The sequence below is a fragment of the Plectropomus leopardus genome, chromosome 2 (genome assembly GCF_008729295.1).
Source record: "Plectropomus leopardus isolate mb chromosome 2, YSFRI_Pleo_2.0, whole genome shotgun sequence".
NCBI lineage: Eukaryota > Metazoa > Chordata > Actinopteri > Perciformes > Serranidae > Plectropomus > Plectropomus leopardus.
This window is the reverse complement of record NC_056464.1, coordinates 7,007,224-7,151,402: the sequence shown is the minus strand read 5'-3', so window position 1 is coordinate 7,151,402 and position 144,179 is coordinate 7,007,224. Positions and strand designations below refer to the sequence as shown.

Here is a 144,179-nt window from a genome sequence, read left to right as displayed (position 1 = left end):
GAGCAAAACCAGCATGAACAGTAGCACTGAGAGTACCACTACAGTCTCTACTGGCAAAACAATAAGCACAAATGAGAATGTGTTGGAGAACACTGAGAGGTTTATTCTAGCGACAGTATAATTTTCTAAACTAGTTTCATCACATACAGCAACCTTATTAGTTCACAAAGCCACAAGACTAGACATTATATCTTGTCCTTGTCAAAGTGTAGTTATAAGTTATTCTGTGTCATACAGGAAATCATGGTTTACATTCCGAGAGCTTCATTAACGTGACTAATATTCTACTCAATAGCAGCTTCTCTGGCCGGAAGCCATTTAGAAATCAACCACCACATTTCAAGCAAATTAAATAAAAACAAAAATTAGCCTATTATTACACTTTATGAATAAACCATGCAGCAATGTTGGTCTATATATAATATGCTAATTAACAAAAGGCTATCATGTGGGCCAAAGTGTTTCGCTTATCAATATTCTGCTAAGGTACTCTTTGGGGATGAGGGAATTTTAAAGCTCCGCAAATCAGATTTTTATTTGTTTTTGCCCACTTGCAGGGAAAACTTCGTACCTAGCTCAAAAGCACACAAGGCACCCTATTGCATATCAAACACAGCTAAAAAACAAAACACATAAAGTTGTGAAGTGATGAACATGCGTAAGTTACACATCATTGTATTCAAACAACAGTGACTTTTGGTTTCACAGAGTTCACGAGGGGAATCTCCTAAATCAGTGGGTCTCAAAGTGGGGGTCGCGGACACTCTCCCAGTGGGGCGCGATGTCACAGACGGAGGGAGAAAAAGGGTCGTGGACCCGTCAGGTTTGTTAAAAGCTCCCTCTGTGGCGAAAATGCAATGGGCTGGACTGACACAAACAAACCAAATAGCTTACACAGGTTCATTTACTGATCCATCAATTAAACCGGAGCGTTATCATTTAAACGGGAGTTGCACCTACGACTCTGACAAGGCACGTATCGTTCTGCAGTTACTGTCCTCAACAAGCAGCGGGTGCCGGGTGCTGCCGTGAGCCCCACCTCTGTCCCAAAACACTTACAGGCGGTCAGTCCTACAGTAGTCTCGCGCCACAGTCCCAGCTGCAGTCAGAGCAGAGAGGAGACCCACGCCACTCCGCCTCCATACTGAAATGAAAATGAAAATGAAAATGAATTTGTGCTAAAATAAATCACTGCATTTAAGTCCTTACCCTCACTGAAACACCCTGCAGAGTTTGTGTAATCTCTCTTGTTACAATCATACATAATCATTGCTTTATAAACACAACAGTCTTTTTAAAGACTCACTCCTTCTTTACAGATTACCCTCCTGCAATTGCAGTAGGCCTATTTGTAATCTAAGGAGTAATTTGTTCCTTTTTAAAAAAGCTCGTAGCCCCTAGAGCTATCCCAATTCTTCCAACTGCAGCTAGCCACACATAACCTCACGTTACAAACACACTCACAAGACCACGATGTTGCAGTTACAACTTCAATTATTTCACATACACTGTATCAGCAAACAAAGAGACAAACAAAACTATGGACAAGTTTCTGGTACATAAAAGTCAGGCAACCGATGCACCAGTTTCGCAAATATGATGAGAGCTATTTGCAGTTTGGTTTCACCGTAACTAACACGGCTGAGCTGCGTCCTCAGTGTGTTGTGTGCCGAGGTGCTGGCAAATGACAGCATGAAACCATGCAAATTAAAAATACACTTCGACACCAAACACCCTGACTTAAAAGAGAAGCTGGTAGACTTCTTTAAACGGAAACGTGATGGCCTCCTGCAACAATAAACCATCTCCAAACATAGCACTGTCTCCAAGCAGTGTCTGGAGGCATCATATGTAGTTGCTCAAAGAATTTCTAAGCTTGGAAAACCCCATACAATTGCTGAAACACTGATTTTGCCGCGAGGCACTTGCTGCCAAGAAAATGCCACCCCTCTTTGACTCAGTGCTTCACCAGGCCGTAAAAATTACTAACTACATCAAAGCTCGTCCACTTAACGCCCCAACTACACCTAACCAGCTTCGGTTGGGGGGGGGGGGGGGTTTGAGAACCCCTGTCCTAATAAAAGTCCAATTTTGTTTGACCCATCCACCTCCCCTCTCTCCACCCTACACAAACTTACTCTCTCTATACCAGAGGTGGGACCAAGTCATTTTTTTGCAAGTCACAAGTAGGACTCGAGTATTTGCACTCAAGTCCCATGTCAATACTGACAAGTTCAAAGCCCTAAATGTTTAGTTTGGAGTACTTAACAAATGATAATGCACTTTTTAAATACTCTTTAACCAATACCAGTATAAATTTGACCAAAAAAATTGTTACAGAAGTTACTTTGCTGTTAAGCAAATGTTAGCTACATATTAGCATGCTAACTATGTTAACATTAGATTCAACCTACCGTTGCTAAGTTGTTGTCTTGTAATTTTCACAATTTTTGTACATAAAAGTAATTATCTCTGGTATCAGTTTTACCAACTAGCACTCAGTAACAAAACTCAGTAACATTTATTCTTCATAATTCTCTCCTGCAACTTGATTGGATGATGTCAGATTGTTTCAAACAAAGAGGATCTGGGGAATTAAGTGTGCACTTGGTAGGAATGAAAAGCATAACTTTTAGTTGATTCTGGAAATTGAATGATTTGTGCCACTTTTTTAATGAAATACTCTTTAATCTTTGTTTTTTGAAGGTAGGTATCAAGTATTTTCAAATCTAAATCCTCAAGTACAAGTGAGGTCACAAGTCATTGGTGTTTAGGTCAAAGTTGAGTTGCAAGTCATTTTCTGATTTTGTCAAGTTGAGTATAAAGTCATCATATTTGTGACTCGAGTCCGACTCTAGTCCAAGTCATGTGACTAGAGTTGTCACCTGTGCTTTATACTACGTCAGTTTGTTTGTTGAAAGATTGTATGTCTCATGAAAACACTCAGAGGGGCGCATCATGATCACACACCGAGGGGTGTGATAAAGTGCAAGTATCTGATGACCCTGGGATGGGAATAAGCTGTTTTTAAGCATCTTGGCCTGCTTTGGCCTCTGCATTGTAATAATTGTTACCAGCACTGCCACCTAAAATTACTGTACTTGAAGAGACACAGAAACCATTTTTAGCTTATTCTTTAATACTCTATTAGCCTAAATCACCAAGAGGACTATAGATCTTCAGAGGGACATGACCTGTTCATGTCTGACTGAAGCTTTGCTTAATGGGTCTAGCCAGGACAGGATACCTTAATAATCCCCAAATGGGACTGGCTGTGCAGCTGGGGTACAATACATAAGGACAAGGCCACAATGAATGATAAATAATTCCCATAAAAACAATAAAAAAGGCTAATAAAAGAGCACCAAATAGGCCCACAGGGGCATGTAAGTGACTGTAATGATCCGCTTTAAGAGCAATAATATACGTTAAGTTTCACCCTAGTTGTCCTTGTGAAATTTGTGCGTCATAGAAGCTTCTCCACGTGCAAAACGTGCAAAATTTATGTTTTGACTGTAACAAATAGAGATTACGCTGGAGACTCTGAGTTTACACCTGGTACAGACCTTAGCATTGTGCCCTACAGCATTCTGATCACCGTCTTTATATTTTGGGAACATTCGTGACTTGGTTAATGGGCAGAATTCCTGCAAGTCTCATGGAGGATCTTTTGACGGCAGAGCCTGCTGTTAAGCCGCGGGATCAGACTTTGTACCATATGTTCCTCATTTTCAACTCCTCTAATGTTAACCAGCCGAGGGTGGGATGGCGTCATTTTGGGGCTTCAATATTGTAGCTCAAATTCCAATCACAATACCACACATGGAGATTCCTACAGAGATATTCTGGTACGTAGCAAAGAAAATCTGAGCATACCTTTAAGACCTGGACTTCCTGCCACTGAGATAAAACAAGTCTGGATATACATCAACAGGAGCCTTTTTCTTTTTTGACAGCCATAAAATTTGTATTGAATGACTCTACACAGTATGATTACATTACATTCTCTACATTTTTCATAATATCAAACATTTTTTAATACTACATTTTGCCAACAAAAGACAATCAATGTATTTGCATCATATAATTAGGTCTCTGCATAGTAGTTAAGAGACAAAGGTGCTGTTTGTATTTGAGTTGAGTATGCGTTTATGTATAGCATCCTGATTGTTTATTGTTAACTCTATTTACATCAGATATTTAACTGCTGTTGCAAAACAATTTCTAATACAGCTAGTTTACATGCAAAGCATTCAAACGGCAAAAGATTAGGTGGCTTTTATTGTGAAGCATGCACAAAAAAGAATGTATTTGGCATTTGTCACAGAGGCTAACAATCTCAAGCATTACAACCTTTAATGCTAAATTTGTTAAACAGTTACACTACGTTAACAACGTAGCATATCTGTGTGACGTATAACTGAAACAATGTAATACGTTAATGTTGTCAAGCAGTCGTGGTTAGGTTCAGGCAACAAAAGTTCTTAGTTAGATGAAGAAAAAAAGACCATGGTTTGCATATAAATTTATATGTTTGTTCAATAATGTTACGGGACATAAATAAGTCACATGGGTGATGTTGACCGTACTACGATAAAACACTGAACATAAAACATAAAATTGACTTTTGGTTTCATGGGGAAAAAATCAAGGTTTATTTGACCCATCCACCACCCACTATACATGGACTTTCTCACTCTTTACACTTTTGTATTGTATACTATTGTAGTATTGCTGGGCATTGGTTTACTGTACATTGTACTGTCATAAAGGATGCTCTAGGGTGCCCTTGGCCTCAACATCACACGAGGGGTGTGACGAAGCATCAGAGCATCAGAATGAGAACAGGCTGATGTCAACACAATCTCAAGAATACATGCTGGTGTTGTATACTTCTGCAAACCACTTGTATGTTTTATATGTAGCACACAGGTAGAAGCTTCATCTTTCTTTTTTTTGACAACGCTGTGGTTAACGTGCGGTTGGGTTGAAGCACAAAAAACACTTGTTAGGAAAAAAATATCTGTTAAATGCCTCAGCTTGGTCACTAAAAACCCAGCTGGACATGTCCCGAACCTATAGCCAACATGTCAGGAATCATGTGGGTTTTAAATGGGCTCGGAAAAACCCCATAAAACAAGGGATTTTCATCAGGTTCCATTATGGCCCCATGCCAATTGCCCACATGGGTTATGCTAAGGCTACCTGGACACAAAGTTGGTATAGGCCCAAAATCGACATATTATCGGGTACCACTTGAGTATATCCACCCATTGTGGTGATTGGCATGGGGTCATTATGGAACCCATGGACAATCCCATTTGGGGCCCATTATTCAGCCAATTTACTTCTCACATGGGCCACAAATACAATTGCAAGCTGGGAACTGTCGCTGATTCGCACCCACTTTTGTTGGTCTTGAACGGTGGTCTGAGGCTGTTTGTCACTCGGCAGCTGTCTCACCCAGGTGTCAAGCCACCAACGTCCCCTTCACCTATTGACAGGACACTGTATGTCATACATTGAAACATACAAATGTAAAATAGTGGTTTGTCAAAAGGTACAATGCCAACACTTCATTTTGACATTAGGACTGCCTATGTTAGAAAGTCTGGTCTAATACTCTACAGCATAAAGTTGGATTTATCAGCTATACGTGCCTATAGGGACTCTAACAGTTATGTTTAGTGTCTTTGCCTCATCTATCTGCATCTGTTTCACAGAGCAACACCCTAAATTCTCACACTGAATTCTCACAAACAAGCAAAGTTATTAATAATTTATTAGAATGACAGGTAAGTGTCTAAATTCAGAGGCAGACAGCCATGTGTTGGCCCAGCAGGTACATGCCGCATTGCAGAGAGTGTGATATTGTGGATGTATTGAGTTGGTGTTGCCGTCATGTTGCTGCAACTGTGTTGGCATCGTCTTTGTAGATGTTGGTAAGCCTTTAATGCGATTTGGCATCGTAATTATGACCTTTTGTCTTAAATGATTGCATTATGCTCCTGTGTAAACCTGAGGATAAAGAAAACACACAGTCCCTCAAGTAAGAATTCTTTATCTCATCGCAAACATGGTATTAGTCATTGCTTAAGGAGTTTGCTCTTTTGTCAATTCAAATGCCATCTGGGTAAACACAGTTCCTGCTGCCCATCTGTTTGCTCAAATTCATTTTTTGTTAATTTCAAAGACAACCACAGAGCACACTGCTTATAACTTGACAGGTGGGAAAGGTGTGAAGTTGGCAGTGTGCCACAACATCACAGCCAGCAGGCAGCTTGCTCCTTTGTGCAGTACCCTACAGTATGTTACTGTAGATGGGAGCTATTGGACACTAATGATAATAAATTTGATTGGTGTCAGATGGAAGTACATGAGAAGTATTAGAATATGTCAAATTAGAGCCAAGTGCATGAAGTCTAACAAAATATTCCCAACTCAATTTTCACTTACTAGTGTTTCCCTCAGGTTTAAACCCCATGTCACTGTCAGGCTTATGTGACATCGTACGTGTGATGTTTGTCAGACGAAAATAACTAGCACTTTGGTATCAAGCAAACTTCTGCAAAGTATCTTAAAGGATAAGGCGAGTTTTATTCAGTAATTTTCTCAGCGCAAGCAATTCCTGTTAAAAGACTAAAACCAACACTGTATTCGACCAGTTGTTACACGGTTAGGCTTTCTCTACCTTGTCTTTAGTGGGAACAAGCCCTTTGGTTTCTATACTGCACATACAAATCTAACAATAAATCAAACATGTCTCACAAATATTAACTTAAGGTGGAACTTTTGTGCTGCACACATAATGTTCACCAAATTCTCTGGCCTTCCCTAAAAGCCTTTAAGCAACAGAGCATTTTCTTTCCGTGTGATTAATATGCATGTCAATACATTTTTTTCAAACTGTTCATTTTGTCATTAGTACTTTCACACAGAATGTGAACATGGACCCTTTGACAAATGACGGCATCAAAAAATTCTGCACACATTTTAGCAACGGAAGTGGTGTTTTGTTTCAGCCATCCAGACGAGTTCGCAAGCTTTAAGAATAATACTGAATTAAAAGTGTGACTACCATCATTATGTCTGACTGTTTTGTCTTCATTTGTCAAAATCAATATTCCAACAGCAGACTCAAATTCTACGGAATTCAAACAGGATCAAGATCATTTCAAATCAAACACTGTTTTGATTTAACAAGTGACCTTGTTAAGTGGTGACTCAGCCGAATGCATCGTGCTTGCTCAGAGTGACAGCAGCTGCTGAAAATAGGAGGAAAAAATGTCTTTGTAAAAAAAATATTCAATTTTGCCTTGATTTTAAATAAATACTCCATCTGCATCTGTGGCTGCAAGCTATTAGACTTGTTGACAACCACCGGACTGAGGACACATTCCAAATATCCTGGGTTACAGTACAACAGAAGCAGAATTTGTGGTTGTATAACAACTGTAATACGCTAGCTAGCAAGCCCATGACACAAAATGTAGGTACAATTCCCTTTTGGGGTGAAGTTTTCTGGGTTGTTAATTTATAACCAGTGGTGTGGTGGTAGTTGATGAGGTGGGTGTACTACTTGGTACAGTATATGGGTAAGTTATTATGGAAGAAATGGATATACTCTCCTATATATTCTGCTGGTTTTTTGGCTGATAGGTGGCTATACCTTGCAGACCTACACATACCCTTCAACACACCTCTTATCGTAATTTAAGTCCCATTCATTATGGATTTGTGTCCTCGTCTTTGCGGGTTTTCCAATTTCAAGAGACAAAACTCTGCACTGTCATGGTTTTTGATGTTCTGAACATGACCACAGATAGCGTGGTCGTAGGAATCTAAGTTAGGGACTTGCAGGCTTGTAATTTCTTGTTGGTGTACACATTTGGTTTCGCCATCAAATATACAGTATCTGACCACTGAATACTGGACTTATGTCCTCTACCCGCTCACTAAAAGCAAGAGAGATCTGAGAACTAGTCAACACTTGACAAAGTCCATTTCTTTACTGAACATTCCTGATCTTTAGTGGTTAATACCCCTGTATATCTTGACAAGCTATTGAACTTCTCCACATTTCCATTGCCAAATTCTATTTGCACTGTTATGAACATCATCATTGTTTACAAATTATGTGGCTAAATTTAAAGGTCTTTTTTTTCGGCACAAGGTCATTATTTCTGAGCTTTTGCACCACCAATGAAAATACCAACCAATCACATTGTGCCAATTTATGTGGATAATAAATCAATAATGTAGGGGCTCCATGGACCAAACCTTTATTACTACTTTCTCAAAGGTAGTGCACACCAGATCCAATCCTTTCACTTCTGCCTTTCACAGTAAAAGCCCAAGAACACTGTGTAACTGTGTACCAGAGGGAACTCAAATTCACTCGGAGCTTTTTGCTTTTAGGAAACTCAATAAACAGCTTACAGTAGCTTAGGCGATACAAAACATGACCTCCAACAGACTGCTAGATGCTGCTCTGGTTCAATAGGGTCCCGGCAGGTGTCGAAAATTTGACTTGCTACCTGCAAATCAATTTGCCTCAAAGACTTTTATTAAACGTGTGTTGCAACTGTTGCAAATGTGCATTACTGCCGGTGTGAATAGTTCTGGCGTAAAATATTCTTAGGCGACTATTTTGCTTTTTCAAGGCATTTAATCGTCACACCCTCTGTGTGTAAAGGCCTTTAACGAGACAAAATTGGCAAGACAAGACAAGTTCCCTCACTCCCTGGATCTGGATTGGGGCCAAAAAACTTGATCGGGACATCTCTTATATAATATGCATTAGAAGCCTCAATCACATCCTGTCAGTGACTGTTATACTCTGGGGGAAATAATAAAGGAGGTGATGGAGGGCTGGTATTCATTTATGAATCCATCATCCCTCAAACCATTAACTGACTCAGCCTTGTAAAGACTGTGCAGTGTGCGGGCTTGGTTAATGATGAGCTCTGGTCAAGAAGCCAGCCAAACATGGAGGCCTCCCTCTGAAAAACAGACTCAGATAAAAAGCATTTGTATTGGGACATAATGAAATACTCCTTTTTTCCTCATGGCAATAAACTGCTCTTTGCTGGCTCAGCAAACACAAGATGATAAAAGGGTGGCTGATGCACATTTGATTGTGAAATCTCCGCTATAAAAGAGAGGATAAAGTGATTCTAAATCAACCATAAAATTGCAGATGGTAATCCAGTGCACGCCAGTAAATATGTTAAATGACTATCATCATTATCGCCTCTCCCTGCCTGACCCATGGCATACATCATTGCCTTATCAATGAGATGGAACTTCATCTTTCTTCGAGGAAAGTGTTTTATTTGATTTTCACAACAAAGCAGTCAGTGTCATATTATTTTGTCTTTTTTTTCTTACAAATACAAGTCATATTTAATATCTCCAATACTGTTGGACCATGAAAGCATACAAGTAATATATTATTGCACTGTTGAGGGTGTGAGGTCATCATTCCTCTGTACTCAGTGAAGTTTGGGCTATATGGATTAACCTTTTACATCTGCTAGAACATTCTCAAGACACAAAAATAAACACAAAGCCTCAAATTGATTTATAGACTGAGATCAAGTTAAGATATGTGAGCTCTGCAGAGGCAAAACAGTAGCAGCAGGATTCCGGTCAGTTAGACAATGCAATCAGATAATCTGCTCTAACATCAGATAAGCGTCACCTGTTAGCTTCTTTCATCTCCTCTCATGTAGAGAGGATCAATTTCGACGAGGTCATCATTCCTGAAAACAATCTTTCCTGTGGCACTGCTGGTGTATCGTGCCTTCTTTTCAAATGTTATTAAGTTTTGGGCTGTCCACTGCAGAGCAATGTCACATGGACACAACACAGGATGACTACAAGCTCCTGCATACATTTTGTGGCTTGAGGTGATACAGAAATTCCTGAAATGAATTTGCAAACCAACATGTGAGGCCGATACAAAAAAAGGGAGCAGTTGAAATATACTTTCACATAAAATGTGTGCATTATAGTGATAGAACAGTAGTCCACTAAGAGCTCAATCACTAAAAGAACATGTTAGCATTGTACATTTCTGCAAACTATGAATGCATTTGCACTATTATCATCATCATATCATTATAAGTGATGTAGTGTATGAGCTGACTTTGTCATCAGGAGGTGTATGGAGCAGGTGCATAATGAGATGTCTGCTTATGGCCAGCAAACAATAAAATCAGATTTCTTAAGTGAGTCACTGAGTACATTTACATGCACATTCTTATTCCAAAAAAAAGACATTGTTCCCGCTGAGCTATTTACATAGCTAATGAAAATTCAGATTCCACTAATATTCCTGGATATATGCAGCCGTGCATTCTCTGATTAACATGCCCGAATATGTTGTTTATTATGTCAAAATGTGGAAAATTAGAGCAGCTGGAGCAGCTTGTCGTTTTGCTTTTATGCATTAAAATAGGAATTTTTCACATTTTCCTACAGGTCTTGGACTTGTTGGATCATGCTCGCTCATACTCCCTTTTAATTCCTTCAACCACCCAAAGGCCGGAGCTGCGATATTTGCCCATATTCCAAAAAAAAAAACCTGTTGATTTCCAAGTCTTTCTTATGTTTAAAAATAGGTGTATTTCTCCTTCAAACCAGAAAGCTTTCATGCATGCATTTCTGCCCCAGCCTTGCAAGCTGTTGGCAAGTTGGTTTGTGTACAATGTGTCCATGACAACACAAAGACACGACCGTAAAGAGACATCAGGCCATGCATTGCAAACTGCAGTAAAAACCCAAAACTGAAAAAATGGTTTTTTTTGAATAATAAACATAATTAACATTACAGAAATAAGTAAATCCCTATTTCTCATCCCTTTCAAAGTTACTCCTTTATAGAAGACTCAGACTGATCCTGAACTAGACACTAAACCCCACTGTGATACCAAACACATTCTCACATACGCGTGCAAATGAAAAAAGTTGCAGGGTTTTAAGTAGTTTGGTTTCAGTGTGGAATAAAGGACAGAAAATTCAACTCACACTTCAACATCAGTCCAGTCAGCAATGTTAATAACAATATTAATTAAAACTGTTTATTTTATCTTGTTGAAGTAAATTTTCTTAATCTCTTGATTCACCATTTTTTCTCTCTTTATCAAACTTATTTACTTTCAGTTTAATGTCTTTAGTGAAGTATTTTCTTCCACATTATTAGGAATTAACTTGCTTTGATCCCTTACTTCCTACATTGCAGCTACTAGGGGAAACTGTATAGAGACCAAAACCGTTTTTTTGTACGGGGCTGTGAACATGCTTAGTTCTGCTCTAAAATTGGGCATTTTGACATGAAGGTCTAAAAGGATTGATGCACTTTTGGAACAAGCCTCAAGTGGCCATTTAAGGAATTGCAGTTTAGGCACTTAAGCGTGTGAAGAAGGAAAAGCTGAATGTGACAGCCACAGACCTGAGAGAGAAAAGATAATGAAAGGTCCACGCTCCGGCCAAAATTAAGTAATTGCTGGGGTGTGAGCATTCATTGCAGTGATGGTATCATTACGGCTGCTGTGCCACTTGCAGAACAATGTGCACAGCACCATTCTTAATAATAATAATCCTGAGGTTACGGGAACAAACATAAGTACTAGATTTCTTCACAACCCCAGATAATTCAGTGATATGAACATAATTGGTGTAAAGTATTTATGTATTAGAAAATATAAAATTGGACAGCAAAGTGAAAAAGGCTAAAATCAACATACATGAACACATACACTACTTTTTGTGATTTTGGAGAGGTCTGTATGTGTGCAAGAGTGTGTGTAAAGTGCGTCTGCACTTATGTGAACTAAAGCCACGCAATTATGGCTTTTACACTCTGTAATGTTTATGGACCATTTTTGTTGCTGGAATGTGGAATTAAAAGCTTGACGTTCAGCCGCCTTTGTGCAGAGACAGCCTAATTAACCTTTACTGCTACTGTATATATTTCATTATCAAGTGGCTCTGTGACTTCCTCTTTGCTGTGAGATTTGTTTAGGTGTCAAGAGAGCAAGAGAGCCTGAGAGTGGGTGTCTCACTCCACAAATGAATTGAGAGCATGCAATTTATATGCACAAATGATTAATACAAGGGTACATATTATTGATTCCAGACCATAAATGATTATGTCTGGCACACAAGTTTGTTTCCAACAGCAGTAGCAACTAAGTTAAAGGGACTTTATAAGCTGGAAAACGAAATCAATGAGCTAAAAGAGGCTAAAAGCCTCTGTCGAGATGCAGTTAGGTGGTAAGTCTCAGTGGGTTAATCACTAGGAGGGACACTCTTCATGTAACACATAGCAACTTGTAATATTATAAATCTGCTTGTTCCATAAATGAAGATTTATGACCCTGACACTGAAGTCTGCATTTAAACCCAAAATGACATAATTCATACAATGAATATGCAGTCCATTCTCACTCTGAAGTTGTCAAATACCGCCACTTGGTAAGTTGTTTCAGAGTCAGACAGCAATGCCAAAGGCCACCTTATGTGGCAGTATGAAACGCCGGCAGCTGGCGTCAGTTTATATTGCCCCAGACAGGACCGGTCTTGGTTGTATGATGTGTTGGCATGAGGCAACAGTTTATAACCCTGCCAGATGGAACCTGTCACAGCAGAATACTACGCCACTGGACAGTATCAGCTTGTTTGCTGTCAGTAATGATGTAATGAAAGAAGCAGGAGAGTCCCTTTAGGGCTGGGCGGAATGGAGTTGGATAGGTCCAACATACCCCGAACGTTCACCCAGGAACCCGATGTTCTCTTCCCATATGATTGTAGGGCCAAACCACAATGTTTTTTTCTAAATCTAACCTCGTACTTGCGTTGAAAGGAAATACATGTAAATATGAGGTGTTTTATTGACGTACGTTTATTCTGGAAAAGACTGCATCAAATATGCAGAAGCTGCACATTTCCTTTGAAAATGGAAAAGTATTTGCAAAATACTAAATGCATTTAACAGGAGTAAATTGACACACAGTCCTCAAACAACAACAGCACTGATCAAGCAGCAATATCTGACAACTTGGGATGATAATGTGTTGGAATATGTCCTAGACGCCACATTGGACATTTTAAGTACTTTCTCCTGCAGCACAGCAGGACAAATCTGGCATAGGTATGAAACCTTTGCATTTTGTCTGGAGTTTTTGATGAAGTTAAGTTGCGCTGAACAATGTTTTCACGCTCAACATGCGTTTGTAATGATGGAAGCACCATCAGCTCTGGCAGAATAGAAGAAGACACTGGAGGAGCAGATGATGTGCATGACAAATGTTTGGTGAAGGAGAGAGAAATAGGATTTTAATGTGTGTTCCAGTGATGAACTATAAAGCCAGAGCGGCATGTTAATGTCAGGTGGAAAGGGTTCCATCACCTGAGGACATTTTACTGTGAAATAGAGAGAGTAAAGGACACAAAGTGAGCTTTGACAACCAAAAATCTCTCCCTGAATTGAATTTGTTGGCGGAATATCTCTGTTCTCTGCAGATTTATTACGGCCATTTTGCGGCCCAAAAATTCTTGTTTATTTCTTTGCTTACTATCTTCACTCTGCTCCTTTCTTCCTCCTGAAGGTCAGAAGCGACAGAGCCTAAATTGCTATGACTGTGGTGCATTGAGGCTGATCCTCTCAAAGTAGGAGGGCATTTCAAAGTGCCATGTTAGGGGATCAGCTCAGAGCTTATCCTGCAGTAACTTGTATGAAAAATGTGGACCGAATCTTTGAGAGACCTGTTTCTGCCTCTGCGGGACACAGCCCCCGGTGAGGCGGCCCATGCAGGTGGCTGGCGGCGCAGGCGAATTCGCAGCAGATAACACGAGCCCTCACCTGATTGGATCAGAGCGGAAGAGCCTTCTCGAAAGCACTGTAGCAGCTGGGAGCCAGAGGGAAGGGCCACAGCGAGGCTCAGGCCACTCAAGCCAGAGAGTCATTAGTCTTACCCTGAGCTAAGACCAGGGCCCAGGGGAAACAGCTCGTCTCATACCTAGCAGTGTCAGAAAGAGGCTTTGTCTGATTGATTACACTACAGCAGGTTTTGTAGGATAACATACATTACTAAAATTAAAAGGACCATTCTATAACCTATATTCATCTGACTGGGACACAATTGGCTGCTTGGTGGGAACGCCAGTATTTTGTGAATTCACACTTCACAAGAGTTATCTTAGAGTTCAGTTACTGAAATGAACTAGTTCACACTTACAGTCCCCAAAGAATTAACTAGTTTACGTTTGTAACTTCTGTCACAGAGGTTACTTTTAAAAGCCAAGAAAACAATTTATCATACTATGCAGAAAGTGAATCAAGTGGTGTAGAGAAGGTGTAGGCCTACTTAAGATGCAATGAAAGTTTTGTTTGGCCTGCATGAACCACGTTATGCAACAATTCAAAAGCATAAAATTGAAAATTCAAATGTTTCCAAGCAAGCTGGTCATTTTTTTTCTAATGATAATTATTATTTTTTCCATAATATCAATAAAAACAGTACAAGACAACACAGCACAACACAAAACAATGCAACACAACATTGTCCAGTAGAGTCCTTAATTTCCTTACTAAAAATAGCAATTTATCAAGCAGTGTGCATTTCAGCGAAGGGAGTGGCACATTTTTAGTGGGCAGGCTCAGCAAAAAGAGGCCTGTTTTTTTCTTTATATTAAAAATATTAATACCTTCGTTGGCAGTGAAGTTCCAAAACTGTGAGATGTTTTCACATTGCCACAAAAGATGGAAATAATTTGTATGTTTTCCTACAAAAAGTAATGCACCTGAACTTAAACACATCCCAAGTAATCATGAGCCAGTACACAGTGTATAACCCCATGTATCTGGGAAGGCTGCGATCAGGTGACAGATTTGCTGACAGAGGTGAAGAGTAGAGTAGTAGTAGAGTAGAGTAGTAAGGAGGCCAGCTGGGGTGGGGGAGTCAAAAAACACAGGACTTTCTCCCAGGAGTCCCGTGTTCAGAACGGTTTGAAATTGGAGTCATTTTCAGGTACATCATCACCATGCTTCTTTTCCAAAACCTAATCACAGTAATTTTATTTACCTACACCTATCCTCCATAAATATGTTAAGTACGTAACATCATTTGTGGGTCACTAATTAGTAGGATATCCTACAGACCGTTGTATGAGGATACGTTCAACTAGTTACTAAATCTAAAAGATCTGATTTCAGTTCTGCAATTTAGAGAAAAATAAGTAAGTTTGAGTTGTAGTTGGGTGGATGTATTGCTGGGGATGGCTTGGGGATATCATTTATGTGTTTTTTTTGTGGATGTATCTTAATGCAGGTATTTGTGGTATGTATGTATGTATGTATGTATTTTTTGTATTGATTCACTAACTTTTTTTTTTTTTAATCTGTGTATGTGCTTGCCGATGCATTTTCTTTTCTTTTCAACATTCTAATTTTTAAAGTCTCCTGGGAACAAGTGTTGCAAATGGATACAAATATTAAACACAGGGCATCTGGTTCTTGTGCATAAATATACATTTCTAATGATACTGTGATGTCCATAACAAATAAACTCAACTTTACGGCTGGTGAATCATAGTCATATGCTTTGTTACTGATTTCTTGTGGTCATCAGTCACTTGCAGATATTCCCAACACTGATAAGATGATTCATTTCGATGTGTCAGTTCAAATTTATTGCCAATGTGGCCAACGTTCTGACGGCACAATTTGTGGCACTATATGAATATAAATGTAAGATTATTTCCGTTGGAGTGTGTACTGATTTACTCATTAAAATCCTTTATATATTGATAAGAGAAGCTTGAGCAGTACCATCTGCCTTGTCTGAGTCACCATTAGCACTTGTAAACCATGCCAAGGTGTTGTGATATGTTGGCATGCCCGGTGCTGTAAAACTTGTGCCATTAACTGTTGTTGTAATAAATACACTCACATTCATGCTTTTAAGTTGCAAACTGATGTGTTCACTGTGCTGATCACCAAAAACATGAGTATGTTCAATGAATACCATTTATTCAGTGTCTTTATACACAACACTGAGGTACTCTAGCAGGAAATCATGTAGAAACCACATGCACTGGATTGATTTCTTGTACAAAAAGCCAAAAACTGTTTCACACAGTTAGCTCTATATATTTAAAATCAGTATTTCACCCCTCTTTGCCTGCACATTCAATGTAAACATTTAGCAAAGAGGTTTTTTTTTTCTTTTCTCTTCTTCCCCATCTTTGAAAAACAAGTCTCACACAGGTGAAATACCATTAAACCAAACATTCCCAGTATCCCGTGCTGCACTGCAATAAAACTTGATTTGAAGGAGAGGTGCAAACACATGCATCAAAACCCCATGTATTCTAATCTGGTTATCTACATTACACTTTCCCAGATGGCCTCTAAATTAAACTGCTAATGCCCTGGAAAGCTTATGACAACAGATACAATATATTAACATATGTATTGCCATACACTTGCATTAAGAAGTCTATTTGTCCTTTGCAGAGGACGTTGTATCCAGGGTAATAATTGTCAAACCAAAATACAGTGAACCAGGATTTGCAAGAAGCCATTTGGACATTAAAGAAAATTTGTTCAGTGCCCTCAACAGCACTTCAATAAATAATACAAGCAGCTCTGAAATTGCATTGTTATTGAATACAAGCCGCGGGCGATTCCTGGATTACCCTTTTTCCCTGTGTATCAGTTCACATTACGCAGAGATGGGGAGTATTTACTGTGGAAGAACTTTATGGGATTTAATCATCATTTGAACTTTTGACTTTCTCTAATTATCCACTAATGTAGCTCTATTACATGTATGAAGTGCTGTGACAGTTTTTGTTTATGATTTCATGTGTATCTACCACATTTCTGGGGATATTAGTCTTTTAAGTAGAGACCATGCTGATAATTAAACCTGCAATTAGTGGTTTTATTGGCCACTTCGGGGGCAGTGGAAACAAGTTGGGAACACAATAATGACATATTATAACCCTTGCCGCTGACTGTGTCTTTCTTCTTCTTGGTGCTGAGTAGCTGCACGGTGGGTTTTTACCGCTTTTTCTCTGAAAACAGGTGTTAATTCCCTATAGGCTAATCACTGCCAGAGGCATCTTTCACACTGCTTTCACATTGTCATTTGGAACATTTTTTTATACAAAAATAGCAATTACAGCAGCTTTAATATGTTATTATTCTTTGTCAACACACTTAGAGCTAATTACTGTGTAGTTATTCTTTTTACTGTGTTGCAGTCTGCCAAAGATAGACACAGTTACCATTATAGCTAACAGACAGTATCCAGATTATTAAATAGAAATAAATAAAGTATGCAAATTAGCTTTTTTTTGTGGTAAAACCTTGCCTGAAACCAAGTATTGAGGACAACACAATATGTGACATGGGAAATAGCAAAAACAGTTCTTATATGGAAATGTCACACAAAATATTATTTTAAAGCTACACTAATTAATATTTTTTTAATTCAGAAATAACTAAATAAGTGCAATGTAAAATGCATGGTACATAGTAACAAATGTATATGTATGTGTGCGTGTGTGTGTGTGTGTGTGTGTGTGTGTACATAGATATATATATATATATATAGTGTACATAGGCAATTGACCCTTTGCTGAGCCCCACCCCTGTGTGATGGTCTGTCAAGCTACAAGAGCTAGCATGAAGCCTACAGTGTTAAACTGCAATCCCTGAAGAAATAAAATCTTTTGGAAAAATTAAAAAGCAATTTCAGAGAAAGCACACAGAGGGTCTACAACATGAGTCTGAAGGATACTGTGTGTGTGTATATATATATATATATATATATATATACTAGGTCGACAGATTCTGTCCTGTATAATTATTGGAGCCAATATTTAGCATTTTGCCAATTATCTGAAACTGCATTTTATTTTGATGATCACCAATAAAATGATTAAAAAGTTCAAAGAAAGTGCCAGCATGAGAGGAATTTTCACTTTGTAAAACCTTAGTAAGATATTTTTATTTAGTCATTTTTTATTTCAATTTTCATTTGACAAAATGTGGGGAACTTGCTGTATATGATGTTGAAAATTTCAGTTTTGACTAAACATTTGCTAAAGGCACTGAAACAAAGTTTTGTGTCAGAGTTTGTTATATTCCAAAATCTAAATATTGACAGAAATACTTTCATTTTTATTGTTACTGCATATCATTTCCAAATATTAGTTATCTGTCTTATTAACTACTAATAATTGATCAGTTTCAGCCCTGAAAAGCCAATATCGGTTGATGCCTAGTATACGACGTCAAACTCACTCAGCAACAAAAACAGGTTAAAATGATTCAGATTGTTAACCAAGATAGACTAAGCTTACGGCTAATGTATCAAAGTACAAAAGTAATTACTTGATTGTGCGCATGCGCCGAGGTGCATAGCAGCCTGTAATCATTGCTCCGTCTCAACTTTGTTTTTCTAAGTACTTTTCCTTCTTTTTTCCTTGTTTTTCTTACTTTCTTCCATTGGTTTAACTTGGAAGTTACGGGCCCTCTCTAAAGATGCTGGTAGAGAGAGTTTCGGTTGTGTTTTTCGTCATTTTACAGAATTTCCCTTGGGATGAATAAAGTATTCTGATTCTGATTCTGATTCTGATACTCAGCGATTGAGACAGAAGACGATACAATTAAAGGAAACCTTTGCTGACACTGAACTAGCTAGCTAGCTATCCCTACACTTTTCAGGGTTTGGTTTTGCTTTTGGAACGGAAAAGAAATGTATATGTCCTTCAAACCTCTTCTGGTAATGACTTTCATTACGACTGTCCCAAGAAAAGTTTATTGCTCAAAATCCACAAAACCAGCCTGCAATGAAGAAAATCTGAAATTACTGCATAAGAGTCAATGGAGCACAGCCATGTCTGATCCTGGTCGGAGCTAGCCGATACTACACTATGATTGGCCAGTCTGCATCTGTGGGGCGGGGCTTAGCAAAGGGAGAAATGCCAACACATATAACATATTATCTTTGTAAGCTAGTAACATGCCAATGCTGTGTTTTCACTTCTGCTCATTCCATAAGGCTAAAAATCAATTAATGCACATCTTGAAATAAAAATAACTGAATCTTTCTGTCACAAATGAAAGGTTGAATTCATAAGCAATAAATCAGACTCTTTTGGATTCCTATGGCTCAGGTCTGTTTGTAGAAACCTGGATAACTGACATAAATGAGTCAGTGCAATGACTCTTCTTGTGCCACTATTACTTAACATTTTAGCATTTACCATGTATCTGTACTGTTACATTGTTGCCTGTATTGTTAAAGAAGTATAACTAAGCTTTCCTGCTAGAACAAAAAGTAGGTGTCTCTTCTTTGTGCTCGTCAATGCACTGCAGAATGAGGTGTGCAGAACGAGGCGAGAACACGTGGCAGCAGATGAATGGAGAAGTGAGGTCAAACATGGAGCCACCTGGATCTGAAGGGGCCGATGCTTCACTCTCTGACCTGACAGTGTTGGGCTGCATCCAGGGAGAAGCAGAGCTATCTGAGATGTCTAATATAGGCCCATCTGCCGGCCTCCCGTGGGTCCCCTGCTACCTTTGCCCCGCCATGTGTTCCCCCGTAGCCTACATTCCCAGATCGGTGGCAGCCGAGCCCACAATCAGCATCTGTCTGTGCTAGATAAGTCAGTCTGCGCTGGCCCGCTCACAGCCCCTTCACAATTACTGAAAGGATATTCTCGCACTCCAGGCTTCCCACACCTCTCCAGTAAATTATCACCTCCCCAGAAAGAACGCGCCGTGTTGCCTGAGAGTTTGGATTACACATCATCAAGTGCTGGGCGCAGACAGTTGACATTGCTATGTAATCATCATTACCCTCGCAACTGCTTCTCAAGTAGGGTCACAAGGAAGTCAACGCTCAAGTATCATACAATAAAAAACTATGTAAATGCTCCAGTGTTCAAGCTGCCCCTCATCTGAGTGTAGTGTATATCTAAGTGCCGATTATCTGAGCTCTGAAGATCGGTAGAAGCTGTGCGCTGAGTATAACCTGTTTTATTTCTGTGTTTTGTGATCTCTCTCGAAAACATGATGCATACAGTATGTCGTTTGACCCTGAAATGGTGCGTACTGTCTGCCGCAGGACAAAACGACTGACTTCTACCTATGATGCCTTGTGTATGCTTTGACTTATACCCTGCAAAAATAGTATGAATACTCCTTTACCATTGCCACGCCTTTCACCACCAGTGGATAATGCTTCTGACATGTCGCCATATTTTTTAATGTCTGATTTTATTTCTCGCCATCGCCATTGTATTTTCTCTAAATAAGGAGCCTATCACCGACAATCTGCTTCCTGTCTATATCAGCCCGTTCATGTCCAGTGCACGGGAATAGTCATGTGATTTGCATTTTCAGGCATGTTTGTATGGACAGAGATTATCTGAAATTGTGAAAAAGCCCTTGTGTTTCTAAAAAAAATTGTCCAAATCAATTTCCTTTTTGAAACAGCATTTTAAAATGAAAACGTATTAGTGTGGATGTGGCCCGGCTAATTTGACTATTATTGAGACCTAATGGTCTTATTTTCCTTGAAAATTCTTAATTTCCATGCTTTAAAAAAAAATTAAGCTTGCTTCAAAAATAATAATAGTAATAATTTTCTATTATCGAATGTAATTTCCTTATGAGGCTGTATGCCATATTCTACTACAATTCAAGTTTCTATGAAACCTCGTAACAAGCTGGTTTGTGTTGGAGGTCATCTTACTTTAATGGCACTTTTTTTTTCTACTGGGAAAAAATTAAAAATTAATTGGGTCAATTCATGGGAATTTTTCAATGTACGTTATATTAAAAGAATAATTTCAGAATCTTGAGTGATCTCAGTTCAATTCAGGTCCATGATAGATGAGTCAATGAGTGTTGCCTCCCAAAATAGTTCAGTCTGACCATGACCTGAAGTCTGAATGGAGGATGTTTGAAGAGTTCTGCAGAGTTAAACACACCTTGTTGGAAATGGAGAGCTGAATGGTGATACAGGTAAATATAGTCAGTGCACAACAGATCATCTGGCAATTAAATGTATATGGGAAATTAAGTCGCCCATAAAATAAATAATCATTTATTATTAGTTTTAAACTGTGCTTTTCCTTAATTAAAATTAAAAGTAATATTTTCCTTCTAATTATCGTCAAATAAATTTCTTTCCAAGAAACTAAGGACACAGAAAAACTGTTTCCCAATATACACCTTCAAATTTATCTTTCTTTTTAAACTTGACAGACTTCTAAAGTGAAAAATGATCAAACTGGCAAAAAACATACACGTCTCCAGAGCTGAGAGCCTTGCTATTACACCTCACCTGAGAAATATAGCAACTTGACAGGCACCGCGTCATGATTTAGTTCCACAAATGTTCCACAATGCCACATGGATATTCAGCATGCCAAAAAAAGGACAAGTCTCAAAAAAAAAGTTTTGCTACATTTCTCTCCTAGTCTTTTTTTTTTTTTTTTTTCAAAAGTTGCTGCTCACAGGGAAAATGTGTTGATGAATGAAGCTCTCATACAAAGTGAGTTGCTGACAGCTCTGGAGACCTGGGGGACCAATTCATTTGCAGCGCAAGTGCGATATGTTCAGATCAGTCCCTCAGATGTCCCAGATGCCTGAGCACTTTGAAAGAGTCACAGGACTGTGCTGGCACTGGAAATTCAGCAGCGCTCCAAATGAATCAGTGCTCTACAGCGCAGAGCCCCCGCTGCCACAGTAACACAGGATTTTTCATTACCCTACTGTATGAATCACACATCCACTTGTTTGATTTGCACTTTTAATTTCTGATGTGGACTACAATGGGCCGGTAAGTAGCTTTACGAGGGCGTCTATTGAAAAAACAGATTGTAATATGTCTTGCTTTATCTCGAAATATGAAGTCATCTGGTATGAGGCAACAGCACGCAGACGTTTTATCACTTCTACACTGTGAAATGATAATTAGATCCACTGTTTCCTTTGCTTTTGTGATGTCGGCCTTACGGTGTTTTATGAGACCTTCCAGGGAAATCTAACACTCATTTGAGTATTATATTATTTATAACTGATTTTTTTTAAACACTGTCAGAGCACTTTGTCTGAGGGGGGGGGACATTCGCAAGTCATCGGAGCTCTTAAAAGTCCACCTTGTGCTTTAAGTCATTGACCTGCCCTCTGCTCTATTCATCACTCATCAAATGGCGGTGCCCCTAAGAGACGACCGCCTTCTATTACCCGCTGTGAATTCCATTAGAGGTATGGACTCACAATGGAGCGTTTTTTTAAGCCTGTTACATAGTCATTGTAATGGACTGAGGTCATGGAATCGTATGTAGGGTATGGTGCATAAAAGACTGTATAAGATGCTGTACTTTACAGCTTTCACATTAAAGGCAAATCCTTTCACCTCTATGCTGAGTGCTGCTCCGGGGATGTTGCACCGGAGTTTACTTGTATACATCATCGTCAAACTAATCATGTGACCTCCATGATCCCGATGCACACAACACAATAGGAGTGCGTGTGTTGGTTTGATAGAGACATTCATATAAGTCATCACACCCAAGGTCCATGTGGTGCTGCAAGGCTTGGAAATGCAAACACAGTGAGTGGATACAATTTTGGAGACCTCCACTATTAAATTACATTTGGTCTTTAATTTTTAAAAGTAAAAAATGTTTTGTCCAATTTTGTCCAAACAGCAGCAGACAGCACCTTCCAGTGTACTTTTTGTCACCTCCCAAACATGACATATTGGGATTATCAACACACAACATGTTTCTGTTTGTAGTAGTCACTTAAACTTTCAGCACTGCTGCTAACTAACTAACTAATGATTTCTTCACAAAAAACTGCAACATTAATCACAAGCAAAAACTGTAAAAAACAGAAATTATTGTTGGATTTGCAAATTTCAGACCGCTCTTGAACACGTCACTTGATATTAGACAGGTTTGTGTAACAAAATCTGATGACAAAATTTTCAGGGTATATTATTATGCATATAATAATATAATGACAATATAAATTCAAACATGTGTAACTCATGTTTGGTTTTAAAATGAATGACTTACAACATTCATTTTGAGAGTTACAAGTCTGAATGACTTCTTTTTTATTCATTCTTGAAATTAATAAGAATGCAGGACGTAGGAATAAGCTTTTTCTTCGGCCTGGGCCTTTTCATTCAATACTGAATACACAGTGTACTGATTTTATTTATGTTTATGTTTATATATATACATATATATGTACACTCATTGTATTATGTGTGATGACTGAATAACCACAAAGCACAACATTGCAAATTGACTTTACCCAAAACATTACAACAAAAAATCTCTCTGATTTTACTAGTATTTTTCAATAACAGACTCAGGTAACATTAACTAGACTCTCAGCCCCACCTGGTACCTCACACACACGCGCGCGCGTGCAGAGAGAGGTTGCAGGTCTTGAAGCGGCTCACGTGCAGCTCTCATCAGAGCAAGAAAACACAGACAGTTTAACTCACAGTTTGGCGTCAGTGCAGAAGAAACACTCTTTGTGGTCCGACAGATGAAACCAGACGGAGGCGGCGGAGAGTCCTCATCAGGAAGCCCACAAACAAACAGTCCTCTCAGCTGTCCGCTTGTCCATCCACTCAGCGACGTTAGCTTTAGCTTAGCACAGGTGCGCGCGACTTTTGACTTTAAGCTAATGAACTAAAATTAAGCGACAAATGTTCGGTGTTGTCCACAACTGCAGTCTCAATCCGTTTGCTCAAACTTTCACGGGACTATTTAGTATTTCTCGGTAATTCTTCTACCATGTTTTCCTCTGTCATCCCCGCCTGTATCTTTCCTTTAGTCTCCGCTGTGGACTGTTTCTGGCCCGCCCTCTCACCTTCATTTCCTCACTTACAACCAATCACAAAAGGTGGCTTGATTGATAGACTACCTACATTAACCAATCAGATCAAGAAGCCAAAAAAAGGCACAACCCGTGCTTTTTATTTAGTTTCACCCAAGGTTTGCTTTGTTAATTAGAAAACTTCATCTTAACTATTCATGTAATTGTTTACATCCTATCTTGTTTATGAGTAAATTAACCAAATCCTCAGTTATACATTTTTCCTATCCATGTTAAACTCAATTACTTTCAGTTTAACTGGCCCCTGGTGCCAGACCATATCTGACACCAGGGGCCAGATATGGTCCTCAGGCCATAAGCTGAGTATCACTTCATTAGGCTCTAATGAATAAAGCCACTAGCATTATGCTATGTCAATTCTTAAGTCATGGAATTAAAAGAAAAAGAAGCCTTGGTTGAACATAAACTGATGTAACATGCAGCTCCAGTAGCCTATTTCAAACATATAGGGGATCTACACATGCACACGCACGCACACGCACATGCACAAAGCTAAATGCTATAACAATAAGGGTGGTGGGAGGTGATGAGCATTAAGGACTCATTATTGCAGTGTGGCTCTTATGTCTCGTTTGACTTTTCTTCTATACACGGATTATTAACTCCTCCTGATGCTGACACAAAGTGAGAATGGTAGCTGCACTCTGTGGCTCGACTTAGAGCAGCTTTACATCGTGTGTTTAGAGCTATTTTTACTATGTTGTATGGATCTTTCTTCCATGGTGTATTAGTTCGTTGTCTAAATAACATGGTCAGACCAAAAAAAAGAGTCAAGACCAAGACTAAGCTTGTGTATTGCAACACTATAGTAGGAAGTAGGCACTTCACAGCCAAAATGGATAGAAGGACTTGTCACATAACTATGTACATGAGGCCATGAGAATGTTGTATTACAGACAAATCCTTGTATCATCTTGTCTTTTTCAAAGTATTTTCTCTAAGAGGCTTTGTCCAAACTGTATTTCTCACACTGTGATGTAATTCACTCTCTCCAGAGAGCAGTAATTGTTGTGATGCAGAATTAAGCTCTGTAAGTAGCTCCCCCCAGCGTGGATGCCATATGTAGCGACACGTCCAGCTGTTCATTGTTGCCAGAGAGACAAGGACCTTCAAAAATGGCTTCCATAGGGTCTATTGTCAACACCTGAAGGTCGTACATGTGAGAACTGAAGCCTCTGACGGCTGCAGCGAAGGCAAAGCTGGCTGAGTGATGACAGCGTACCTGAGGCAGATGTGACCCACACGGTGAGAACCCCTCACAGTGACACTCTCCACTCCCTACTATCAACCATCAGACATGATTACAGCCCTCGCTCCGTGATCCAGTGCCTGTCTGAGCCCACTCCTTTGATTTCTCATGATTCTCTCCCGTAGCCAAAGTAATCAAACAAGAAGCTCAACTCAGACAGAGACTTGACCCCAGCTCCACTTTTCTTAAAGTCATACCACAAATGGCAACAATTTGTCAGACATCTTCTATTTTATTCAGAGGGAATGAGGATGTTTTCAGCAGGCACTACTTTCTCTTAAGTCATATTTTACTGCCGACAGGAGGTGGACTCAGAGATTTATTCAGTCATGTTTTCATCTGTGGGGGCGCACAAACTACTGCAGGTATCAAGAACATTAATAATCCTCTGTTAGCGATGGCTGGGACCAAACAGGCAGTCAGACCATTACCAGGATGTAAGAAAGTAAAGCAATTTAATAACATCAAAAAACACCAATTAACATTCTTAACATGCAATGGCTGAATTTCTTTTACAAAACATTGCAGTATTTCTCATCATGGTGCTAAGTGTTAACGCTGAACAACATAATGACTGTGTGTTGAATGGCAGTATATTCAAAGTGACAGTAAGGCTTGTTAAAACTGATGCAACAGTGACTACAGTCTAATGTGTTTCAGCAGGGTGGGGTGTTAAGCATGCAACCAGACCACAGTAATCTGATTACAAATACAAGTCTGTAATCCATTACTGCTACTGTGCACTTTCTTCTTAAAGGGGCACTCCACCAATTCACACATAATGTGAACATAATGTTCAGTGGTTTTGGAGATGCTTTGTCAAGTCTGGAAATTTAACTCTGATGATGTCATAGTGATGTCACCAGGGTTATGTAAATGCAGGCTTTAAGTCTTGGGCGTTTTTTTCGACAGCATCTTACTGATGAGAGAAAGATCAATAATGGGAGGTGTAGGATTCTGGGAACTCAAGCTAAACTAGGGACTGCTGCTGTTTTTAACCCTTTTTTTTCTTTTTACATATTTCACCAGATATCCCACAACATTATAGAATTACAATACTAAATCAGTGGAAAACTGCCTTATGGGAATAGTTTGCTGTTTTGGGGTACATAATTTTGCCAATAAGATTTTTTTCTTTAAACCTTTGAGACTATTGTTTCCAGTCTCTACGCTAAATTAAGCTAACCAGCTGCTAAGCTGTAGCTTTGCGACTAGTGTTTCCAGCATAGATTAATGGAAATATTGGCTGTAGCTACTGTGACATCACCCATTGATTTTTGGGCTCCTTTTTTGAAACTTGGAGTTTGGCCTCTTGGCTGTCGTCATCTTGGGTTTTTTTCTGGAGCCAGAATTGAACATATTGAGACAAAAGGGTGGAGCTGCGGAGGAGACAAATTTGCAAATTCTAGCGAAGGAATGACCCTTCCTACCCTTGCTATGACTGGCCTGTGCTCGTTGCTCTTGTTGGTTGGATTGGTTCGGCATAGGCAAGAGGAGTGGGAATGGTTAGGGTTAATGTAAGAATGTCTGGGTAAGCCAAAGAGAGGCAGCGAAGGCAGAGTAAGGTGGGCCATTCTTTCCATTCACTATGAAACACCCTGAACTATACGTAACTTAAGTTATACAAAAATTTACTTAACGCACAGTTTTTCAAAATGGAGAAATTAACTTTAGTGACCAAAACTGTGCTTTGGCATCATGCTGTAAACTTGTGCTGTAAAGTTGGGCATTTTAACGTGGGGACAATGTGGATTGACTCGCTTTTGGAGCCAGCCTCTAATGGCTATTAGCGGAACTGCAGTTTTTGGCACTTCTGCATTGACTTCCTTTTTTTTTAGCCCCGTAAGTTGACCCTTGGTCTCCAGGCTTATTGCTAAGCTAACTGAGTGCTACATATTTACTGTTGACATGAGAGTGGTATAAATTCCAACGCCAATTTCCCAATAAGTCAAACTATTCCTATAAAGACTGTGGATTGTGTTTTCAGAGCAACTTCATTTGCAGCACCAGCTATTGGCAAAGAGTTGCATTGTAAAATATTTTGTCTATAAACTGGATTCAACAGTGTACTGGTAGTTTTAATACAAATTTAGATTTTTTTTAAAAAGGTAAATGATTGGTTTACTATAATTCTAAAAATCAGATAAATCGCAAATTATAACTGATTACATTTCCAAGATATTTTCATACTGTAGCAGTTAATGGAGCTGTAACAGTAAGCACAGACTGAGGTCTGTAATTCAAACTGTCCAATGGATCAAAATACTAAACTTCTTCTTATCTTATTCTCCAACATCACAGGGAGATTCATGACTCTAGAATCACTGTTTATGATATGTAAATGTCATTGTTACTTTGTCAGGTACAAAACCAGTGGAAAAAAAAATAAGTTAATAGGCAACCTTTATACACATCTTACATCATATTTAATGAATCACTTTCAAATAGAAAAGGTCAGTAACATATGCTCCAATTGAAAAATATCAACTTGATATCCCCACTTCCTGTATCTGTGGTCTGCTACAAGATGACATCAGAGGCAGAGCTGCATATAACGATGTGCAATGGAGAGTGAAATGTCCTAACATTTCTACAAACGGCACTGCAGCTGAAGTAATGGACATAATAAAAAGAAAATCCAAGCCCTCTACATTTTGTGTGTAATAATAATTATAAAAAAAACGACACTCCGCACATACAATATACACTATATATACACAGTATTTAGTAATGGTCGTCTGTTGCAACTTGACAAAACAGAGCTTTATAAAATGACGGTGGCAGTGTGCAGTTGGCAATGACGCATTACATTTGACACAAAACTTGTGCTCGGTATGGATAATGTCTGTGTCCTCTTTCATTTGTTCCTCGCAGCAGGTTTAATGAAAACGTTGTCCGGGAGAGGATGGATGGCCGTTCCGTTCCTCACGCCGGGGTCTGAATGGTGGCTTTGATCTCAGCAGACGCCCTTTTCTCCTTTCGCCCGGCGTACTCGCCAATAAAGGAGCCGTCCTCGTTGAACTGAGCATCCTCGTCGCCGTAGTCCACCAGGCTGTCTCCGCTGTCCCCTGCTTTGATCTCTCTGCTCAGTGAGTGTTGGCTGCCCTTCAGTGGCTTCTCGTCGTTGTCACTGCAAGAGCGGCACAGTGGATTTAGAATCACCTCATTTCACCCATGGCTTCACTCTATGGCTTATTGGAGAGGATGGAGGTGCAGGCTCCTGCTATCACTGCTATCACCTCTACGATGAGCCTCTGTCACTGACATTAGCCTCTCTGCTGACCGACAGCAAATAATCAAACAAACGCACATGTTGAGACAATATTAATCATCACACTGTGCGTGCATCAATGCATTTGACAAAGTGATGACTTGAAGAGAAATGGAATACTGAGGGGGGGGCATTAACCTTTTGAAACCTGGATCCTTATCATTTTTCCTTTGCTGCATTCAGATGCCTTTCACAAGCTATTCCACCCTTCGAAATCGAAGCAAATTGGTTTGACTTCTTTTGAAAACATGGGGGGAAAAGGCAATAACCTCCCACAAAGAAATAAGTAAAAGGTAAAAGGTGATGTGAAAATTACCTTTAAAAAAGAGGGGTGGATTATTAGAAAATTATCCCAAAACATATCTATATATATATAAGGGACATGAGTTAAGGGCCTTCGTTCTGATTAGGTTCTGTTTAGTTCGTTAATCGTCCGGGACTTTAACGCGTTAATCACGATTAATTAATTTCACAAAAATTAATGCGTTAAAAAAAATTAACGCATTTTAATCACACCAATTTTTGCACCGCGGAACCTTTCTCACTTGATGAGTTTCCGGGAGACCGATTATACTAGCGCACCACCTACCGTTCATGACTTCAGACCATCCATGCTACAGACAACAACAATGAACGAAGAAGCAGATGAGACTGCTTTGGTTGGCCCCATGGATGGGAAATTTTGTTTTAAAAAGCGGGCGGATGGTAGCGTAGACAAGAGCACGGTTGTGTGCAAATTATGCAAGAAGGAGTTTGCGTATCACCGCAGCACATCAAGCCTCAGATATCACCTAAATATTTATATGCGATTAAAATGCGATCAATATCGATTAATTAATTACAAAGCCTCTGATTAATTAGATTATTTTTTTTAATCGAGTCCCGGCCCTAATATATATATATATATATATATATATTTGTGTTTTTCAGGTTAGGGTTGGGTTTTTTTTCTTATTTTCAGGTAATACTCTTAAAACCTTTTGAAAAATTATTTCTTGCTTATCTTCAGGCCAGGGCATGTTCTTCTGCAACATGTTGATAGCTGAAACCCATCCAGTCTGTGGTGTGGTGAAGTTGAGCACAGTGTATTGGAAGAAGATTGCAGTTCGCTCCGAGTTGCCACAAAAACATTTGAAAGAATGGCCATACTACACGCCCGTGGCATCTGGTGTCGTTTTATGCAGCTGAATACTTTCATTCCTATGATGGGTGTTTAATAAAGTTTTTTTAAAAAAAAAAAAAGGTATCAAATGAAGTACTCTATTCACGGTTCCTATGGTCACAGAAAACCTGGTTAAGTCATTGAATTTCACGACACTTTCCAGGCTTGTAAAAGTCATGAAATTAGTAAAAATCATTGAAAGTTTTGGAAAAGTCATGACATTTTGTTCTATGCAATGAAATTATTCCAATAATCTGTTTCAATATTATGACAAATATTTTAGTTAGTTCTAATATGCATCAACGTGTGACATTTTGTTTATAATCGCATGCGTTTTTTCATTTTTTTTTTAATATGATCTGTTCGAAAAACACAGGTCAAGTGGAGCAAGAATTGGTTTTTACTATAGATTTAAAAAGTTTTGAAATGTCGTCCATGAAAATGTGTTGGAACTCTGTCTATTAGGATTTATATAATTTTAACAGAGATGGTAGTGTCATTTTTTAAACGATAACCAGGCCTATATATGACTGAGATCGCATTGCAAATAATCTCACAGATCTCTGAATTAGGACCACATATGAAAGTGGATTAAATCATACTTGTAAATATCAGATTCCATGTGAGTCACGTATGAGCAAAAAAGATCAGAGATCAGATTTGGGCCCCTTTAGCCTGCAGTCTGAATGCAGCGTTAGATTTATGTGCAGCCGGTGCGAGCAGCTCCTGGAGTCAACATGACAGAGTATGAACCCCGTCACACTGAGCAACATCAGCAGTTGTGCTGTGCAGATCTCTCTGATTGGAGAATTACACTGGGACTCGCACTGCGGTAGACTTGTTATGAATTGGACCGCTGCAGGATTAATGAAACGTGCCCAGATATTACTGCCCTGGAGATGAGCTGCTTTCAATTACACTGATTGGTTTTAGCCCCCCGCTGAGTGCCGGTCAGCGCCGCATTTAGCTCCTTCCGGACAGAAAATGGCAACATCTAAGCGGCGCTGCGGCCCCCTTTATGATACAACGTCTATCACAAACAAACAACACAAATACAGCATCTAAGATCACAATGTCCTATAAAGGGATCACACGGACAACACTGTTGCGTAAACAGCTTGGGGATGCTACCGCTGTTTATCACATACTTTCCAGTTACTCTGGCCTTCAAATGCCTCAAACAGAGGAAGGCTCGGCGTTAACCTGGTGCATGCTGGGATGTCTTTTTTCAGCAAGTTGAGGAATGCAGAAAGAGAAGAGGACAGCAGAGGAGAATTTGAGACGCTGTTGCACGTGTATTGCAGTGAGGTGGTGAAATAGTGCTCTGAGGGGGTTACGCTTACCTGTATTCACAAAATGTGTCGTCATTCATGCCCTGGGACTCCACGTCTGGGTGGAGGTCTTCTTTTTCTTTCACTGCTCACAAAATGAAAAGAAGATAGCGGTGATTTCCTCAAGAGACGGCTGACGATCACTGTGTCCCCTGACTGTTTGAACAGGCTCGTCTCATTCCCTGATTCCCGGCACTTATTCACTTAATGAAAGATCAGTGCAAGACTCGCAAAGATTGCAGGATTTCAAGAACTACATTTTTATCTAATTTCTGTAAATATTAATCTCATGTTGGATTTACGAAATATCAAGCTTTTTCTTGGACAAATATATGTTATTTGACTTTTGTTTTTATAAACACATTAACCCTTTGAAGCCTGCAGTTTTCTTGTGCTGTGTTCAGATGCTTTTCTCATGCATTTAAATCTTTGAAACCTGAGCAAAATGGTTTGATTTTTTTCGAAAACATGACTAAAAAGGCAATAAGCAACTTAGTAAGAGATGAAAAATAGGGAAAGAAAATGACCTGAAAATGACTTTTAAAGAGAGAGACAGAGAGAGAGAGACAAAAAGAGAGAGTGAGAAATAATAGATAATAATAGATAACAGAAAAAAATAGGGAAAACTATCCAGAAAACTATATTTGTAATATTTTCTTTAATAATTATTATCAACTTTTTTTTAAATCAATTTTTTATTCTGATTTTAACAAACATAGAAAACAAAGCTATGCCCTAACTTAAGGGGTTTTAAGGTTACTTATACAGGGGTGGCACTACAATAAGCACACCTGCACAGGGGCAAGACCTATGAACTTGTCATGGACCCAGAACACAATAATAACATAAAAAAAACAACAACAAATGACTAATTGTAAGAAGGGAAAAATAATTCACAGTAAATAAAAACAAAATCAAAAACAGTATTTATAAAATAAAATAACAATAAATATTAAAAAGTTATTTTGTAAAAAAAGTGCATACATACATAACACATCAACAAACACAACACATTATTTTATTATTATTATTATTATTATTATTATTACTATTATTATTATTATTATTATTATTATTATTATTGTTATTATTATTATTATTATTATTATTATTATTATTATTATTTTATTATTATTATTATTAACAACAACTATTTTAGCTATACATTTTTTTATGATTCTTGTGTTTTTGTGATTATTGTGCTTATGCTTTTTACCATTATTATTATTATCATTATTATTATTATTATTAGTAGTAGTAGTAGTAGTAGTAGTAGTAGTAGTAGTAGTAGTAGAAGTAGTAGTAGTAGTAGTGGTGGTATTTAACATTTTTTCTTTTATTTTATTTGTGTTAAATTTCAGGTGACTTTCATGCAACTCCGAATTTCCATCTTTCCATATTTTTGAAAGAAAGCCAATTTGCTCAGGTTTCAAAGGGTTAAAAAGTATAGTTCTATATGGAACATAAGAGAAAAAAAAAACAGACACAGCTCTGGCAAATGAAAGAAAAGGTTGCCAGAGCTGCGGGTGATAATGAGAACTTAATGAGAAAACAAAGGACGGAGCTGCGTCTCGCTCTTTTTTCTGCTGACGAGTAAAGCGATGGCAGCCCAGACGACAACCTGATGGCCATTAGCTGTGAATAATAAAGCCGATAAAGACTCCCGTGCCCCTCAATAGCAGGAATAACATTGAGATACCACGCAGCTTATGTCATCATTCCCTGCTCAGCCGCCCCGTGTGCAGCATTTGCATTTTGTCTCGCTGTGGGCTGCACTTTGTTTAGATTGTCTCTGGAAAAAAGGCTGTGTGTCCAAAATAGTGCCAAATGCTGCGGTGGAAATGCTCGTTGTCTTATCAATACACAGCCCCTGTTTTTATATATACATTTGCATCAGTGGCTGGGAGAAAAAAAAACATATCAGCTTACATATTCCTATAATGGCTTCTGGTGTGATTGATAATTTCTTTCATGGCTACAAACAGCTGAATGGAAACATAATGATGCTCCGAGCAGCAATTACTATTCAAGCAAGGTGATGTGTGCGAGCACCTACCGGAGTACTTCCCTCCTTTGTTTCTGTTGACAAAGCAGGCGATCAACACCATGAGCGTGAGGAGAGCGATGGCACACATCAGGCCGATAAACCAGCCCTGGGTGGATATTCCTCCGTGGACGCTGGCCAGACCTGAGGAGAACAATAGCCGGTGACTTTGACATGCCTTGGCCTTTTCATCAGGACACTTGATTGAATGTTTACATCGACCAAAGCCTATCTGATGCAAAGGGCTGAAGGTGGAAACGCTCCAATATTAATATTAAACAGCTAATCCTGCTTGTCTAATTAATCAAGTGAGGAACGCTGTACAAATGTAATTCCTCTCAGCGAGTTGGCACGGCCAAATTAAATTCCAGTGACATGGCTAAGGACCACACGCCGCGGCTTGAGTCACCGCTCAAGGACGCGCCGGATGCGGCTCGCGCTCTGCTTGATGAGAGGTCAGTTAAGTTTTGCTTGCTTTTTCTTTCTTTTCTTTTTTATTTGGTTTCCCCTCCTCACCTGAAAACTGGGTCGTGACAACATCTTCAAATATACTAAAATTATCGAGCCAGGCGTTTGGAATAAGGCGCACAGTGTACTCAGTCCCAGGGTCGAGCCCGTCAATGATGTGGAAAGTCTGAGAGGTGTTCAAGGCCTCTGATATCTTCCAGAGACCCTCACCTGCGCACAGGGTGGATGATCAGGACGGATTAGTACTCATGACAACACACCACTACTGAATCTAGTGAAGATACGAATGGAAACACACAACACATCTAGAGTCGTCAGATGTTTTACTAAGATTCAGTCTAACACCATCCATAAACTAACAGAGAGAAGGTGTAACGCGAGCTTACGGTTGTTCATGTGTGCGATATAAAACTCAGCGTGCTCTCCTCCAGACATCCAGCTGATGTTTGCAAAGCTGTCGCTAACAGCTGAGCTAACATTCAAGATGGCAGGGACTGAAGTGAGACGAGATGAGAAAGGAGAGAAATGGCACAGAAAAGGTTAGTAAAGGAGAGTGGATCAAAGCCGTCGTGGAGAGGTTAGGAGTGTCGTCATTATGAGATGAAGGATGCTCTTCACCTTCTATGAGGGAGGCGAGCCTACTCTTCTGTTTTCTAACACTACTGAAAGGAGGTATCAATTATGTCTGACAGAAGGGGACGCTGGGTGAATAAGGAGATGGAAACGTACATAAATGAAGATCTACAGGGAAGTTAAAAGGACAGTTCACCCTAAAAATCAAAAGTAGACATGCAACTATCACACTGAATGTCCAACAGAGCCCGTTCAACTAAAACAAATAAATAAATATAGGAACTTCTGATCAACCCATTTCAATTTTAGGCTTAAAATAATAACTTCCAGTTATTCCCCATCCATTTCTGGTTTAAAAAATCATATAAATCATCTGTATCTGTATCAGTACTTGGAATGGGTGAACAGATACAGATAATGGTGTACATGTTCATCACTAGTTCCTCCATGAAACTGCTCACGACAAAGTCTGTGGATTATCTTCATTAACTGGCTCATGATTTCGGAAAGAGACATTGCTGTTGTATTTTTCAAATATATATATTTTTGGAGCAGCCAAGTGCCATCTAGTTCCATTATACTGGAGAAAAGACAGACGTCTCTATGACCAATACCTCCAACACTCTGTGACTCACACCAAAACTATCTGGATTAAAAAATAGCACAAAAGGCAAAAGAAAAATCTGTATTTTTGAGTTTGGGGTGAACTGTGCCTCTAAGGGAGATTTGCTACCAAACTATGTTAGGGTGTGTTCTGCATCGTTGTAATTTCATGTTATTATTATCGAATCACAGAAAGATGTTTTACCATGTCACCCTGGTCAACACTATTTCAGAAAGTGTTTATTCTCAGGGCCTTAGTCAGGTTTAGAAATACAATACTGAGGTTTAATCACACCTAAAAAAAGAAAACACTGTTTTCTTTTCTTTTTTTCTTAGTCACTAAATTTCTGTTCATTAAAATTTCCTGTAATATTTATTTCCCTACGTGATGATCTAAATTACTCTGGTTTTCATTACTAATTCAGCTGGTGATTATTTTTTTCAATTAATAATTTGGTCTTCTGAACGTTCCCAGGCCTGAGGTCATGCTTACAAATGCCTCATTTTGTACAACTCAGCCTAAACCCAAATATACTTTATCTGCTGTTTTTATTCAGTAAAAACTATTATAGCAAAATGTCTTCACATTTAAGAAGCTGAAACTAGAGATGTGACATTTTTGCAAAATAAATGTCTAATTACTAAACGATTACTAAACAATGAAAATATGATCAAAGTTGTCTCTATTGATTGATTAATCAAATAATTTGCCCATAACTGATTTGCATTGCAACTATAAATTCTGCACAACTGTACGATACATACATTTTGTGTTCTTTAAATTCTTTTTTCATTTTATATTTTTAAATTGCTTCGATATATTTTTTTTTTATCTTATGTCTTATACTATTTAAATGTACTATTTTTATTCTTCCTTGATGTTAATTGTTTTGTACCAGTACACCAAGTCAAATTCCTTGTAAATGTAAATGTATCTGGCAATAAAACCGGACTCTGATTCTGATTCTGGTAAGAGTTTCAGTTCAAATGTTCAGTAAATGAAAATAATCTGCATCAGACTATGAAGCCAAGGATGTGTAAATTAATTCCCTGAAGCAACACTGAGGACATGAGCTCAGTGTCCTCAGGAGTAACTACAGCCCTGGTTATACTGTCTTTGAGGAGTCCAATAATTAGTGGACTTTAATGATCATATTTTATGTTATTCGCTTTGAAAATGAGAGCGAATTCCATCTGTAGAAAGCTTTATCTGCCTCAGATATATCATGTTATGTAGCCTTTTGATACCCAACTGGGAAGACAAACAGTCTAATAATGTGGTGAATGATGTGCATCATTAGTATGGGGAAAGAATGCTTTGACAGCAGCTGTCTAAGCCAGTCAACAAAGCCCAATCCACTTCATTTCCCCACGGCAAACATGCAAATCTTCTGCTGTGTCTCCAGCTCAGGTGCATTATTTGCTCAGGTGATAATTCGGCACACAAGGACACCTGCGTCTGCGCTGCCCATACTAACCATCGCAAATGACACTCTCTGTCTAATGCTGATGGATTAGTCGGCAACTATGGTAATTCCAATCATTGGAAGTGGGCGATGACTTCGACTGACATAGGCCCGCATATGCTAAAAGTATCCCAAGGCCGTCTGCCGTGTTTTGTCACTGCGCTCCTCAGCTTGCTATTAAATGCTGCAGAAAGCAGCTGCTCACCCAGCAGGGAGCCGCTGCCCTGAAAGACGCCCCTTCAAAGTCAGGAGGCTTTTTTTCATAAAGAGAGGCCAGAAAAATATTCTGATGCAGGAGCCTTCAACAGCTTCCACTTATCCACTTATCTCAGTGTCCTGTAAATATCACCCGCCCAGTATGAGCTCACACCTCCCCGGCACGGCACGGGAGGATGTTCAGCCTCACTATTTTCTCTCCGCTCAGATGTTGCCCCAGACAAGTTCTTGTCCCTGAGCGGTGTTGCTGTTTACCCAGTTGAAGATTACATGGAAATGTCAGGTGAGTGTTGGGTCAATACACTGACGTGTGCAGGGGGAGCCGAGGCCCAACAAATCAATCACTGACAATTAGACATATTTGTCCCCTTTGAGTGACTCCACAGCTTCACTGTCGGGCTGGGATATAGATCTGGTATCTTAGATTTCCCTGTGGTACAGCAGAGAAATTAAAACCAGATATATCCATCACTGAGCACTTGTCTTATAACAAACAACAAAATGGAGCTTTACATTTCAATCCTGGTTTCCACCGGGTGAAACCGACTGTTGGAAAAGAATTGTGACGCCTCTCTGTCAGCTCTGCAAAATTTGTGTATCAGGGAGTAAAAAAGAATCTGATGCTGATATGTCGGTCGATACTGTATATGTGTGCAATTATGCAATGCATTTATCCCTCAGACATGGTTATCAAATACTTGTGACAAAGATATGTGATGAAGGCGGGATATTTTAAAGTTTAACAATACACTGAATTATCAAAAATGACATCAGTGCCCTGAAAAAGTAAAGTTCATTCGGAATTTTATCATTCTAAATTACTCTAAGCATCTTTTTCTGCATTACGTTTTATTAAAAATAAACTTTTCATATCAGTCAGACTCCACTCTGTGCCAAATTGGTTTCTAATATATCCCGTTGAAAACAAAACTTTGAATTTAAAAATGTTTATATTCAAATTTGATTCATTGAAACTTTACTAAATCTTGGACAGCGTCATTAGACCAGATGACGAGTTCTATTTGCCTATTCGATGGAGCAGAGGATTCTGGCAAGAGAAAACGTGCTTTCAGTGAAAAAGGACTGGAGTGTCGGTGGCAAAGTGAGGTGCTGTCCTGTTCCTGCTCTGGATAACTGCCATAACTTTTAACTGTACAGTGCAGATGCATCACACTGCTGCCATGTTCAGAAAGAGCATCCATACTATGGTCTTGTAGGTGTCTGGGTGTGTTGACAATGAAATTATTCAACAACCAGAAACCATGAACTACCCAAAAACATGCACTTATAAAACAGCAGCCAACAGTGAAGCAGAATGCATAAAAAGACTAAATTGCAGGAGCTGATGGGATCACATATCACTGGAGTTCCATGTGACTGATTAGAAATTATATGAGACAGCTAATTAGCCAACATAATAAAGTGCTATTTTGTATATTTGCTTATGTGTTATCAATTTACTTTAGGGCCAACCAAATAGGTACCAGGGTCATTACATCATCTAGCAACTGCAAAATGTTCTGATAAATCATAAACATGTTTCTGGTTTCCTATTTTCTTCCCACATGTATTTCACTGTGTTTGCTTGTCTCCGTGGATTGATGCTGGTTGTGTCAGAATGTGCTGCAGCTCTACCTATGGTGGAACGAGTGGGTTTGGTCACTGGGGACTTTGGAGTGCTTGGAGGTGAGGGGGAAGCTGACTTGCCTGAAAAGAAAGACAGACCTTGTGATTATCACATGGGATAGAGCTCGGGGGCGCTACGTTCTACTGTTAGCACACATGCTTGTTTCAGCTAAACTCTAAAATTAGAAACTAGTTGTGTCTACTGTTAAATATCTAAAAAATAAACAAACAATAAAACAAACATTTTGCACTTGTTTAAACACAAATCTCGCCTTTAACAAGTAAATTAATTTTCACTTTGAACATCATTACAAGGAAAAAAGAACGGATGTCTGATGTTCTTCCTGGCTTGGGCTCTTAAAGCATCATTTATCTCCTCAGCTTGAGTTAGACGTGTTGCACTGAGTCTGCTGTTGCTAGGATAAAAGTCAATATTCGTTTACAGTCGCTAATGAGCCAAGATTAATATGAATTTATAATTAGGTTACTCATTACCATTGCTATTAGAGAGGAAGCCACAAACTTTATCTGAGAAGAAGTTTGACAATTTTCTAATGAAAGGAGGCATCAGAGTGCTCTCTGCTGATGGCAAGGGCAAACAGCACACAAGGGCAATTATCTGCAGAGCGGCCTGCTGTTTGCAGCTCTTTAATTCTGTGCAGGAAAATATCAAATGTGTTGACCTGTTCGAGGATGCACACCTGATGATTTATTCAGGCCTGTAGCACCTGTCCTAATTTCTAAATCTACAGCATGCACCTGCTAACTAAAATAATAATCACCACTGTAAAACATGTCATGCCCACACATAGCAAGTTTAGAAATTTATAACTCTTAAATGAAGTATTGTGCCCAAACCCTATACACCTCTTCCCCCGATCACGCAGCCCTCTGGTTTGTGTGTCTAGTGTCCTGAGTCTTGTTGGGAAAGAAAGGTAAGGCAAAGTGTCGGGGCTTTCCAAAGAAGGTTTTACAGGAGCAGATTTCAAAGTGTTAGGAGAAATCATCGGCAAAATGGCTTCACAAGTATTAGAAAGAAACCCCGAAATGTATTTTCTTCCTTTACAAAGATTTAAAATGTATGGAAACCATTATATTGTCTTAGTTTAATGTCATTTCAATGTATTATGGGCCTTTTCTTGTTAGTAGTACGCTGATGTAGCTAAACGACTAGTGAGTAAATGTTATCACATTGTTATTGATGATTTGTGCATGACAGTAGGGCTGACACTAATTATTTTCATCGTCAATCAAAATGTGATCTGCCATGCCTACATAGTCTTGAGAAATGCTATTATCCTTTTGAACTAGGTTTTCTAAGAGTTGGCAGCATTTATTTTCACTCAGTTTTTTGTAGATACTTAATGAGACACTCAACTTTGATATTATATGTGCATTCTTTCTATTTCAAGCCATGTTTCCAGAGGCTTTAATGTATCTCTACCTTATTTTTATTGAAATATTTTCAATTCTGTATTTAAGTTCTTGAGTGTTGCAGGACTTTGCCTTATTTATAATCATAATAACAATAATAATAACAACAATAACAACAACAACAATAATAATAATAATAATAATAACACAATAATAATAATAATAATAATAATAATAATAATAATAATAATAATATTAATAATAATAATAATAATAATAAAAACAATAAGCACTTGTATGTCAACATCAGTTCAATAGCTTGTCTCATTAATTCTAAAAGCTACAGTACTCACTGTACCAGTAACTAGCTCAATAACACCATTTTACTTTCTCTATGATTGTGTTTACTGTATTACAACTGTCCCAAAACAAAAGCAAAATCTTCTTGGCAAGAAATCCTTTTCCAATTCTGATGCTGAGTTTACTGAAATGCCATTGCTGATTACTGATGAAGTATTAGGGTGTTGAAGGTTGTCCCATTTATTAGGGGAACATTCCAACCACAACCCTTTGTTACTCTGTCTGAAGGGGCACTCAGAATTGAGCAGTCAGGGTACAGAAAATGGAATTGGGCCTTGATGTAACAGTAGTGTTTTATCACAGTTTTAGTTTGTATGTGTAGGTATGACATGCCACAGTTTCTACATAAACACAAATCTACATACTGAGGCCAACAGTGGAAGCCAAAGTGGAAGCTGCGGGGAAAAAAAGAAAAGAAAGAAAGAAAAAAGACAGAAGGGACAAACAATGCAAAGCAGACATTTACACATTTGCCGACATGAACAATACACACTAATCACAGGTAATGCTCGAAGCGGAGCACGTTTTAGTGGCTTTAGAGGAAGCAGGCAGAGGACAATTAACAGAAACCACACTGACATATAAACACACAGCGATAGTGCAGCCACAAATAACTTTCATGCTCCAATCTTAAGAGACCTTCACACACACACATACACACACACACACACGTAGCAGCTCCACTAAATTCAATACATAAAAAATAAGTCCTTCTCCCTGTAATCATTTCAGCTTTTCAGCATGCAAATAAACAACCCCTAAGAGCCAATTAAGTTTCTTTCTGTGATTGTAAGGATTCTCCCAGTAAACACAAAGTAATCGCTCGCATATTCAACACCTGCAGTGTGTCGCAACATTAAGTTCAGCCATTTTGTTGTGGCATAACACAACTTGAATGGCACAGTAAATTTCTCTGGGATTGCATTTGTATTAAAAGCACCACCCAATTATTTATCTGTTGCTGCAGTCCATTTCACTGACACTCAGGTGAATCCAAACACAGTTTCCTGTTTCATTTCCCGTTCAGTCGCCCGTACCGTCACCGCAATCTCACACGAGCTTGACTGGTATGGCGTGCAGTCTTCAACAAATGATGCGTAATTGAAAAGAAAAGATTACATGCTACAAGCCGTCTCATTATGATTACTTACCCAGCAACTCTTTCATGATTACGCAATTCAATATGAGAACCTTCAGTTTCCCTCCTGCTCAAAGCAATTTTCTTTCTTAGCTGATTGTTTCATAGCTCGCACTCTCCGTCCAATCAATAAGCACTTGCTCTCTCATGACAGTGACAAATGAAAACCTCCACTACACCCATATGAAATTGTTTATCCACAAAAATGACTTACATGGAGATATGAAAAGCATGGCTGCTTAAGCATATATCTTATGACGCTAGTTCAGTGCTGCTCTGAAATGTTGAAATTTCTTCATAACCTAGTTCACTTCACTTCGCTTCTCTGCCGATTCTGCACCTCAAAGATCATCTGTGTTCCTAGAGTCTACCCGAGGAAGCGGCACTCTCACCCACGAGCTTATCCACACACATTCACCACCTAGTCAAATGCATCATGGAGCCTCCATCACTCACTTGTTTCTAGCGTGGTGGTGCACTCCTCGCTGACAATGGGCCCGCAGCCAACTGTGGTGCAGGAGCGCAGGTAGAACTTGTACTTGCTCAGAGGCTCCAAGTCGCGCAGGATCCACTTGGTGGTGTCGGGGTTGCTGATGTCTACAGTCTGCAGGGGCCCCACCTCCTCTGTGTCGTTGACTGGATATAAAAACAGAACAAACTAGAATTACTGCCAAGCCCTTGTATGCTTCCACACACCAGTTAAGTTGGGTTTAAATCCATGTCTGTGAAAACATGGATGCTTCACGCACATCTTCTATCTATACAATCAGAATTATGTCACTGTTGACCTTAGACCTCTTAACTATAAAATGTCATCACTTCATCATTATAACCAATTAGACATTTGTATGAAATTTCAGCCAATGAATTCTTGAGTTATGGCCAAAAACATGTTGTTTAGATCACCATGACCTTGACCTTTGACCTTCGCCCACCAGATTCTAATCAGATCAATCTTCCAACTGGACATTAGAGCCGAATTTGAGAGACTCCCTCAAGGCCATCTTCAGCTATAGCCGAAAAATGAGACAGATGCAAGGTCAGTGTGACTGACCTTTCAACAACAAATTCCAATCAGCTCATTGTTGAGTCCAAGTCAAGATTTGTGTCAAATTGAAGAAATTATCTCAAGGTGTTCTTGACATATCGTGTTCACAAGGAGACAGATAAAAGGTCCCAGTGACCTTGGCCTTTGACCTATGACCACCAAAATCTAATAAATGAATCCTTCAGTCCAAGTGAATGTTGTTACTGAATTTGAAAAAATTCCCTTGAGGAGTTCTTGAGATATCACCTTCACAAGAATGTATCTGTTGGACGTACGTATGGATGGCCTATTATTGCCAATGCAGAAACATATAAAGAGTTGATACAAAAAACAGTGCTATTATTTTCGATGTAAGGGGTATCATACTTTCTACCTATGGGTAGATAAAGGAGGAAGTTCTGGGAGGAAGAGGATGACAAATTTGTATTTAGGAGGGACTTAGAATCTGGACTTCAACTTCAAAAGTGTAAAAACAAGACACGTTTTACAGTCTGTATACTCTGTTCTTACACTGTTTAAAGGAAGTCTCCTCACTCATTCTCAGTTCTTAGTCAAACTCTTTGAATTGTTCTGTCACTGAATGGATGCCTATTAAATCCTAACCTAGCACATACCCTGTAACTACATTGTTCATGCATTGAAAAAGGAGAAAAAAGGAACCATTTCATTTTACAGGCTGCAAATTCTGCTCTGACATTATAATAAGGGAACTTTCTCACACCACAATGGACTGAACAAGAACCTGCTTTAGTCTCCATTCTCTGTACTTCACATGAAATAAGAGACCTTCTCCCACATGTTTGATGACTACCTGCTAAGTATTTTTGGCTTCTTTCATACAGCTTAAGGCAAATTCGATTTAAGACTTTTATTGCCACTCAGAATCAAAAGTGAAGAGCCATTTTAGAATGATCAAAATTGAAGGGAACAAAACACAAAATGAAGCAACATTTATGACTTCACGTTAATTTTCGGGACATTTTCAGACAAATGTTTACTGAAATATAAAATATGACTTGTTCTTGTATTGTGGCAGAGAAAAGAACTGAAAAGAACTTTGAATATGTGTGCTCTGTAAGTGGGATTCCTCTTCTCCGCTCTGATTCTCTGCCTGAGGCCCATCAGGTTCGGGCCTTGCCGGACTGTAAACCTGTAATGATTGCCCTCAGGCTTGAATTGGGTCAGGTTCTCACCAAATTAAAGGTGATTTCTTTTGCAAAAAATCATTTTTTATGAAATGGGTAGTTCTAATGCATTAATGGCAAGAGTTTTAGTGGACTGAATGCAGTGGGAAAGAGGGAGAAAGAGGACGGAGGATGGAACAATGCAGTAATGGAGAACTGGGGAGAGAGAGAGAGTCGGAAAACAAGAGAAAGAGAGAGAGTGTGAGACTGCAAGGCCACTTGGTGGATACAGCCCGATTTGCTGAACCTGTTGTGCACAAGATAACAGACTATTGAACTAAGGAGGGGAAGAAGGAGAAGTGGTGCAAGCAAACACATTAGCCCTTAGCATGTAATACATGTATTAATGTTTCTAAATATATGATATATAATACATTTCATTTACAACAGAAATTTGTGCTTTTCATGAGCCTCGGGCCCAAAACTGCTGCCATGGGTCGGGCTCAGGTCGCGCTTGGACAGAAGCTGTGCAGGTTCATGAAGGGTCGAGCCTGATTATTTTGGGCCGGATTAGGACTCTCATTACACTGCCTTTCTTCCCTCTGTCATGAGTTTGAAAAACTTCTTACATAAAATACACAGAAAGTCTTGTAAGTATTGCCTTTGTACTGGTTTTAGCCATGTCACAAAATCTTTAAAGCAAATTCTCGTTGAATTTACACTCTGTGACAGCTAGCTAACCATCAGTGGATCGTCAGATCTGAGCATCCAGAAAAAAATATGTGTTGTTTACTCTGCTATCCTGATTTGTGTGATATTTATGCTGGAGACATGTGATAGATTAGGTATAAAAATGGATGTTACCAATTATTTTGAGATTTTTCAATGCAACGTCAGAAAAGAAACGATTCCTAAAATCCTTCTTCTTCTTATGTCTTGACATTTTCAAGACTTTTAAAAGATCAATTTAAGACATTTTCATACAAATTAAGACCTCATTTTTAGATTAATGAATGCCCTTTAAGACTTTTTAAGGATGCACAGGAGCCCTGATGTCACCAATAACCAAAGTGTACAAAATTTACAGTCAAACGTTTTAAATATTGTTTTACTAGTCGCTGTGTGATTCCTATACTTTTCCAAAAGATGTTTAACTTTCAGCTTGCACTCTGTTTTGAAGAACAAAAGTCTGGCATTTCAAAACACTTCCAACTGACAATCGCGAGACATTTCAGTGATGCCAAAGAAAGCAAATGTCACTTGTCATTTTTGGATTGTGCATCTGCTTTATTTTTGGCTTCTGGCAAAAAACAACTTGTCATTTGCTTGTTTGGCTTCATCCCTCTTTAAAAATGTTGATCGTGTCCTGCACATAAACAACTAGAATGTATTAGTGTTGTCTTTGTCCACATTGTGATGGGATCTAATTTTTCAATACTTAAAGCAGCACAGTAGGGAGGGAGGTGGCATTTATGTTCTTTGTAACGAAAACAAACACAGCAGGTGGTCAGGTGACCTTTGCTGTGAAAGAGGTGCTACGTCTCTGTGGTAGGAGGCAACAGAAACAATGACAAGAAAGTATCGGTGTGCTTGTGTTTTGGCCCGGACACCACCCACTGTTATCAGACATCCTGATTTTTAGTTTGTGTTTGTTTTTGTTTGGAGGGACAAAAAACAGTCCACTTTCAGTAAACTATGCAATCCGGGCGGCTGCAGACAAGAGGCTATAAGCATCACTTTTCTACCCAATGGATGGATTTTTTCTCACTTATCTGCAGGCACTCAGGCCTGACAGCTGGTGCGCATGATCTTATAGAGTGAACTGGCTGAAAGCTGCGTACTTTGGCTCTTCTTCTGACTTCAGACAACAACATTTCCAAATATTCTTCAGCCCTACTGGGCCAAATGGGGGTTGGCCTTGTGTGCTGTGAAACAGAAGACTTAGCAACACTGAAATCTGAGAGTGACCTGTCAGTTAGTATGAGCTCAATTGGGAAGAAAAACAGAATGAATCGAAGCCAAGGTTATTTCTAACTCCCACTCTCAGAGATCATCGCAGTGCAAACTTCACTCTCGATAAGTTGCTCTGAGCAACTCTAATGGTGTTCAAAAATGTGCAATCTGCACAAATATACAAATAAAGTGGCAGAATCCTAACATAAGCCCCTTTTAGACTGCCTTTTCATGGCGGCAATTTCAAGTCGCCACGGGCCACAAAAAATCCACTAACACCTGCTAACATCTGGCTTTTTAAAGTAATGGAGAAGATTCTGCTATCCAAATCTGTATGATATATATGCAAGAGACATTTAATAGGTTATTTATAAAAATGGATATTACCAATTTTGACATTTTTTTCTATGCAACATCAGAAAAGAAACGATTAATAAAATCCAGCTTGTCATGTCTTTGCATTTTTGAGACTTTCTAAAGATTGATTTAAGACATTTTAATAAAAATTAGGGCCTTATTTTTGATTCATGAATTCAATGCCTTTTAAGACAAGCGCGAAAGCCTAAGGTCACTATTGGCATTCACAAGGTCAAATTACTGCAGTAGTCACAGGTATTTATCGGTTCTGGCTCCAATCAGCACTAATGGCAATACAATACAATACCCGTGAATGTGCCAATTTAGCCCCTTTACCAGCGAGATGCAATAATGGCGAGCTACAAAATACCATCCATCTCTGCCAAAGCAGCGCTTTAAAATTAACCAAAATTAGTCTGCACTGAGTTTGAAAGAGAGATTGTATAAGTAAGAAATATATAAAGAGAAGTAACCAACATACAGTTTTTTACTCTATGCTGCATTCTAATATTTATTAACCCGTTTTCTGGTCTGTCTGAGACATCAAACGTGACACACCAGTAAACAGAAAAAAAAACCCACACAGAAAGGCATACTCGACTGCTGCAGCTCTGTGTACACAGCTTTGGTCTACTAGTGATGGGAAAAGGCATATTTAGCAGATTCAACCATGGCAAGAGATTAAACAGCAGCCGATAGCATTTAGCACCTAATTCAAAGAAGAACAGCAGCCCTAAATGTCTGCAAATTGGGAGAACAATGAGGTCCACTTTAGTTATTTATAAAGCGCTGCCATTGCATCTGTTATTTATCACTCTTGACGTCAATTGCCATGATGCCGCCATGTAAAAAAGGCAAAGACAGCATAAAAAAGGGAATTTTTAACGGCTCTATAGCCAGGTCTCTGTATAAAAAGGGCTATAAATACTTTACTGTAGCTTCTTTGCCACACAGCAAGAAATGATGCAGTAAATATGACTGAAGGAACGGATCGAGTGTGAGCTCTTCACCTTTGTGACACACGTATCTTTGCCTTGTCAAGTGGTGTGGCTAGCTTCCTGAGAGGCAGGCTGGTAGTTGTTTAGAGTGTACTGGCCTTCTCTGCCCCAGGCTTCAGAGCAGGTCAGCAGCTCTTTAAGGCACTGTGACCACGCCACCCACTTAATGCTGAGGGGAGCTTTAGGATACAGTCTGCCTTTACATCCCTGAATTTATATTGTGATTTAGAAAAGAACGCTGACAAAAACTTTCTGTAAGAGTTCAGTGAGCAGCTATTGTTATCACTACAAAGTGTACTGGTGGAGGAAAAACCTCCATAAAAATGTCCTCTATTGGCTCTATTCCATATCTATTAGCAGGCCAGCGTACTGATAAACTCACTGATCTTCTTTGGTGACAACTTGACTCAATGATCAAAAGGTTTTCGCACCACTTCAAAGCAGATTAGTTTAACCGCTTAAACGCCCTGGTATTCCTGAATGTTAAACGGTGTTACAACACAGTGAAACCTGTGAGATGTGAAGCTATTACGGGCTGGGATGAAGATGGGCGTCGCCTTAACAGCTGTGATGCAGCTTGAGATTCCCTTTGTGTCTCTGATGATACACTGACAGCTGGCTACATTATCTTCAACATTTCGCACATGACTTCCTCAAGGGGACTTCAAAAAAAAAAAAAAAGGGCACACTTGAAAGAGCCCATCAGCTTTATTGCTGTGGTACAATGAAAATGTCCTCTCCTGAAATACCGTATGACACTTGGACCCTCTTGTGCAGCCGCCAAATCAAACTCAATTAGCCGGAAAATGCGGCACTGAGACGTTGTTGGGAGTTCATTGTTGGTTATGTTTAAGGACGGCAAAGTGTGTGCACACGTGGGTTCAGTGACGGTATCCCCTGAGACTGTGAGGTATGACGGCGATGTTCCCTGCAGACAGGATGGGGTCAGTAAAGCCGAACCTTAACAGACTGTGACACAGTGGCCTTGGTCAGCACTGGCTAAGCCAAGATCATGACTCGCAGGCCGGCAGGCATCACCCTGACATGTCTCCTATACACACACACTGATCTCACCATAACCCCGGCCCTATTAGAGCAGCACAATGATTTTCCTTCTCTTGCTGAGGATCATAGGTTAGACAATCACTATGATCCTCCTCCTTTCTTTTACCAATACACTCCTGTGTTGTAAATACATGTCTGCATCAATACAACACTATGTGGAGGTACAGGCGGTGCATGTAAAATAATGAGGCTGTGATATGCAGTCCCTGTTCCTAAACTAAAACATATGTCCTGTGTTAGAGCTGGGTGATATGGCTTAAAAATATTATGTGATATTTTTAGGCTATATCACAATACATGTCTCGATATTTAGAAATCTCATCTGAACTACTGTGGACAACTAAAATGCAAAATTAATAAATTAACTAAAGTTTCGATAAAGTTTAATACATACAATAATTGCTGCATGTACATAATAAAGTGAAGAGTTTGAATAAAATTCTGTTAAAATTAAGTTAAAGTACTGTTATAATAAATAATAAGTTAAATAAAACATTGTTATATAAAGTTAATAGAATACTGTTAAAATAAAGTTAAATAAACTGTTGTTACAATAAAGCTCAATAAAATAATTTTAAAATAAAGTCAAATAAAATACTGTTAGAATTTAATAAATCAAAGTGGAAACACTGGTGCATCAATCTTGGGCCATTAATGTTTTTGTTGTTTTGCTGTGAACTTGAAGTTCCTGGTCAACAGTTGTTGTTAACAGTTAACAGAAAGTTAGACTGTTATATCTTTGCCTTAAAACATGAAGATTCATTCACTTTGAGCTGGAAATTAACCAACAGCTCTCAAGTTCGTTTATGTATTTCCAAGTCGCACTGGTGCTCCATGGTCACAAAATGTGACAAAATAGCAGCATGGAGCCCTGCAGATACAAAAACACACGCCTCGTCTGCTCACACGCCATCACTTAGGACAAAGTGATCTGAATAGGCAGAGGACTGTGTGTGTAATGTATCATATTTGAGAGTCTTTATTTGTCTTTGTGTCTGTGAGAGGGATAGGAAATAGGAGAGAACACCAAACTGAGTGTCATGCAATGACTTGAAAAACTGACGTGACAATTTATACTGATGTTCGTAATATAGTCATTTTATCTATCCTATGTGGAATAAGCCGAGATATATTGAGTATATCATCCACCCCTAGACTGTGTTTTTGTATATACTCTGTTTCTTTTTCAAAAGATGGGGACATTTTCAAAAGGAGCCACAGATGTAAACACTATTAAACATAAAAAAGCAATACATCCTGTTAGCAGCACAGGGGCATCAGCATCATATCTGAGTTAGTTAGGCACAAGGCGTGGGGATACGTACTGAGCTGATACTCGAGGAGGTACCCGGTGAGAATCCCATTAGGCTCCAGCGGCGGGGCCCAGACCAGAGAGACTGTGTGCTTCTGTACATCTGTGACCCTGAAAACAGGATTTTTCTCCGGGACTGTGGGGGCAAAGAAGGTAATACACACAGTAAGCAGTCAAAATTCTGCAACCCAGTTTCCTTGGCTATTATTAGATTTTCCCTTCAGTAGTTGTGAATCAATACACTCCATGCTGTTTCTTCACAATCCTACCTCCCTCTGGGGTTTTGAAGTTGAGGGGGTGGCTGCCGGGGCCGTTGCCCCGCCCGTTGAAGGTCATGACGATGAGGCTGTACTCAGAGAAGGGCGTCAGTCCCGGTACTGTGGCGTGGTTTCGGTCCCCGGGGAACGTTAGCGTATGTTTGACTCCATGGTTTTTCTTTGAGTCCACCAGACTGCGCAGACGCCACCAGTTTAGCTGGAAAGACACACATAGAGCTATCCTAAGCAGCAAGACAGCAAACTTTACACCTCACACATATGTATATGAAATGTGTGAGAGGACGCTGAATGAGTAATTCTTTGTTTTTCTGGTGCAGGAAAAACACCGAGCTGGCCAAGTAAAGCAGGCAGAGAGGGGTGAGAGACGCAAACGTTTGGAGCAAGGTCAGGGCCATTCCTTTTAAGCTGTGTCTAAAAGCAAAGGTATGTTTTTGAGGTATTACCCTGTAGCCTCCCAGATGTCCATGTAACTTGTCCTTGTGTACACGCGTCCAGCTAACCTTGACCACTGAGCTGTTCATCACCTCCACAGCAACATCGTCAGGCGCAGCAGAGGGAACTGCAGAGGCAAACACACATTAGAACCCGCAGCAAGCTGTAAGTAAGTCAAGGAAAAACAGAACAGTGAGAAGAGACTTGCAAAAATAGCTATGTTCCCATTCAATTGTTGTAAAAACATAAAAGACGCAATTCCATCTATTGGTTTGGAGTGGATAAACTTGGCTATGCAAAACATATTTTTGTCAGATGTTGGCGGTGTAGGCTTTACACATGGCTGTAATCTGCCACTAAAAAAAGTAAAAGTAGTAAAGGTTGCAAACCAGACACAAAACTAGTCAACTCAACCCATTTATGAAGGAAAAAAAGGGAGAGCTCTTCAGGAATTTGTTTCAATTGGACACATTTTTGTTGTTCTTTCATGTCAGCTAGCATTGGAATTGACAGCTGAAAGCTGTTCAGTACTCCGAGTCAAATTTGTGCAGAACCTATTCCGCAAAGGCATTTCCATATGCTATTAGTACCTCAACTCTTTTTCGAAAAGGCAAAAACTAATAAAAGTATGAAAACTGCGCAATTGAGAGAGTTTCATTTAATTTTCCCGTTTAAAAAATTTGTTCTATTACTACACTAAGAAACGACAGGATAGGACAGGATAGGATAGCATAGGATAGGGTAGGATACTATGATGCATAAGGTATTATTAAATTTTGCCGTTTTGATTAAACTATTAGTATGATATGACACGATACCATGCGATGTTATAGGATATGCCATTTGATAAAGGGGAAAACTACCTCAAGCATAAAAACTGCGCAGCTGGGGAAGTTTTATCAAATTTTGTCGTTTCCATAAAAACTTTTCTAATACTGCAATAAGATATGGTAGGATATGATACAATACCGTGCGATATGATACTAAGATACAATTTAATACACTATGATACAAAACAACAAGATAAAATACGATAATACGATACTTCAAAATGGCCATAAAAATATGTCTATAGAAACACGACTACTGACACATCTGTTTGAGTTATCCTGAAAACAACTCAAATGATTGCATAACTATTACTACCACTATACAGCTAGCAACATTTATCGATCACCTATTTAAGGGAGCACCTAATGATGACTGATGTCAAAGGCCTCTACCTACAGTCACACCAGCTAATGTAAATGGTAAAACCATTGATCTAAAGGGTGTAAATACTGCATTTATGAAACCACATCTGAGTGAGGACGTATCAAGGAGAAGAGGCATGACCTGAGGTTACTTCCTGTGGGCAAGTCCAGAAGAAAGCTAAAGACAGGAAATACAGTGAACTTCTGTACAGACTGCTATTCTCTTGAGTAACTGCTACAGTATAAAACTGTGAAACTGAAAGTCAAGGTCAAACTCTCGAGTCTAAAACATTTCAAAACATGACAAAGCTTATAAATAAATTGTTTCAGAAAGTCAGTAAAAAAGGGGAAAAAGGCCAGTTAAACATTGTTCTCCATAACATCATAGATCCTGAAGCTACACTGGCTGCTTTGCGCTTATGCAGATCCAAATGGCAGCAGGAGGTGAGCAGAAAGTTTGTTAACTTTCAATACCCACAATCAATGCGAGTTTAAATCACAACTCCAGAAACATCATGACCTGGTAGCAACAGAAATAGAAGTAAAGAAGAAATAAAAAAGAAAAGAGATGCAAATTTTCAAAGGTCTAACTTTCTATAGATGGTGCACTTGCTCTTTAGGAAACACTTTATATTTTGATTTGATTTGCGAAGAGATATGTTTTCTTTTTTTTTAATCACAATTGAATTAGGAGAAAATATCTAACGTTTCTGTTTTGGGTTTACTGTCATCTATTAGTACATCTATTGTCAAATTTCTTCATTTCAATCACAACCCCCCCCAATATTATATATGTACGTATTTAAAAGCTGCATTAACCGATGGCATAGTTTGGGAGTAGCGGAGCTTTTCAACTTATCATTTTAAGACGAAAATTGTGTTTTCATTTTTTCACAGTCTGATTTGGGATTGAGTTTTGTTTCTTGGCACCTGATGAATGTTCATCCAATATTCACTCTGCTTTTAGTTCTGTTTTAGTTTCCACCAACTCCTGAGGGAAATAAGTGCTCCACTATGTTCACTAGCAAGCTGCTAAATTTGTCTGCTGTTTGGTGCTTGGCAGGTTTTAGGTTTATCAGAGCGCTTTTTTTTTTTGTTTTTTTTTCTGAAAATAGCCTGCTGCATCTGGAAACAGGGTTGATAAAAGCAGAGTTGTGGATAGAAAAACAATGAGTTAAAGGAACAGTGTGTAAGTTTTAGGGGGATTTAGTGGCATCTAGCAGTGATGAATGCAGATTGCAAACAGCTGTAATTTCTCCTGGTTAGAATTCCTTCAGTGTTTATACTGGGAACCAAACAGACCAGGTGATTTAAACAGGTAAAATCATGGAATAAAACAGTTTCCGCCAAAATGCTCTCTGGGCTTCTAACTACGGTGGCCGATGTGAAAAGACAAATGGCCCTATCTAGAATCAGTTTTTGGTTTGTCCATTCTGGGCTACTGTACAAACATGGCTGTGAAACATGGCTATTTCCAACAACATGGATCGGCTCTCTATGTAGATATAAATGGCTCATTCTGAGGAAACGAAAACAAGATTCTTATTTTTAAGTGATTGTACACTAAAGAAAACATATTCATTATATTCCATTTCTGCCTATACATATATATGTTAAGTCCAATGCTGGAAATCTAGGAGTTATCTTTGACTCCAATATAACTTTTAACAGTCATATCAATGATGTAGCTCATTCTGTTTTAATGAACTTCGAATGGTTTAAAAAATGAGATTGCTTTTATCATTCTCTGAATTGGAGAAAATCATTCATGCTTTTATTTTCCCTTCAAACTGACTCTTGTATTCACTCTTTACCTGCCTAAACAATGAAGCACGCTGATGCCTTCAGTTTGTACAAAACGCTACAGTGAGACTTAACTGAATCAAACAAAAGAGATCACATAGCCCCCATTTTAGCGACCATTGGCTTCCTGTTAACTCCCAGGTTGTTTTTAAGGTTTGACACATTACTTTTAAAGCACTACATGCTCTAGCACCAGATGTAGGTGAACTTTTATGCCCCTTTGTACCTGCACACAATCTCGTCTGACAGTCCCTCCTTTGAGACTTATGACTAAAGGAGACAGTGCTTTTGTTGTCAGGGCCCCAAAACTCTGGAACAGTCTTCCTGCTGAAATTCATCTTGCAACTTCACTGAATGTAATCTGTTATTTTGTATAATTTGTGGAACACTTTGTAACACTGTTTTGAAAGATGCTAAATACATAAAGTTATAATATCCCCCTAAATCCTGCACGCTGGACCTTTAAAAGATGCTCAAATGCTCCCTTGAGTTATGAGTAACTGCAGAGTTGGGTGATATTTCTTCACTGGTTTGACACTAATGGCTTCTTTCACTTTACTTACAGTCATTTGATCAAATGCTAGGAATAAAATAACAAAACTGGTGTGTGAAACTTTAAATAAAACCACATAAGGTCAATAAAGTTTAAAGCTACTCACAGTCCTCTCCTGAGTAGCCCGTCACTATCTTGGGCTCGGGTCCCCAGCCCTGATGGTTCCTGGCTTGGATCTTGATCTCGTAGGGCACGAACGTGGGCGTGTTCTTCACCACAAACGAGTGTCTCCTCACCATGTGCTCCTTCCAGTCCTCCTCCATGTCCTGTCTCCTGTAACTCACCTTATACTCCAAACCGGGACCGTTGTGCTCGATGGGTAACAGGGGCTGAGTAATGGTAGGTGGAAAAAAAAAGCAAAAAAATAAAAAGGGCGAATGATGGTGAGAAGGGTTTCATAGAGACCTTCACAGTTGCATAAGACACTTGTATTTCAGTGTCAATGCCTCGGTGGGATTTTAAAAAAAGAAGCTAGCTCCGTGAACTCTGCTTGAAACACTGTCAGTGTTTTATCCCACTATCTAATAAACCAATGGAACAACTGACCTGGTCTGGCAGCATGGCTTTTCTTTGATATAGGGCTTTCTAAGACATCGTAGATGAAAAGATTTATCTCCCCACTGAAGTCGGAGCGTGAGAAATACAATGAGATACCATTATCCGCAAAAGCAAATCATTAACAGTGGGGGAGCTCCTGAATCCAGGATTCAGGACGATGTTACCATGACAGGGCAACCAGATAATAATTGAAGGAGGGATTTATCTTTTTACAATAAAGCTGAATATATTATTGTACGTGTTAAAAGAGAAAAAAAACCCTTTTCAGAGCTCTCCTTTCTCTTTCTAATGAAAGAAAAGGAACAGCTTTCAATGGAAACACATTCAGAGTGATCCCAGAAAATGGCTTTTCTAAAGATCTGCACCGCAGAATGAAATCAAAAACGGGCCATTTCTACTAAATTAAATTCCTATTGGTAATTGCCTATGAAACATTGATAAAACTTCACCCCCCCCCAAAAAAACGCAGCAGATGTGAATAGTCCACTGCACAAAGGTAGCTGACATTACAGAATTTGCAGTAAGAGGATAATAAAAGACCAAACTCTATTTCTTACCTCCCAGTTGATATCCATTTCATGTGGTAAATGACCTTCGATTTTGATATTTTCAGGGTTCTTGTCAGGAGCTGCAGAAAAGAAGGAATATAGATTTTGTCGCTATTGTTAGTGGAAGAAATCTCCGGTGGACAAAAAAAAGGCACACAGGAGAACAGATTTTCAACAAGACTGGAATCAATTATGTAGCGGGTGTGAGTGTTTTAAAGTTCACAGAGCAGCAGTTGTTGGCAGCTCAAGTGGCCTGGAGGACCTTATCAAAAAGTATGACAAAACAATGAAAGCGGGAAGCCTCAGACCTGCTGGCGGCGGTTTGTATCTCTCAGATGGCTCGCTGGGACGACCCCTTCCTACGGTGTTAACGCCAGACACGCGGAAGCTGTAGTCGACGTGGCCGTGGAGCTTGAGCACGGCCGAGTTGTGGTTCCCCGGTACTCGGAGCAGCTCCTTCCAGTTCCCCGGCTCCCACTGGCTTTCCTCATACTCGATAATAAACTCTGTTGACAGGCAGATAGACAATCAGAGCGGGCCCCTCACTGCTATGGTTCTTGCCAAAGGATTGCTTATTTAACCACCAGCTGTGCAGAAAACTCCTCAAACCCTGTTCTGGGCTTGTACATCCCTGAGGGAGACTAATCATAACTCATGCTCAGATGAATCAATAATAGACTCATATTGAACAAGATGGTATCAAACAAATCTATTTACATGCAGGATGATGGCCCCTCCAAAAAATGTGTGTGTCATATTAATACCGCTCACTGGAAGAAGCACTGATTTTAAAATATACTCCTGTGACACCTGCACACACAGATGCTCCTGTTACCTGTAGTGGAGCTGTTGTGATCGTCCCCGGGGATCCATTTCAGTTTCACACTTTTGCTCTTGTGTTCAGACATTACCAAGTACTCAGGAGCATCGGGGACGTCTGAAAACCATCACAACAACACAGGCACATCAATCACAAAAAAATAAAAAAAGGCCATGGGAACCAATGTTGAATCATCTCGAGAGCCAGAGGATGTGGTACGAGCCGCATCAGTGTTTCTTTTAGAGTTTAAGATGTCAGATATATCTCAAAAGGCCGATTGTCAGACACCAATAAAGCAGTGGTCTGCATGTTCACACTCTGCTTTGGCTTCCTGACATATTGATCGCTTTATGAATAGGTTATACATAAATGTAGCAGCAGGGGGTTGTCTCTAATCTTTTGGCCTCGTAGCAGAAATATTGTTTGCTCACCTAACACCATGAGCAGAGCAGAGGCCGAGTCTCTGTCCACTGGAGTTTTAGCCACACATGTGTACACGCCCTGGTCCCTGTGGCTTACATTGATAATCTGCAGAATACCATCCTCCACAAAGTATCTGTTGACAGAAAGATGGAGACATGGTATTGATTGATGAAAACTTTCCAGCTGAGATTAAGTCTGCAATGCTGTAAAAAAAAAGCAGTATCCTACCTTGAATTCTCAGTGTAGTTTAGGGTTATCTCCATATCATCTTTTTCCCACAGGAGCTCAAAGTCATTGCTGAAGGACTTGTCGTACTCTGCGAGGCATGAGAGCTGGGCCGTGGTACCTATTAAGATCTGCAGGTCCTTCTGGGCCGCCACTATTCTAGTGGGATCTTCCGTAGGCACAAGCGTATTAGTTACATTTCAAGGACTGTGAGCTGCTAGAAAACACTTTCACAGGTAAAATTGTTTACCTTTCACATAGAGCATGGCGTCAATGGCCGATGATCCCTCTTTGTTTTTAGCTAGACACGTGTACTGTCCCGTGTCTTCTTTTTCTATGCTGAGGATCTCCAGCGACCCGTTGTCGTGAATGGTGTACCTCGGTCCCTCCACGGATTCAGAGGAGTCGTCTTTGCTCCTGGAAAACAAGCATTTGAGTCTTAGACTACTCTCAGATCAAATTAAATACAGGACTCCCACACATCTTCATGCACAATATTTCCAATCTTCCGTACTTTTCAAGGGCCCACAATAAAATTTTGTAAAAACATGCGCGTGTGTCTGCGGCACTGGCTGGCCTGGTACTTTCCTAAACACACACTCAGGAGAGTGTTCCTTTGACAGATGCCGCCACACTACATCACATATACCAGGTTTATACAAGGAGCTTAAGGTGCTTGACATACTTCAATTTAGTACATTTAGGTGCTGGAATACCCCAAAAATCTGACATTTTTTTAAACTTGGTCCTTCAAAAAAGTAATTGAAAAAATGAGGAGAACAGAATTTAAAATTATTTTAGAAATGATAACAAAATTGTGTAAAAAAAAAAAAAAAAAAAGTTTTAAATTAGGAAGCAATGGCCATGCTTGCAATTCATTTCTAATTACTGCTTCTTTTTTAACATTGCAAATCACATGCGTGAATAATAACCAGTAAACCCATAATAAGTTAAGAATAAGAAAATAAAAAAAGTGCTTGAAAAAGTGCTTAAAAGTCCTTGAATTTGACTTGTCCCTGTTTGTACAAACCCTGATATTTATGGAACCTGTCTCAAAGGAGAAGTCTTGGCCAGTAATAGTCTTGGAAAATGAGAAGAGAGCGAGTTTTCCATTTGTATCAAGCAGCAAATAAGATGTTTGTGTTATTTTGCCTCATTGGACTTTTGTCCATTGCAGTGTCGATGCTGAAACGATATATTGTGTTGCTCTAAGTCAACGTTTATTAGAGCTACATTATTTCTAACAGCTAACTGACAGAAAATACATTCAATGTGATGTTACATTACATAGAACGTGATTCTACTTCCAGAAGTCCCCCCTCCTATATGTGTGTCCCACCTTTATCCTCCATGGGAGAGTTTAGCGACATTGTAATCATAAAAAAATATTTTTATGATTACAATTTTATCCTTTCTGTTGAACTACATTTATGAGTTTACCTGCTAGCTTAAACTTCACGTGTAGCACATCAACACATTCCTCTTGACTCTGTTATTTATGTCTTTTGTCAGAAAAAAGGGAGATTGCCTTCAAAGATGTCCTGTTTGCCTCTTCATCTAAACTCAACACTTAACACTACTGGTTACACCTGAAGGATGAGATTGTTAAATTCCATGACTTTCCCAGATTTTCCATGACCATGGGAACCCTGTAAATATGAACAGTTTTTAAAGAAGCAGTGGCTGACCAATAAAGAAACACAGAACTGTATGTATCCAACAGTTGAGATCTACTGCTCTCTGCTGGTGTTTGGAAGAAAGGAACAAACTGCACACTCACCAAGTGATTGTAGAAGGAGGAGAGCTGAAGACTTTGCAGTGCATCATCACTCCTTTCCCCTCCACAGCAGAGTAATCCTCCCCCTCCCTGGTCAAAATCATGGGGGGCAGATCTGTAATCATCAACCCAATGTTAGGAAAGCAGAGGATGTCCTAATGTGGATATTTCACCACGAAAGAACCTTGGCCTGAACTGCTGTACTTTCAGGACTTTTAGGCAGTAAGAACACAGAGCGAGATCAGTTTTGCAAATTAAAACCAGACAAAACGGGGAGGACTGAGGCGCATAATCGTGGGTTAAATGAGGCGACAGCGCTGTAGCCTACCCTCTGCGTTAATTGCAGGCTCTTTTGTGTCAAAAAATGACTCAGCTGTCAGGCTGTCAGAAATGTGTAAATGCGAAAATGAAATCAAAGAAGAAAACAATGGAATAATGAGTTCGCCGAGCGCGTGCGCCTTATCAGTTGTAGCCAAAGCCTCCCATTAAAATGGTCTGTCTCTGCTAATTGTTTACAAAGGCAGCCGCCGGGACTTAGCATTCAGAGACTGTCCAGCTTTATTAACTCCTGTGTCACCGAGAACAAACTCCCCACATTTGCGCCAAGCAACAAAAGCAACATTCTGCTTCCTTTTTTTTTTATCTGCACTTGTAAAGCAGCACATGTTTATCTTATGGCCCTGAAATCAGTATGGAATAGAGGGGGAACTTGTTAGCATATAAATGGCAGGGAACTGGGCTTGTTGCTCCGCAGGGAGACACACTAGCCTGAATGAAGGAGTACAGCTTGTAGATAGCCCTCTTTCCCTGGGCTCCTCGCTGCTTTATGGCATACGGCGACATCAGCGCCAGGCTTGACACATCAGTCAGCACTCTCCAAGTGACTCATTGCAAAGTCTGACACTTAATCACAAACACGGTGAAACAAATACTCTTTAAAGCAAAGTCTTTGTTTTCATGTTCTTGATAAAAACATGATGGTAGAACACAGAGCTGGAGGTACTTACTCATAATCATGATGTTCGCATTTGACAGAAGGGTTCCATGTTTGTTGGAGGCCTCACACTGATAGACTGCACTGTCAGACGGTTTGGCGTTACGTAAAACGATTGTGTCATCAAACACCTTCCTGTTGGCTGTGGAGGACCCTTTGATAGACGAAAGAGACATTCAGTAAATACAAAAGTTTACATCGTCACCATTCATGCTGTAACACTGTGTGTATAAGAAAGACAGAGTGGACTCAAAAACTCAGCCGGTCCAACAGGCCTGGACTATCTCTCACCCCCACTTTTAACAACATCAGCCTTTTCCCTTTTTGTTCATGAACAATCATCCAGCGATCAGGACTTGCCCACAGTGGAAAGTAAGGCTGGATCTTATATCAGATAAATAATATTGCAATATTTTTAGGCTGTATACATGCATGATATGTTTCTCAGTATTTTGAAATCTCCTTAAACCACCAAAGACTATTAAAATAACAAACTACTTAAAATACTGTTAAAATGAATTTAGATAAAGTACTGTTGTGAAAAAAGTTAAATATAGTTCAGTTATGATAAAGTTAAATATAGTACACTTACAATAACATTTAATTCTAATATTGTTATAATTAAGTAAAGAAATACTGTTACAATTAAGTTAAATGATGTATTACTATAATGAAGTTAAATGAAACATGTTATATGAAATCTAAATGAAGTGCTCTTATGATTACGTTTAGTGAAGCATAAACTGAAGTAAGTCAAAGCTGAACCCTTACTCTCGGGAGGTGTTCATGTTTTGCTGTAAATCTGAAGCCTCTGGTCAACAGTTGGCTATTCGCAGTTTGTGGAAAATCAAACTGTTACAGCGATACCGATAAGCATATATTCACTGTGAGCAGGAAAGAAAGTAGAGCTCTCCAGGTCATACATTGTTAATATTTGCAAGATGTACTGGTGCTCCATTGTTGCAAAATGTGACTTCATGGTTGTAGTCTGGAGCCCTAAAGATACAAAACCACACATCTTGCCTGCTCACACACTAAAGCCCAGGAGAGAGTGGTCTATGTGGGTGGTTTTGTGTCTCTTAGAGGGAGAGAAATAAGAAAGAAGGAGACAACCGAAACCCAAAATGTGTCTCTTGCCAGTAGCTGAGAAAAAAGTGACAATTTATACCCGACATTTGCAAGATAGTCATTTTATACATCCCGCGCAGAGCAAGCAGCAATACATCCAGCATAATCGATATGTCCTTCCCTTAGTATAAAGGAATAAAACAGATGAAGTGAATGTGAGGTGGGACTGACCCTGCAGAGGTTCACCGTTCACCCTCCACGTTATCGTCGGCTGAGGAGTCCCAGTGGCAGAGCACTTGATGAGCACGTCTGAGCCGATCATACTGAGCTGACTCTCAGGCTCAACCACCCACTCAGGAGGCTCTGTGAAGAATAAGTATATATTCAAACTGATGAGTGTCATTATGAGAAAGACACTTGGCATTTACAGAGAGTGGACACAATCACAGGAACAGCTGTACGGTGTACATTATGTTATTCAGTACAAGAGTCCTGCTGCAATAAATGCTACATCTAAAGGTTTGACAGAGAGATACTGAGGCACAAGAGGCACTTCAGCTGCCGACTGTCTCCCCAGGATCAATGCTGAAACATTCTAGGCAAGATGTACCAGCTCCCGCCATACAACCTGAAGTTATAATGTTCAGAAGTAAGTGAAATGACATACACCTCCATACAGACACAGATGAGAGACAGCTCAGCGTAGCACTGAGCACAGCAGAGAGCCAAAGAAATCACTCAAAGCAGAGGACATTGTGGTTACTCACTGAATATTCAATTAAAAAGTAACACTTGCACAATGACTTCAATTTTATTCAGACGACAATCATTTACTCTGAGCTGTATCATCAGGAAGGTGTGTATTAGGCACCATTTTTACCAAACGATATTTTATAATGGCTTTGCATCTAAAGCAATATGCGTGCAACTATCCTCCTTTCTCTATATTCACAGAACATCCTCTTTAACAATATACAGTACTGCACAGTCTTCGGCCACCATAGATTTGTTGTCCTAGCAAAGTTGCAATTAATAAATAAAGAAATGAATATATATATACATACACATACATTTATATTTATATATATATATATATACAGTATGTGCATCAGAACTTTGTTTTATCATCTTTCCTGCTCTACCAATCATGACATGTCCCCATTAATTATATCTTGTGACCTTTTGGAGGGCCTTGATCCTTAGGTTGGGAGCCACAAGACCTAAACACCGAACAGCACACACTAGAAAATACTTAACATAAGCTCAAAATGATGCATCAGTATTATCAGTCAACAAGGACACATATAATAATACATCAGTCAAAAGGCAAAATTGTTACCTCACATAAAAGGAAAGCTTATTTACTTTTACTAAAGTAAGTTTTAAAATGCTGGACTTTTACTTTAGGGCGCAATGAGCCGCCGTGTCATCATAACACTACACATGAACTACACATCATGGACTATTATTTATTACTTAATGTGCACCAATATTCACATTCCCTTTTTGTAACAACATGCAAAAACATGGGACATGTGCAATATTTACTCTGTGCCACTTGCTGCTATTTATGCTGTCTTCTTAATTATTTATAAAGAGTCTATGCATGTTTAAATGTGTGTGTATGTGTCTTTTTAAGTACTGCACAGCAAATTTTGTTTGCAAAATTATGTTCAATGACAATACATCTATTCTATTCTATTCTATTCCAGCCTATTCTATGAACTTAAACAGTATCATTAATTACTGATATGATAAAGCTACTAATTCTACTTAACTGGCTTCTTAAAAAGGGTGAAAGTCTGTTATTCAAATGACGAATGTTTAAATGATTTTAAATAAGTCAGACATGTTAACACCACTGTGGATCTACAGTACGCTGCAGTTACCTTCTACTGTCACGCTGAAGTAATGGACAACGTGCCCAAGTGTGTTCTTTGCCTTGCACATGTACTTCCCACCGTCCTCCTGTTCAACTCTGGGCACAATCAGCAATTTCCCATGATTCTCCAGTTTTGCTTTAGTGGGGAGTTTATGACCCATCTTCACCCACTCAACCTGTGGAGTCGGACTGATAGAAAAAGGACAAAGTGTGAGTATAATAAAATTATCATATTGCCTGTAAATGACAGAAGAGACACAAATATATGGTAAAAAAGCAAATCAATAAATAAATAAATTTAAATCAAAAATACTAAAGTGCCTGCAAATATATTACTTACAATCCCTCAGCAATACACTCCAGTTTCAAGTCTTCTCCCTTTACAAGCTGTGTCACTGATTCGCCACTAGAGGGCGTCAAAAGAGAAGGTTTTCTCGCAAGGATGGCATTAGCTGAGGAAGTACAGCAGAGAATTAGACAGTATAACAGAAATCAGAAGACGACACTTCTAGATCCTATAGATTTGTATACACACAGCTGTTTATAACTAAAACACATCTCAAAGTGTTTTTCACTCTAAAAACTAAAAACTTACCACTTTCAGGACTCATGTCACTTTTTTCTGAAATGGAGGTGGATGAGACAAAGAAACAAACAGAAAAAATAAAACAATGAACATGAGGAAAGCGTGGACAACATCACCAAGATCAGAATCACAACATAAAACCAGGAAGATGCACGTAAACAAGACAGCACGAAACTTGGATGCCTTTTGAAGTGCAGCTGTGAATATGGACATCAATGAACATGTTGGAAATGATCAGCGCTCTGAAAACAAATCAAAATTTGCATCATGCCGGTTTGAGAGAAAGATGGCACGCGAATGAAGATGAAGGAGCTGAAGTGACACCTACTTGTCTTCACGACGACAGACATGGCTGTCTTCTGAACGATAGTTCGTATTCTCGGGAAGGCGGCGAAGCAGCAGTAGTCTCTCCTGCTGTCCTTCTCCACGGCGTGGGAGAAGTAAAGGTCTCCGTTCAAGCCCATAGAAACCCTCTCGTCCTGCTCTATGTGCTGGAGATCTGGGCACGGGAAGAGGAGGATTTCATTTGTTTTCGGTTGTTTGTTTTATATCCTGAGCATTTTTAAATTATGAGAAAGTCTGGCATAACTAAACTCTGTGTTTCCCTGTTAAGCGGGAGTAGGATATAAATAAGTGTATATACTCAAGTATCATAATACAATAGTACAATTTTGAGGTATCTGTACTTTACTTGAGTATTGTTTTTTCTTGCATTTAACTTTTAATACACTACTGAGCAAAGAATTGTACCTTCTGTTGCACTATGTTTATCTGACAATTTTCACCAATAACTTTTCAGATAAAAATTTTACATACAAAATTGTTCTATCAAAAGCTGAGTTTATAAAATACATACTATTTTATATAATAACCCAGGGGGTTCTTCTTTTGATCTCCATCAATAATCTCAGCCTTTCAGATTTATCTTATTATCATTTGGAGTGTGCCACAAGGTTGACTACCCATATGTATAAAATAGTTGAAATGGGCTCCAACTCCATCTGCTGTATCCACAAAATGCTGGTTAGGCTTCAATCTATCAGCGTTAAGCCACGGTGCGGCATATAATAATATATCAGTTATAGAGAACATGTTCCTGCAGATGCAGTGCCTTTACTTTGAAAAGCTAAGTACATTTTTGTCATAATACATCTGTGCTTTTACTTAAGTAAGATTTGGACATCAAAGGTACACTTGATCACCTCAAATAACCATTAGTGAATTGAGGTAAATGGGGTCCACAGTTAACAAAAACAAAAAAGCTATATCAAAATATATGTTTACAAATTCTCATACAACTCATGCATTATAATCCAAGTCTCTTTAATCCAGTCGTATGCTGAGTACTATTCAAATATTTTTGACATGGAACTTCACAGAAGTAAAACTTATCTATGCTTCCTCAAAGCCAGATTCTACTGGAAACCCCCCCAAAAAACAGTAATTTTACTGACTCTGCCTCAATCAGTTTGTTAGTGTGTGTTATTGTATGACTTAGGTGAATCTGAATTAACCCTTTAAAACTCCCAGTTGTTTTTGTGAATGCAGTCCAACTTTGAAGACAGCATGGATAAATGCCGTGTGACATTTAGTTACCCCCCAGAAAAGGCTGTTTTTTTGGGAAGTATTGAGCATACAACTCAATAAATGAGACTTTATTATATATATATATATATATATATATATTGCATGATAACAAGAATGTTCGCCATTTTTGGATTCAATCTTCAGTCACCAGAGATGTGAGAAAAACACAGTTTTCTTCAGGAATTCAATGTCAGACAGGGCGAGACACTGTTAAACAAATGATCATTTGGTGAGTGTAGTATTCCTTTTGTACTTTTGCCACCACTGTCATTGATTGCCTTTTAAGAAAAGTCATCTTATTTGACACATTTTGACAGAATCACTTATACTGTATATTCTGTATCAGCTTGTCCAAGCAAGCACTTTATTAGTGTTTTATGATGCTTTTTTTAAAGGCAATATGCTGTGTACAGGATTTCCACAGAATTTAGCCTGGAATATTTGGCCCATGAGGGAACTTTGGCATCTCTAATTGGATTTACAATGAAGTTTGTAGGTTTAAACAATGTGTCAACAAAGTTTATGGGGGTATTAAATTCAAGAGGTGATTTTTTTTTTTTGAAAATTAAGATTTTTTTGCTGTTTACATATACCTACTTAAGTACAGCAGGTCACAGTTGAGGATGAAGGGTGCATCATTAAAATTAAAATATGTTTATTTTTCATTTTCGACTAAGTTGCACATAAAACAGTATTGTGTACCCCAGAAAAAGGAGCTGATGTTCTGCAACAGCTAATGGGATTCCAACTAATATCCTAAATTTTTGATAAATAAAAGGTGTCACTTACTGATAGTCATCCAGTAAATCTGGAGGGGAGGTATTCCTTTTGGCGGATTGCATTCTAAAACAAAAGGCTGGCCTTCCTCCACAACAACAGGATCAATTATTTCTTTTGGAAATTTTGGAACATCTAGAAGAAAAGACAGGACCCACAGTGAGTAAATGAAGCCAGACAGCAATGAAGAATTATAACTAATGCAGTCCTCTTCTTCTCCAGAAGATGGCAGTAAAATCATTCTTGGATTTATGGGGAGGCATGGGATGTGTATTCTGGGCTCTGTATCATTCTGTAGATTAAATTCTGTGTGATTTTTCAGTTCTTGCCCAGCAGAAACAAAACAGACATCACTTCAACTATTGTGTGTGCCTTGTCACCACTACTGAGTGGTTGAAGCCTGGCCAAATTTAGTCAAAGTGCCCCTTGGAGTGAATTTTCTTTGAGAATGTATGTACTGTTGTTTGGGAACAAAATGAAAAATGTAGCAAAGGAAATGATGGAGAGGCCGAATCACACTCGATGCTTTTTCCAATACGGTGCTATGGATGAGATGCTGCAAGGGGTGGGAGAGCTCAGGAGCCTCAATGACTTTCTGCCACGTCCAATACAATGAAAAGCTCTCAATGGAGAGGTGCAGTCATTATACAGGTCTGCTGGTCCTGAATCACTTTGAAAGCACTGTAACAGAGCACCACACACACACACACACACACACACACACACACACACACACACACACACACACACACACACACACACACACACAGATGTATGTTACTCACGGGGCACAATGAAGTCAATCTCCTTCGATATGGCGGTCCCCAGTTTATTTGAGGCGTAACAGCGATAGGTTCCCTGGTACTCTGTAAGGTTCCCATTATTGGGTATCACAAAGGTCCCAGAATTCTCCTCTTTCATCAGCCGGGGGTCTAGAGACGGGTCGAATTCCTGGCCATTCTTTGTCCATCTGAATCTACATAAAGAAACCGGTATTGAAATGTCAAGTCCTTCAGCTGCAGCTTGCTCATTTTACAAACCAGAGCACACAGATACAACATGTTGATGACAAACTCCTGTTGCTGTTTGTTGTTTTGTTATTACTGTGTGTCTGCGAACTGCTAACAAGCTCTCAAATCCTCTCCTCTTGCCATCTGAAGTGATGCAAGGCTCGGTACTCACTCTGGCTCGGGATTCCCTTTGGCTTCACACGTCATGGGGAAGCTCTCATCAAAAGGGAAGGCGATGAGAGAGCTGGGCGACTGAGCTGTGATGTCAGGCAGCTGCTCAACTGGGCAACAAACAAAACAAGCATGAAAATGTGAGAAACACAACACAGGCCTCGATACAGAGCTGTAGTCAGACGTATCTCAAATTCAACATGATTCTACAGCAGCGGTTCCTAACCCAATGGGCTTGTGGACCAGGGGTGAAAGTAGACTGAAGTTCTTGCCAGTGTGGGAAAAACGATTTTCTATCACAACAGTGAATTCTATTGCTGGCTGCCAGGTCCCACTAAAGTGATGTCATTAAGGGTCACTGAGATACACTTAACTATCAGCAAACTGAGTTGTCAGAGGAAACTTGGTTCAACAAATAGCCTGCACTTTGCAGTAGAAACTCAGTCAGTCAGTCAAACATCCAACCAAGACTGACGAAGAACTTCACTGACGGTCTGCTCTATTCATGTGTTGTTGTTCCACATGCAGTGAATAATGATTTATCTTACGAGGTGTTTAATTAAACTGTTTTTGTTGTTATTTTTTCTGTTGACCCAACACAATCAGATGTTTCCTTGTACAAACGCGGGTTTATGTTTGTGGGTTTGAACAGGCAGCTGCTGTTCTCTTTTTCCAGGGCTGCTTTCTAGTACTGGGTATGTTAATAGTATGGAGTACCGAAACAAACTGGACTACTTTCACAGCAGCTTCTGACCCCTTAAAACAGAGTACTGTGCACTTTTGACAAAGGAAGGGAGCGATGTATGGGAATTTAACTGTCTCTGGGGTGTCAGTCAAAGGATATACGGCCTTTGTGAAAACATAATTGTGAGTAGTCAACTTAAAAGTAAATTTAACTTTGTAGCATGTTTAATTTGAGGGATTTTAAGATACTTGAAGTAACAGTTCAGTACAGTGTTAGTGGAACTATTCATGGATTTATTTTTTCCTCAGCAGCAGCTTGTTGTTAGAGTCACCGGGTGGAGGATTGATCAGTCCGTCAGTTTGTGGTTGGATCAGTCAGAGCTAAGATTGATTACAGGAGCAGCTGCTGCAGTAGTGAGTGAAAATAAACTTTCTGTTGTATTGCCATTACACAGGTTAGACCCTGCACTGGATCACGGGGTGCGCTGTTCACGGAAATGCAGCAGGTGTCACCTTAAGTAGGTTTGAAAAACGACTGACAACATTAACATGAGAGTGCTGTTGTTGTAAGCAATAGAGTGTTCAAAGTCTAAATTAATGAACTTTTAATTTTCCCTTTCACAGCACTTGGCGCTCTTCTGCTCCATCTGTGATCAGAGTACGCGAGAGATATGATATTGTGATACTGTGGTCGGCTGCCAAAAATAAATAAATGAGTGGGAAACCCTGCAGTATCTCTTAGGAAAAGCAGAAATCACTCATCCCTTTAATCATCTAGTGACTGGTCTTGACCCCCAGGTTGGGAACCGCTGTCTTGTGGTGGTTAATTTATGTCTCTATATGCAGAGTTCTATACCAAAACATTTTTTACCATAAAATACTGACAATGACTTTACTCAAAATAAGTGAATTATGTATTAATTTGGCTATCCAGTAGATGTTTTGTCATTTAAATGTCATTTTGTAAAATTGGTTTTATTTTGGCATAAAACTCTCATTTAGTCTCATGTGATCTTATGGTGACACAGTTGATGTGACATGAGCTAAGCATGGAACAAACACAACAAAATGAGTATTAATACTCCATGACCAAGTGTAAAGGGAAATGAGGACAAGCCATGAGTCCTGTAAGCTCAAATATCAGTATTATGGAGTCATGACTGATGACACATGAGATTCAGATCCAACACATATGGCTGTGTGTAAAGCTGCTGCTGTGCTCAACAGCAAGCCAAGGCGATTAACAGATGAGAGCCGAGGATGTCACTAATACCAGCTACGGTATGGTGGAGCGAACTTACTGTTTACATGACCTAAAACTACAAAATCCATGGCAGCAGGGGGAAAATAAACAAAACAAAAACAGTCAGCAGTTTGGGAATAATCTCTTCATGTCACAAGCACTCTCTATATAAACCCTTTTAAACACACATGAGTAATACAAAACAGAAGACTGAATTAAAAAGATATTGTGACATCACTGAGACTTGAAACAGGTTTGCCTTTTTGGAAAACCTGTTTGAACTGTTCTTTGTCAAGCCCTTAAGAGATATTTTGAATAATTTAAAGGGAGAGGTTTGATATGCGTTTCCAAGGAAACTGGGATGCAGGCAGATCCAACACAAAAGAAACAAAAAAAAAAAAAGATTCAACAAGATAATAGCTGTAAATATATTCCATTCACAGAATGCTTGATGACTGTAACAGTTCTCTTTGGTGGGATTTATTTGCCTCTAAATTATTCGACACCTCCTCTCTGATAAAAGCACTTCAACTTAAACCAAGGACAAGTTCTCTGTGGATGAGCATTAACAATTGCGAGGCTCCTCTTACAAAACCTGTCCTACTCTCTGCTGCGTCTCGCTTCATGAAGGCCTGTCTTAAAGGAGCCTTAAATGTGTTTCATAAGAAGAGTTAAGTGTCTGTTATGTTAAAATTCAGCCAATGCATAATGGACTGCTACACTGTAAAAAGCAACTTAGTGGAAACAACTAATCTTTTAACCTTATATAAATATAAAAGTGCTGAATAAATTAGGTTAATTTAGTTTAAACTTTCTAGTTTTCATTTTCAGTCACTTCAACACTTTGTCTGACTTGAAATCTTGTGAAATTGTGATTTGAACAAGTGTTTTGTTGCATTTTCACTACACTAAAATTAAAATTTGGATTCTGAACAAAGATAATGAGCAAAACACTACAAAGCATGTATTGCTTGATGGTTAAAATGCATCAAAAATCGTTTGATTGCTCTTGTCTTGGAGACTAGTTGTGTGTAAAACATGTGCTTTCAACATGTATTCAGAGACATGCTAGTTAAGTTAATTTAACTTGTTTTTCTCAAAGTCAGTGAATTTAATTCAATTACTTTTACATTTCCAAGCTGAATGAACAAATTCTCATGTTTTAAGTTTAACCAATTTACAGTGTTTTAACTGTGTACATTCCATGGCCCTGTTAACACCTGGTATCAAAAGGCATTCTGGGTGACTGAATAACAAGTGGACAGTTTTAAGTATAGGTGTGAATGCACCCGATGTGTCTGTAATGCATCTTGTGATCCAATCACTCAGACAGAATTTGGAGGTGCTCTGGGTCACAAATAGCCACATTGTTCCAGCAGTGTGTACGCTGATGTGTCCTGGGCCACACTGATGGACCAACTACCCAGTTAACTTGCTTATCAAACTCCCAACTTTCTGTTGATGCTGACACAGCACTCATTCACTCCTGCAGGAGCTTGCACTCCTGCAGCAGTGGTCTTCTAGTGTCAGGCCTTTAAATGTACATATAGCATAAAAAAACCTCTTGCTGGTTGAAAACAAAGTGCGGGTAAGTGAGGCAGTCACTTGTGATGAATGTGGAGACACATTACAATGCCAGGTATGTACAGACAGACTTTGAGCTTTCCAGGTTTGACTGGATCACCCAAGATGCATATTAAACATCAGGTGTAAATGGGCCCAATGATTTAAAGGCTCAGTGCATCGATGCATTGATGCCACTGAAAGTATCTATCTATCTAGGTAGCTTTATTCTTAATAATTTACCCAGATTTTCAGATATGTTTTTCTGAGTTTTATGCTTCCTCTGCAATACCATCGTTTTTGTTTGTGGTGCAAACTGCATTGAAAATGTATATTTAAAATCTCAACAGCAAAGTTGTTTTTCTAGGAACAAGCTCCCTGTTTCACTGAAGATTCAACAAAATGATGTCATTGTTTTTCAAAAAGAGACTTGTTGTGTGAGCTACTTTGCTTTGAAGTGTAGCAGTCAACAAAACAAATATGCAGCCTCCTACATAGTACAAGTCAGCACTCACCCTCCAGTGGGATATCAATGGCTGTAGTCGTATGAAAGGCACAAAAACAGGTGATCAAGCCCAGCACGGTGACCAGTCCCGGGCTCCTCTGCAACCTCATGGTTTCTGTTTAAATCTCAGACGTCCTCAGGAAACGAGTGTTCTCTCCTACTCAGTTCTCAGTTCATTTCTCTGGCACGCCGAAGATGCGGTACCTGTGAGAGTAGCACAGACGGAGAAGGCCCCCATGAATCCACCCACACGCTGGCAGACAGAAAAGGCAAACCCCAAACACAACAAATCCCCCGTGACTGGGAGCCCGACTGCTCTCTGCTCAGCCAGGCATAACCAGGCACACCGCACATTTTCATTTGCATCAACAGGGACTCTGCTCTGTGCTACTTCACATTTTGCTGTGACAAAGAAATATTCACATTAAAGCCTCCTATCATCCCCTTCCCCTGGGACTCGGCTTGTTCTGTAGTTTGATGTCTGTGAAAGTGTGTAGTAGAAAGTGTCTTTTCCATGGGACAATGGAAATAAATAAATAAACAAATAAAGGAGCCTGTAGATTTATTAATGCATAGCAGATGTTCGGCATTACTGAGAGAAAAGGCATTTATTCTAAAACCAAGCCCAGAGTGAAATCAAAATTACCATCAAAGTTAAGATACTCCAGAGCCGATTTAATCACAATGCTGTTTTCATCTGTGCCTGCATGTTTCTGATAACAATGACTCAAAGAGATTAACAATGCAGCTACACATTTATCTATTATTGCAGCAAATATTGCTGCCTGAGGGGTGTGCGGCATAAATAGCATACGTAGTTAACAGTCAGGGAGAGTAAGCTGTCTGCTCTCGCACACTGACAGGCTGCAGAGCACAGAGCACTGGATCATTTTCCAGCTAACAGACCAGAGTGTGGACCATAATGAGCACATGATGGGTCCAGAGTGCAGAACTGGAGGAGGGAGGAGGACGGAAGGGAGCGATGTATGGGAATTTAACTGTCTCTGGGGTGTCAGTTCATTAGTCTTCCTCGTGTTGGCCGGGGCCCAGCCTGGTGGGTCATGCTGGAGTAATTAGCTGAACAGCTAACAAATGCTGCCACAAACTAACAGTGGAGCATTAGTTTTAGAGAAATGTGAAATCATAAAGCTGTTCTACAAGGCGTTTTGCTGGTGCTCATGTGAAACAGGACTGGTTCAACATGCAAGGAGCACCATACTTATAAAGTAATTGGAATTAATAATGTCAAAGGAGGCATTGGTGTTGTTAAGCAGTAGTAACCAAGACATGTATAGTAACAAGGGTTTGCTAAGCCAGCCAAATAATGGCCTCTTCCGCTGAAGCACAACTTTTCTACATTAGAAAAGCATTTATCAACATAGGGAAGTTGTGTGGGTTTTGGACTGAATGCAGCAGACGGCGAGAGGATCCCCATCAACGGCATATGCAGAGTGACCAGTCAAACCAGAGGGGTAAAATGAAACCGAAAGTGCCGGATGAAGAGAGGGAGGAGAGCGTGGCTGACTCGTCTTGGACCGGGAGCTGTTCCTCTACCAAACCTTCTTCTGGCTAATGTCTGGTCGCAGGAGAATAAAGTGGATGAGATGTGATTGGGGCTCTCTCAGCAACAAATCAGAGACTGCGCAAATCTTTACAGAGACATGGTTAACCCCCAACATCCTGGTAGCTGTTGCTCTGGATGAGCGGACCTTGTCCAGAGCTGACAGGACACAAGACTCCCAACGAATATTAAAAAAAAGTGCACTGCAGGAGTTGAATGATGCCATCAGCAGCAACATGCCCAAGCAACCGGATAGAATTTTCACAGTAGCTGGTGATTTTAATCAAACTCATCTTTCAACTCAAAAGATGTAGCAGGATCAAGGTCAAATTTTAAAAAATAAATATACCTTGTATATTTACATATAACTAATAAATATACCTTGTACCTTGTAATATCTGGTAAAGTAGTTGCTGCTCACTGTCAGGATAGGAAAGTAACTGAATACAGGGAAAAGCATTACATATATAAAAGGCAAAATTTGAGCAACTGTATTCTGTCACAGTCTAAATAGTTGTTACTTTGAATAAAGTTACTGTCTTTAAAAACAGGTTACTTGGTGGCATGATTAAAATGTCTGCTGCTATGTATATATTTGACATTTTCTGTTTGGTTTTACCATTAGTAGGAGTGCCATTGGTATATACAATATTTGTAATTTGGCTGTTCATTTTGCCCACAGAGTGCAGGGTGTACTCTGGGCACAGATGGAGCAGCAGAATGTGAGGTGCTATGATAGTGAAACTTAAGTGTTCATTGTGGTGGATCTAAAAGTTTGTTTTCACTCATCTCTCTGCAACTGCTGCTTTCGTCCTGTGATCAGCTTTGACTGAATCAACAAATCTCTTATTCATGCTGTGAATGGAACTTCTCAAACTATTGCAGAAGAAAAAAGAATTCATGGCGAGTTCTGCCTGAGCTGCATTCACAGACCCACAAAATCATTTATGTTGAATTGAGAGAGGGGACAAAGAATTCTGTGCTTTCTGTTCAAAAAGTGTAAACATTTTGAACAAGAAATTTAACACCCGCCTGTCTTTTAAGCAGTTACATCTCTACATCGAGCAAACAGCTGATAGATATTTGATCTGTCCACCTGACCTTACAGAAGTGCATATTTAACAGATTCTGTATCAGCAGAGAGTTGCAATCACTTCTTGTTACGATATGGTATAACATTCATTTGAGGCACTCATTTCTCATAAACAGGTGATTAAAAAAGTTTGTGCAGGGCACCTTCTACAGGAAAACAGCAAGATGATGCACAGCCAGGACACGTCATGTGTTTGGCATAAAAATAGAAGACCCAAACAAATGAGCTGAGCAAAATGATTCATAAAGTAATCCAAGGTATTAAGAATATGTGAGGAGTACTTTAATGAAATACATTACAAATTAAAGTTTAGAGCATGTATTCGGTGATCAGTGGCGAAATTTGTTATAAAAACTTCCCAATACTGGTTGTTAAGCTGTAGTAACCAAGACATGTACAGAAGAGAGATTGGCGTTCACTGTGGTCCCTGACTGTTACTCTTTTCTAATCTTCTTGCGGCTTTAACAAATTCAATAGGAAACACTGAGGTCAAATGTTCATGAGATGTAATTAAATAACTGACCACAGAACAAAAGAGTTCGATTTCATTCATTCAGTGGAGACCTGTTTTCAGACAAACGTGCTCTCTGAACTTCTCAACCGTGCCTCATGTTAATGGTATTAACTCTGTCTCTGACTCAATACTGGCTTTCTGATCCATTGTGACCCCTGCCCCACCCAACCCCACCATCACCAACAAGGCTCCAGACTCTCAGAGCGCTATACATTATATACATCCAAACCACTCTCAATCACAATTCAAGCCTATTGACTTTATTTCCAACTGAAGATTGGTGTCTCGGAGTTATAAGTCATCCAGAAAAATGCCTCAGGCTTTGCTTTGTTTCAGTCTTTCCCAGACATGGTGATTTATGTTGCTAAACACAGATTAAAATCAAAAGGTAAGGGCTTTGTGCTAATTGGCTTGTGCTTTGTTGGTGAAGATTGGCCTGACTAGGAGAAGAGGAAGGGGGGTTACAATCCTCACAAGACATTGTGTTCTCATTGTCCTTTTGTGCTGGCCAAAATCCTTTACCAACCTCAAACCACCTTAGATGGATTACATTGTTCAAACTGTGCTTGATGACTTGCCTTCTGATTTAATTTGTTCTCCCCTCGTTAAACATTTAGCGAGAACCAGCTCGGCCATCTGGATGAGGGCGGTCGGCTCTTAGAGCTTAATCGCTGTGAGTGACGATGTCTACATCGAAGTGGTAGGGTATGGTGCCTATTGGACCTATATGATGAACACGAGAGGGGCCCCCTCAGGCTCCGCTGATTTACAGACGACAGGCTGTTCTTAATCCCCGCCCCTTTCAGCAGCGATCACACCAGCCTGAGATTGATGAAGCTGGCAGGAGGTTAAAAGCTGCTCACTGTGGGAAGGCCAATATGAACCCTAACCTTACTTAGTCAAGGCTCAGAGGGGACAGAAGCTTCTTGGTGGAGGGGGAACGGAGAGGGAGCTGAAGACATATGGGCCAAGTGAGATCTTCCTCCGCACTAAAGCTCTCTCTGAGTGACAGATGTAGAGCACTCTCCGACAAACTTTTCCCTTGTCAACAACACGTATCACTTTCAAATGTAGACAAATTTGATACAAAGGCTTTTTAACCTAATTCTTCTCATCATCATTCATGTCTTTGTCAAACTAAAAAGCTCCCCAGCCACTTCTCAAACTTTCCCAAAGCCCGTAATGATGCCACGTGGTACATTTAAAGTTTCATCTTATAGCTGAGCGACATGTTAAAAATCTTGCTAATTTTTCTTATCCATAGCCTGTAAAGCAAACTGGGCTAAAATATTCATACCACTGATGTCTTGTTGCCTCGTTTCAAACAGTCCTTTACATTTAAGAGCTGTGTGTTCCTGTGTGTTTACCTGACTAAACCAATCCAGCTGTACTTTTTTGGAAAAGAGGGCTTTTAGTTCCTGATAAAAAAAAAGCCATTTTAGTTAGAAACAGCTTTATCCCAGAGTGTTCGGATGTTTACATTGTTAATAATGTAACATTTCTAATTTTCTTATAAAAAAAAAACCCAAACAAAAACACTATGGTAACCAGCATTTATATTGTTACTACTTTCAGCTTTCAGTCTCAGCTTTAACTTTTGTACACTGTGTCTCTAATGATCATTATGCAGCTTTCACTGACTTTGGCACACTTCTACACCACAATTGGCAAGCTCTGTCTCTTCCTTGACTCTTACGGTTTCGCCATCTGGTGTTGCATCACACCGTAACTTTAAATTATAAACACATTAACAAATATATACAAAGGATCACACACTGTAAGGATCACATGACTTAGATTTCAAGGAAAAATCGCCCCACAACAACAAGTTGTTTCCTGGAGCATTCTCCACACTTGTGGCTGTGTTGTTTAGTAACTGGGTTGGGTCTGAGCACAGCCATTCAAAGTTCACTACAGTAGGCTCTTGAGCTGGCACCATCTGCCTCTTTCTCACACAAAGACAACAGGCAGAGAAGTGTGGGCCTACTGTAGTTTAATGTGCAAGCCTGTAATAGGATTAAGCAGATCCTCGTCTTGTCAGCCGGGATTAAAATATTCTCTTCGTTAAAGACCTGAGACGGGAAGACAGCGGCTCCACACGCCCCTCTCTCAGCCCTGATAATGCCTCCACACTGATTCCCATTTGATCATTCAAGAACAATTAAAACAAAGGCCTAGCTGATTAACACTAAGCGGCAATTGACTTGCGTTGTTTCTGATGTGTGTAATGAGTGCGGTTTCTTTGGGTTGTCATTTTGTTCTTTTTTGTATAATCAATTGCTCATTTAGCTTGCAAATCTGACACCCTTTCCAGCTCTTGGTGAAAAACAAAGCTTGTGTAAGTGGCAAAACTTTTTTTATGTGGAAATTAATTTCCTTCTGTGTTTAGAGATTTAGTTCCTCCTTTTTGCTCTTCAGAATTTGAAAAGATTGTATTCTGACCTTTGGCGATGTTTCACACAATCAGTATTCTACAGGGTTAGCCATGCAATTCATCTATTATTAAAATATTAGTAGCAGGAGAAAAAACAGAAACAAGATGCTAAATGAGATTAGGAAGTGGGAGCAATATTAGGTAATATGCTTGTCTAATTGAGATTTGGCTCCATTTTACTGCACTTCAGAAAGCTTGGCAGTTCAATTATCACACCATTAATATTTCAGGGTCTGTAGCTTCAGCAGGATGAGGTGATGGGAGACTGGAGCTGGGTGGAGGGGGAGCACAGGAGAAGGATGGAGGAATGAGCTGAGACTCTCAGGTGTGGAGGAATGAGGCTCAGTTGGGAAAAGATATAGAGTGGCTGCACCGATGAACTGCAGGGTTTGTGACCCCAGTGGTCTATACGAACTAATGAAGAATGACCCTTATGACCCCACCTCACCAGGGAGACAGTGGGATACACCACGCATAACCTGCAGCGACCCCACAGAGCCTTATGCAAGTGCCACAGAGGGATGAAATGAACAAGTGAATGTATGATGCAGTTCACTTGGAACTACAATGACCCCCTTGTGGCTCCGCACACCTCTCAGGTTACAGTTACAGTTGACATCCATGTCTGTGAAAGCATGGTTGCTTCACACACATCTTCCCCCCTGGCAGCACAGAAGATCTCTACAGCCAGCACAGTTTCAGGGTGGACACCCAAGATTAGTGTCACCAATTCACTATCTGACCAAATGTCTCCCCTATGGTGTTGAATAATGGTTAGAAAAGCATTTTTGCAAAACATTATGATGTCACAGGGAAGTGACCTTTTTGAATGAAACATATCATCACCTTACCATTTTATCCTATTTGCCATTTGTGTGAAATTTTGTCATAATTTCATATGAATTCTTAAGTTTTAGACAAACGTGTGCTTAGTGAGGACACAGTGACCTTGACCTTCGATCTTGGATCACCCAAACCTCATCAATTAATCGTTGAGCCCAAGTGGACGTTTGTGCCAAATTTGAGGAAAGTCCTGAAAGGTGTTCAGGAGACACTGCGTTCACAAGAATGAGATGGATGCAAGGTCATAGTGACCTTGACCTTTGATCACCAAATTCTCATCAGTTCATCCTTTACTCAAAGTACATGTTTGTACCAAATAAAAAAAATCCCTCAAGGTATTCATGCGATATAGCATTCACAAGACTGAGACAGATGAGGTCACAGTGACTTTGATCTTTGACATATAACCACCCAAATCTTATCAATTCATCACTTAGTCCAAGTTAACGTTTGTGCCACATTTTAAGAAAGTCCTTCAACGTGTTCTTGAGATATCGCATTCACAAGAATGATACAGGTCTCTGTGACCCTGACCTTTGATCTATGACTACCAAAATCTAATCAGTTCATGTTTGGGACCAAGTGGACATTTATGCCAAATTTGACGAGATTCTCTCGAGGCATTCTTTAATCAGAATCACAAATTCAGATTTCTTAGATAATGCTTTCACGGTAATGGGATGGACGGATATACACAGACAATCCAAAAACATAATGCCTTGCCGGTGCAGAGGCAGAAGAAGGAGAACAAACAACTGAAGAGGTTTCCAACCACTAGAGGTTTTTATCTTGTCAGTAAAGGGCATTTTAAGAAAAGCTTTCAATTTTTTCATGAACAAAGAGCATGACGGCTCCCCGGCGCCTAATTAGTGGCTCTTTTGTCTGTCTGAAAGCTGTTTGTCTCTCTAAAATATGAAGTTCTGCTCAGAATGATCAAACAAAACAGGAATGAATAAAACCTACAGTGGTGTCTCCACAGAGAAGCTTGTCATTATTTTTGCCACGGATTATGACTTTTAATTCTAGTCTTTTGCATAATTTATACGCTGAGTGAAAAACACTTAAACTGATCACCAGAGCATGTCACATGACATTATCATAAATCATACAGAATGTACTGTATGTGCTGCTGTAGGCTGAAACTACATACCAGATGCTGTCAGAGTCCCCACTTTGAACCTGTTAATATGTTTAAAGCAAAAGAATAGGCTTCAGAAAGTGCACTGCACCTGTGTGCATCACAGCTTACAGCTTTTTCTCATTTTCCCTCTGATCTGCTCTCTTTGAAGTCCCACGGGAGTGCCCCCTTGCCCAGGACAATAATCACATTAGTGTGTGATCCTCACTGAGTAGCCGGCAGAGAGATGAATTCACAAGTTGGACTGCAGGGACTGGAATATTATTTTGTGTGAACTAACACAGTGTGCTCTGCTCCACATTCATTCACTTCGTCTGACTGATGCTGGCAATTTCCCCAGACGAAACTGTGCCACAGCAAGACATGATCGATGGCTCTTATATTCCAAATCCTTACCTCCATCAGACCCTGGAGGAATTTATTTCTGCCAACAACCGAGAATTTCTGATGTCCCTGCAGCGTGTGCAGAGCAGCAGCAAAACCACATTTTTACAGAAATACCCCTTCATCCGTTTTTTAAATCCCTTCAGGTGCCCAATATACATACAGTCAAAATCATAATTTCGGCTTGTGAAATGAGAGCTTCTCTGCTATCTGTAATTCAACATTTGAATTTCCTGTTCCGAGCTTGAGCCGAGCATCTGGACAGTGTTACTCTGGGTAAGCTGTTTGACACAGCTGTCGGATATGTGGCCCAGTTCCTGTGCCTCTCCATCACTTAATAGGGTTGAGTTGAGGTTGTGTTGAGACAAACTCGGTGGAATGAGCTCAAGCAAGACCGGAACCTCAAGATTTAAGATTCAAGAATATGACAAGACAGAATCTCACTGTTGCAGATAGTGTACAGACACAACAACAATAAACCCATCATCACAAGTCACTGAATCTACTACTGAGTCCAATAACAGCAGCACAAACCACAGTCTCCAAAATGACTGCACAGTTGAATCACCACATCTCCAAAACAATTTCAACAAAAATCTCAACATCATAGCTTTCATATTGAACAATGCACTTAAGTGTAAAAAACTATATTAACAACAATGTGTATTTCACTCAATGTTTGATCTTAATGCCTGTATTTTGTGTCCAAGCAACAGCTCAGACAGGACAGGAGAGACAAGAAGAGGCATCACTTTTCTGCTTTAACTTTGTAAAAAAAAAAAAAAAAAAAAGAAATTCTCATATTTGCTGAAAATGTGCATTTGTCGCATCAAGTGTGCATTTATTGCATCAAGCATTTGTAAGAATCCCGCCCATCAGAAAACAACCAATCAGAGCTGAGGAGTCTCTAATAAAGTCGTCAGTCATGTCAGCCACTGAACTTGTGAACTCAAAGCTGAAAGTTATACTGCAATATTTTTAGGCTGTATCTCGATACACGATGTATATCTTGATATTTTTTAAAATCTCCTCAAAAGCACATCATTTATGCTTTAATTGGGAGACAGAATCGAACATTACAATTTTTTTTCACTGAATTCCCTCTTTGATATGGCAATATTGTAGGAATGACTATTGGTACTTTGAAAAAATATTAACACAATTCCCTTTTTTGATCAATAATCATTAGTAAGGAGGATATAATGACAAAGTGGGTAAAGGCAAAAAATCAAAACAAGTGGAACTGCCTGTAATGCAACCTGTAATGCAACCTTGAAAATGCAGAAAACACCCTTTATTCCATAGCCTCAGCCGTAATTACCTCATTCTCACCTTAAATGTTTTTAGAAACATATTTTAGTGCACTGTTTAGCTGTGAAAGCAGGAAGTTTGTGACCCATCTACCATGTCTGAAGCGGTCGCACTAAAGCACCACCCACCAGCCAGCACAAACGTGGCATTAGGTACTCCTGAGCTCTGACTGATTGTTTTCATTCAGCCACAGTGGATTAAAGCAAATCCCATGAGAGGCACTATCAGGAGGCGGAGGGACATGCTTTTTTTCTTGTCTCATTTACTACAGTTTCAACAAACATTTGAAAAAGTTTTTGAAAAATTATCATCTGTAGCTTTAACAAACAGCTAGCTTGTTGCCTGCGTTACATTACCACATGTCTTTGACACAATTCTCCTCAAGCAATAAATCAATAAAAGCAACATGTTTTCAGGACTACCAACATTTCTTACTACTTATGTTACATTAGCAGATGCAATGTAAAGCTATTGATCATACTGTAGCTTAGGAACACAATCAATCTATTTAACAGATTTTATTTGATTTGATTTTATCAACATTGACATTAATGTAAATAATTTATCTTGTAGATGAGAATATAGTTTAATCCAAAACATTTTACATTTTAGAATGTAACTTAACTATAATTCCCCCTTTAAACAAGGGATGAGCTTTAATCTGATCATTTGAACAGGTGCAGCCAGCTGGTAAAATTATTTTGTATGTCCGGTCTTATAACCCCCAATGACTAACACAAATATTATCTTCACATGCTTATACACAAGCATGCAACTCAGAACAAATCCAAATTTACAGCTGTACAAAGTACAGATGGTACTTTTAACTTGTCACATATCTGCCATGGAGCACTTAGAAATGTTTTACAACTCAAGTATCCCTCTATTCAGATTCATCAGACTTCTTAGTAAATAATACAAGAGCATCTCATGTAAACATTTTCATTGTTATGAAGTTTTCCTGTGATAATTATTTGGAGTCGCAAAGTGTTCAAGAATACTTTGTTTAAACATAGGGTTGATTTGACTCCGGCTTGGTTGTTAAAAAGTCAAAAGTGCATTCTTTAAAAATATTTTCACTAATAATGAATAATAAAATTTTGAATAATAAAAAAACTACTACAAAGCTCAGTTTTCACATTAAAGTATATAAATTTTACAAAGAGCAAGAAAACAACTTAATATAGCTAATTCAACTCACAGAGAATGTGAATCCCAAGCTCATCAGTTTTGTCTTTGCTTTCCTTGAAAGATAATCTACTGACTCTGTCCTGCACATGAAAACACCAAAACACGCTAAACCCAAATCTGCTGCAAAAGCTTTCACAGACTTCCCTGGACACTACGGGATACTTACGAGATTTTACTTCATTCTCAGCTCTGGTCCCCATGAGAGGAGTAACTCTGCCTTTCCAGGTAATAACATCCGCAAGAAAAGGAAACCATGAGTGAGGTAACAATCAGATTTGCAGAAAGAAAACAAAGGACAGTGGTGAGCCGGTTCTGTGTTGTGTCATACAGGCTGGAGACGGAGAGGAACAGAGGCACTGTAGTCACATATGTTGCCTAAAGCCTCTAGCTTGGCAAAGGCGCTCATTAAGCCACTGACAATCATTCCCACAAAGCCCGATCTGAAGGCTATTCACCGGCTGTGTACAAAAGAGAGTGGAGGAATGCAAGTTCCATCTCGCCCCCCTCCTTCAGCGTCATGAAAGATGTTTGCAGCACCTGAAGTCGTGCTGAAAAGTGTTTATTTGCATTAATCAACTGAAGAAAAAAAAAAAGGGTATACGAGGTGGGAGCACAGATCACCTGCTGTGTGAAAATCTGCAATCTCCTTTTGTCAGCCGGTGACAATCTGCTTAATTGCTAATACAGCTGGAGATTGTCGCTCAGCATTTGTCCAGTACTGGAGCACTGAAGAACGCCCCTCTCTTCCTACTGTAAAAAGATTTTAGGTAGAAAAAATCAATGTTTTTTGGGGTTTTTTTTGGTATGCAAGTGGACCTAGATTGTTCCATGCTGGTGAACATACACTTGACTCCATACTGGAGTGGAGGCTGGGTGACATGTCAGGGGAAAGCTCAGTGCACAGAGAATGCTGAGACCGTCGATAAGAGCCTTCCACCAGCCCGGCAAGAAAAAAAAGCCGCAGTCTCTCTCCCACGACACATGAAGGGGGGAAGGGAGGAAGCACCCCCAGTCTGGATGATGTATGGTGTGGACCCTAGTCTGAGACTTGGGTTTTAACGGGGAGAAAGGCAGAAAATGAAAGGGGGGAGGAGGGTCATGCTTGAATTATGCTGATGTGGGTCGTAACCGCGGTAGAAAACCAACCAAAGGCAAAGGCTGCTTCCAAGGAACTTGCAGCCACAAATAACGAGGTTATTATCACTCGGGCCTCAGAAATGCTGACAGTTGGGGAATGCTGGAGGTGAGATTGCGTACCTTTATAGGACTGGACAGATCTATTTAGTCATTTTGCAGCTTTTTATGGGCAATTTAAATTTTAAATTGATTTTAACCAACTACAACTAGAAACATTTAAAGAACGTTGCCTGCCTCTTCACTTAGATTGAATAAAAACAGAGAAGCACCAATTTATTGAGCTTTTCTCTTATATTGAATATAAATACGAATAAGGAATGCATAATAATAGCAGCATGTCACTGGTATTGGCAGATAACGGCTTTAAAATGAGCATTTCTACTGATATGATCGTGCTTTAATTGTTCAACTTTAATTAACTGAAATGGGTCAAATTTTGTTTTTGCTATGGTCAGGATTGTCTCAAGGAGAGCATCGTGCAGGACTCTTAAAATGGGATGAATTTTACAGTTATGTTGAAAAATCCAATGTCTTGTATCCCTAATAGAGATGCACCAATTCATCTGCTGAACATCGGTATCGGACGATATTCACCTTTTTGACTTCCACTGGATGATGGGTTAGTAACACCACATTCACAGATGGCCGTGGTTGATGATTCTCTCTTGTGTCACAGCGATTTCGCAGAGGCAAAAAAACATGGCATGATCACTAACCTTGTCTCATGATTCCAAGGACGATATAAAACATTTTTGGGATGAACAAAGACCTTTCTGAGGACACCTTTGAGATGAAGGGACACAGTGAACTGAAGGTTAATTATTACGTTGTTATGGTGTGTTCTTACATAATCTTGCAAATTTTAGTTTTTGGTGAGAAACTTGAATAAATACAGCTATTTATTTGAAGAAGAAATTCTTGCTTGTTTTCACAGCAATTTCAGATATATCAGAGAGAGAATCTAAAGTGTTGATTATTCTAAGGGATGCAGGGGACATGTTTCAATATTTAGACCATGTGCATTTGTCCTCTCCAATAAAAACAGTACTTTAATTTGACTATATTGAAGACATTTACACCAGAAATTGATGCAGTAAGCGCACAAATGGGTACAAAAATTTCACAAGGAAATTAAGTGTTTGCTGCTCAAAGTTTTCTGGTAGAGGATTCTCAAATCCCCCGTTTCGTGTGTTCCCACCAACGCCCTTGGCGGGAATCATGATATTTAAGTTTTAAAAAAAAAGAAAAAAGAAAAGCTTCTGTCGCATTTTTTCTTGAAGATGTTATTTTTCTGAAAGCTTTTTCAGAAATTTGAATTTGTGCTCAGTCGAAGTTGAAGGTTAAAGTGTAATAAATGGCTTAATAAATTACTTTTAGTTAAATTCAATTACTTTTATTACTTATTAACAAAATAGACACCTACAGAAACATCGGTACTGGTACTGGCAATCTGTCAATTTTTTATTTCAAACATTTTATTCATATTGGACCCGCATTTCACAGCTGGTGTATCTCTTGAAACTTAGAAAAGTAGCTTTCTCTGCTCGCTATTCAAGTAAATGAATGGACTGAAGAGAATGGACTGACTTTTCATTTTATTTAGCTTGAGGTTTCCATTTAGCAAATTGGTTTGAAAAGGCAGACAGAGAACATGATAAAGGAAATGCTGATACTGAAGGCTGGGATTTGGAGCTGTCGAGGGGGTGGAGTGGGGGGGCACTGGTCTTTTCATAATGAGAGCAGTCAGCCAAAGTCAGTAACTGAGAACACTCACACGCCTCTGCAGCGCCAGCGCAAGGGCCCTTAGAGCCCATAAGCACTCTTTGAGCTACAACAGGATGGAGCTGCCATTATGGCCACACAAACAGAGGGAAGCCTTATGAACTTTGCACAAATGCTTAGTGCTCCGGGGCTGGACAGCTCTGGAAGCTGGGGGAGATGGGTAGGTACCGGGGCGGCCTGCCAGTTCCGAAAAGCTTAGTGTTCATGCACTCGGGCCAGACAAACCTGACATTGTCCTGGGCACTGCCCCGGGGAAAGCCTCTTCCCCTTTCTCTCCGCTCTCCTGGCTCATTCACACTTCCAGCCCAGTTGATTCACTGATTTGGACATGACTTACAGAGCTGAGAAGGCAAACATTTATTCACACTTTGAACCGATTGTTAAAATGTCATAGAGGAAGTCAGCGGAAAGTGTAAGCAGATCGCGCAACTCAATAAACCCGTGAATTCAGCTGGCATATTTTCTGCTGTCACTACGCTTCACTGGCACCTGACATGTCATTTGTCACGTTTGCCAGCCAGATATGGTTTGAAGCACACACTCTGACTTAGCTTGATTCTGAAATTCAATTTCAAATGAGATTATCCACTGCGCTCTTACAGAAAAATGTTTACAACATCTATAATTTATTACACGCCTCTTATCTCCCTCAAGCAGCAATCGCTAAATGTTATCTGACCACTACAAGATGGAGGTCTGCAGCTGTATTGTGTCAGTGGAATTAAAATAATGCTCTCTTGACCTGCTGCCCCCCTTGGGCAAGACTGCACCGAATGAGAGGAAAGCACAAATAACACAATTCAAAGCCATGTTGCCCCCCACTGTCTACTTTGAGAGCAGCAGATGAAAAATGCAGGTGGTTTTACCCCCAGTTCATGACCTTACGAAAACCTGAAAATGTAGCTTTGTGATTCATGTGATACCTCAAAAATCTCCTTCAGCCTGTCAAAATAAGACAAATGTCGAAGCATCAAAGGGTAAAATGAGTTATGGGGGAGCCATCGATATCCCTGAAGGACAGCCAAATTGCTGAGGCAGCACGGAGACTGATTTACACATTTTTGGCAAATATGCTTACTACACACAGTGTGGCGCTTTTAATTGAACTTTGGGCACACGGCCCATTTCACCAAAAACTCGTCTGTTACTCAGTCTGTCAAAAACGGTCAATAAGCCTCTAACCTGGCGCTCGCAGATAGAAGCGGGGCAACCTGCCTTTGGCTGATACCAAGCGCTTGATTCTCTGAGCTCTGAATCAATATGAAAACCAGTGCATTTCTGTGTATGCTTTTATAAGTTGTCATGGTAACAGCTGTCCGTATCTTCATGCTGATCACTTGATGAAAAGTTGTCCTGGGTTGACGCAGTGGCTGTGCTTGCAGCATGCTTCATGAGCGTGCGCTTGCATTTATTTCAGGTCACAGTTTGGGAATTCCATCGCAAACAACTTGTAACTCTATTTGAACTCAGCAAGAACGCTGTGCATTATTGCCACAGATGTGACTGGTACTGTTTATGACCTGTGACTGCAAATGAAAAACAGGCTAAATTCCTGCCATGAAATTGCCCACGTTTATGTGCAATTCTCTATTATCCATGGCACTTTAACAGGCTCCTCAATTATTTCCAGATCTGCGTTGACAGCTGATTTATTCAGCGTGGCACACTACAGAGAAACTGATCAAACAACAGATATCTAAAAAATAAATCAAAACACATCCGTGGGGTGCTGCACACATTTTGTGGTTTATCTGAGCCCGACAAATGTTTAATAATGTAAGCTTAAGAAGTGTCAGCTTGCAAGTGTTAAGAGGTTCCAGGTTTTCCGAGTAAAACACACACTCGCAGGGAGAGTGTGAAGCTGACTGCAGCCCTGCGAGGACAGGGACAGCACACAGGAGAGAGACTGTACCAGACTGCGATCCAGCTCTCTCAGCCAGACTGCCGGCCATCAGAGCATCACAGATGGTGCGCTCGGTGATCATGGCAGTGATCAGGGGATCTCTACTCCCGATTAGCACACCTACTGAACACAATGTGCACAACAACGTCTGTTCCATCTCTGGCTGCACTACACCAAACAGTAAGCAAGCAAACACCACTTTAACAAACAAGGAAATTAAGCAAATGCTCTGTGTCTCAGAAGGCTGCACAGATCATCATGCTAAATATTCCTGATTTAATTAAAACTATATTTGCAAAACATGTACGCATGAATTAAAGGGAGAGTTCCACCAAAAATGAAAGGACGCATATTTTTCCTCTAACCTGTAGCTATGTTACCTGTTGTTTTGGTGTGAGTTGCAGTGTTGTAGATATTGGCCTTGGGGATGTTTGTCTTCTCTCCAATATAATGAAGTAAATGGCATTTGGGTTTTTTGTGCTCAAATCACAAAAAAATACGTTTGAAAAATTCAAGATTAACCATAGACCTTGTTTTGAGTTTCATGTAGGAACTATTTTCTTTCTGCTGAACTACACCCACCAATCGTAACACGGTACAAAAAGAAGCTTGTATCTACTTCTAGCTAACCTAGCACCACTGAGCTAGCTTACATTACGTCCCAGCCAAGGAGGACACCATTAGTGTTTACATCTCATGCTGTCCCGAGCACAAGCTTCTTGTCCACAATGCAAACTTCCTTCTGACCTGTTTCTGGAGAGAGACATGCTGTTGAGTTTTTCAAATGAATTTATTTGGTACTCTGAGATTCACAAACCAAGAGCCATCTGGTTCCATTATATCGGAGAGAGGGCAGAAATCTCTACGGCTGATAACTCTAACACTCGACAACTCACACTAAAACAATCTAGACTGATAAATAGCACTACAGGTAAGAAGAAAAATATATACATTTGATTTTGAGGTGAACTGTCAGAGGACAGAGGATGCCGTTTATGTTTTCATCTTTATGTTTGCACATCCGTGAGTAGATGCACACTTCCTCCTGTGTGGCGATGCAGTTTGGGGATGTAATTCAGCAGTAAGAAAGTTCCCATATGAAACTGTTCACAATCAGTTCTGTGGATTATCTTGAGTAACCGCGTCATGATTCCTAAAAAGAGACACTGCTGTTGAGGTTTTTTTAAAAGTTGAATGCCATCTAGTTACATTATATTAGAAAGAAGGCAGACCTCTCTACAGCTGATATCTCCAACATGAAGCAACTCACACCAAAACAATCTCGACAGAAACTGCGTCGTCTGAGTTTTAAAAGTGGAATACAATCATTTTAATCTCAATACTAATAACCATTTTTCACAGTGACAAGAATGTCGAGATTATATACTTAACCAAAACCCCATGTTTTAATTAAAACTTGAAGTTAACACATGTTAACCTATTTCTAAAGTAAAATACAATAAAAGGAAGCAATTGATTTAACTATATCAAAGAGAAAATAGTTGAACAGAACCTGGACAAAAGCAGACTGGCTTTTATATTTTCTGATCTTCTCTTCTGTAGACAAGTTCAGATGAAGTGTCCACTTAGACCTCAATTTAATCATGTTTCCCCGCCAAGAATCAATAAGCCATTTCACCCAAGTGACTTTTAGCAATGGAAAAGGTCTCTGCTCTGCGGCTTTTTGGAGTGTGTACACAGCTGACAGAGAAGACAGAGGCAAACATAAGCTTGAAAATGAACTCATTACGTTAAATGCGGTGTCTCTTAGTAAAATGTGTAGGCATGGCAACCAGGCTTGGCTCTGCTTTAAGAAACACCCTGGACACACAGCTTTGCTCGCGAACGTATGCACACATGCACAAATGCACAAATGCACACTCAAGTCTGAATCAAATCCTCTCCTCCGGAGAGAGTGGCTCGGTTGTAATGGAACTGAAAGGTCCTGCAGGCAGGAAGCTAAATGAGGAGATGATCTCCATCAGCAGCAGCCCACCTGTCGGAGAAAAGGGTTCATCAGGAAACACTCAAGGCGACTGGCAACGCGTTCTCCTCAATATTATTATGCCAACAAGTAGGATTAATTATTTCCGGAAAATAAGCTTTTTTTCCGCCTATAGTCCTATGACAAGGGAAAGCAGGGGCAGATAATTCAGCTGCACGCCCACTCATAATAAGCAGCAAGGAGCTAACAGCCTTTTAAGGAGCGCCCTGCTGGCCACCTCTTCACACACACACCTCGGGGTCAGCCCTTTAGGTGCACTGAGGCAAAGCGGCCCGTCGCGCTACACAGTTAATCCTGGGGTGGAAAATGTCGGTGGGATCCGTCACACATGGACGCACAGCAAGAGATGAGGAGGTAGACCCAATATTTGAGACGAATTAAAGATGTGTGTGTGTGTGTGTGTGTGTGTGTGTGGGTTGGGGGTGTAGAGGGCGAGGCCTTGTCTCTGTGTGTGTTTTTACCCAGACATGCTCATCAATAGGCTGGCTGCACACCTTTTCAAGCTTCATCCTCATGGCCATTCATTGAGCACATAAAAGAGCACTGGCAGGTCTGCGTCAGTGTGTGTGGGCTGACAGTGTCTAGATTTTACTTTGCCTTGGCAACACTCGGAAAATCCTCGATTCTCCAATATTTACTTTAAAATGTGTCCAGTTAGGAAACCATACCGTGCATCAGTAATGCCCATTTCTTTAGTTTCGAGCATGGGAAGCATGTGATGGTGGGAAACATGTAGCCCTATTGTTCTCAGAGCCTCTCTTGATAGCCAATTAGCCCACGTCAGGTGTAGAAGCCCACGGGCACAATTCTACAAAGTACAATAGGAACTGTGTGCAAATATCCCTTCTGGCTTTACTTGGTTTGTGCTTATTAGTGTCTAGTTATATTTTTATGCTACATATGTTCACAGTAACCTTTAGAGCTGAAAAAGGAAGCCAATGCAGAAGTGCCAAAAAGTTTCTTATATGGCCACTTGAGGCTAGCTCCAACAGCAAGTCAATCCCCATAGTTATGATGCCCAAATTTACTGCAGAAATAAACATGTTTACAGCCTGGGACAAAAAAAACAAACAAACAATAAAAAAATAAGGTTTTGGTCTCTATCGCTACTATCCCCATTAATGCAACTGTAATTCTGCATTAATTTGTATAGAACTCAACTGTTTAAGTCTTATTAAGGCTGAAAATGATGCATAATTAGGGGCATGGCTCCTCTGAGTGACACATGGGTGCTCTCCATTGACAAGTTGCTACAATGACTGGTTAGGTCACCTAACCCCCACAGGAGGTTCCCAAAGCTTCAGATGGGGGTTTGTTTAAGCTAACTTGACTTTTTAAGGGGTATAAGAAAACTTTTCTTGAAAATATACTGCAGCCCAGTATCTCAGCATTTGATTTCACCAAATTAATTTGGTATTTTCAAAATTTAGACTTATTGTGAATATAAACTAAAAAAAAAATCTAAAAGAATAAGGGCAGAGTAAGGACCTGAACACAAGCTATTTATGATTTAGACAAGTATGCAGTTAAAAAAAACAAGCAGCTAACAGAACAATAGCAAACCTTCAGGAAGCAGATAACACTAAATTTGTCAAAAAGAAGCCTAAAGTATGTACAATTGTTAAAATAAATAAATAAAATGATACGTTATACAGAGAATCATATAAAACGTTTCTGAAATCTGGAAAACTGAAGCAATATTCTTAGGAAATAATCTTAATTTAATTAATTGTGCAGTTTATCAGTTATTCTATACTGGTATTGTTCTGTATTGAGTATAATATAAAACTGATCACTTTGTCAGGGTTCGTCAGTTAACTTGATGTTTGAAAAGGGGTTCCTGAGGGAAAAAGTTCGGGAACCACTAGATTGGGTAACTCAAAGGTGGCATAACCCCGGATTCGTACTCATGAAAGGTCAAGTTTAACAATTTAGTCACCCAAAAAAGGTCTGTTCAGTGTCTGATTTTACTGAAGGACCCTCTAAAGAGACAGATGTTTCTTTTTTCCAGTTAACATTTTGTTTTTAGAGTTTCAAACCTGCTTTTTGCTAGCAAAAAAATGCATTAGCTTTATCACATATAATCATAGCTGTAAATAAACAGTGCCAACCAAGTGGCAGCTGGAGTTAGGATTATCTCCCTCCTCATATCCAAATATGGCCACTTTTTGCTCCAATAATCCAACACAGCAACAGCAAAAATGCATAACTTGAGGCTTGAGGGAGTTCACAAACCAATGGGTGAAATCACGGTGGCTACGTCTATTCATTATACAGGCTATGGTCACAGCCTGGGATACCTGGGGCTCAGGGTAGTAGTGACTTATAAAACCTATATAAATTATTCACTGTGTCTTGGGGGCTGCTGAAGACCTGCAGGAACTTGACATTTGCCTACAACCTCATGAATGACAAGAACAGCTTAATAAATTACAGAGTTACAGGAGGAATTTATGTGTGAACATAAAGCAGCACCTGGTGACCTGGGGCAAAACTGATACAGTTCTTTCATTGGGTGTACTATTAAATGACCAATCATAAAAAATGGCTGGTTTCTATCATTATTTGACTGTTTATGAGCACCGGTGGTAAAGTGCAGTGATATAGTCGTGCAGCAAATCACAGAACAGCAAATGTAACCACAGGGCCATGACGGCATGCAGAAATATCTACCCTACATCAAACCGCTATGACAGATGTGAAGTGTCTTGCCAAATCAAGAGCTTAAAGCTCTCAGTGTTTCTAAGAGCCGATGCCACTTGAAAGGATGCTCGAACAAATGAAACGAATGCCCGCTTCAAACTGAAACACGAGGCACACCCAGAAAGTTATCTTTTCACAACTTGAAAGGACACATGGGGCATTAGAAAAATCCTGTGAAAGGGGCTTTTGGAGTTGGTGCCTTTGTCAGGCTAACATCAAAAGCTCTGCCTGAAGACTGAATATAGCTTTGTGTGTGTGGGTGGGTGGAGGTCTGCTGTTTGTTGTACTAAAAGTCACACAGAGGAGAACTATCTGCCCAATTTTATATTCAACAGAGCTCAGATAATTGTCTATGACATTGGGACTAGAAAGCTTTAACATGGTTATCCCTTATATGAAAAAATACCATACTTTTAGCATACAACACCATCTTTTCCAGACATATCTATGCTGTGTAGTTCAATAACTAACAGCACAGTGAGTTGAGCTCTGGAGGAGGCCATTATAGCACCCCTCTGTAGACCAATCAATACAATTTGTGTCCAGATTATGAGTCATGAGTGGCGACCTTGGCTGCTGTTCTCGGCTTTACATTTATCAAACATTCATTTTCTTCAAGCTGGTTTTGAGAATTCTGAGCATACAAAAAAGAAAAGTAAGCTACGCAGCCCTGGTAAAGTAAGTCAAGCAAAATATGCATTTCATTACCAATGTTACATTGCTGCACAAAGGGTTAAGCTGTGGGAGGTTGAGAGGTAATAGCAGTGCAAATTCAAAAAAATGAGCAAAGAGGGAGTTAATTCAGGTCTCAAGAGGTATCGAGTGGTTAGTGCAAAGCGAGGATGGCGTCCTCAGCTTCTGAGTGTAGACTCAAGTATTGTAGCTGCAATGCCGCGGTTTGAAATCTGCACCGAGGAGGATAAAATCTAATTTGCTTCATCATAAAATCGAATCTTTAACAGGAGAGAGTGAGGGAGGGAAAGAGAGATGAAAATCATTAGTGCTGGCATGCTATGTATAGACTTTGCCTTGGCAAAGAAAGCTTTATTGTAATCATGCATACGACTTTAAACAGAGGCGCAGTATAGATTTGTTTTGTGATGTGGTTTGGAGCACATCCACAGGTTACTGATGGCGAGCAGGGCACACAGCTGACCTCCCAGGAGCTTTATGCAGCCGCCGAATAATCAGGTTAACTGATGATTGAACACGCAGCATTGTGAGCTCCATGACAGGCCGCCCAAAGGCAAACAACACAAAAGTGAGTCAACGTACCAGCAACCACAATCTGATTATGCCTTTTGATGCACATGTCAACAGATTAAAGGTAACGTCCGTGATGTCATGGTGAGGATGCAGAACACAAAGGGTTTTATGGGAAAAAGAACTGTGGAACAATGACTACAAGGGTGGGTCATCAAAGAGGATGTATCATCTACTGAGCAATGGTAAGGGCTTTTCTTTGTCATGGAACAATAACAGTTTGTTTGTTCATGGCAGACCAAACTGTTCTAAAAGACTGATATACACCGCAGCCTTTAATCATGGCAGGAAGCATGCAAAATATTGACATTTAGTACTTATACCTCATAATCTTTTGGTTTTATAAAACAAATACTAACATTTATTGGCATTCATTTTGAATTTTGGAAATAAATTGTGGGATGCAATACTGATATTGTATTGCTACAATTTTTCCTTTCTCAATAGCAACTCCAATACCTAATGTTATCCGATACTTAATACCAATACCAATATCCTATACCTCATAGTAATGGAAATATCTAACGGTATTCTAAAGATATAATGGATTGGAGGACAAAACAACTATGTTTAGGCTGTGGCGTGCTCTTTTTTTTAAATAGAAGGTAATGGTGAAACTAGACAACTTAAGAAATCCAACGGTACCAACCATGTCGGAATAGCTTGTTGGAAAGTGGCCTAAAAAACACATGCCATTGCCATTTTTAAAGGGGTCCCTTCAACTTTCACCTCAAGATATCAAAATAAAAATGGGTCCTACAGTTATTCATGAGTCTCCCCTAAACCTTAGAAAGCTTGTTCCCAGTAAATGTTTTGTTCCTTACAATCCAAGTACTCTTTCAGATTAAAGCCGTATATTGTCTTTTTAGATAAAAAGGCAACCAGCCAATTTTAAGGACAATGAATGACCTAACATTTACATACATAACACATCAAACAGGATTGTTACTGCACAGGAATTCATTGATGCACATCAGATAATTAGCAACATTAACGGTAAAACAAGATATTGACATAGTTTTGAACTAGCCTATATGCTACAACAGCATAAGCAAATTCCTGAAATTTAGTAATTGCTTCTGGTTTTGGTGTGCCACCCTAAGATTTTCAATGGCACTATGTGAAAAATTTTGGGGGGGGGTGCATCTGATGGCATTAGTGACTACCTATCTCCACTTTTGAATCTGTATACCTTACTGTAACTGGAATCATTGTTGTGAAAGGTAACGTGAGTCCAGGGATTACTGTGGCACTAGAAACAAAGTAGGCAGCCGGCTGTGACTGAATTAATGTAAGTGATAGTGGAAAAAACAGAAGTTGACACAGTTGAGCACAAAGGTTGTCTGGTATGTGTAATTAAGGTTTTTGAACCGCTTAAATGATTCGACAGCGATACTGGAAAGGACATGGGAAAAGTACTACTATGCAGTACTCCACTCCTGCTGAAAAAAGTAGAACTGACAGCAGCTTGTCACTCCAAGATAAGCCAGTCCAACAACTGCACAGTTCATTTAAAACACTACTGCAATAATGCCAATAAAATTTGTGTTTTATGACAAACTGTATTGTTAATCTCGTGTTTGATGTTATATGATTTTAATAATGGTTATATTTAAAAAAAACTGTAAATGTATCTGAAAAAAGACTAATCAAATCCCAAATCAAAAAAATTAATTTATAATTCCATAAACTGCATCTGTATCTTTACATAAAAACTTTGTTTAAATGGCACATCTTGAGTTGAGTATAGAGAGCACCAAAATCACCAACTATCAGCTTAATTAAATGTGATCTGAGCAATGTGCATATTCTCTTTCTCTCTAAAAAGATGTTTTTATGTTTTTCTTTCATTTACTGAGACTATGAACAAAATGAGATCTCGTCTTGAGTAGCTACACACAGTGAGAAAATGATAAGTGCTGGTGAAACTTGTTTTTTTTCAATACAGCACATCCCCTAGACAGTAACAAGCTGTCATGTCATCATCAACATGAATCAATACAGTATTGAGGAAACAAATAGGACACATCTGCTGGACAGATGCGTCATCAGGTCATCACTGACATGAGTAAATACAGCATCTGCTGTCACAGCAGATGTAACATTACAAGAACGTCTGTCATAATTAGGGCTGGCCTTTGAAAGCTTGACGCTCAAGTCATCAGTCGCAGACCCTCAGTTAACCAAGACTGCTTCAAGTTTAGCAGTTGTTTATTTCTGTGCAGTGTACTTCTGGGGACATTTTGGTTGCCAGATTTTGCTGTGGAGTGAGTGCTGTTGACTTTCAGGCTACTCTTTGCAGCTGTGGTAATGCAGGCAGTGGCACAGAGGGAGAGAGAGACTGCACCATGGTGAAGAAGTGGTGAATTCACAGCTCACAGCAAGTTAATAAGATAAAGTCTTTGTCTGTGGTTGATATCTAGTGTCAGCAAAAATTATTGTTACACATATACCATCCGTCATTAGCACCATTTACTATATTCCATTGATGCCTGCTGTCACAGTGACCATCCCACTGAGCCCTGAAACTTTTCATAGAAAACAAAACAATTGTCAAATATTTGTTTTAAACAGTCAAAGTGGATTCGACTGGCATAATTTTGAGTTGGGTTCAGCCCTAGTCATAATATTGTATATATATAATAAAATAATAGGATATGTTACTTGGACATATGGATACTGAGCTTACTGCGTCCTTTCACATATTAAAAATAGGGAAGCAAAATGCATACATACCAACACTGCTGGTGTTTATCATGTACTTTCTATCAATAGGACTATTGAGAGTGGAGTCTTGACAAGACCCTCTTTCACCCTCTGAATAGTTCAATAATGTCAATCCAATGTTTGTCTTGTCAACGCTTTTCTCAATTTAACACCTGCATGCTTTGGATTATGAAGTGACGTATTGAAAATGGAATTAAGAGTTGAGAGAAAAGTTTGATTCACTCTGTTGTGTAATCATTCAAACTGGTCAATACAGCATTGAACCTGTTCCACAGGTTGACCAGAATGTCGCTGATGAAATACCTTTTGAGCAGTTGACATAATATCAATCCAAAGGGGCCCGGAGGCTGCAACCTGGCTCCAGATACAGATAAGGAGTAATTACTTTCCCAAGCAATCACTAATCCCTGCCTGCCCCTCATTTATTTGCTTGCACAAAGTTTCTCCGATACAGAACCTTTTCTTGCCATCATTTACATATAGGAGCACAAAGTTACTGGAATTCAGTATTACCCAGTGGATGGGCCAGCACTTCCACTGACAGCACCGCAGCTATCGGCCTCTTTGTTGCCTCTTTTTTCCCCTTTAACAATTCCACAAGGTCTATGACTACACTGATGAGTGGGCTGTTACAGTCACAAAACCACACCATGTCAGCCACTTTTTATAGATATTTTAAATGTCAGGGTCCATATTACGCTCCAAATAGAGGCCTCCAAAGAAATTCTCCAAATTTCAGTGTGACATAACATGCTCACATGTATCTCCCACTAGGAAAATAAGAGCTTCTGATATCCTGTTCCCCAGGAAACCAGCAGTGTTGTTGTCATATTTTTCACGTACTGTTATGTGTCTGACTTCTTCATGCAGCCCCCTACCACAGCCCCCATTAGGCTGGACTATGCCATGTCGTGACATGGGAACCCTTATAAACGTGTTAAGAGCCGAAGGCATTAGCATTTTGGAAGCCACTGAATAGAGGCATTTGTTCCTCTTCCTGTGCCTCCCTGAAAGACTCTATTAAAGGGAGGTTTAGGAATTGCTCTGTTTTGGACATGTTGAAGTTGGGGGCAGCATGGGGAGAACATTTGACCGAAGATTTTCCTAGAAAACATTTTGGGGTTATTGTTTTTTAATCATTTGCATGTAAACACACAAAAAATACACTTTCAAATTAAAAAATGATTGGCTTGTAAAAAAAAAAATTTTTTTTTTCCTGTTTTATTTTATATCTTAACAAAGTTTCGAGAGATTTATAAAAAGTTTGGTTGACAAGTGCTACTTCACATGTGTAGTTTTGTAGTCTAGTCTTTGGATTAAAGGACACAGATGACCAAAAAGGAGGGAGAGGTAAGAAGAATAAGTCAAAACCAAAAAAATTCCAAAGCACACTGTTTTGAAAAAGCCTTTAATAAACAGGCTTGACGCCTACGTATTTCTACTTAGAGTCTTCCTCAGGACATGATGAACTGTCGGCATCAAGCCCATTTACTAAAGGCTTTATAACTTTTTCAAAACAGAGTGCCTTGGATTTTTTTGGGTTTTGACTTATTGTCAAAAGAAATAAGTCTAACTTCTCCCTCCTTTTTTGAAAAGTTTTAAGAAACACTAATGTGTTTTTGCTGCTGGGTGCTGGTCATTGTTTGAAACATACAGATACTGTATGATCAGTATTGTTTGTACCCACTAGAAGATGACTGATGGAGGTTTGGATCAAATAGAGCAAGTCAATAAGGGCAGACTGTGCTTTCTTTATAATCTTTGGGTCAAAACTGACCACGGACCACAAATATAAAAATTCTCCCTTTAACAGGCCATAATATACACACCAACTGGCACTTTCCAGATACCTACAGATGGAACATGTCATACGGACAGAAATGCCTAATGGATTCCACCTTGTTGCTTTATTGGAAGCTGGTGACAGACGGAGCAGTATTCTTCTCTGCTGCCGCCTCCATTAATGAAGGCTTTGATTGATCTCTGATTCTATCTCACGCTGTGGCCGCAGCAGGACGCGTGGTCAGTCCGAGGCAGGCTCTTCACTGTCTGACATCCTGGCTTTCATCTACAAGCCTTTAACAGTTTATGTGTTACATTTGAATTGACTACATCATCCATAATGCATACACCTCAGCCCTGCTTAATGATGAACAATGGTTGCCACACTGCATCTTAGCAACATGCACACAGTTTTCAATAGGTGGCTTTGATCACCATCACCAGTTGTGTGTGGTGCTCGGGCGCTCTGCCGCTGATCCAGAATGAGGTTACTGAAAAACGCAATTGATCCAATGGCAAGTGAACTAGAAATAGTGTCACTGACAAGCAATTGTAAATCCATGTTGATACATCTAGTTTTAGAGATGTTTTCAAATGTTGGGTGGAAGTTGTGATATATTTGTACTTTACAATAACAAGATTTAATACTGGATATTTGTGCTGCAAGGATTTAAAATGATAAAGTCTGGTCTCTAGATAGCATGTCATACAAGCCCTTTTTACACAGAGATCATGTTATAGGGCTGGTACTAACTCCCTTCTTTATGATGCCTTTGCATTTTGCAAAACATCATGCTGCTCAAATGTGCTATTTTAGACAGCATGCTGGTATCACGGAAGCAAATGGGGTGTGAAGATTATGACGTTTAACCGTGGCAGCTCAAAGACAGGACAATTTAGTCCCCCCATTCCGCGATCCAGCCTGTTATTCAAAAGGGCGAAGCAGCATAACAGTGCAATATTCCTGCCTTGACCAGGCAGTGTAAAAGGGGCTTAAGAGATACAAAGTGTGTTCCTGTGGAACATCCCTCTTTATTTTTTTTTATAATCTATAACAATCCCCAGGATGCCTAAAACACATCTAATTGGCAACCATGTTGAGGCTGTATTTCCAGATAGCAACAATATCAAAAGACAAGGTTGTCAGAGGACATTCAGAGAGATTCAACTACAATTAAACTACCTTGGACAAGTGACTGTAGCCCCCTGCCAGCAGACCTAATTATTTTTGGTTTTGCCATTTCCATAAAACTAATGAGATTACCCTTATTGGTCAGAAATCAAAGGTAATAGGATTAAAACCAAAAGATTAGGGCCAGGCTGATCATATTGGCGGATATTGGCTTAATGAAGACAGATATGTATCATAATACATAGCCATTGGAGTCAGCAGAGCTGTATATTACAGATGAGAACATGAAAAGTATGTTAATTCTTTAGCTGTAAAACAGCCTGCTCTTTGTCTTTACTCCTTGATCATCAAAACTAAAGAAATGTTAGCTGATATATTGCCTGTAGAATCTTTATCATCTGCACTGGCCTCTAGAAGTACAGTTTTGGCCAGGCTCCAACTGAAATGCAGCAGTGGGGGGATCCCAGCCTCTGGGGGATTGATCTCCTGCAATATGAGTATTGATCAGCATCAGGTAGCGCGCGGCCAGTGGGCCAGTCATCATCGATGAAGCCCCATTTACCAGAATCACAGTGGATTCAGAAGTCAAGTATAAATCATGCACTATCTGGGGCAAAATCCTGATCAATCCACCAACCAATGTAGGAAACCAAGAGCTATTTTTCTTCCTCTTGTCTGGTTAACCCTGGCTTACATGGAATAAAATAAATATATGAGGCCATAACAAAACATATAATTTCTGCCATGACATCACTTAAACAGCCTTTTCAGTGACAAGGACAACAGGAAATCACGTGGCATTTTTTCTATGACATACAGTGAATTTACCACAGGCTCTCTTGGGCACACAGTTAAATTACTGTGAAAGCTTATTGATTTGTAAAGTGTACATTTGCAGGGAGGAGGGAATGATTGCCTAAAACCAGGGAAAAGGGCTGCAAATGATGACTGCAGGCTCTTCAGTCAACAGTTCATTTGGATGGCTGAAAATCTATAACTGCAAAAACCAACAGAGAGGGGGTTTGACTATGTCCGCCTTTGCATGTAATTGGAAAAAGATGGCCATGTAAAGCTTTGCACCATGACTGAAGAAATAAACAAACTTGATGAATGCGCCTTGTCATGACCCTGTATTGATTTTCAAATATCACATTTAGCACTTTCTTGAGAAATAGAGGTGATAAATCTTAATTCGACTGAAATATGCATTCAGGCATGTATTACTTCACCTTTTGATGCTGGAATGTTTTCCATTTGAAGGTGCTCATACGGTTATTTTGAAATCTTAAAACGCAATTAGGGAGTCCAGGGATAGCACAATCCATAGTACATCAATTTTACCAGCCCCATCCCCCAGTTTAACACTGGCGCCACTGTTTGTCCCTCCTTCCCGCCTCCCCTCTTCTCAATATTGAAACGGGTAAACAACAGCATCTTTTCCAGCCTTTAAATGAAGATAAACGAGGACAAACTCCCCAATTAGCCTCCTTTCATCATCGGAAGGCTGGTTGAAAGACGACGTCACTGCTAATGCACTTCTTCGCTACAGTGAATTCGGCTTGAAAGCGGGAACAGGGACCGTAAATTCATCTCTCTTGAATTAATTCACGTGTTCACACCCTCAAGTCTCAGATGAGCCCTCTGAATGTGCAGAGGCAGCAGAACAGGGACAGCCATTAGTGTCCACAGCAGCGCGGCTCTAATGATGATGGCTGTGGACTTGCTGTGCTCGGCATTCTGGGTATCAGAGCTGTGGGACGGACTCTCCCACATGCTCTTCTGTAGATAGTAGCCTTGGTGCGTTTACTGGGTCAAGACGGGGACCAAATGGCTTAGAACAATGTCCCTTTGATGCACTTATTCATATGCAGCTTTGATCAAACCTGTTTTCTCTTCTTTTTTCATGTAAATGTTTTACTCTGCTTAAGCCTTATCTTATTATAAAAGTAAGCACTGTAACGAAAAAGCATCTACAAATTCAGAAAATCAAAGGCTGCAGTGGCCGACCCGAGCAGACTAAATGGGTACTATTTACTGACAGTGACAGAGAAGCAAAGCAATGCCATCAGTTTAATAGCCCCACCTCCAGCTTTATAACACAGCAGCAGGGAAACTAGAGACACGCAGACTTATAAATCAGCCACTGTGTGGGGGGAAAACCATTTTTGATACCATTTTCACCACTTATTGAGCAAAACAAATCCCCCTCTGGTTCATGTTGGAGCCAGTGTGGGGTCCTTTCAGGCTGAGCATTATAATGGAATCCCCCCACCTAGAGCTATGCTTATGGTTGGCTTCATCAGTATTGGCCCCCATTTTACAATTCACAGAAAAGAGACAGACGGACGTGACTCCACTGGCAATACGAGCACACTCCCAGCAACAGCATGCTCCTCCAGCTATCTGAACCACCTCGCTGACAGCCTCCATACAGTAGGAGAATATCCATCACTCACACCACATATTCAGTATTTTTCCCATCTCTCTGGGGTAATAAGCATGCAGTCACATAATGATGCGAGAGGGGCTTCCGGACCTAGTAGATTATTTTATCCTTTTTTGACTAATTCTGTCAATCGCAGCTGCTCTACCATCTGCGTTAGAAAACCATGAAGAGAATTTAGATTACAGCTCCAACAGCCAGCGACATTGTGTATCACTGATGGACTAAAACTTTCAAAAAACAACTCCAAAAGTTTAAAGGGACAATTCACCCCCAAATTCAGAGTAAGATATATTATTCAAATACACCTCACTCAAAAATGTTAAAAATGGACAGTTCACCCAAAAAACAAAAATACATATTTTTTTCTTTTACCTGTAGTGCTTTTTATTAATCTAGATTGTTTAGGTGTGAATCACCTCGTGTTGGAGATATAAGTCGTAGAGATGTCTGCCTGTTCTCTAATATAATGGAACTAAATGGCACTCGACTGTCAGCCACATCATCTTAGATAACGATAAATACAGTGTACAAATCCGCTTCACTCTGTCCGCTAGTTCATGCATATTCTATGGACATTTGGTGACGTAACTGCCAAATTATAGATAAGGGGTGACAGAGCCTTCTCCAGGGCTTCCCCCTCCCTCTGGAACTCTCTACCCAAACACATCCAGGACTGCACTGACCTCTCCCAGTTCAAATCACTCATCACAACCCACCTGTTTAAAACTGCTTTAACATCTAATTACAGTCATATGAATTACAATGTTGTGTGTTTTTTATTGTGTAATTTAATGCATTATATTTTATGATCCTTTTGATTTCTGTAAAGTGTCATTGAGTTTCTTGGAAAAGCGCTCTATAAATAAAATGTATTATTATTATTATCATTATCATTTATTATCAAGTTGTGCAAAGGCTTGAGATTCCATTGCTGTAACTATCTTTTACTATCTTTACATGTAGAGACAGGATCTCTCTTTTTACCTCTGAAAAAATTGAAAGGGACGGTTACAAAAACATATTTTTCACTCTTACCTGTCATGCTGTCTGTCATTCTAAAATGTTTTGGTGTGAGCTGCCAAATGTTGGAGATATCGGCTGCAGAGATGTCTGTCTTCTCTTGAATATAATGGAACTAGATGACACTTGGCTTGTGGTGCTCAAAGTGCCAAAAAAACAAAAACATTTGAAAAACCTACAATAATCTCTCTTTCCAGAAACCATGACCTGGTTACTCAAGATAATCCACAGATCTTGTAATGAGCAGTTTGGTGCAAGAACTATTTTCTTTCTACCAAACTACACTTGCAAAGAATAATACAGCACAGAAGAAAGAGTGCATTTACTCATGGATGAGGCTTGTGCTTGTGCCAGAGCAAGGTATCGGCATCCTCCCCCGCTGTGTCACTGTGCTGCTTGGTGTCCAGTGGCCCCAAAATGTTTTGTTTAAGACCACGTGGCAAATATCTTTAGATTTCTTTTAGTAATCTGTCTTTGTTTTTACATGTGTCATTACTATGAGGATTTGAGGAGTGAGCCCAGTTCTTTTGTTCTTGATCAGTTTGTTGTCTGTGTTTCTTTTAATCATTTGTTTGAGCTGTTTCTTCCTCATGATGCATTTTTCCCCTAGATTTGAGTTTTCTAGTGTTCTGGATGTGTTTCTGATTTACTTCAACCTTTTGCCTGTTCTGCCATTACCTGCATTCCTCTGGACTCTCTCAGGTTATTACTTTTTTTGGACAATAAATCATTGCACTTTTGCTGCCTGCCTCTGTATGACTCAGTTCTATACTTGATTTTAAACCTACATTGTTGAAACAGGCTGGGCTATAACATTAACTAGCTCAGTGGTACTAGGTGAGCTTGCAGCAGGCCTCCAGGGAGTGTGCCAATTTTCATTGTGGCCAAACAGTGGAATTATAATTACTGGTCTCATCGTGTGATGCCTTTTGGCCCCAAAATTCGTTTTGCTATAGAATTACATTGGGAAAGAGACATTTTTTAAATCCACAGATACATTCTTTTGAGCATCATGAACCCAAAAAAACCAAGCCAGAGTCGACAGAAAATAGTTCCTACAGGAAACTGCTCACAACAAGGTCTGTGGATTATCTTAAGTAACCGGGTCATGATTTCTGCAAAGAGATATTGTTGTTTACTTTTTCAAAAGTTTTTTTTCTTTTTTGTGCCATCTAGTTCCATTATGTTGGAGAGAAGGCAGTCATCTCTAGGGCTCTCCAACACTCGACAACTTACAACAAAAAGGTCATGATTGATAAACAGCACTATAGGTTAGAGTAAAAATATGTATTTATGCTTTTGGGTTTGACATTTTTCACATTTCTGAGTGATAATATATGTATTTGAATAATATATCCAACTCTTTCTCGAGAGTGCTGTTATCTTTAACACAGAGTGTTAAAATAAAATGTGCAAACAGTGTTTCTGAAGTACTTTACATCTCCCTGGTGCAGGAAACCAAAATACTACAGCTGTAACTGCTTGAAAAAATCCTCCTCTCCTCACTGTGATGCTAACATGCCTCTGTCAACGTACAAAATGAGCATCCGTCTCTCTTTGTGAAGTTAAGACACACTCCCACACACACTGGAGAAGACCCATTGTTTTTCAACTCTATTTGAATAGCTCTTTACACTGCGGTTGTGTAGCGAATGAGAGGAAGGATGCTGTTTACTTCATGACTGAGACTGCTGAAACCAACACGAAGGAGGAGCAGCTTTGGTCTAAACAGGGTTGAAAAATGAGGGTTGTGTAAATGGAAAGAAAAGAGCGTCCACTGTTGCAAATATCTGCATGAAAGCTCTTTGAGAGCTAGCAAAGTATGTCCGTGCTCACTGGAAGGAATGCGCTCTTGTTCTATTATGAAGAGGGGAAGTGTCTGCCAGAGGACTGCCCTTCATAGAAAGGCACAATGCACAGGGGTTAATAGCGCTGCTTCTGGCACACTTTCGACCCCAGCTAAAATCCCATCACACTGCAGGTGGCGAAGCAAAAGAGGGGCTCAAGTATTAACCAGGCCTCTGTGTGTTAGTAATGACATTCGACACGGAACAACGGAGGAAGACCTGCGTGTAACCTTCAAACCCTCCACACCTCCTCCATTGAACCACAGGAAGAAGCGAAACCATCTGTAACTTTGGTTTGCCTTCAAATGGTGAACAGGGGAGTGCTCGCTGCTTGAGGATATGATCCAAATGTTTCTGCAGCAGGTGAGTTACACCACACAGCAGAGCCAAGGGGCCTGTAAAGCACCAGTTCAACAAGAATGTGCACCCTGGGGGAATCAGACTTGTGGACAGACTTTCACGAGGGCATGTTGGCCGCTGCCTCACCCACTTCACGCTCTGAAAAGGATAATTCACAAATCCATGACACAGGGTGCAAACTGTGGCTCAGCTGGGGCGAGTGGTTGTTAGAAAGGGATTACTGAGGTGTAAAATGGTCTAAAAACAGGAGGTATGAATTTGTTATCGATGGTGTGGGGGGTGGTGCACGTGAATCCATCAGCTGTCAGAAAACTGACAGACCTCAAGGCTAATGGTGTCAATTATATGTGTTTTCTGAGGTGATCTCCGCAAACATCCTGTGTCAAACTGTCATCCCATGAGCGCCGCAGTCCCATAAATTATCATGACCCCTGCAGAGCTGGCAGTCTTGTGTTCTGACTATTTTGGTAGGGTGGATAAATCACAGGAGTGACATCAACATGACTAGAAAGGGTTTCAGATTAATACATGTATTTTTCAAGGGAAAACAGATGCTAAACAGGTGTTAATCTCCTTGTAGTGACACAGGAGCCACAAGGGATTGTAAGACTGGGTCTTATTTAAAAAAACAAACAAACAAACAAAAAAAATGATACCAGCACCTATACTCTTTAAGTGATGCAGATACCAATAAAGTGCTTTATATGATGCCCATTATGTGAATGGAGTGGTGTGTAGTATAGCCATATTTTCCAAATTTTTGGTGGCATCTTGGTGCTCTGAACACCCAACTCAGTCAATACACTGCAGTTGACTTCACCACACCATAGACTGTCAGCGCTATACCTGGGGTTGACCCAAAAGCTTTAAAGCTTGGACCATTGCCATAATAATCGATGTCCAAATCAGTATTCAGAGGCTTCGTTTTTCTATACCATAATCCCAGAAATCCCATGATTAATATTACTTCAACATGAATCATTAGTTATTCTCAAACAGAGATATTTAAACTTAGTGATAGTTACTCTGACAGTTGGACTGTAGATGACAGGTGTGCAGATGCGCGAGCAAGATGTTGAAAAAGTCAGGTGTCTAGAATCATTTCAAAATTTACAGAGATGACTCCCAAAAAGTCAAGTGTCAGATATGCCAGAAAAAAATACCACAAATCTACAAGCTTGGTAAATCACTGGAAAACTGCAAGTAACAGCTTAGTCCTCTTGCTAAGTACTCTTTTTTCTTTGTCCACTCCTTTATCCCCTCAAATGCTTTGATGCCCCAAAATCTGGTATTCAAGACAGTCCTAGTTGCAGCTGCTGCTGCAGGAGTGTGAGCTCCTTACCAGGGACAGTTTTAAGAGTTCGCCCAGCTGCTCACACAAACTGACGGGGCTAAATGACAGCCTCAAATGGCTATCTGGCTAACTTAAACAACAAAGTCGAGCTGTTCAGTATTGGTTTGGGTTTAGACATCTAAACTCAAACCAATACTGAACAGCTTGACTTTGTTGTCTGATTGAGTACCAATACAGAACCTGAAGGGATAGTGAGGCTCTTAAAATTCAACGGCAATATATTGTTCAAAGAGCCCCATAGCGACAGAGCTCTGTTGTACTGTGGTCCTCACCTTGGTTCAAGAAATGTGACGAAAATGTTCAAAGTTCATAAAAACACCATGCTGTATTCTCCCCAATGTGAAGAAATATTTTTTTCTCAGCTACAATTAATTCACGAGAAAAGCCATCACGCATGACTGAGCAGAATTTAATCTTCACTTCTGAAAGACTTTGTGAGACACAAGTGGTCTGCGGCTGGTGTGTGGCTACAGCACACCATGAAACAAAGTTGGACTACCATTCCACCGAATAAATAATCCTGCTTCTGTTATCATACTTGTGGCAGATGCAAGAGAATTAGAGGCAAAGCCGCTGACAAAACTCTGTCACTCTCTCAAGAAAATAAATCAGGGCCGCGTGAAGTCAATTTAAATGCAAATGTCAATGTTTAAGACAACAAGCTGCCTACAGTACCGTATCTCAAGGAGTTGCGGTGCTGAAGTTGAGTCATACAACAGAGGACCACTCTGACGACCTCACCGTGGAAGATGACACACACAACCTCTGGCCTGTGACACATACTACAGGAAACCGGAAGGGTTAGCAAAAAGTCACAGAGAAAGACAAAAATGCTATGTTATATGTCACATGAAGACTGATGGGAGCATTTCCAGGCTGAAGCCCGGGATATCAAAGTAGGATTTCTCTAGGATCACCTCTATTGATCTGTTTTTGTTTCTCAAAGCCATTGCTTCAAGCCTTTAAGCCATTTCAAACTGGCAAAGCTCTCACAGTGAAAGGGTTTCATATGCAAGAATTTTGATAGAGCTCAAAAATTTTGGCTCACACCGATGTGGATTCTGTTTTAACCTGACCAGGACCTGAACCACTGCAGAATGTATTGAACCCAAACCAGATCTAACCCAGACTCTCATAATAGCCTGCAGATGTCTGCTATTTTACTGGAACCACATTTTATTTTCTCGGCTGAGGAAAAATGAGTCTCTCCTATGTGTTGTTTTGTTGTTCTTTAAGCATAAAATAATGCAAAAAGTCTGCCTGAAACAATTTGGAAGAAAGAGTAATACAATTGCAACCCTAGATAAGAGGATGCCACACTGATAAATATACACATACTAACCAAAAGAATTTATTATTGAGCCGCAGGGCAATATTTTTATCTATAAAGTCTTTGTTCCTCTTAATATCAGCAGGATTACTCTGAAATAAACATCTGTTTTTTTCCCCAACATATTCCAATGCTCCAACATAGTAAATTAGCATTTGGCTGTTAATCATGCATTGCCTCTGTGACAGAACAATGTCATCATTGTTTTCATTCCCCCCTCCCTTTAAGAGATTTACGTCTTAGGCTATGCATTATGTTAGGTTTACTGTACGAGTTTACTGCAGATATTCTGTATTTGTATTTCTGCTCTGGAGAAACTCAGTTCATACAACACAGTACACAAAATACAAAGCTTTCTTGCTCTTGGGATCATGGCAGATGGAAAGACCCTGCAGCTGTGTTTCTGTAAAGGAACAAGGCACTGATGCTATTTCAAGAAAAACCTTGAAAGACTTGTAGGGGTAACTTCAGGTCAGTCTAACAGTGAAACTATTTTACTACTGTAATCTATTTTCTACTATACTACAAATGAGGATAAAAAGGCATAATATTCATAAAAGCTATCAAAGTAAAAACATTTTTTAATCTACCTACTTCACTTTCCCCTGAGAGAGAAATTCAAAGCTACTATGTTACAGTGCTTGCATGCTATTTTCTAACAGGAAAATAATTCCAATTATAGCAGATGGAATTTCATAATGAGCACTACACTCAGAATTAGCCTGACTCTAGCAGTTGTGTTCAGGAAAGCCTGCATTACACTGATTAGCTAATGCAATTAAACAGTATTTACCCCTACCACTGTCCTCTTGTGTGCCCAAATGACTCAATTTGTGACTAAAATGCTCGGTAATTTAGCACAAAGCTATTTCCTTTAAGCCTCAACATCATAATAGCTCTACCTGACCAGAATGAGACCCTGTGACTGGAGCAAAACCATCCCCCGATGCTCATTAGAACTTCACTGTAAACCACAGAAAATGTTACAAGGTGAGATCGTTTGCAATCTGATATGAGGCCGTAAAAACGTGCTCTGCAAGAAGTCTTGGTTTCTGCCCAAAAAGTCTGGAGCTGTAAAAATAATGAGGTCAAGAAGGTCTGTGGTTCATAGCTGGTGGTCTGCGGGTCACACTTGTAAAAATGGAGAGTGGAGCTCTCCTAAGCTGATGAATTAATTTGGATTCGCACCAGCTTGGCAAGATTCTTTCAGTCAACATTTGCTCGATGTGGGGGTGAGTACATTAAGAAATAGACATGCTGAGTTCTGGAAGACCCTAGAGGACAACTGCAAAGACTTTCACAAACTATCACTTGCTGAAAACTGCCATAAATGTTAGCTAAGATGACATTAATTAAATTCTGACACATAGAAAGGACTGCCATGCCCTTGCAGCAAAAATACTTCAACGGTATGGTCAGTGCAGCTGTGGCAAAAGAAAACCTAAAAAGGATTATACTTCTTGTTCATGTGTTAGCCAACTTAGCAAATTGACCACTTGGCAGCACATCCTCTTTGTTTTATGATTCTAATCATGCTTGATCTGCTCTCTAATCTTCCATTTGCAGGACAGTGCTGTACTTGACTCCAGGCTCTCACTGGGCCAGTAAACAGGCTTTTACTATGCAGAGCAGACACCAAGGCCCGCATGTTCACACCAGATCACCGTGCGTGGAGCTGCACTGGCTTGGGGCTCCCAGCAGTCCACTTACAGCACCCAACGGAGCCCAACACGATGTAATGAGGTCCCAGGGGAGGCCTCTGGACCTAGAGCATGGCTGCCCTCGCTGCATACCCTGTCACACTGTCATATATTACCGTACCTCTAGACGGACTGCCGCAGTACTTACAGGACGCATTATCTCATACAAATGATCAGGTCTACATTTATATGGTACCACATCACTTTGACAGTGATTAGTATGCAGTATGCAAAGAAAATTGAAGGTGTTAAGAAAAAAATCTGAAACTGCACTTGTCAGTGATATCTTGCATGACTTTAATTGACCGTTTTCAGCGCAGACATTTTGGGAAATAGCAGGAAAATCTCAGGTGTAAACATTATACATGACAGCCTACTATAAAGCTGGTGCTTAGCTCTGTTTAGTGCATGCTGGCTCACTGCCATAGCTTACTGGGACACTTAATGGAACTGAGGCAACATTGACAAAATGTGTTTCTCCTGTGCTTTTCCTGCTATGACGCGTCAAAATAGCTGCTGTGAAAAATGTCTTTATACCTTCCAAACATCAAAACAAATCTTTTTTTTCATATTTTAGCATTGCTAGCAGCATGGCTTAGTGGACAGCAATGTCAGTCTGTCAGTCCAACACTTTAGTCCAGACTGAAACTGGATTGAACGGCATGAAACTTTACAAATGTTCATAATGCCTACTGATGTTCCTGATCCCCTGACATTTGTTCAAGCACCACTTTTATTCTGATATTAATGGTTTTCAGTAAACGATCTCAACAACTGTTGGGTGCACTAAAATTCGATGCAGGCATTCATCCCTCCTCAGAGTGATTTGTTATACCTTTGGGGATCCCCATTTGATGTCACGGCACCATCAGGTCAACAGTTTCACTTGTCCAGTACTTAAGATTATGACCTGCTCCACTGGTGAAGTGGAGGGTATGGTGTACAGGTTTACCCACTTACGTTTCTGAACTTTTACAGTAAACCACCACTGCTCTACTGACTGACTCTACCTTGTAATAAGAAGATACTACCATGCACCTATACCTGCCAAAACATCAGCAAGTTAGCACTGCCAATGCTTAGCTAAAAAGCACAACAAGGCCACCCTCAGATCAGAGCTGTACGTTGATTTTTAATAGAACCCTTTCCTCTATTTTTTTCAAATACATACTGAAGACAAAGCAGCCATTAAAGAACATTGGATGGATAAAATATAGCCTAAAATCAGCAAAACAATGAGTTTTATTAGGAAATTTCTTAGCAAAGATGAAGTATTCAACAGTTTTTGGTAGTCACAATTTTGGTCAATATTTAAAAATGATTATAGTTCCATGGCTGTGGCACCAATGTAACATGAAAAGGCAATTAGTTGACTATATATCATAGACTATACAAAAATGATGAGCCACTATAATGTCACCTGTTTGTTTGTGGACTCATGTTGAAGCCACAAATTCAACATTTGGGACATCCCCAATTTGGATTCTTCTAAGAACGCGTTGGGTTCATTTTTTCATCCTGGGAGGTTGCTACTTGCTATATGCACATGCAATTGGATATCTATGCAAATAAGTTATGTTTTAGGGATTAATAATATGTCTTGCAAAGAAATTTATCGATTAAATCATTTGAGAATCATTTCACATCTAAGTCACTCACTAAGTTCAAATGCAAAAGACTTGCTGATTTCACCTCGTCAAATATGAGAAACTGCTGCTCTGTTTTTATGTGTTTTGGTTTGGGTTTTGGACTGCAATTTGCTAACAAACAATTTGAGGTGTGGGAAAGCATGATGGACAATTCCATCAAATTAACTAAAATAGAACCAGGATCACAGCATGATAGCATGAGGCGTGTTTCACTTCTGTCCCGGCACGTCTTCTGTGTCCCCTGCCTGTCGCATGTGTCCTCCTCCATCCTCGGTGCCCTTCACTTCCAAGTCCCAGGGGTCCCCTTGTAACCTTATCCAAGCAGCCACACACAATACCCTTCATGGGACACAAAGCCAATGATACCGCTCTCCTCTGTTCCATTCTCTACATTTGTCACTTTTATTCCTACGTTCTTTGTACGCCTTACCTCTGTATGCATGAGTTATCCCAAATTGAGCCCGCAATTGAAATGGAAATCATCCCTGTATCCCAGTGACTTAAGGGCAATAACTTCTTGCTGTTTGAGGCATAGCTGTCATGTTTTGTTGTTCCTTTGAGAATCGTATGGTTGTGTTGCCCTTTTCACCAAGCTTTTGAACGCAAACACTGAATCTAGACGATATGTGTGCTGTGATTTAACAGCAGCTTTATAAATCTGAACCGGCATTCAAGAATGGGGACAATACAATTTGAAAATGAGTTTGAAGCTGACAGACAAGCACTGTGGGATTAGAATTTCTCCCATAAAACACCATCTTATTGGCTCTCTTTATTGCTTACGGTTTTCATGTGAGCATAATCTAATTTGATTAATTAAACATAAAAATTACAAAGCAATATGAGGCAGAAAAACAGTACATATCACTGTCAATGCAGTGAAAATTCCCATAAAAAACACATTCACAAACAGCCCGGAGGAACGTATAATAACACAGCAAGTGGAGGATGTGTGTAAATGTTGTCACTCGGACGTAACAATAACAAGAAATTCTTATTTTTTCTGAGTGATGACTTGTAAACACAAGACGTTATGAAAGACATGAAAAGCTTGCGAGTCTTGCAGCAAATAATATGTCTGGGTGAAATGTTTCCAGCTTTGAGAAAGCAGCCTCGGCACAACAGAAAAAGCACAATGACAGGCCAATCTATAGCTTCAGGCGGGGACGCGTGCGTAACACATCGCCAGTGTTGGCTGCTGACCTCTCATCCCCTCCTGCTGGGAAAAGGAGCGCTGAACATATGAGATAACACTGACCTCACGGCAGGTTTGTCCTTCAGTATTAGCTTTACTGATTAATTGTCCGTGCAGCACGAGACGCCATTGATCATGTTCACCCAGTGGCCCTGGTGATGCAGTGGCCTGTTAAATAAGAAATAAACCTTGATTCTGATGATCAGCACCTCTTATCTTTGCATTCTCCATCCCCCATCAGCATGGAGGAAGTCACTCCCCAACACTCGTCTATCTCTCTCCTCTGAAGCGGTTACAGGTATCACAAAAAAATCAGGTAAATAAATATGCACACTGCCAGAGGAGCAGGCATGGAAATGAATATTTCATGTAACCAAACACATTTCCAGAACATACTGGCTGGAATTTGCCTTTTCCGCCTGTCATCGGTGACAAACATGAAAGAGGAGGGCTCAGGTACGCCAGCGCTGCAGCACTCTCAACTCTGCCTGCAGCACAGGGAGCATGAGTCGTCACTGTAATTGCTTGTAGTGCCGGAGCCTGAGCTGAACCTCAATTAGGGGGCCTGGGTACTTGCTAGGCTCCACACCTTCCCGACATGTCTGCCAGCCACTCCGGGAAACGCACTCTTAACATCTCAACACCGCCTTGTATCATGTGGTGTTTGTCATTATCACAGTTTAGGTTTACACTTTATATCCATGGATCAGTGTACCTGTTCACATAGTCATAACTCTTGTTAAAATCACTTTTAAGCATCAGCAGCAAGTTCTAGATAGGGTGATAACAGGGTAGCTTCAATGGATAATTAGTCTGATGCAGCAATTCACTCTTGCGCACTGTTGTTAGACTGCTGTTTCTAATCTCTAATAGCCATCTGATTCTCCAGATTCAATCTGACAGACCGAATCATAGCCTGAAATTACATTGCTGATAAGAGATGCTACAGACTGTGCACGGATCAGACACAGACCAGCATTTGAGAGTGGTTTAAATGCGCAGATTTGCAGACAGAAGAAACACTCTAAATCATATAAGGACAATTCAGTCTTCCCTGGCTCAACTTGCACCCATACATCACTGAGGCTGGGCGCCCCGGCCACACTGAAGCTTGATACATCTTTCAGTCTGCTCTGTTGGAGGCCAGGTGTACAGTGCAGGCACAAAGACAGGGCTCTCTCTGTCTCTCCCTTCTCCTTTTCCTTCTTTTCACTCTCAACTCCCACCTCTCTCATGTGCACAGGACAAAAGAGTGCACACACATACTGTGAGTGCAAACATACACACGCACGACAAAAATCTTTCAAGTTCACTGCACTTTCTGCCTCTGAATGTACTGCTAGTTTGAGATGCTTGCACAGAAGATCAAAACAGCACAGTGAGGTGTAGCTCAGGTGTTTCATCACTTTTCATCATCACTCTGTTCTAGTGCTAAAAGTCCTAATGGTTCAAAATGTTGCAGCTTGCCTTGACTGGCTCTGTATCCATGCCAGAGCAGACTTTAAGGTGTGTTTTTTGTTTTGCTTTTTAATATTTTTTTATGACTCACAAAACTGTAATCTGATCTTAAACCCAAACCGCAAGTTTAAGGGCTTAAAAATGTAGCAAATGAGGAAGTGCCAAAACTGCAGTCCATCTAATGGCCATTTCAGGCTGGCTCCAAGAGCAAGCCAATCCACACCGATCCATCTGTTAAAATGCCCAACTTCACAGCAGAAATAATAATAATACAGCCTGGTAAAAAAAAACAAAAAAAAAAACAAAATGAAATGAAACCAAACTAAACCAAACCAAACAATATATATATAGTTGATGTAGTTGATAAACAGTAAATTAGTAGACAGACAGATAGATGCATAATTAAGGATGCTGCGTCCACTGACAAGTTGCTAAGTAATGTAAACGTAAAAATGTATAGATTATAGATTTACAGAGTATAAGCATTGCCCTATCTGATGTGACTTCAGTACTTTGGTACTTCAATCGGTTCATTAAAGCTAATTTTAAAAAAAAGAAGCAAAAATTAGCATTAGTGCTATTAAATATAGCTGTAAATGCGCCATGCTAACCAAGCAAGCAGCTAGCGTCAGGGTCGTCTCCATTCTCTCATCCAAACATGGTCACTACTGGCTCCAAAAATCCAAGGTGGCAACGGCAAAAATGTCAAACTCAAGGCCTTATAATGGGAGTCCACAAACTACAACCATCATTGCAGCTATGTTCATTATTTCATACAGTCCATGTTTAAACCTCATACTCCATCCCGTCTGTCCCCGGAGTTAAAAAGAAGTCAACAAGCTGAGGGGCCGTTTTCTATCTTAACCCTTTCCTCCCAGCTTATATCAGACAGTCTGGCTCAGACAGCTGACGCCTTTAAATCAAAACTTCAAACTTTTAGTTTGTTGCTTATTCCTTCATTACTTCAGGCCTGTTACCATTAGCCGTTCAGCGGGTCCGTCTCAATCGCAATGAATATATTAAGCTGAGTTCATCCTTAGTTTGTCCTGCAGATGAGAATACAAATTTGCTAAAACACCCTGCATCTCACTGACCCGCTGTTTGTTTGTATGCCACAAGCACATCAGCATCCAAGCTGTGTGCCTCTCCTCTCTCTCTCTAGCTGCTTCTCCTTGTCCTCTCTTTTCACCCAGGCTGTGCTGAACCATCGGCCTTTCTATCTTTCTCTCTCTCTCTTCCTCCTGGCAGTCTAAACCTCATTCCACATGTTTGGATCTAGATCTCTGTCCTCCAGGAGATTCAGCCTCTCCTCTCCTCCTGCCTCCCTCACTGCATTTGTTTTCCTTCACTCCTACCTGAGTGAATATTGTGCTTGAGCTATGTCTCTTTGGAGTTTGTGTAGTCTGTTCTCTTTCCAGGTTTACATGGCAGAGAGGAGGTCTGTTTGGCAAAACCTGAAGTTTCTCTGTATCCTCCTGGATACATATTCTTCACCTGTGCACAGTCTATCTACACTTCAGTCAGGAGGTGGACTGATATTGGTTTTTTAGGGCCGATACTGATTGTCAGTAGTTCATAAGGGAAAGCTTTGTTAAAATGCCGTTAGCAAATGAATGTTTAATCAAAACAGAAGCATTCAACATCATACACAGCAAGTTCCCCGCAACTTTTTTTATAAGTCAAGTGGAAATTTAAATGAAAAATTAGTAAATAAAAACAAGTCCCTGAGGTTTTAAAAGAAAAGTCCCTCCCATGCTGACATTTTTTTGCATTTCTTAATTACTTAATGTTACTGTTGATCAATAAATTAAAGGCCGATGCAGATAAAATACTGGCCCCGATAATTGGCCAGGCTGATAATCTGTCGAACCCTAATTCTGTCATTTTGATTGTTCATGCTGTTCTTTAACTATAGGGTTTTCAACATATTCATTTATTTGTGGCATCCCATTTGGGTATACTTTGCACCACACTCTCGGAGTACTGAGCATACTCTGGACACAAACAGAGCATCAGAATGCTGGGTGCAGTGAAAGTGAAACTACAGCATTAATTGCGCTGGTCTAAAAGTCTGCATTCATTCAACTCTGCAGCAGCTCCTCCTCTTATCCACTGATATAATCTGATCAGCTCTGATCTGGTCAACAGATCAATGATCTACCCTGCACCTCAAACTCCTCAAACTGTTGAGGAAAAAAGGAACTCATGACGAGTTCTGCCTGAGCTGTGTTCGAGAACCCGCAAAAACATCTGAATAAAAAGAGACCATACAGAATGATGAAAAAGGGACACACACAAACTCGACATGTGAGCTGACATTTGTTTGCAGCGGAGTATGGCAGCAACTAACATATTAAGAATGAGTCTGTCTGCAGCTACAAAGGATGTCCTGTTTCCTGCATTTTGTAATCTAAACGATCAAAAGGATGAAAAAGGTCCATGAAATGCGTTGGGTCGGAGCTGCATATTAAGTGGCGAGAGGGCTGGCTGACATGGACCGGCTGGGAGATGGTCGACGCTTTGCTTGTCCAATTACTGGCTCTTGCTCAAATTGTTTGGTGAGAAGCATTCGACCTACTTCTGGACACAAAGCACCACTGCCCTGAATACAGAGAGGCTGGGGACCACGTGTGATGACAAGTGCCATTAGAGGCTCTTGTCTTTGGCCTAGAAATGAAAATCAGCCAATGTACCTGACGTGGGATAATTCTGGCTATGAACGCTGGAGAACGTATGTGGGTATGGATTGGCCTGATGGGATGACAACACAAATAGGATCTCCTCTTCTGAGGAGCAGCTTGACATGATTACATTCGCTAATGGCAGTCTGACCTTCAGAAGGTCTTTGTGTTTAACATGAAGCAGCAGCAGGATAAGTATTAGAAGTACTGCTACTTCTATCAAGAATGTGTTTAAAACAATCTTCATTTATGGAAAATTCCACAGACAAAATAGGCCAAGCTGATTTTGTTGTGAACAATAAAAGGAAAGCATCAAAAGGAATACAAATATTAAATTATGGGTAAACTATGAAACATTTCTGTGTTTCCTGGGATTCCCTCAAAGGCATACTCTATAATGAGACAACAACACTGAGGAAGCCAGCATTTGAATTTGCAGCACTTCAACACAGGGTGTGAGGAATTTGCATACCTTGTAAATATTCATACTGAGGGAATCACTGTGTTAACCACGTGAGATATATCTGGTCTTAAAATGCAACACGTCAAGCACACCAGCCTGATGCACAACTGTTCATTCCCCATCAATTACCAGAGCTATAGGTACCAACCACAACACCGAGCTTGTGGTTTTAATGTCACTATAATGCGCTTTTAATCGCACTCATTGCCGCCTCATCAGTCATTCTAATCTTGTCATGCACGCTTTACACTTGTGCACCAGAGATGCACTTAATGAAGAGCAATTTCCTCAACTGTGGAGAAGGATTAAAGAAAGAGGGTTTAGTTTGTGCAAACAACTTTCTCTTAAATGCATTGTTAGTTTCTGTCAATTGAGATGGAACAAATGATCACAAATTCTTTGTCTTATTCTCTAGTTAAACACTAGACTGTCAGTGGTGTTTTTAGCAGGAATGCACAATATTAATCAGGCCAAAAATTAGAAATTTCTATTACTATGTATTATTCCACAGGCCAGTCTCACAAACCAATGCGCTGACGGGAGTAAACAAAACAGTCTTGTAAGGAGGCAAATAGGGGTGGTGGATGGGTCACAAAAATCCAGACTATCCCCCAAGGCATTCCCCTGGAGGCCCATGTGAGGAACCATTTGAACTTTTGAGACATTGAGATGGCACCCGGATGTGTTCATGAAAACTCAGCATGACAATACAGACATTTATTACAGCAGACGTGACACAGACCTGCCTGCTTGGGACAGAGACCTCAGACTGCTGTGGAGTTTAAACACTTAACTGATATAAACCAGACAAGAACACAGTAACACTGGGCCTCAAGATTTCTGTCTTTTTGTGTAATCAATAGTGATGTTATTAGATTTGGTCAGGTCAGGGCTACGGATATTAAATGATCCATATTTTTTCATAACATCTTAAACTTTCTAACCCTCGAGTGTGCATAAACTACAGGCTATAAACTTTATTTTGAGATACAAATGTGAAATTAAGGTTAACACATCAGTTATTGGCTATAAGAAGCAGGTAATTATCTCTAATAGGCCGTGAGAAGCAGGAAACTATCAGTAATTGTATTAATTATTGGCCATGAGAAGCAGGTAATTATCAGTTATCATTATAAATTATCAGTCATGAGAAGCAGGTAATTATCAGTTATCATTATAAATTATCAGTCATAAGAAGCAGGTAATTATCAGTTATCATTATAAATTATCAGTCATGAGAAGCAGGTAATTATCAGTTATGATATCAGTTATAAGCCTTGAGAAGCAGGTATTATCGATTATCATAGTGGCCATGAGAAGCAAACTATCAGTTATCATATCGGTTATTGGCCACAAGCAAATATTTACTGATTATCAAATCAGTTATTGGCCAGAAGCAGGTAATCATCAGTTGTCGCATCGGTTTACACCAACAAAAATTATACTATAGTATCAAAAATAGGCCACGACAAGCAGATGAGTATCAGTTATTCTATCATTTATAGGCCATGAGAAGCTGTGATTATCATTATCATTAGGAGATTAGTAGCTATAGTATCAGTTATCAGCCTTGAAAAGCAGTTAATTGTAATTCATCGTACCAGGTAATGGCCAGTAGAAGCAGGTCTGTTAACATATCAGTTTACAAAAAAATCCATATCATGCATCCCTCCTTTCCAGTGCCACGTGATGCCACTTACATTTTCACAGAACAAGAATAAATCTGCTGAAACTGCATATACAGTTTCTCTACATATTTCTCTCAACCTGCGCTCCATATATTTCAGCCATCAGCAGGACTTCCACACAGATGTTCATATATTTTTCCTACTAAACAGAACTACCCCAGTCCCTGACACATCACATCAGCAAGGGGAAATTTAGGCAGTTATTGCCAATAGAGAAGAGATAATGCTATTCACCACACTGGATGACAAGGTATGATTCAGTCCTGCGGTTCAGCATTCAACATGAGAGCGGCTGATAAGCAGGCTGAGATCATTACTGTGTAATGGGCAGTGCAGTGGTAAATAAGAAGGATGGCGGAGTGTGATCTCCAGTCACTGATGGTTATCAGGCATCACACTCAGTCACATCAAAAAAAGGGGGAATGAACTATGTTCTCAGAATGATATCAATTCATAGTATCAACTCTGGTTGCCTTGTACCAAGTAGTTAATTTAGAAACGGTGTGAAAGCTTCATAATTCTATTTTTATGTTTAAAAAAAAGTGGAAAAAATCGTTTCTGCAAGGTGTGTAAACCTGGTTAAGCTAGGTTAGCCCTTCACTGGTTCACAGGTTATGACTAAACGCTAGTTATTATTCAACTCATGATAACTCATTATAAAAGCAGTCGTGACTACTGCCCCCTCCACTAACCCTCTTTTAAATTTCAAAATTCAACCACCTGACATGAAATAGTCCGCACAGGTGCCTGCTCACATACCAACTAAGAGCTCCGTGTTCAAAGCTAGCTCAAATTTGTAACAAGTGCCACAACTAACAACACATAACAGGGGGAAATGTTCAAATAGACTCTTTTTCTCACATAAGAAAACACAAAAAATGTAAACACTCACCCTCAGCAGCAACTCATGTCGCGACAGCCCTTCAGAAAGTTGAATTTTTCCCCAGCGCTGGAAGGAGAGGGGCAGAGGCAGGTTTGACTGTTCACGTAGCGCCGCGGAGGCTCGCAGTTGGTCTGAGCCGGAGAACCTCCCTCCTCCTCTGGATGCTACTATCGCTCCCCCCGCCTCCTCGCCTCTGGAGGAGGAAGAAAAAGTAATAGCGGTTTCTTCCTCCTCCTCCACAAAGACAGACTCAAAGAAAAGAAGGGATCCTATCGCAGTCAATAGGTTTTACAAAACCCCATGGCAACGCAGAAAAACCGTGAGCAACTTCCCTACGTTGTGACCGGGTTAAAGCGCTCCCCAGCCCCCCAAACAGTGACAGCGACATTATTCCCAAGCTTCAGAATGAGCAGGTTTTAGTGGGAGGAGGCGGCGGAGCAGAGGGGAGCATTAAACTGCTCACTGCTCACATTTAGAGGAGACCAAATACACTACAGTTCACTATAGATCCAGTAGAGACTTTGATGATGTGCCTAATATTCTCTAATATCCCTATTGGGATGTGTAGAAAAAATATTAATTCATTTATTTATCAGTTTTAGTCCTTAGTCCTATAATTAATAGAAATTATTTTTAATTTCTATTAATTATACTAAATATTTAGATTTCATTAAAATGATGTATTCAGTTTACCAGCGAGAGCTCACCAAAGCACTGTCCTGCCTCAAAAAAGCCCATGGTCTGGATTATATAGTCTTTAATTGGCCCCACCCGTACCCACCCAGCTCTGGCATGTTGCACCAAGAAAAAGTTTATTTTTCATGTATTTACTTTAGATAAAAACATATAAACATAATTTAAATGTTGACTTGGAAGCTTAATTTGCATGCAACTGTCAGTCGATCAAAACATTGTAAACTGGGTGTAGATTACTCATTTATTTATCAATTTTGGTTGTGGTTAAATTTTGTATTTATTTTAATTCTATCAAATATTTAGATTTCATTAAAAACATTTATTCATTTTACCAGTCAAAGTTCACAAAACCACAATCCTGTGTTATTTCAGTCCATGGACTGCATTACAAAGGCTTTCAATGGCCCCACCGGTACCCACCCAGCTCTGGCATGTTGCAAACCTCCATCTGATTTTTTTCTAAATAAAATAAAAAATGAAAAAGATAGAAAATGTTTTTTGTGTTTACTTTGGGCATTATACAGATAAAAATTCAATAAGCATCAGACATTTGTTGATTGTTGGTTTTCTGTTTTAAGTTCTACTGATTCTATAAAAAAAATGATTTTATTAAAAATGAGAGAAAAGAAAAAAAATGTATGTTTGCCATGTGTTTACCTTTGGCATTATACTGATAAAAACATAATAAATATAATTTAGTTGTGGAATTTGGTAGCCTTATTGGCATGTGACTGTTTATAGACCACATCTTCAGTGTAGATTTTTTGGGTAAATGCAGGTAACACGACCCCCTCAAAATTTAGTACATGTGCATTTGTCTCACCAAACAAAAACACTGAAGTAGAAGAAGACTGTTATTTTGACAAAATTAAACACATTTACACCATCAATTGATGCAAAGACATTCACTAGACTGCAGGAAATTTGATGTTTGATGTGTAAAGTGTTTGATTCTGACGCTCAAAACTTTGGTGACTCCCAAACCTCCGCTTCATATGTGCCCACCCCCACACTGTTGAAACTAAACCTAAATCCATGCACATCAGGTGTAGCTGGAAAAGTTGCCCTCAGAAACATGCTTCCTGTTACTTCAGGCAGCCTAAATGTTTGACCCTGTAGATCTGAGTTTAGATGGCTGAGTGGATTTTTGACTCATTTGGAGGCCAATAGGGCTTTTTCACAACAGACAGATTTGTCATGGTAGGAGAAGCACAGATGTTACTCATATCATGTATGACGGCTCTGTTCTTTTCACCAATTAATCACAGCTGTGAAATGTCAAAACAAATGTTTTTTAAAAAGGTCTGGTCCAATACCCTACTTATGTTGAACATGTTGAAGGTTTAAATCTCCAGTGCACATATCACATCTTGTGTCCAGAAGTTTCACTTTTGGAAAATAACAGAATGCTTGCAGATTTAAAATTTATGAATTATTCAATGAGGGAGAAGGAGAAGATGTACTTTTAAAAATGTTTAACTCTGCCGTTTAACTTTTTGTGGACACAAATCACATACAAATGAGCGAACAAAGATTTTTCACAAGGATCGCTTGAATTTGGTCTTATATGATATGTACTGCATTTTCTTTACAGTAAAAAACATTAAACTGGATATAAAAAAAAAACCCCATAACAACACTGATGACAAATTCAAATGTCATTACAACAAAAAATATTAACCAAAAACAAAGTAAGAAAAATACGACTTTGATTTATAGAAGTGCAGCCAACAAACTCTTTTTAGGAAGTTATCACTACATTATATTACAGTGAACTAAAAACTGTTAACATATCTTTACATACTGCAGTTTCTTGTTACTTATGAGCCGCCAAACCTTTTATAACATCTTTGAAAAGCTGAAATTAGCCAATAATATCAGTTTAGCTGATGTGTCATTTATGGCGATGTTGTGTTACATCGCATTATGAAAGCATACTATATTCAAGTCCATAAATAGTGGAAACATCTAACAATAGAGTAGATACTAGAGGTGCATATCCTGAACACTTTTCTTAATGGGTTATTGGTAAAACTAACCATCGATTAATCAATTAATCATTACAACAAAAAAAAACACACATAAAAACTTTGCTTATTGAATGTATTTTTTCCTCAACCAAAGCTCACAGCAACATATTGCATATACTTTGACAGCACTGCATTGCAATCAACACTGCAATCAATTAATTTCACATGTTTGATTAAATTCTTAGCGACCGATTAATCGATCATCGATTGTTATTGTTATCAGTAGATACATTATACAAAAACTGCATCTTTAAAACTGACCACAGTGTCTCATGAACATCACTCTGGGGTCTCTGAAAAACGGCGCATCTCAGCCTTCACAAAGGCAGTTTTCACTGCATGGCTGTTGTATTGGATTACATTAACAGGTGTTTACATTGTTGTGTCGAGCTGCTGAATGTCAACACTCGTCACTGTTTTCATCATAATGCCAGCCCGTGTATTGTAGACTAATAGTCTCAGTAGGGATGTGTGATTTCAGCACCTCTGACAGCACAAGATCATTAAGAACTCTTTGCATCAGAGGAGTGGGCAGTAAAGGTCAGCCAGAAATCAATTTATCCAATAACCTCCGACCCACAGACAGACGTGGAGAGGACATCCAAGCTGGAAATGACAAGGTGGGAAGGGCGTCTCACCACTGCCGGTCAGGGGCTCTCATACTGTCATTTCTGACTCATCGGGGTCATTTTGAATTTAGATTTGTATCAAATGACAGAATGCAGGAATTGTGACTTTTGTATTTGCTGTCTACTAAGCATCTCCTCTATATATACGAGCTTCTACCCTTTTCTGCTCGCATGCATCCCCTCCACTGTCAGCATCAGGAGACAGCTGTCAGCCGGGCTGTGGTCTGTGATGAGTTCCAGTATGGACCTGAAACCTGTCTAAATTTAGTGCACTACAGTTTTGCTGTATGACTACTTGTTATAATCTTACTTTTTTTTTTATATAATCCATGCAGAACCATAGCCAGGATTTTAGAAATATTGAGGTCATGAGTCTCTCTCAGTGTCTTCCAGCCTCCCACCGGCACCAAAATTAAAGTCTCTATTTTTTTTTTTTATGTGGATAATCTAAAATTTTATTTGTTCAGTTAACTGTCCAATTATAGTTTCTGAGGATTTTATTTCCCAGGGTACTCCACAGTGGGTAACCACTCAATTCCAGCGAAACTACCACCATAGTAGCACCTTTTACTGTGTATAACTGAATATTGCAAAGTAATGACCCCTGGCCTTTCTGTATAAAAGGTATGATCAGAGAATGGGGAAACACTGGGGACAGACGGACGAACAAACGGATGGACAGACAGATTTCATTGTCCATCTCAGAGGAAATTTGTCTTTGGCTTTGCTCAAACACAGCAAAGGTACATACAAACACATAAAACAACACACCATTAAAAACACAAATGTACAATATACAAGATACAATAGTGCAAACTGGCAGGTAGAAGCAAGAAATTTTATGAGTAATGAGTGAAATGAGTAAAAGAGAGTGCATCTTACAAAATAGTAGTTTTCCCTAAAACAAATATTCTGTGCTCATCGCCTGTATGGCATAAAGGACTTCCTGTAAAGGCTACAAAGGGACAGCCAGCAGGATGGGATTATGGGCGGGATCTATATCTATGGCGTGTTATGCATGCGACCCACCACAGAAAATATAAAAAGCAGCTGTTAGCAGTTAGCTGCTAACTCAAACGAAAAGAACAAGAGCCATAAATGTCTGCAAATAGGGAAAATAATGAGATTTTGGAGTTTCTTACCCTCTGATCAGAGGGCAGGATCAGCAGCCAATTAACAGGGACAGTAAATGATTGCCATTGCCATGTTATGCCATTGGTATTGTTTAGAAAGGGCTGTCATATGTCACACCAGAGACTGATGCTGTTGTGTTAAACGTTATGCTCATCAAACCTCATTTGCTTCCAGGAAGCCGGTATGCTGTCTAAAATCAGCCATGTAAAGAAGGGACTTCACAGCAGCACTGTGGCGTGATGTCTGTGTAAAAAAGGCTTGTGTCCTCAGTAATAGCCACTGCCCTGAATCCATGCATGAATATTTTATTCTAAACAGTCTGGAGTTAAACATTGGTAAAAACTACATTTCCTTTCAAATATCTCCCAAAATAAGAGCTTTTGGGAGCAATCCACAGGTTTAAAAGGTTCACATGTGGAAAACACCTGAACACTGAGGGGTCAAAACTGGGCTAAAGGTAACTGATTCACAGAATGCCGAGGCTCTGAGCCAGGTCGTCTTTCTGTTCTGTCCACAGTGGATTCATCTTCATCCAGCTGGCACCACTGCGGGAAGACTAAGACCTCTCTGATACACAAAGAAGGGAAATGAACAGATTGACTTGAATGCAAATAACCTGATTTAGGGTATCATCATCACACTGAATGGATTATACAATGGTTTTACTGAGCAATAAATGTAACAGGATATCTTTGCGAGGTGCTCCATGTTACAGTGAGTGCTCTTATCAAAACAAATTAGATTTGAGGGAACATCTGCTTCCTTTTTTCAGCAGGAACTGCCTCATCTATAAGTGGTAAATGTGATACCGAGCCTTAAGGTCGAGTCCTCAGCTGACACTGCAGAGGCCCAGGTCAAAACATGGAGGTATGTCTATGGTGATTCACTATGTTCCTGTTTTTGCAGAGAGTTCTGTGCTTAACATGTCTTATAGGCCCTGAAAACCCATTTTACACATATTTAGTATTTTTTGGTAATTCATCTGAGATTTCTATATTTTGCCTTTTTATCTTTGTCTGCGCTCACAGGTTTGAAATGGCTGGAATTTAGCTATGTAGCTATTTTGAATCAGAATCTGATCACAAATCAAGTGTCCTGGTCCCTGTCTTATCTAATCAGACCTCACATACATAAATCTTGATTGAACAAGTCAGCTGTATGCTTGTAGTGATAACCTCTAAATAATTCATGCTCAAGAAGGTTTATATTTTTTAGAAATGTAAAGTTATTATCCTTATTTATATATATATATATATATAATGAACTATGCTTTCTATGGTCTGCCTTTCAGAAATAGGCTTTTGATGTGACTGCTACAGTATGTAGTTGTTTTTCTATTGTTAGTGGCGGAGTCCGCCATTACTGCACCAGATTCATATCGCCTTCAAACACGAGGGATTCACAGGAAATACAGCATTAAATAATCCAGCGCTGCTTTACATCAAAAGTATTTAATTGGGGAAACATGGGATGACTTTTATTGTGAAACAATTCTAAGAAACATGATGCAGTTATTACCGAGGTTAACGCTCATCGAAAATGTGTCTATAAATCAAGGCAGTCAAGAGTCAGCACTTGTTAAATGAAGAGTAGTAGGTGATAGGCTGCAAGTATTGTTAACTAACTTTTTAATGGAAAAACGTGTTTGTTTGGCTCCACTATAAGCAGGTCTATGCTGGCTGCTTGTGTTTGTATTTTGCTGTAGCCTATATGCTGCTAGTGTATTGAACATCACTTAAAGGAATATATCATCCACAAAAATGAACATTTCTATATCCATTACTCACCCCATGTTACATGAATTTATTAAAGAAAAATGTTTTTCTTGCATGCCTCGACAGTGAACGAAAAGTCAAATACCTTCATGAATTGAAGTGAAGTCTAACATAGTCTAACATAACTTTTGCGCTTTTGCTTTCTCATTTATGCGGTGGATTGCTCACTACTAAGTATTTTCGCTAAAGTTGTACTTTTTAAAACAATTTGGCTAACAACTAATGGACATGGGCAAGCACCACATTTGAACTCTGCTCGGGCATTCCAAAGAGTTCCCTTAGCATGCTGCTCGTCCCTGAAAGCTACTCGTATGCAGAGCTGTTTTAGATAGTAAAGTTTTGGCTGAAACGCATGTGTATGTAAAGCACTGAGCAAACAACTAGATTAACGAGACTGAAATTATACAGCACGAGTTGTGAAAAGAATTGCAAATGTATATTTAATAAAATTTTGCTTTTGTTGAACGCAGTCCCCCTTTACCAAATTTATTGAGAGTATTTTCGATTTTTTGGGATGTTTATTGATTATTTGTTTTTTCTAAGTTTTCTTCATGAATTCAAGGTAACACTAACTGGTAAACCAATGTTTATATTGTGGGGGAAGTATCATTTTAATCTAACAACATGTGTTATCAAATAAATCAGGACTAAAATTGTAGGAAAAAAAAGAGGAAATAATCAAATTTTTAAGCTAAGTGTTAACGGATTTAATGCTGACTGCATTAAAACTGAATGTCTAATATCCGTTCAGTGAGCAATTGCTAGTCAAGTTCAAGAAAAATAATTATCCTTAAGCAAAACTATTTTATTAAAATACCTTATTTTTTCTGCCATTATCAGCCATAAAGAAAGATTTAACAGGTTTCTTGAGCTATTTTTAGGCTTTTGAACAATCTATTAAATTGTTGTTCACACAATGGTTGGATGAACACAATTTTGAAATTCTTGTTTAAAAATACCCTGTAATACAGGTTATTCTCTCCCATATTTCCTTCCTTTAGAAATCATAGATGTTGAGACTTCGTTATTTCTCAGGTGACATGTTGTTGACCATAAAAACCATAATTACTGGAGGGAAGTAAACCCAAGATATGAAATCATGGCACCTCTCCAGCGAGACAGGGCAGGGCCTCATTACGTGGCAGTCAATGTGAAATTTCCAATGGAGACTGAGCAAGGGGAAAAGAATGAGCTGGTGCCGTCAACGTAGGGTCTGAAAACAGTCCCTACGTTGTCAAAGGTGTCAAAGTTCACGGGCAGAGCATGAATGAATGCACCCCCCATCACTTCGCTTCCGTCTTGTTTTTCTTGAACTGTTCCCCCATCTCTCTCCTTCTCTCTCCCCTTCTGTATCATGGAATATCACTGTGGGGCAGAAATCCCCTCATTGACGTCTGCAGGGCTGCATAATGAGAATAAATGAGCTGGAAGTAAATATGCAGGCTGTGTGCTGTTTGCCGCTCTATACCAGTCAGCCCATAGGCTTTCACCAAAAATTAAGATGGATTGTGTTGCCAAAAGCTTATAACAATGCCGCACAGTGTTTTATTTATCCAAAGCAGAATTCAAAGCTATTTCAAAGGTTTTAACATGTGCATTTATTCCCATGTGGAACAATTTGTTTACATGCTTTCATCCTTGTTGATGATATTTATTTTAAGTGAAAAAGATGGCGATGATCCAATATGTTAAAGTGCATTTCACACTTACTCAAACAAACATTTAACATGTGTTGTTTATCACAATGGAGGGAGAGATACTGAACCTTGTGTGGCTGTGGTGGTCTACTGGTGTGAATCACTTCAGCTGCTCCTCCCCCCGCCTCTTGTAGCACAGTTGGAGGCTTCATTATTTTAATATGTTGCACAGACCACGCAGGCACTTTTTGAGTCACGGCTCAGAGCAGTTTCTCCTGCAAAGGGGAAAATATTAAGAGTTCATCAGCAAAAGTCATTCTTAAAATGAATAAACCCACACCAGTTTGATTTATATTCCCTCAAATGCACGATAAAATAAACATGATTTAGGAAAATAAATAAAAAGTGAAATATCTGCTTTTTGCTAAACAACCCTTCATATATACACCAAACGCACCACGCGCTTGAAATATTTATGAATATCATCGAGGCAAGAGTTACGACATGAGATGAGTTGCTCTGGTAGTCTGGCTGCGAACAAGAACGCAGTGTAACACTCACACGCCACATGATGTAAACAAACAATAAGTTGTCAGGGTGGATTAAAGTCCTGCTTGTCAGCTCTGAAGCTAGTGGAAAGAAAACACAACGTGTTTTTAAAGAATGTGTTATCAAATGTGTGCTGTCTGAGCTGCAAGTTGTTCACCTGCAGCTGCCGGTCTGCAAATATTTATATATATATATATATTCATATATTTTATTTTATATATATATATAAAATATAATTGTTGAATCACATACACGCACAGAGAAACTGGTTTATATGGTAGATAATGATGATGTATGACTTATTTTCTTATCTTATCAGACTTTGGATATAAAAAAGAATAGCTCTGCATCACTGCAGAATATGATTTAAGCGGTAAACATGTCTTTAATCCATCATGACACAGTATGCTTACCACCACCAGTCAATTTTCACAGAAGAACATTTAACGTGTCACAGTAGGAAGAGGGCAGGTGTAAATAAATAAATGAATGCAGAACTACATTTAGATGCTTCAGTTTCAAGGTCCCGGTATTGTGATGCTCTTCAAAGCCCTAAAGCTCCTGAATAAACATGTTTTATGGTGATTGTTTTATAATGTCAATTGTTGTTATTAAAGACTCAGTGAGATGAAAAATACGTTTTCTTGTTTTAATTCTGTGTCCAAGTGGTAAATGATTATTTATCTATTTGTTATTTGCCAAAAGAAATGTCCAAAAATCAGTATCAGTCTATTTTTTACATAAAAATCCCGCTAAACCAAAAGTGGCTGGCATGGCCGGCGGAAGTCTTAAATGAGGCTGCTCTATGGGCCACACAGTTAAGAAGCATCGCTGATCATCTGAGTAACTTCATACGCTGCAGTTCAACTTTTTTGGCTTCATGCGCAACTGAGCAATGTTCACAGGAATTAACAGGGACGTGCCTCACTATATCCAGTTCTCTGTCTACATCCACGGCTACAGCTCCGTAACTAACGCACAGACATGAGAGTAGTTAAAACTTCATTTCTCACTATCAGAAAGAAAGGACATAAGTGTAGTTCCTAAAATCTTTAAGTCCATTTAAAATCTGTGTTTCACAGTCCAAAACATTATTATATTAACAAGGAGGTGCTGAACCCTAAAATCCAATAATAACACAGAGTCCCTGCACAGCAGATGTCTCAGAATACAGATTGCATTGGTTTGGCATATGCTCTAGCAAATATAATTTATTAATGTATAATTTTTAACCTTGTAGGCATGAGACTGCTGAATGAAATAGTGCTATTGCATACATAAAGATCCTCCTACAGGAACCACATATACAACCAATGAAGGCTCTGAGTATTATTTTTTTTTCATCATTTGTGGTAGGCTGTAGGCTATACTGCAGGAATACGTCATGGGAGAATTTTTGGCTGAGCATGCGGTGTATGATGACAGAGTGCAGCTGTGATTTATTGCATGAAGGCTCCCTGTTCAGACTTCTAGTGGCTCCAATCCACCTGCAGCAAAAGATCAGAATAAAGCCAGAGCCTCTCTCAGCCTCCTACAAGAATGTGTAAGCAGCATCTGTAGCTTCCCCGTGGCTGCTGTCGAGCCAGCCTCATAGCGCCTCCCAGCATCACACAGGAAGCGCTGGAGGCACAGCTTTCGATTCGTAATTAATATCAGCAGCAGGTTGGGTGAGGGCGGTTTCCTGTGGCAGATTGCTCTGTGCGTGGGCGCTCCCCTCCAGAGACACCGCGACGCTCTGCTCCTTGAGCTTCATCATATGCCTTCGCGGAATCATTTACTCTTTATGAAAGCGACAAGGAGCATCCTCTCACCCAATAAAGGCTGGGAGATACCGTGGTGTCTGGATGAAGGCAGGAGAGGGTGGGGGGCTTGCAGTATGAAAGCTGTTTCCATAGCAATCCAAATATTGCAGCTATGAAATCTGAGCTGAGATGGGAGACCGGTGCCAAACGGCCGTCAATCATTTAACAAAGGAGGAAATGGGGAATAAGCTTTCCCTGCTCTTCCTGCAGTAATATAGCTGCTGGACCACTTGATAAAGATGGAGTGTTATCATTAGATGTGAGCATGTGGGAATGTTACAAGCGTGCATGAGCTTGGTTGTCTGTTGCATCTTAGGGATCATTTATGCTCAATGTTGGATATGAATTCAGAGACGAACGAAAGCTTCTGTCTTTACTTTGTGTTCATTTTTTCCTATTTTTGCCCATGTTTTCTGAAAACTTAAGAATATTGACAAAATGGAGCAGTACTACTGGAGACTGTACAGGCAGTGTGGGTTTTTATTTCACGGTTTTGCACAGAACTTGAGCGATATTTTCGAAATGTCGATACAACACAATTGTGAGATGGCTGCACTTCCACTGACTGATCGTATGCACTTCTCCTCTCAAAATAACATTCCAAGAAGCATGCCGATGCATGTTCAAAACATTAGCAGGTTAATTTCTATTGCTGCCATGGCACTAGCCGTCATTATTACCAAGCCCCTTACACATGGGAGCAATCAAGTATGAGGGATTTTTAAGGGGTGATGGTCCACAATTTTTTCCTTAGGTTGCTTGTTGCCTTATTCCAATGTTTTTGGGAAAAAAGGCCCATTTTCCAGGTTTCAAATGGTTAATTTTTTTTTTTTTTTAATCAGCCAACTTGAAGCAGTGCACTTCCAACCCTGTGCTAAACATTAACACAATTTAGCCACCAAGCTAATAGCTGAGTTTCCAACCTGAGTCTGACATATGTGTAGCCGCTTATCTTCACCCCCAAGACTTGAAAACACAACTGACCATGCTCTGCAGTGAAGAACTGAAGCAATAGGGCAAGAAAAGATAGGGCCTGAGTCACCATGCTGCTCTTGTGAAAGAATTTGATAATTAAATTTCTCTGTGGTTGGATGCAACACAATGACTGTGTGATCATGCAAATAATTGCCTCTCCGCTTGTACTCGGGCAGATAGGTCGACAGGCGCGGCCCTATCAGATCTCCGGGAACACAAGCAGGAGCTCAAATTTACACACAGCGATGTTTGTATATTAATTCATTATTGTGTGAATGGATCCCGGGGATAAACAACATCATCAGGTTTCTGATAAGGAAGATGTCATACAGCAGGCGTATTACCATATGAGAGCATGTCTGGGGCTCTGACAGGCCCTGCAGGCTGTATGAGCACTCTGAGAGGAGAGCTGTAGGTGTGAACGATGCACCGGTGTTTGGCTTGGTTTGCGGCTGCGCTCCGCTCTCGGGGGAGCTGCATAAGAAGGTAATAGAATTGGGCCCACGGGATAACAGGGGTGTTATTTTGTCTGTTTCAATTAAATGTCTTCAGGAGTCATCCGAGGGGGCGACTACATGTTTGGAAGAGGGGCAAACGCTGCCCACAGGGGAGCGGGGGGATTGGTAATAACCAGCAGAGTGGCTGCAAAGGAGTCTACCAACAAATCAATAACTTTAGATCCACAGCCCCATCTAATCAAGACCTAAGCCCTGGGGCTAATTTAAAAGAAACAATGGAAATCGACAGAAATAATCCTGCATGTTTGCCTCAGCGTCTACACACTTTTCTTTTAATATCTGGGGCATTAGTCAGAGTGAAAATTCACACTCTTGCTTATTATCTGCCAAGATAATGAAAACATTTGGAAGCACAAAGAGCTGCCCCTATGGTACATGAAGACATTTGCATAAGATATTGCATGTGACACTTCATTACAAATGCTGTATTGTCATGACATTATTAAGTGTGACATGCGACATTTTCAGCCAGTGGCTGAAAAAAAATAACCATTAAAAGCATTGCATTGTTTCTGCTTTTTTTCTGGTCCTTCACTCTATTTTTAGGCCCCAAAACTACCCTTAACCTCTGCAGTTTCAGGGTTTTCATATAAATTTTAACAATTTTGTATGCTCTAAATATGTGAATGGAAAGAGCTCCTTATAAATGTATTGTATGCAAACATGGTGTACTAGTCATGAAGAGTATTACTCAGTTTGTAAAAAAACAGTATTAATTTTACCATCTTCTTTAAAAATTTGGCTTTTGATTAAAAAAACTATATTTCAGTCTAATTTTAGTGTTTTAAAAGTGTTAGTTTGTGTCAACAAAAATTGAAGACAGGTTAGCTTAGTTTTCACCAATGAAAGTTTAGTCTAGTTTTTGTTGAGTTTTTTGTTTGTTTTTTAAATTTCTTTCTGTTATACTAACAGCAATCTAACAGCTAGTTTTAATGCTGTAAAGAACCTTCAATTAACATTATCGTTATTTATCCTGCGCTCATTCCGACTATTACCATACAAACATAAGATATATTTTTAATGAATTTGACAAAGCTGTTTACCTTTAAAAAAAAAGTTAAGCAGATAAATTAAACACTGAAAAACAGATATTAATGGAGGTAAATCTTCAAAATTTTTTTGTTTGTTTTTCTTTGCAGATAATATTGAAAAAACCAACAGGTGATTTATTATGTAAGTAAACATCATAACAAAAATCAAACAAACAAACAAAAAAAGCCATTTTGAGGCTTCTGTATATAGTTTGGGTGTAGGAGAATGTGTTCTGCTAAATAGGAGTTATGTGATTTGGCACATGCACAACCAGCACGTTCTTAAATCCAAAGTCGTCAGTTACCTCTGCATGTATCATTCAGCATAAGACACTAACAACAAAAGCCACCTTTGCTGGCAGAATGTTTGCTGCCAGGCAGCACCAGTTTATAACAGGCGTAGATGGAACCATTCACAGTATTGTGAAGGGTCGGCTGCATGATATGAAGACAGGCAGCATTAGTTGACACACACACACACACACACACACACATTTATATATATATATATATATACACACACACAGTATATACATACATACATACATATATATATATATACACACACACACACACACACACACACACACATACACACACACACACAAACTGTTGACTTTACATGTGGTCCTGATAAAAGGGTTGAAAAACTCTGCATGAAATCTAATATGTATTTCTAAATCACAGGTTTAAACATGAGCAGAGGAAGCCAAGTGTATCAAACCAAACACAAATCAAGAGTTTGTTTGGAGGACCTGATCTCTGCAGCGTGTTTTTGTGCAATTTACAGCATGCTCCTGCGACGCTTGTTTCCTGTCTCGCCCCGGCAGGACGGACGAGACCTTCTGGATCTTGTTACCCATCTGATGGGGACACATGATCTGATCTATGGGGTGCTGGTCAGTGTGTCAGTGAGGGAGAGGGATTCACAGAGGCGCCGTCAGGAGGCCGGCAGCAGTGATTGGGGACTGGTTGATGTCACTTTGACAGAGAACAGAGAGGGCCATGTTGGTGTCAGCGGGGAGCCAGACACTCCGACAAACCCCTGCTCCTCCTCCTCCTCCCTCCACTTCTTTAATGGCCTTACCTCACCGTCTCTTTCCCTCACAATCCTTGTACATCTGAGTCATTAATACTCCTAACAGACAGAATCAGTGTAATCATGTGTTGCATTGATTAAACCTCATTATTTCCTCTAATAACATTAGTAGATAATAGTTTGGAATGGGTTGAAATGTAATCACTGATGTATTATTCCAAGAAGAAAAGAGTAACAGAGTGAACGGAGCCTTTCAAAAACTTGGTATGAAAGGAGATGGCTGGTTTAGTTGCCATGGAGATATAAGCTACGTGGAATTCAGGAAGTCAATTAGCAATCTGGCTGCATCTCATTAGGTGTTGTCTGGCAGTGGTGAGCCGGCCGAGTTTGGGATTTATTTTTTATTACCAAGCAGAATTACACTTTTAAACATTCATGGATGCCTTATCCCGCAGTTTGCTCCGATGAGCAGTGGTCAGTTAACAATCCGTGCATCTGTGACCTGTCACCGGTGCGAAGGTTGACGACTAAGGGCTCCATTTAAATGCTCTAATGTGGCTATTGTGCAACTCAAATGAGGTATAATCTGGATGGACCGCATGTTTGTCTCTGCTCGCTGTGCTGGAGGTTGGGGTCGGTCACAAAAGGCCCTGCCGATAAATCTGTCCGTGCAACAAAGTCCTCAAAAGACACACACACACACACACACACACACACACACGCATGATTACCCTGCCGTGATTTGCATGAGTCTCCAAAAACACTCTGAAGAAGTTGCTTGCTTTTCTCTCTATTCAGCTCTATTGTGTCTCCGAGGATCAAGGGTGGAGCATTAGCAGTGAGCAACACCCGAGCAACCCCCTGATGCACCGAAGAGCAGCGTCTGATATTGCAGTGTGAATTCCAAACAGCACTAATGAAAAGCAACACTGAAGGGCGATGCAGAGCTTATCATCAGCTCAGGATATATCGCAGCACATATCAGTTCACAAGTATCCGGAAAATGCTAATGCATGCTTCGTCCATTATCGCTGCCTTGACCAGTTTCATTGTAGGACCTGATGAATCCACCAGTCCATTCATTCATTCATTCATTTACGTGTGGCTCCCGGCAGCGGCGAGGCTTCCTGTCATTGTGTCTGACAGGCAGATGACATCAGCGCGCCCCCGGGCAGCACTGGTGGATGCGGCATCTCTTCCCCTTCAAGCAAAATAAAGGAGGACTTTGATGGTATCATCTCGGAGTCGCAGCCCCCCCACACTGTCACTGTCACACGACAGGAGACTTCCATTTCCCAGTAATTGAGTTTCTGTCTCGCCTCTTTGTGTTCAGATGAAGATCTGATGAAGTCTCCCCCTCCACCAACCTCCCCTGTATAGAATACCAACCCCCTTAACGTGTTTGTGTCTACTTATTTCCCACATCAGCACACATAATGAATATTTATTACAAAACCTAGCACATAATGCAACGCTGATTGGAGTATTTTTCTATTAACAGCATGTCAATTTTGAATAATTAATTCAAAGTCTGTCTATTTCATTTAGACTGTTAATGAATTCAGGTAACCTACATTTTTCTATCAGTCAAAAGTACCATTTTGATTTTCAGTTTGTGTAGAGGCTGTGCATCATTCAATCCACCCTCTCACCCTCTCACACTGTTAACTGATACCGCTTTCCCGCCAAAATTAGTGTGTGCTCGCAGGTTTTTCATACACGAGTAACCCCGCTAAATTCTGCATTCCCACTGCCAGTGATGACTGCATGAGTCTGCCTTTCTGTCAGCTGTTGTGTGTGTGTGTGTGGGTTGTTTTTTTGGTGTGTCCGTGCGACATCACGGACAGGGAGGAGAGCAGGTAAACAGTAGACAGGAACAGAGGTCTCTTAAAACCACTGTTTTCTCTCTTTATATTTCTCTTACCTAATCTCTCTCTTTCAAACTTGTTGCACATGAATCTGGATTGGTGTTTTAACGCTGTTTACGAGGAGATGGACGGTAATTCGTGACGGCACGTCATTGCATCTCCTCAGCTGGGGAGCTGAAATTACTGTTTTCACCTGGGTGTTGTATTTCCATACCAATTGGAGCCGGAAGCGATAAAAACTCATGTACTGCAGAGTTACTTGATGCGAGTGTGAATACCAATCGTACGCATTCCCATTGTGTTAAAAAGCCAGATGTGAGCGGGTGTTAGCAGGGTTTTTTGTGCAGTGGGAATAAGGCTTTTACTAGCTAACCGCGATTGTGAGTTTGGATTATTTCTCAGCATCAATGTAAAGAGGAAGTGCTAGACAGGTAGCATGTGCAGCTTTGTTAAGCTAAATAAATGCATGAGTTAACTTTCTGTGTCTGTGAACTGGGTTTATTGACAACAACAGCTGATAGCTGATTGACTCCAAAGACTTTCTAAAATAATGAACACAGCCACAGTCATCCATTGGTTTGTGGACTCCTGTTCTGAAGCCTTGAGATTGGCATTTTGTCCATCGCTTTCTTGGATTTTTGGATCCAGAAGTGATCATATTTGTATGAGAGGGTGGTGATAACCCTGACACTAGCTACTAGCTTGGTTAGCATATACAGCTATGATTAACTATGTTGATGCTCATGCTAATTTTTGCTAGCTAAAAACGGGCATAAAAACCATTTAAACAAAATTTACTTTCCAGAAAAACTGAACATCAGACTCCCTTTTAGTACAACTGAATACTGAAAACTTTTGTCGGTGACCAAAACTTCATGATTAACTTTGATGAACTGAATGCACACTGAAATTGCAACAGCCTATGCCTATAAAACTGGACTTACACAACAATACCTAACTAACATTGTCACTGTGGTAGCAACTTGTCAACGCACCCACCTTCACTCAAAGCAACCACACCCTATCTATACTTAACTTTAAGCCTAAATAACATTTTAATGAATGAATAGCTGAACAGACCAAATCTGTGTTTTGTACCAGCCAAGTAAAGCTGCTCAGCCTTGCAGAAAATGTTTCCTAGTGGCTAATTGCAGTATTGCAGCAAAAAAAATCCCTTGCGGCCCAGAGAGCGTTTTCCCCAGGGACCACGATTATAAAAAACTGTTGACAGGAGACCTCAAACCTCAAACAAGGTCATTTATGAATCTCTCAGTTATGAATTTTTGTTCCATGGTGGGTTTACATTTGTAAAACTTCCCTGGATCTCAGAAACACAGTTTAGGAATCTGTGGTGTCTACACAATGTAAAGTCTATGAGGCTGTGTTGTTCTATGTGAGTGGAGCAATCTGGCTAAATTTGATGTGGTCGGCTGACAAGTGAGGAGGCGGCTGAGCATCACTGTCATGAAAAGTGACATGAAATAGGAAATGACAGTAACTCTTTAAAAAAGTATCTTAAAATGTTACTGTTTTTTTAGGCAATGCTAATTATTTGAATTTTAAGATCAATCTCATGATTTCCTGTTAAGATGTAAAAATATGCAGGGTCTCTTTTTTTTAATATATAATTTTAATTTTTTTAATACAGTCTCTGAAACATGTGAAATTAAGAAAAGTTCATCTACTATAAAATAAAACTATTTGGAGATTTGTCCAGTCCATCATTTTAAAATTCTGTCGTTTTTTTAATCTTCATAATTATTTTTATTAGTCTGTCATTTGTCTTTTTTGACAATATGTAAAGTCCAGGATGTCTGACTTTGCGCCATTTACTTTCTTAATAGTAATTTATAAAATAAAACATGACACAAAATAAAGGTGTCACTTGGGAAAATACCATTGTGAAATTTACATTTGAAAAAAAGGCAATTTAAAGACAAAATGCTTCTAATAAAACAAATATGTTGACGAATCAATTGGTCATAATAATGAGCCAAATTAAATTACATGTTAATATTTTTTTTACATGATTTATTAATTTTGCTATTAATTTCATAATGACTTTTTTATTCATCTAATATTGACAACTTTGGGGCTGGCCAAGTCATTTTCAACACAGAAAAAAAGAGACTCTTCCTGCTCTTATTAAACCTTTTTAGTGCTTTTTCACTCTGACATGTGCTCTGGTGTGTTAAATAGTTGATTGGCTGCTCTAACAAGTAGCAGCCTTTGATAAGCAGATTTGTATTCGCCCTGTGCTAATAATTTGTGTCACAGTGTGACCTTGCATCAGTGGCAGGATCGCTGATGTGCTCAGGGATTAATGTTTAGCAGTCTACCTTGTCAAACATCATCTTGATCGCTGAAAGATAATGGGAATTTAAAGGTGAAGTGTTGAGAAAAGATAACCTCAGATGTCTCCTCAGCGTGCAGTGACTGACACAAATTGATTCATGGGCAGAGATCCACTGAAACTATCAAAGATCCCAAAATGCAGTTGTTTTTTTAACATGAGCCTACTTGTAAAAAGTTGTGCTCTGCTGCCCCCTTTTGGTACAATAAAGAATTACAATTTAAAGGCAAACTGTGTTATCAATGTCTTTTTGTTGTCTCTGTCGCCCTCTTCTGGCTGTATTTGTTCCTACATTGCACTGCACTTATGAGATTTAATGTCACATGCACTCTCACTGTTAAAATGTCTGTTTTTATAGCTTTTTATCTTTTAACATCCAGACCTCAACATGCAAAATTTTATCACACAGTGTCAGCCTGGTCAAAGCCCAAAAATGATCAAGCATCATGATTTATTAACACCTGCCCTGCTCCGATGGGTAGAGAGCACTCTCACCATGAAAAAAACGTTTTTTAATTCAATATTCTTTTCAAGCTCCTCTTGACTTTGAGCTTTCCTTGCCACTGGGGTATCCCATTATTTTCCCCCCACCATTTTCTCTTGAATATATAATTAAAGTCCCCTTTCTACTGTGTCAGCAGCGGGGGATTTCACAGGGTCAACCGCCAAGTGATTTAACACCGGGGAGATGAATCCAAAGAGCCACTCCTTTTCATGCCCTTGAGCAAGGTTCTTGTCCTTAATTGCCCCAGTAAAACTACAGTTGTACCAATGCGCTCCTGTATGTGTAAAATGCATCATATTTCTTAAAGAGTTATGGGGCGGGATTGTTATTAATGAACTCCAGCAGGGGTATCATCCTGCTTTATGATAGCAATAACATAAAGAAGTCTATTTTTCCCAGCGCAGCCGAATGCAAAGTAGGGCTGGTCAGTGATTACTTAGTAATTCATCCTGTTATATATAAACTTCTGGCACACAGTTCAGTCCAGAGGGAGAAATGGAGCATAAAAAGCATACAGTACTCTCTGCTGACTGTTTGGATTCTTTTAAAAGTGAAGAAAAAAAAGAAATGTTGCATTTAACATTGTTCCCCTGAGGTGCTGGAGAAAACGCTGTCTGAAGCTGGGCGCTTGATACAGACATGTATGTAAATCCACTCCTCCTCAACGCTTGTGCTTATTCCCATGGAGGAGATCTCTGAACTCCACTCTCACCCACAGCAACTTCACACCAGCGCAGCCTCCTGACATGTGCCAACGCCAGTCATCTCTCACACCCCACACCATCTGCCACCAGTCCTTCCCCCAACGTGGCGTCCATCGCTCTGCAGGGAGAAACCAAACAATTCACGCCTCTGCACATATTGACCAATTTTCCTGATGCTGACTGTAGTGCACAGGTTATCAACCAAGACACAGGCGGCTCTTCTTACAATAAAAAAACACCAAAACTACAACGTTTAAAGCTCTAACGACTATCACCAATTCAACAGCTAGGCAGCCAACATTAATGTTTCGACCACAGAGGTTTCATATTATTTTGGGTATTTTTGCATGACCTTATGTGTCCACGCTGACTGTATTTGATAAGCTGATTGTAATGCATGCCTTTTCGCAGCAGTAGTGGCTGATCCGTTGCTCTTTTTCTCGAGTTGGCTCTTCAACAATTAAACCCACTGCCTGCCCCCCACTAGGAGCCCCAGAGACTGTGTTGTTCTTTACACCCGATTTTGCCAAAGTGGCTTGAGCGGTCTGACAGAGCTGTCCTCACTCTCACACTGTGTTTGTGAATCATCAGCCATCATGCTGAGAAGTTTGGACGCTGCTCATACTTGCTTTTATTTTGTACAAATACATTTTAAACTGCCAGTAGTGGTAGACTATTGCAAGTTTAGTTATTTGCACAGAATTAGTTTCATATTTGTAATTATTAAATGGTGTTCAACCAATATGTTACATATTGTTTTTAAAGAATTGTATACTACAAATATAGTTAAATAAGATTTTTGTATATTGCTACAAAGCATAGGTGGGGGACTCTTGACAGAACTGAGTCAAAAATGTGAAGACCTAAGACTTTCTTGACTAACATTGTTAAAAGAATTTACTTTGTATTTATGACTTGAGACTTGATGAAGACTTGTGACTCATTAACCAAAACACTTAACTTTATTTTATCACATCTTTGCATTTTTCTAAATATTAAGAACTCATGTTTAGTTTTTGAAACGCAATTAGTGATTTGTAAAGCAATGCAGGCAGACCTGGCAAACTACAGGGACGGAGCAGACCAGCAGAGGCTAGCACATGGCAGCTACCTTAAAAGGGGCTAGTTAAAAAAAATACAAATACAATCTAGGTCCAAGATTGTGTCATTGATGGAAGTGAGAACAAAACATCGTTATGCAAGGTCAACAAGTCAAAAACCAGTGACATGACCATCACAACATCCAACTATATCCTTATTAGCTTCTTGGCCAGTCAAACTAAAAAGCCAGAAAGCTAGAAAGCATCAGAATTTCATCAGACCTGGCTTGTGACTTGCTTGACTTGAGCAATGACTTGATTTGTCTTGTCTTACTGGACTTGCTTGAGACTTGAAGGTTAAGACTTGAGATTTGCTTGTGACTTGCACATGGTGACTTGCTCCTGACTCTGAGTAAATAGTAAAGTGATGAAATGTAGCGTAAAATGAAAACACTGAAATACATCTGCCTCAAATTTGTATGGAAGATTTAAAATGCCAACATAAAACAAATCAAACAAACAAAACATAGTGAAATACGATACACATATTACAGCTTGAAGGCTGAACAATGGGCATAAAAACAGAAATTGTATTAATGTTAAAGGCTGTCTGTTGTGGCTGCCATCAGCTTGTGTCAGCTATGATAAGCTCCGCCCATGGTTCTACTCCCAATCTGTGATTAGACAGTTTTGTTTTGTTTTTTTAGGACTGTCAAATGATACATTTTTTAAAATTGTAATTCATCGTAGAATTTCTGTACTTAATTGCAATTAATCACATTTACAATTCTATTATTTTGCATTACAATACATTTTTGAAGTCCATACTAACAAAGTAAAGGAATTCTTACCTGATTGTCTTGATTAGGAGTCAAATGAGAGCAAAAAACCCCAAAACAAACTGCATGGGACTAGCATAAAGCAGACATGTCTGTAAAGGGGAGACTAATGGGTACACATAGAACCAATTTTCATTCGGATACAGCCTCTATAAGACAGGAATGTTGGATTAATTAACACATTAATTGCAGACCCTAATCGCATTGCAATTAACACATTTACACTGATGGCAGTATTTTTTTCTTTTTATGCTTTTTATTTTGGCATAGGTGTAAGACTACAGGATTGTTCGAGATGAACTCCTGAATATTCTTCAATAATTAAGAGTCCAACGTTAATATGAAATAGACTGTATAGTTTATGATCTGTAATATGAATTAATTTAGTCTCTTTGACTACTAAACATCATCATCAGCTACAGAGTGTATTCTGCTAACAAAATAAACCCTTTAAATCAGACAGAATACATTCAAAATCTGTCCAATTCAACAACAAAAAAGAAATTGTAAAAACAACATATTGTTGAGTCAACATCTATAGCAATCAGCTGTTAGATGAGGTGAGAGCATTGCGTTTCCCATCATGCCCTTATCAGTGGCTATGTTTGCATGACGTCAAAGCATGTCCGAATCAATTCAATCGACACTGACTGTGCAGCGATGAGCAGTGATAGAGTCTGGGCAGGTATGACTCACCTCGAATGAGCTTAATGTGTCTCTCTCAGGTCTATGCTTGTCTTCGCTGGACAACACTTAAATGCAACACAGCCTTTCATTTTGTTTTTTGTATTGTAATGTGATTTTAACGTGCCGTGGATTTTCATGTCACACTGGAAAACAGTTATTAAAGACTAACATTATTGTCTTTTTAACAGGGCTGTCAAAAAAAACGTGTTACTTTCAATTAATTAATCAAAGAAAAAATATCACATTAAATTGCGTTCCGTGGCGCGCTTTGACTTGGTGCATCATTAAAGGCCACGGTGACTTTGTAACATACATTTTTTCGTACCATCAGAGTACTTCGAGCCTGAAATATCACCTCAAAGCAAAGCATGTAGCAGCAAACCCGGAGGTCCAAGGTAGCAAAGCCTCTAATGCTAGTGCTAGCAGCCAAACTTCCCTTTCAAAATAAAAGTCCTCTGACAATGTCTCTGTTGACAGAATCCCATCAGTTTTTGACACAAGGCATTTTGTTTTGAAATATTTGCAGGAGCTTGTACGACTTCATGAGTGCATTTTGTGCTTAAATATGTGACTTGAATTTAAAAAAATACTTTCATGGCAAAATTGATGAATGCGATTAATTTAGATTAATTATTGACAGAGCATGTAATTTATTAGATAAATATTTCTAATTGGACTTCTGTTTATGATGTGACATCCTGTATCATTAGTGAGTTGCTGTTATGCTGCTTTGTTCTGCATTGCACTTACAGATCAACTGTCAAGCACAGTGATGTCTTTTTCTTTGCATTGTCTGTTGTTGCACATTTAGACTGTGCTTATTACAAACAAACAACTGTTCCTGCTGCAGGAAACATAAAATATTATGTTATGGTCCCAGTGGACTCTTCCCTGGAAAGACACCAGGTGTAAAAAAAAAAGGAAAAAAAGAAGCAAATATAAAACTTTTCATGAACTGGGTTGAGCCCTGGCTGCGGTAAATCAGTTTTTAACTAGAACTAGACACGTACTGTGTTCTGGCTTTATGAGATTGACTGAACTCGCTTGTGCGCCTGGGCCATGTGAGAGTGAGAGCATCTGTTCATTTGGACTAATGGAAAAACAGCTTGTTTGGCTGGAGGGTTATTTGTAAAAATCTGTACAGTCAGAAGTGACTGGCAGCTAAAATAGTTGTTGTGCTGTAACCTCATACTTCAAATTAATTAAGCTAAAATTGAATTAGCTGATACTCAGTCAGTGCTATAGGGCTGGGGCAGAAGAAATTTCACTTTTGCATGTTGAATATCCTTGCAAAGAAGGGTCTAAATATCATAAAAGCCCTACTAGTAGTAGGGCTGGGTATCAGTATTCTATAACATTGACCGAGACAACCCAGCACCAGGTAGCATAAAAGCTTGTCTAATTAAACAATACCTTCAGTTGATGCTTTATGTATCCAGATGTAGAAAAGAATGACTGTTTGTTTGATTTGCTTCAAGTAGAGCAGTTTGGTTTTTGTTTTTTGCTAGTCAGTATGCTGTGCACTGTGCGTGAGTGACGTGAATAGTGATGTTTTGGCCTGCAGACTTTGCTGCGGAGTGAGCGCTCTTGACTTACACGCTACTCTTTAGTACAGGGAGTGGCAGACACAATGCAGCGCCACAGAGGAGAACTGACTCTGCACTGTAAGGCTCTGAGAAAACATTACCTTCTCTCCTCTGCTTAGAAATGTTGAATTCGACTGCTCACAGTTAATTAATACACAAAAGTCTCTGGCTTTTGTTTCAAATCTCTAAACTTTAAAACTTTAAAAACACCCGAATCGTTGAATATTCGTATTGAACTTCCAAATCTGATTTGACTGACATAATTCTGAGTCAGGTACAGCTCTATCACCCTTGTTTTCATGACTGCATCTTGCATGGTTTTTTAGTTATCATACTGACAAAATCCTTCCAGAGACACACAGACAGACATATAAACACCTGGGAAAATAGGCAACTGAAAAAGGATTCTGTGGTTGTTCCCAATACAAAAAATGTGACAAGGACCACACTTCATCATAATAACACACAGACTCACAAGGAAAAACCAATACATTGTCACAGCTGGTAAAAAGGTATGACATAAAGTCCTCTATTGGTATTGGTATCATTTTAAGGGTACTAATACTGTACATTTTTAAATGATACCCAGCCCTATCCATTGGTCTTAATTGATCATTTGTAGTCTAAAAACAGTTATAGTACATGACAATACTAATTAGAAATATATGTTCTGAATTCAAATTTCATACATTTAGCATCAACTTTAAATTTAATAAATATTTCATAAAAAACAAAAAAAGCCAAAAAAGTATTAATGCCACTGGAAGGCTGCAGGCTGTGGACTGTAATGAAAGACGGCTCAGTGGGGTCTTGTAAAAACATATGTCTTGATGCACTAACAACATGTGTCCATAATCTGCATGTGCACAAACACTGCTGCTGCAAATATTCAATTACAGCACATTCGCCACCCTACTTTAGCCTTGCTAACAAGGCCAGCACAGTTCCCAATTATTACAGCCGTCAAGACCACTTCTCAAGGGCTGCAGTCTTTTAAAAAAAATGCAAAAGTGAGCAGCAGAAGGCCTTATTTGATTAATCGGTGCAGCCAGTGTAAAGTGTGTGGCAGGCCCAGAGGGAGCAGGGCAGTGGGTAGGGAGCAAGCACCCTGGCTGGCTGGAGAAGCACCGGGGAAGGCTGTTGACAGTCCCCAACCTCATTAGAGGGCTAGTCAGAGGCGGCTTGTTGCAGTGCAGTCTGCTGGAATGTGTCTCAACCGAAACACTGCAAGGGCTGTGAAGCCTGCTGGTGCGTTGTAGCCATGTCAGGCCGAGAGCTGAGCCGAAGTCTGTTTGTACCACTACACTGTTTTGACATTAATTATCCTTCCACAGCCTCCAGGCTGGAGCTCATAGCCAGCTATCGAGAACTTGCTCTGTCTTTAATTTCTGATGTTAGTTTTAAAATGTTCCTTGGAACTATTTTTGCAAAAGGAGCTACGTTAGCAATTTTGTTTATCTCAGGGAGTTTTTGTTTTCCTATTTCCCTGCCAAGCTTGTCTTTAGGTTGCAGAATTGTATTTAATTTATGTCAGGATGAGTCTACAGCATGTAATGTGACAGTATCAGCAGCAGCCAAGAGCAGAACCTGCTAGTATTCATGCAGTGAGGCAATGCAGATTATGGCAAGCCTTTAACGGGGAAGTTTGGTTTTTTTGAATTGGGGTTGTATGAGGTACTTGTCATTCCCAGTAGGGGTGTGGAAAAAAAACTCCATTCTTAAATACATTGCAGTGCGGATGTGGACGATTTGGCATCGATTTACCAAAAATGAAAGAGTAGAAACTCAGCCCCTCATTTTGTTATTCTTATACAGGCCGGACACAATGAGGTACTTTCAATTTAATTAACCCTTTGAAACCTGAGCAAATTGGCTTGATTTCTTCAAAAAAAATGAGAGGAAGTCAATGAGCAACGAAGAAGCAATGACACAAAATTTGACAAGAAAAAAGTACAAGAATACTACCTGAAAAACAAACAAACAACGACAAAAAAAACCCAACAACCCAGGAAATAATCTGGATAATGTGCTTAAAAATCATATGTTTGTAACATAATTTTAATCATGTAATATTCCTAATCATTTTTTGATTGCTTTTAAAAACTACTTGTCTACACCAATAATTTATTGCAGTTTGAGAATCATTTATGGCCAAGCTGCTTGTTCATTTTTCCCCCATGTTTTTGGAAGAAACTGCAGCAATTTGCTTAGGGTTCAAAGGTTTTAATACTTGTGAACGGCGTCTGAAACCAGCACAAAAAAAGTTATATTGCTGTAAGTTTCAAAGGGTTGATTGGTGCATTTAACTTGTAAATTAAAAAGGCTGCGGGCCATTTACTATTCAAGAGTATGTATACTATCTCCAGTGAAATATTAAAGTGTGAAAATCCTGGCCACCAGTCAGCATAAATATCAAAAAGATTAGCATGTGCAACCTCAGATGGATACAATGTGACTGGTTTAAAAGCTTGATTATGGACACACTTTGGCTAAAAGGTTGAAGCGAAAAGGGACCTGTGCAATAGCCAGATGGTATGAATATTCATCTTTTTATTTAATAATGATTTACTACTAATAAAGTATGCAATATTTTAAAAGTAGCCAGTGAGAAAAAAAATAAGTTATTTATAGAAAACAAAACTGATCCTTTGCCTCGAGATTCCCACCCCTAATTGTCAGTATATTTCATTCAGTAGATGTTAGTCGGCAACGCCCCCAGTTTGGAGAAGCAGGCTGGAGTCCAACATGGAAGCTAAGCAATGCACTACTGTGGATGGGGGCCAACAACAAAACATATTTTAGCCATTTAAAAAAACTAATAGTGGTTTAAGTGTACGATATACTGAGAGTATTTTCACTGCTTTACTGCTGTTAGTGCTTCAGTTTCCCATCAATGTTCTTGTCAAAGCTACTAGACTCCACTGAGAAAATCAGTATTTTTTAGCTTGCTGAATGCAGCAGCAGCTGTTCTACTTCTGCTTCAATCAGTTTGTTATATTGTGATATTTTGTGACTTTGGTGAACGTGAACTAAACCCTTTAAATGTGAAAGTCATATAACAACACAAAAAAGCGACTGATCGAGGCTGCTGTAGACCAGCAGCTCCTCTGTTCAGCGATGATAAGCAACTGTTTTTCTCAATGGAGTCTGGCTTTAAAGAGAGTAATGTAATGAGAGTAATATAGTAATCCATGAATATAATATCATAGCTTAGTATAGCTAGCACCTAAACTGAAATTGATTGAGACTTTTTTCAGGTGTCTTAGATACATTTTGTTGTGGACCCCATCCACAACAAAACATTGCTTAGTTTCTGTGTGTGACTCCAGCGCGCCTCTCTAAACTAAAGGCATGCCAACTGCCATCTTCTGTATGTAATACATTCACCATAGGTAAGTGCCACCTCAAAAAAACCCACTTCAAAAAAATCTGAACTATCCCTTTAAGAAAGGTGATGTGTCCGGACAAAGCAGACACTAGCAGCTGTAGTGTTGACCGCTGGCCTGGCTCCGGTGTCCCAGAACTGGGTTGCACCGCTGGACATCCCGCAGCTCAGGTAATATGAGATAAAACTGACAGAGCAATAACATTTCTACCCTCCCTAAACGGCTGCGATGGGACCAAGGTACATCCAGCGGAGCAGACAGGGCGGTAAAAGCAGCACTTGGGTACTTATTTATCGCAGACTTCAATAAAATGGGTTGGAATCAGCCGTGCCTACCTCATATCCTCTGTTTAACCGCAGCAAAACAAATTAATGCAGCTTTACCTGAGAGGAGCCACATATCTGCAAATAACCTGTTGCGGGATGAAAGCAGTGTAAAGAGAGCCAGGCGTGCATTCTATTTTTTTTTTTTTTCAAGTGAAAAATAGTGTTGTGATGCTCCCAGATTGCAAGAGTGAATACAACAATGCTTCATCGCTCCCTGGAGAGAGAAACATTACACTATTTACAGCCGTGCTCTGACCCAAGAAGCGGCTTGAAAAACAACCTGTGTCACTCGCCAATGGGATCTTGGGCCGAAGTGATTGCAATGCAAGGAGCAATTATCAGTGCAGGGCGCCATGCAGAGGCAGCATGGCAGTTACAGCGTACTGCTCTCCACAGCCTCCTCATGAAGAGCACAGTGCCATAGCAGTGATGGAAAAGGTGTGTAAAAATAAATGAACTCCAGTTGGTGTCATAACACGGACAAGTATATAATATGAACTAGTATATAATATCCACAAATGATAAACTATGTATACTACAACTTGCTCAAAAAAATGATTTTTGTGTTTTTCATGAGCGGATAAAAACTACGAAAATAGATAAAATGACAACAAAGGTAATATAAATCAAGTTCTTCACACAGATTTCTGAGCATCAGTGGCTTTAAAGGTAACCTTGTGTGTGTGTGTATGTGTGTATGAAATGGATTCAAGTGAATTGCA

General features: G+C 39.6%; 1 protein-coding gene across 4 annotated transcripts; it reads right to left on the bottom strand.

Moving 5' to 3' along the window:
* Positions 1-26,121: 26,121 nt before the first annotated feature.
* chl1b (cell adhesion molecule L1-like b) lies at positions 26,122-116,408 on the bottom strand. 4 transcript variants are annotated; one of them, XM_042499211.1, is made up of 27 exons: positions 116,358-116,408; positions 69,382-69,575; positions 67,362-67,379; positions 65,378-65,486; positions 64,981-65,171; positions 64,208-64,330; positions 62,160-62,330; positions 61,841-61,867; positions 61,586-61,697; positions 61,253-61,434; positions 59,595-59,726; positions 58,309-58,449; positions 57,305-57,416; positions 55,775-55,941; positions 55,528-55,693; positions 55,308-55,432; positions 54,892-54,993; positions 54,365-54,562; positions 54,066-54,136; positions 53,057-53,279; positions 49,413-49,528; positions 48,961-49,165; positions 48,705-48,827; positions 41,291-41,470; positions 33,023-33,154; positions 30,979-31,051; positions 26,122-28,332 (listed from the first exon to the last, which is right to left on the bottom strand). In XM_042499211.1, exons 2-27 carry the CDS (start codon positions 69,479-69,481, stop codon positions 28,128-28,130), a joined length of 3,504 nt encoding a protein of 1,167 aa, XP_042355145.1. In that variant the 5' UTR covers positions 69,482-69,575; positions 116,358-116,408; the 3' UTR covers positions 26,122-28,127. The 4 variants fall into 4 exon arrangements, with proteins under 4 accessions (XP_042355145.1, XP_042355162.1, XP_042355154.1 ...); XM_042499228.1 differs by lacking the exon at positions 61,841-61,867; XM_042499220.1 differs by lacking the exon at positions 67,362-67,379.
* Between the last annotated feature and the right edge of the window lie 27,771 nt (positions 116,409-144,179).

Coding starts and splice junctions, on each gene's coding strand:
- chl1b (XM_042499211.1), bottom strand. CDS start 69,481: ATGAGGTTGCAGAGGAGCCCGGGACTGGTCACCGTGCTGGGCTTGATC. Junction 62,331..64,207: donor GATTTACTGGATGACTATCA/GTAAGTGACACC, acceptor TCCCGTGCCCAG/ATCTCCAGCACATAGAGCAG. Junction 55,942..57,304: donor CCTCCTTCTACAATCACTTG/GTGAGTGTGCAG, acceptor CTTGTTTTCCAG/GAGCAAAGACGACTCCTCTG.